General features: G+C 43.2%; 3 protein-coding genes across 4 annotated transcripts; all 3 read left to right on the top strand.

Moving 5' to 3' along the window:
• The first annotated feature begins 9,882 nt into the window (after positions 1 to 9,882).
• sipa1l3 (signal-induced proliferation-associated 1 like 3) lies at positions 9,883 to 67,382 on the top strand. 2 transcript variants are annotated; one of them, XM_083665599.1, is made up of 24 exons: positions 9,883 to 9,996; positions 19,841 to 19,910; positions 33,653 to 33,754; positions 40,446 to 42,155; positions 43,428 to 43,558; positions 45,710 to 45,898; positions 46,055 to 46,229; positions 46,450 to 46,553; positions 49,334 to 49,491; positions 49,801 to 50,383; positions 51,615 to 51,713; positions 51,880 to 52,055; positions 55,165 to 55,419; positions 56,081 to 56,266; positions 56,460 to 56,584; positions 57,348 to 57,460; positions 57,615 to 58,066; positions 59,940 to 60,173; positions 60,708 to 60,870; positions 60,970 to 61,156; positions 61,498 to 61,647; positions 62,079 to 62,205; positions 62,812 to 62,893; positions 63,186 to 67,382. In XM_083665599.1, the coding sequence occupies exons 4-24, from the start codon at positions 40,682 to 40,684 to the stop codon at positions 63,330 to 63,332; spliced, it is 5,310 nt and encodes a 1,769-aa protein (XP_083521725.1). In that variant the 5' UTR covers positions 9,883 to 9,996; positions 19,841 to 19,910; positions 33,653 to 33,754; positions 40,446 to 40,681; the 3' UTR covers positions 63,333 to 67,382. The 2 variants fall into 2 exon arrangements, with proteins under 2 accessions (XP_083521725.1, XP_083521726.1); XM_083665600.1 differs by having other exon boundaries at positions 9,900 to 9,978.
• Positions 67,383 to 69,758: 2,376 nt separating this feature from the next.
• qpctla (glutaminyl-peptide cyclotransferase-like a) lies at positions 69,759 to 75,267 on the top strand. Its single transcript, XM_083666007.1, has 7 exons — positions 69,759 to 70,684; positions 71,158 to 71,304; positions 71,472 to 71,765; positions 72,802 to 72,963; positions 73,114 to 73,213; positions 74,064 to 74,180; positions 74,324 to 75,267. Exons 1-7 carry the CDS (start codon positions 70,469 to 70,471, stop codon positions 74,467 to 74,469), a joined length of 1,182 nt encoding a protein of 393 aa, XP_083522133.1. The 5' UTR covers positions 69,759 to 70,468; the 3' UTR covers positions 74,470 to 75,267.
• Positions 75,268 to 79,570: 4,303 nt separating this feature from the next.
• On the top strand, positions 79,571 to 119,844 carry LOC310802467 (solute carrier family 23 member 2; the record flags this gene model as incomplete). The annotated part of the gene is made up of 12 exons (XM_083666842.1): positions 79,571 to 79,642; positions 97,973 to 98,128; positions 99,901 to 100,058; positions 102,725 to 102,905; positions 104,025 to 104,206; positions 108,116 to 108,233; positions 111,394 to 111,550; positions 112,030 to 112,283; positions 112,916 to 113,080; positions 115,106 to 115,214; positions 118,264 to 118,359; positions 118,503 to 119,844. The coding sequence occupies 12 exons, from the start codon at positions 79,571 to 79,573 to the stop codon at positions 118,712 to 118,714; spliced, it is 1,860 nt and encodes a 619-aa protein (XP_083522968.1). The 3' UTR covers positions 118,715 to 119,844.
• Positions 119,845 to 130,942: the final 11,098 nt, after the last annotated feature.

Here is a 130,942-nt window from a genome sequence, read left to right as displayed (position 1 = left end):
CACTTCTAGGTGTGTCTGCTCTTTCTGTAAGTAGTCTATGGTCATTTTATTTGTCAAAAATATAAATAACTGTCCAGTCCAACATTTGCAGTGAAATCCTGATTGGTAAGGACAATGGACATCTTTATCTCATATTCAATTATCCCCACTCACTTATTCCGGAGACTTGCCCTCCATCTCTGTGCTGAAACTTTTCTTTTAAATTTTGTGGTGCGCAGTGCACTTCTTAGTGGAAAGCAAATTGAAGCCCAGAAACACGATGAGGGGGAAAGAGTCTTTCATTTCTATAGAAGGACTTGCATATCAAAGTCATTCCCTACACTGAACTGAATTATTAAATGAAATGGTATAGAATCTGAATTTGATTTTGAGATTAGAAAAGACACTACTCTGGTTGACAAAAGAATCCGTACTTGATTCCCTTGGGGTGAATGGTTTGGACAGCCTTCTGACACTCGTAGGTTTGGGAGTAACATTAGATTTCAGCACCAGATCGTCAGTCAGTCTTCTGTCCAGCAGTTTAAGGAGCTTCTGTCTGTGGTTGGAGGAAGGGGATGGAGGGGAATAAACAAAAAATGCTACTTAAGTAGGTATCATACTCCCTGTCTATTCCCTTCATAGCATGAAGTTCACTGCGGTAAACATATTTCACTCATTTGATAATGTGTACATCATATCTTAGATAGCATGATATTAGAAGAAAGAATATAGAACAATACATACAATATGTGCTGGTGGGCTGGAATGGACATATATAAAAACCACATCTAATTGTACTGTAACATATGAAACTCACAGCTTGTCTTCATCATCTGCTATCTGCAATCGATCCAGCAGTGTGGTCTTCTTCTCTATGCTGTAGACCCGGGACAGAATGTACTTGGCCATGTTTCTGAGGTCTCCCGCTTGATCCAGCAAAACCTCTGCCAGCATATGTAAGTCCTTGTCCTCGAACAGGTCTAGCCGGTCCAGGTTCTTCATACCTCCCAGGCGTTTCCAGTGCGGATTCCCCTTTTGGATGTGCTGGAGGAGGTGGAACGTGAGGCCCTGCATCATCTCTGGGGGGATGGGATAGGTCTGGAACAAGCTCAAAAGAGCCTCGGCACAGTTGCTGTACACATCACAGTCCATACCATCCATGGTCAACATCAGGGCTTTCATCACATCATCCAGGTCAATGTCAGGTCTCTGGACCAGCCACAGGCTGTCAGCGATGCGCTTGAGCACGTCCTTCCAGCCATCGTCGTCGTCGTCCTCCTCTTCCCCCTCTGGTTCATACTGTACTGGGCTGTCGAACAGCTTGGGCATGGGTTTCTCGAGTCTGGCTGTTTTGGCCATAGCCATGATCATGGTGACTTTGGATGGGTGCTCTGGCTCTTCGTCCGTCTGGGAGAAGGTCCTCCCAAGGGCTTTGACCTCCTTCGGCTTCCCAGGCTTGGGTGGCTCCTGCCCTCGTTTCCAGTTACGCAGGATTGAGTTAGGGAGGAATCCATCTGGGGCCACGGGCCAGTCGAGAAGAAGCATGTCAAGGTGAAGAGGCTCGAATGGGGTTTGAGACTTGTCCCAGTCTCCTGCGCCTTCCATTGGCTCGTTCTCCAGATTCACATGTTGTTCCTCCACGGTTTTAACCAATGGGAGAGTGGAAGACCAGGAACCTGTGTTGGAGAAATGTTTTCCAGTTAAGGTTAAATTAAAGCTACATTTGACATTACTGTATACAATTACTGAATTCAATATAGATGCTCACAGACAGTATATCATCTTTTACAGACTCATTTGGGTAACACTTTATTTTAAGGTGCCATCTATAAATGATTTATAACTAGTTTATAAACTGCAGTTTACTTAAGCAATAAGGCACGAGAGGCCATGCTTTATTGTGAATAAAAGTCACAGCTGGGGGGAGTTGTTAGCAAACCCTCAGCTGTGACTTTATTCACGATAAAGCACAGACCTAAGTGCCTTATTGATTTTATGCAATGATTACCAAACACAACGGAGATGGTGATTACAATGATTAGTGTTAGCCAAGCCATTAACACAGGAAAGGACATTCTATCTCCTCTGTGTGGGTTCTGGACACTAGAGCAGCATGGACGACCTATGCAAGGAGCTAGAGACTTTGAAACACAGACTGGTTCAAGAGAAAGAAGAAAAAGATGCCATATTCAATAAGAACCAGAAAGACTGAGAAACACTGGCCACTGAGTTTACATCTGAGGTAGATTTACCAAAAGAAAGACATTGTAGGATCTTTAGTGGAATACCCGGTTGCAATGTACTAATTCATGAGTGGGTTGAGGATGTAAAAAGTGAGCATTTGGAAGGGTGAGCTAAACAAAAGATCAAATACAGACCACCCAGTGTTCTGAACCCATATAAGATCTTAAAGGTGTTGGAGGAGGTTTTTGGTCATGATAAAATTTAGATGGATTGTATTTATGGGGCTGTTAGAAGAGGTTAGTCGCTGCGATCCAAAAGCAGTTCAGGAGGAGGATTTGATGCTCTGAAATGTACAGTATTTGCTGAAAACGTGAAGAACAAAGCATTAAGTAGAGAACTAAAGAAAATGATTAGACAAACCCCATTTGTACAGTAGGTGTACTTAAAGAGGCCATACTGTGAGCTCAAGGTATAGGGGCTACTGCAAGATTGTGGTTGGCTTGTACTAAAAGCAGCCAATGATTTAGACAGCCCTTACATAGGCTACCTAGAGTTAGATGTTATAGTGATGGGTAAAACTCTGTCAAAGTAGGGAATGCTAGTGGTTAAGGGGAGTGAAAAAGAGTGGTTCCAGGACTAGTGGGAATGAATAGCCGGCTTTCCACAGCGGGGCTTACGGCGTACGTGTCATTGCGTGCCAAGGGCAATTGCTTTTCCACAGTCACTCCCGGGCTTCAACAGGGCTTACTCCAAGGCCTATTCATTGCTTAAAAGTCTGGCTTTTAGCCTCCTATACCCCTCTGGTTCTTTTGAGACCAAGCGGGACTAGGGGTGCGGTTGGATGGGGCTGGATATTCTTATCACCCCAGTGCTTTAATTGGCTAGCGAACTTGGTGGGTGGCATAAGCATAACCCAAGTTAGCTTACTGTAACTACACAATCGAATAGATTTGAATAGCGCTTTTTACAAATACAATTGTCATAAAGTGCTTATGTTACCAAAACATGTTGGGAAACTGGAGGATTTGATGTGTTCCTTGTGTCTCCATAGTTTGCCACCTTACGAACTGCAGAATGTAAACAAACTGGGGATCATATAGGGCGGGACTAGAAAGGCCAACAGTGGAAACTCAAACAGGCTTGTTCACGAGGCTCGAAGCAAGCCTTGACACGCACTGGCACCTGTCGAAAAGTGGCTATTGTGGTTCAAAATTGTCACAGCATTCTAAAGCAGCATTAAAGAAGCACACTACTGGCAGATTCCAATGGTGCAACAGTGTGAAGCAACTGTGAGGGATGTCGGGCACAGGATAAACAAGACCATAAGTTTGTATACCTCCCCCACCCCCCTCTTAATTCCAGCAGGCACTATGAAAATGGTCCCAGCTACAAGCTGTTAGGTCGGGGTGGTACTGAACCCAGGGTCAATGGGTGTCTAACAATAAAGTTGCCAATACTGTTAGAACCTTTGACAGGGGAGGAAGGTGACTTACCAGCAGATATCCTACTCGCTAGCTTCTTTATAGCTCAAGAAAAAGGGCAGTTAGTAGTACCAGTTTCAAATGTGGGGAGAGAGAATGTCTATCTAGAACTAGGTATACATTTAGCATCAGCACATTTGACAGAGGTGGTTTTCACTTTTACAATTCAGAAACAGGAATCAAGTTTACAGCTATCCCAGAGAAGCAACGGTCCTCATTGAACAGGTGTCTGCAAAGCCAAAGAAAACTCCCATTTCACAACAGGTGAACAACCTACAGTTTTCCAAATTGAGCCTACCGCAAGAAAAACAGCTCAGGGGTTTGTTGCATAAGTACTCTGATGTTTTCGCGAAAGGGGATGGAGAGATAGGATACACCGATATGATAGAACATGAGATTCCCCTCATAGACAATGTTCCTGTCTGTCAGAGGTACAGGCATTTGCCACCTAGTCAGTATGAGGAGGTCAAAGCTCACATAAAACAGCTGTTTAAGCAAACTATTATAAGGGAGAGTTGCAGCACGTATTCCTTGCCTATAGTCACTGTAAAGAATAAGAATCAGGAAATGTGTGGACTCCAGGAGACTTAATGCAAAGACAAGACGAGACACCCTTCCATGGATTGAAGAATCCTTGGATGCACTGAGTGGTGCCTGCTAGTCCTCCACCCTGGACCTGGCGATTGGTTTACAACCAGATGGCCATGGCAGAGAAAGATAAGCACAAAACTGCTTTTTGCACCACTCTGGAGACTGACAAAAAGGGTGAAAAGGGCAAGAACAAACACAGTGAACCCTTCCATCATCAGTGGGACACACAGTGTGAGGGGGTGTTCCAAACCTTGAAGTCCAAACTAATTATATCCCCGGTAAGAGTGAGTCCAGCTTGTCTTCTACCCAGACACAAACATTACAATTACCATTACACTTTATTATTATTACAAATTAACATGCCAGGTTAGAATAAATAATTTAGCTGAATAATCTGACATTTTAAAGCAATCGTCCGATCACCAAATGTGCACATTTCTGCTATTTTAGTGGACAGTGTTCAGCGATAATAACCCCTTGTGCCACCTCCAGACTGCAAAGCTGGGATCCATAGAGCAGCTTTGGGCAGCTCAATTTTGATTTAAATACTGTTTGTCACCCAGGAAGGAAGAATGGTAACGCTGATGCACTCTCAAGACAGCACCCGTTGGACAGTCAATTCAAATGCTACTGGAGGAAACAGAAGGAGCCTGATCGAGTGGAAAGACGTTGAGAATCCAAGGATTCACTTGAACTACTGCAGCAGTGGAGCAGGTGGAGGAGAGACAAGGAGTGCTCTACAGAGTGATTGCAGATGGAAAGGGGGGCTGGTTGCATATATTGCACACATATTTGGTATGGATTGAAAAAGGACAGTCTAAGAATCATAGCTAGCCCTTCAGAGTTGTTTCGTGTGAACATCAGGTGAGTATACAGCCTGTGTCGAAATGTGTCTTTTGTATTTTTTTTTATCTCAAGAGAACATGTAATAATATTCACTGTGCAGTTGTCTGTGTTTGATCAAATGTTGGAGAATATGAAATTAGAGTGTTCCGAACATAACCAACATATATGTATTGTATGCTGTGATCGGATCAATATTGGGTTCGTGAGCAATCAATCACTTCATTGGCAGAATGGTTGGTTGGCATACGACACAGTAGACCACACTGAAGGTCAATGAAGCCCATATTTCTTTTCTCTCTTGAAAGTGGCTCAATTCTGTTCACACGTGTTGACAAGTTGATGAGGGACTGTGAAGTGTCTCCAGCTCTATTGACCAATAATTGACTATCCCATGTACATTTGAAGATGACTTTGATAATGAAAAAACTGATATTTTATGTGCACCTTATCTGTTTGTCATGTGCCATACGTTATTCTGAACTACAGTATGATCTGAGCATATCCACAACTTCAAGGCTTTTGCATCTCATCATCATATTTCTAATGTTATAAGCTGTTTAGTTTGAGTATGGTCATTTAGGTGGATATTAGGAAAATAGGGCTTTCAGCAGAAGTTTTAACATTTTGAAATGTTTTAAGATTTACCATACTCTATTTACCATACAGTCTGTTTGACAGTGAGGATTCACTCACCTGGCTGATCTCCCTTTATAATAGGTGGGGTCTGGGCCCGTGACAAAGACTTCCTCTTCCTATCCATGTAAAGCACTTCCTGTATGTTTTTACTTCCTGTGTCTGGCTTCACAATGCTGGCTTCAGCTGGGGCTTCATTGAGCTCTGGTGTAGCCTGCCCAGGCTTCAGGAACAGTCTTGGCACCTTACAGATATCATAGCAGCTCTGTGAGCGGGGTAGAAACGGAGTAGGATCCTCCAGCATGTCATCCGTAGGGGCCAGGTCTAGTACCTGCTTCAGCAGCCTGGCAGGCAGGTAGCGCAGGCCAGAGATGATGCAGATGCTGCCTCCAAAGCAGGCTAGCAGGTCCCCGCGGGTGTTAGCAAAGCATACCTGGCTTACCGGTGTGCCCAGGCGGATCTCAGCCAGCTGGGTACCCCTTGTCTCCCACACCTCCACCGTGCCGACAGGGCCGGAAACCGCCACTAAACCCAGGGCGGCGCAATTGTCCAGGCAGGAGATGATAGCCGCAGGGTTCCTCTCCATCCTCAAACACTCCCCACCAGGTAAGGAGAAAAGGAGGAGACTGTAGTTGGGGGAGACGGCGAACACTAGGCCAGAGAGGAGTCTGGAGAGAACCAGACCTGAGGAGCAACTGACACGGGCCAGAGGTGCCACCTCCACGTGGCACTCCCCCATCTCCACTACTACCTCCCACACACTAAGCTGCTTGTCGGATCCGTAGCAGCAAAGCTGTGGCCTGGGTCCGGACAGGCTGCTCATCTGCAAGATTGCACCACCGTGGGCCTTCCTTGCTGGGCAGTGCAGCCGGAGTGGGGAGAGCAGCTGGAGCTTCCCATTACGGTGGCCGCTGAACACCAGGCAGGGTGGGGGGTCGCCACCGACCCACTTTGCCGATTCCAGCATCACCGCCTCCAGACACATCACACTGTCATCCTGGTCTTGATCCCTGGAGGTCCGGAGTATCCGCTTGGCCGGACAGGGGCAGAGAGCCATGTCCAGCACCAGAACCTCTGGAGCGCCACTGGCCACAAACAGCTCCTTCCGCCCAGGGTTGTAGGCAAAGCCCAGGGCTCTATCCAGGAGTAGGAAAGGCCAGGAGAGGAGGAGCAGCTCCCCGCTGGCAGGAGAGATCAGCCGGGCTATGCTATCCTGGGACACAGCCAGGAGCTGAGCCCTGCCTCTCCCGCCCTCCACCCGCCTCAGCAGCTGCATCCCACAGCCCGGCTCGTTAAACATCCGATAGAGGTTCTGAAGCTTCCATACAGTGAATGAGGAGGGGGAGTGGCAGAGGATATGGTGCTCACCCAGCGGCCAGAGGTTCCTCACTCCCCCAGGGTCATCCAGGAAGAGCTTGAGGACGAGGTCCCCACTGCAGCTCCACTCCTTCACCCAGCCGTCTGGGGAGGAGGTGAGCAGGGTGTGGGTGCTGGGTCTGAGGAGGACCGTGGATACGGAGCGTGTGTGGGCCCTGAACTCCTGCAGCAGGCTCCTTGAGTCTCTGCTCCACACCTGAGAAAGACACTTTGTAATAAGAAATACACTTTGCTCAGGTTTCTATTCATTTCTATTTACCTGGCTACATAGTTACCACAACAAGCTACAAAAGGCTTTGAACACATTGAGACACATTCATAGTTTGTCTTTTTCCTCTTCTCCTCCATACCTGCACACACCCTGTTGTATCCCCGGTAAAGAGGTACCGTTGTACCCAGTCAGGTGACACACAACGCAGAGTACCCTGACCATGGCCCCTGAATGCCCTGTACTCTTTCCTCCCCCCAAATTCAAAGCTCTTGATGCCACGGTTGCAGAGAGCATAGAGCGTGGATGTCTGTCTTTCTGTCACCAGAGCACTGATGGTGGTGTCTCTCTGCAAAGAGCTGCAGCGCCAATCCAGCACCCTGATGACGCCAAGCTGGGTCTGCAGAGTGGCATGGAAAAAGATGAGTGAATACTGGCAACAAACTGAATATGTGAGAGGGATTCAGCTTCTAAGACAATTGAATATGATTACAAATGCGTTTTGGTAAAAAAGATGTGTGTTTTAGCCTTCATCATTGAAATGTTACTTCTCCTGACTCTGTATGTCTGTTAACTCTGTATGTCTGTGTACCACTGCACCCTCTTGGCCAAGTCCTTATTGTTAAATAAAGGTAATATTATAAATTAATACATTATTATACAACGGTTTGATCAGAACAAGCACTGTGATTGGCCAAGGAAGCTGTGCTTTATTCCCTGATAAAGTAACAGCTGTGACGCATGTTCCTGTTTACCATATGTTGCAGTATAAAGATTTGGTCGTTTGAGAACTATATTTCTGAGTGCTTCCATAGAGTAGCTGAATATAGAGTGTATCTTTATCGCACCTGCAGAGTGGGCCAGAAGCCCCAGAACGTAATGATCCCCATGCTGCCAGTCAGCAGCTCTCCTGTCTCTTTACAGTAGTGCATACAGAGCACAGAGCCCAGGCAGTTGGCCCGGAACTGGACGTTCATGCCCTGTGTGGGGTCGGAGAACACCCGCAGAGAGAGGTCGTCACAAGCCCCAACAAAGACCCTCTGACTGGGGACAGACACCAGGTGCACCACCCTGTAACCGATGTCCAGGCGCAGGCTAAGGCTTTGGCGCATCTCCCCTCGCAGGTTCTCCATCCACACCTGCATCTGAGAGGATGAGGGAGAGGGTTAGAATTGTTATTTTCTTGATTCTATTTGAGCATCACCATCATTATCATCATCATCATCATTATCATCATCAATAAAGGGTTCGTTTTTCAAAGGGGGAGAGAACAATGGAGTCACACAGCAAAGTCACTGATAATTGTGTCCATTGGATCATCATCAGGTGATATTTTAATAGCACCAAATTGTTGCAGGTCTAGTTCTTGTGAGCTTGGTGGAATAGCCCTTCTCAGTCCTTCATTTAACAAGGGAAGTTAGTGTAATCAAGTTGAAAAGGTGATAAACTCACTCCTCAAGTTGAAATACCCCCACTCGGCCATGCCTTGTAAAGTCCCAATTCATTACCCAATACTCACCCGATGAGAGGTCATTGTGTGCCCCCACTGGAACCCCACCACCTGGGCACCACTATGCCCTGAGTGGGTGGTGAGGCATTGGATGTAGTTCTGTGCACAGGAGTATCGGAACTGCATGGTGGGAGTGGCATCTAGGTACACAGCTGTATCTTCCTCGCCCTTATCTTCATCATGACCACTTGCTTCCTGTTCCTAAAGGGGGACATGAATAGATAAATGGTCAGATTGTTGGAATGAGGAGGAGACATGTGATTTATATTTATTCTCTCTGACGGATATATGAAAAAAACAAGAACACACTTATTCAGGTAAGGTGCACAATAAATCAAATTATTGTATTTGAGATCTTAATTGTTTCTACCTGTATAGTTTGTTTCAGCTGAGGAAGTAAATATCCCCATTCTGGAACTATCCTTCTCATGGACGTCATGCTTGCATTAAACGTGCTGCGCCCTTTACTGTCTTCAACTGTTACATTATGTCCCGCAAAACGGACTTTATACATGGTCTCATGACGTTGCATAAATGTAATGTCGCTCAGGATAATATTAGATGTTTGCGTCATAGTGGAGGCATCAGAAGCATCAGAAGCAAAGCATTGCTTGCGAAAAGGAGTAATAAAATAACTGAATAATCAAAAGAATGCATATTTATAGGTATACAGTTGTAAGGTGAGGTATATAGTACATTTGTGTACATTCTTTGATTGCCTTTTGACAACCACAAGGTTGCGCTATTAACTAATAATTATACTCTGAGCTTTGATGCGGAATTTTTCAATAGTTTATGGGCAACATTAAATACTACATCAATAAAATACTTATTTAAAACACTTATTTCTCTCAACAGCGTTTAAGCTTATTTCGAAAACATAGGCACATTTGTATTGTTGCATACAACCATGGTGTTCAAACTACAGAAGTAGTAGCAGAACCAGAACACTGCCCCTTACTATCACAACAAGTACGTTTGCACAGGCGCAGTGCAACGTGAGATCGAGTGCGAGTGCAGCAGCATAGTGGTTTCGGTTGGCTTGTGGGATCCGAGAGAGCATTCCTGGCAACGTCGCGATCGGGGGATAGAAACAAGCGTTCGACTAATCGTGCAATGTTTCTCCCAGGGATCGGGATTTTTTCTGAGGGGATCTAAGTTGAACGAAAGTAAGAAGACCTCGTTGGGTATGATATGTTATTCAATTCTTCTTCAAAACATATTTTAATGTATCAGTTAGGGCGATACAACAACATTGAAAAGTGGCGAGTCAACTACTGCCGAGCTAACCAGGTAGTTAGCATTGCTTGCTAGCCAGCGCGAGCTACTTCAGCCTGTGCAGCTTGCGTACTACGAGGTAGTTTCTAGTCTGTATTGCACCTATCTAAACATTCAGTGACTATAGGGCCCATTTAGACTTATTCTTATTCTGTTCTGTTGATACAAATTGGTATGTAATGAAAGCCGCAATACTGTTTTATCAACTACCAAATATGCCCCATCCTTCCTGGTCAATCGGATCTCAGTGCGCATGCGTCGAGTATTTCGTGTACGTCGGGTCTGTAGTTTTTTCATACCAGACTTAATCATAATTGTAGAAGCTAAGCAACAATGGTAAAACTACAAGTACCAGACAATGGTTTCATTGTTTCGTTAGTTGGGAACGTAACCTAGCCATTAGCTATCTTGAACGAGCGTTGCATTTTGAAAAGTGCCGCAGTCGGGAAGTTGCCAGGGGGCCTTTAGTTTAGGCTATGTTACACAGGGAAGGATACATGTAAAACATGTAATTGTTTCCTGTGTGTGTGTGGGGTGGAAGGGATTGGTGTGGAATGCAAGTTAGTTAACAACTGCAGCAAACTTGTAATACACTAGCTACAAACTGGTTGTTAGCCAAGGCAGTGGGTACTGGAAGAAAAGGGGCAATGAATGACTGCTAACTTAGCTACCAGCTAGCTGCATTCAAACTGGGTAGCTAAATGTCCATTCACGATAACCCTTCCAACTTCCATATGAACCTGATAACCAAATCCATTAAAACCACCAAACAGGGTGCTGAAGTTAAATCTCTATTGCATGGTCATGTGTGTGTCATTGAGAAGCTTGCTGTACCTGTCCAGTTTTGTAATCATGTAGTTACTTGCGTGTGCACCAGGGTGTCCGACTCGATCAGCTGCCAATGTGTCAGGTGTGGGCTCACATTTGACCTGACCTTTCTCATCCGTCAAATAAGGGCAATATCGGAATGGCGTCTATACTATGTGAAATACTATATACTATATGGAAATACTATGTGAAATTATTTTCTATTCAAAGCGATTTGCCTGATCGTGAAACATGACTTGTAATGAATGGTCTGTCAGGTGGTTATCCCCTTTGATGGGCATCAAGCTTGCCAAATGTTCCTTGTAATAAATAAATATAGATTTAGATTTAGTCAAAGTTAGCTCACTATTAAATTGCTTTGCAATGAATGGACATTTGGCAAGCTTGATGCCTGTTAAAGGGGACGAGAGAGAGAGAGAGAGAGAGAGAGAGAGTCCATTCATCCTGTCAAATGTCAGAAAGACTTTCATCTGGGAACAGCACAGATATGACAGCATTTACGTATTTGGTTACTTCCTTCCCCTAAGTAATTGAATAACGATAATAAGGCCTATACCGACGATGATGATTAACTAACTTGGTTTAAATTAGAAGTTTTCTCAGGGGAAAAGGTCACGTCCACTAATATGGCAGCATCTGAGAACAGGGGGTGGTTCTGTCAGGCTCATCGAGGTTACATTAGTGTTTAATGACTTTTGCCGTTTCCTCAAGGATAAGAATAGTGGTATGTTAAGCTAAATTTGGATGGGAATTACATTAGAGATGGGGTAGTGCATGTTTGTGAAATTCTGAATACCACAGTTAATGTTGTATAACGACAGCCCAAGACCAGGCACTTGAGATTCTATTATCCCCCTTTCTCCCATCTGCTTCAGACTTCAGCCTCAAAGGCCCCATCACCGAAACATCAATGAAACATGATGCTTCGGGTGAAACCCATCAGGGAATTTCCATCAAATTCGCATGGTTAGAAGCAAACGCATGAACTAAGTAGATTTTGCTTAGGCCTAGTTGTAGAGTTTGAAAGTAAGGGCGCAATATAGGTATGGTATATATGTGTATATAGGTATGGTATATATGTGTATATAGGTATGGTATATATGTGTATATAGGTATGGTATATATGTATATATAGGTATGGTATATATGTGTAACTGAGGTGGCAGTGCTGAATTTGTTATGCTACAGAGAGCTGAAGTCGGCTCCTGTGCCAGTAATGATGTGGCCTTAACCAGTATCAGTCAAACCTGACAAGATAATTGTGATATAAGTATAAAATTGTGATGCAGCTGCATACATCTAATCATCAGCTGCATACATCTAACCATGAAGGAGTGAAGGACCAGGACACAGTGTCTTTCTCCTATTTATTCTGGATAGACTGATAACAGTGGATATGTGGAACGACAGGTGTGAAACAGCAACCACTAGCAGCTAAAACTGAGATGAAATGTTCAACAACTCGTAGAATTACAAATAAACCAACGAGGGACATGCAATATAATTCAACGCTTGCCGTTACTAAATTAATTTTTGTTATTTATAATATTAACATTGTATGGTTATTTTAAACGTGAATCATATTATTTCACGTTTTAAAAAGTCACATCAGTGATGACTTTGGACTGGATAAGTGTATTGGTTAATGATTTATTAATTCTATTTTTAGTTTCAACCTTCAGATGCCCACAGATGAGCCCATCTTGAAAATGAGGCATTCGTCCGAGTTCGAGTTGGTTACTGTAACACTGTAATATTGAGCTCTGTGGAAATGAGGCATTGATCGTACAAAGCTTCTGAAGCATCTCATGTATAAATTATAACTCCTGGTACCAGCGCGTCATACCAGGGGGATGGAGACCTCTGCTCTCTGTCTTCACCAGTGGTTTCACTGGTTTGTGAAACAGTGGTTAGTGGTTCGTGAAGCTATGCAGCCATATACATTTTGAACCCCGACGTGGACACGATGCCACTGATCAGAGCCTGTTGACATACTGAACGTTAGTGTAATGTGAGTTGCTGAATCGCATGATTTGTTTGTTTATAGTCTGTTTGCTACAGTGCGCATTTATTGCCTTTCAAAGTTCATATTTCTGAACTGGGAAGCTCACTGAGAATTAGTATCTTAAAGCTGCTTTAGAGATCAAAGGCTTGCCTATTTTAAAATAATGTAAAGCAGCATGTTTTTGTGTTTGTTTTGGTAATCCTCTCATGTTTGGTAACTTGGGACCTTCATAGTAAAGTTCCTCCTGCAGTACATCCACAGGGAACAAAACAAGTGTTGCTTGTCAGTATGATCTTGAGGAATATCCTGTTGTTTCTTGCATCCTCTGCTATTTAATAAGTGCATTATAAACACACACAAATAAGGAAGTTATATCTGTTTACATTTACATATGTTTACATTTATATATGTTTACATTTACAGTTATATTATATCTGATATAACTGTAAATGTAAACATTATTCTGATGCCCCCTGGCCCTCCCATTAGTGGTGGTGACTCACTGAACTCAGTTTTGTTAATCTTGAGAATAATGAGTCATGGTTCAAAGGAACTCATTCACAGGATTATGCTCTTATTCAGCTGTTAGAAACAGAAATTCCTATGAAGTGAATCAAACATGGCATTATTATAATTGATCTTATTAAAGGATTGTCCTTTATCCTTAATAAACGAGCCCTACATATTTAACAGGATCTTCCACAGACAGTTTTTCCAGTTGTGTAGTAGCCTATAGGCTATTCTTTGCTAGCCTTGTCGAGTCCTAACCACCACCCTGGCAGTCTTCCCACCATTTGTAATTTTAGAACTTGACTTGTTTCTTGCCAGGTTTTCTACTTCCCGGTTAAATAAAGGTTAAAAGAGAAATAAACAATATGCGGCACAGGCACAGCTCCACAAAATATGTCCCAGACAGACTGATCCATCAAACTCATTAGTGTAGCATCACAGGTCAGACAGGGAGGAAGCAGCCTCAGGCTAGGGATACCATCTGGCCCATGTCAAGCTGTGGGGAGCCGAGCAGAATACATTTGTGCATCGCTGTTAACTTTTTCATGAGTTAATGTTTTTATCTGCTTTAGATGTCGCTTGTTGCACATGCCTTGTATATGCAATCAGGCACTGCAGATGTTAGATGAAACAGCATTTGACCACCTGTGATACTGCAGCCCATTGATCTCTTTGATGTATTGACCACCCTTGAGGCTTGTCCGTGAGTTGTTGTATGACAGTGTTGCGGCGCTGACTTATAGAAAGAGGACCAGGATGAAATGAGAACTTTACTTTATAGCTGTACAGTCGTAAAACACGGATATCCTCCCCCCTCCCTCATTCCCCCAGGGAATGACCTTCCCCCTAGAGGCGTTTATGAAGCTAACAGACTCACTTTTAGCGAGGATTTGGGAGAGAGTAGAAATGATAGGGAGGCGGAGGAGATCTCCCAGTCAGCCCCCAGTGTGTACCCCTATAAGCTTTTCCGAGCCTGTTTGACTGGAGTAAATATAGCCTTGTTGGTTTTAGCTGGAGGACGAACACAGATGTTGAGGAGGCCTTTCTCTCCACAGACCAGCGTCCTCCCCTGCACCAAGAGTGGGTGAGAGATGGCCCCGCCATCCACAAAACACTTAAACTGTCTTATTGGATTCAACACAAAGCGTTTGACAGGCTTCTAAGACTTAACATGGTCGCTCTTTGGGGCTAGCAAGCATTTAGACAAGGACACAAAGGACTGTATGTAGAGTGGTTTTAAATGGCCGGCTACACTACAGATGGCTGTTCATTTAGGAAAGACCTGCTACACAGCACTGCCTCATCACTGAAAATAGTCATGGCTATTAGAGAGCTTTACATAGTGATTTAAACATGGCTACATACAGTCGTGGCGGGGAAACATTGTCATAGCCAGAGCCAGAGGATAGGCAAATTAGTTTGCCTGTCAAGGTCATCTCTCAGAGTTCTCATGCTGTTAAGTAGTCGAGGCCAAGTATGCAGGAGTGACCAAGTATGCAAGAGTGACCAAGTATGCAGGAGTGACAAGTCAACGCTAGCTGTAGTCTTAGAATGATACTAACAAGAGTAAAGGGCTTTTAATGTGCTGCTCCTTTTCATGACATTTGAGCTGATTTCTGTCCTAACAAATACCCTCTGTAATAAATTTAACTTAAAAAAAGAAATAAACTTCAGTACTGGTATCAAGATGGTGAGAGAGGATGAGGCCTTTGTACAGTCAATGCATGCAGATCTCTCAGTGTGATCTTAAGTGCCACCACCATTGTTCTTGGGACTTCTAAGATGTTAAGAGATGCTGCCTATCAATACGAAGTGGCTGTGTTGCTGAGATTTACCTCGGCTTTTTCACACTTCACTTGGTTTTTGCAGTCTGCGTTTTATCTGCCTTTTTAAATGCAGCCCTCTGCTGTTGGAAAGAGACAAGCTAGTGGCCAGCTAGCTGTCCTGTTAATTCACCTGATACATTTGAACCGTTTCTAACTGAGTTCTCACACACATGCTGGCCTTGACTGACGGGCAGTGTGTGCGAGTTAAGATATAAGGAGACTTCCACAAAGGGTCCTGTCATGCTGAGGGATAAATGTTCTGGAGAGGAGGAAATCCTGGAGAAGGGGAAAAGGAAACAGCTGATTCTGTTTATGTTTTATGGGGCGAGGAGAGGTAATGTGGGGGAGGGTGGGTTGTGGGGGAGGGTGGGTAGTGGGGGTAGTGGGGGCGGACCATCATAATGCTGTTATCAATTCGCCGTCTTGGCTCATGTGAAGTGCTAAGATGCTTCATTTGGATCACTTGAGTGACTGACAGTTCGATAGTGTATGGTGATCCTGCCAGTTGTATAGTTCAAAGGCTCGTACATCTGTAGAAGTAACCTCTGCAAAGGTGTGTGTGCATTAGTGTTGTCACGATACCAACATTTTGACTTTGATACCAGTGTAAGTATCATGATTTAGATTCTTAAATTATGGATATCTTTGTTGGCTGATACTGTGGCCAGAAGATCGTAAATTGGTGTCAGCCCCAAAAAAACGGATCGGCCATCCCTAATCATTGCATTTATGGTTATCGAGATAAATTGGTGAAATTATTGTGATGTGTTTTTGTCCATATCACCCAGCTCCAAGTGTGCCTCATTGGGAAATGAATCGTCAGTCTCTTACTCACACTGTTGAACCGTTCTGATTGGAGGTCCAGCTTTGTGCATAGCAGGAAGTGAGTCTGTATAGTCACCTCAGGAAGATGACTCGCTGTGAATCAGACAGCATGGACCAGTGGGGATTTGACTTAGAACACAGTGATAGATCACAAGAATATCAAGAGGAAGGACAGCTCATAGGAAATTGGTAGAATTCCTCCTGGTAAGGGCAGAGTAAGTCAAATACATTCTGAGTTGTTCCGTGACACGCTTACAGAGATCATGCGACTGATGTGCTGCAATAGGAGTATTTCACTATTCTAGCAGTGAGTTTTGGGGAGAATAGAGCCCCCAATGTCACGATGGCAAACGTTGGCTTGATAATGGGTGCATTCATGCGGCCGACGTAACAGCTCCAGGAACCGTGTGTAGAATTTGCATATTTCCTCTTCCTCTGTCTTTGAGGATGTTTCCACCGGGGCGCTGGTCACTTGCACGTGGCGCTTTTCCACTATAGACCGGGTCCCAATCCAGACTTTTTTGGGGTCCAAGCACTGATGTTTCTTTTTTGGTCCATTGTGTTTCCACCACTCAGGGTGATTCTGAGGACTTGAGGAGTACAGGGAGGAACAAACAATCAGCGTCGTCAGAAATGCACTTCCAACGAATTTCCCATGAAATGAAACCGATGCTTACCTGCAGCTGTGTAAACTTAACAGTGCGCATGCTTGTGTCTCCAAACCAAAGTAACTAATGTGTCAAGTGTTTTCATGCTTTTGTAACATGACAAGTAGTAGTCTCATAGACTAGTCTAGCCAAACAATGGGAGGACACAGTACACATCGCATGCCTACACCTCCCCAAACCCCGCCTAAGTCACAAAAATCTCCCCACGGTTCCAGGTCAGGGAAGGACCTTGGGGCCATGACCCTGGGCTTTTGGGGGCTTTGGGCCAAACACCTGTGCCAAAAGGGACAGTGGAAAAGTGCCATTACAGTATACCCGTGTCTTTCTGTGGGTCACCTTCACCGTCTCTCTGGGCTCCAATTTGCTTCCGCTAAAAACACTCTTCACTTTCTGAAACTTTGCTGAAGGGAAAGGTTTTGGTGGAAGCAAAATTGTAACTTTCTCTCTCCCTCTGTTCTTTCTTTCTCTCTCTCTCTCTCTGTTCTTTCTTTTCCCTCTCTCTTATCCTCTGGAATGTGTCTAGGGAGCCATGTGCGTATGGTCCCTCCCTACATGCATTTGTGCAGTGCACCTCCCCATGGCTCAGATCTGAACTCAGAACTGTAGAGTCATTGTTTTAATGCTAATTGAGTGTAGCATGTGGTCATTCCATGAATGCCATTTTCTCAATTTGTCATGGTACTGTGTAAGTTTCTGCATTTTTTTTTTCTCCTCATTTGATTTGGTGAGATGTAGTTACAGACTGATCGTTATTTATGATGGGGGCGGGTACATGGAGGGAATTGGACCTCCTAAAATACGAAAATTAACTACCCTCCCCTAAGCAACAGTTTTGGTCCAGAGAAAGCACTTTCTAAAGTGGAATATCACTATAACATGTTGTTACTGCCAGGGGTACTACCAGTTTCAGTACCCCACGTGCCCACTGGCGAAGGAGCGCCTTTGGGTCTTAAAGCTTATCTCACTTGAATCACCAGTCTTGACCATTCACCCAAGCTTTGAGGAGTAATAAAAACATCTCCGGATAACTTTTAACATTATTTTCAAATATTACCACCCAAAATACTTAACTCCAAAATGATTAACTCAGATTTCAAATTCCTCCTGTTTTGTAAAGATGTGTGTGTGGTAGAGTCCTTTCAGTGAGCTGGATGATTTGGCTCTGTTCACCTAAAAGAGCCGTTCATTCAAGAGAGAGTACAGTAGAGCCTGTTATCATCGTGGGAGAGATGGATGGACTGATACCGCAGACTGAGAGAGATGGCCGAGAGGGTGTTGGATGAAAGGACGGTGAAAAGGAGGTCTAGCTCGAAGTCGAGCAGTTTCTTACTTCCCACACGCCACCTTTTCTCTCCTTTCACATTCACTGTAGCGCTCATCATACCTTTTCTCATCTCTTTGGTCTTTTGGCATATCTGTCTAGTTCAGTTACTCAGGCCGGGGCCTCACCTTGGGAAATAAAGACAAGCTGGCCATGAAAGACAGACACAAAAGTAAAAGAAAGAATGAAAGAGATGAATAAAGAGTGTGGGAATGTGACAGTACTGTGTGTGTGAGTGTGAGAGAGAAAGAGAGTCGTCTCTTGAGCATTAGAGGGTGTGTGCTTGGTTTATAAGTGGATCCCCTCCCATCGGAGTGAATGCAGTTAGGAGGAGCACTCCTAAAAGGCTGAGGACAGGACACAGTCAAACACAGTGCATGCATTGTGTCTCCTAAAGTTACCAGGTGATCGGGACTGATTGCATCCGCATGGGTCCACAATGATTCACAAAATCCGGCAAGGATAATTGTACCTATAGCAATGCAAAACCTTGTTTTCAAATTGTCATTAGCCTTCAGTAAAATGTATAAAAGCTATTTCGGTGCAGCAAAAATAAGTCATGAATCTATACAATTGGACAGTTTTATTTTTTGTCAGATACAGCATCTCACTACGACGTGTCATGCATATTATTTGGTCGACAAAAAAGTTTGTCCCATAAGTCCACTACAGTCCTGGATGATCCGCTAATGTTTTACACTCAGAACCTGAAAATTCAGTTTTATATTCATGCAGTCTCTTTTACAAACCCAGTAAATTTTAGACCCATTCCTTCTCTCGACACACCCACACACATATACACACAAATACACACACACATATACACACACACACACACGGGTGTGTTTTTCCAGTGGTTCCCACGTCTGAATTTAACAGGAATGTTGGCAGCCCCATGGGGAGCCCCTAGGCTGTCTCCCTTTTTCTTTCTCTCTCTTTCTCTTCTCTCTCTCTCTCTTTGGCCTCCAAAGCTAGGGCCATGGTTGCATTCATCTGCTTGTCTGTTCGAACAAAATTATGTAATTGCAGAGAAAACTGACCATTTTCATGTCGTGCACAGCTGTTTGTTCACGGTGTCATGCAGCATTTTGTGACGTGGCGAAGTCACCACATCGGAATTCGATTAGGCGCACTGGTTTTATGGTTAACTGGTTTCAAACTCTAAGTGGACACTTCAAGTTTTTTGCCCAATCTATGCACTCCCGATCAGCTCTTGATGCATTTTTCCAAACGTAAGAAAATCAGAGTAGGTGAAACTTACTCGATTTGCGATTGATTGCTTTTATGGGCTCCTGGGCACTCGACAGCTATCTATTTTTTTCATTTGAGGATTTCATTTGAGGATAGATTTAAAAATATGAATTTTTTTTTTTTTTTTTTGTTTAACTGGGGGTACATTTGCATGAAGGTTATCATACTGTCAAAATTCGCTGCATCCTAGTCTATGCAAACTCAACACAGATGATAAAAACGAAAATGGCAAAATACTTGTAAATGTCATCCTTATCATGTAAGCCCCTGTTCACAAAAAAAGTACAATGTAGATCAAGTGGGAGGGGGGAGGGTACAAGGATAGAGTGGAATTCAATGCAAATGAAATGAATAAACCCATTACCTGCAATTTACCAGTAACTAGCCTAGGTAGGTACCAGATTAAATGGTATACCTAACGAAGTGCCTCTGTGTAAACAGGGCTTCTTTGAACTTGATATTGTATCAGCTGTACCATTTGGCCAAGTGTACATTTTGCTTGTATTTGTCTGTTTTTAGGGGATGTACCTGGAGATTTTGGTGCCTCAACCCCTTGTATCCTGTTCATCGGGACTACTCTATTGAAGAGGTGAGTTTATTGCGGACACTTTTGCCAGATTACTACTGGCTGAATTTCAGAGATGCCCGATATGGCTCTGGATGGCTAAGATCTCTATCAGGACCTACCAGGAACCTTCTCTTTGATTGATGCCTTAAGCTTAAAACCAACAAGAAGATATAAATAAGCACTGTTACTCTGTGGACATTATAAAGGGGTTTGGGGTTGATACCTTCATTTTTCTTTTCATTGTTCAACCCTAATTTGACCCAAGTAAGTTGATTTGAGAACATTCTTATTTGAAGCAACAACTCAGGAAAGAGTTTCAGGGGAGAGAAGAGGGAGCCAATTGAAGGCAGGGGATGATTAGTTGGCCATGATGGTATATGGGGGCCTGATTTGGAATTTAGCCAGGACACAACATTTACATGGCTACTCTTGCGCTAAGTGCAATGGGATCTTTTAACAACCACAGAGTTATGACCTCTGTTTAGATAGATAGGTACTTTATTGATCCCCGAGGGGAAATTAAGGCATTACAGCAGCTCACATCACAAACAACAACAACTAAATAAAGTGACATTAGAATAATAAAATACAAATCTGAAACATTATATACAGTACAAACAGTCCAGTATGATTTAACATTCCCCAGCCTTACTCTGATCACCCTGATCGAGCCAGCCGGAGGATGACTTGTACAATCTTATTGCGGCAGGCAGAAAAGATCTCCAATAGCGCTCCTTAGTGCTACGTGGTTGTAATAATCTGTTGCTAAAGGAGCTTGTCTGCTCTGCCACAGTGTCATGTAGGGGATGGGAGGGATTGTCCATGATGGCCAGGAGTTTGGTCCTCATCCTCCTATTGGCCACCTCCTCCACAGCGTCCAGGGTGACACCAAGGACAGAACCAGCTTTCCTAATAAGCTTGTTCAGCCTCTTTGTGTCAACTTCCTTGATGCTGCCCCCCCATCATACCACCGCGTACAGCACTGCACTGGCCACCACTGACTGGTAGAACATGTTCAGCAGAGTCCTGCACAAAGGACCTGAGCCTCCTCAGGAAATAAAGCTGGCTCTGGCCCCTCTTGTACAGGACAACTGTGTTACCAGTCCAGTCCAGTTTATTGTCCTCTCCCTGGATGGAGACAGGGGGACCCTACTCCTCCTAAAGTCCACCACCATCTCCTTTGTCTTGCTGATGTTGAATAGCAGGTGGTTCTGCTCATACCACTCAACAAAACTGTCCACCAGTCCTCTGTACTCTGTCTCCTGGCCTCCACTGACACATCCCACAATAGCAGAATGGTCTGAGAACTTCTGCAGATGGCAATTATCTGTGTTGTGCCTGAAGTCTGAGGTATAGAGGGTGAAGAGGAAGGGAGCCAGAGCTGTCCCCTGGGGGGCGCCAGTACTGCTCACCACCCAGTCCGACGCACATCCATACAGCCGTACAAACTGTGGCCTGTTGGTCAGGTAGTTCGTAATCCAGGAAACAATGGGGGAGTCCATCTGCATCCTCAGCAGCTTAAACGCAAGTAGTAAGGGCTGTATGGTGTTAAATTCACTGGAGAAGTCAAAGAACATGACCCTCACAGTGCTGCAAGCCTTATCTAAATGGGAGTGAGCTCTGTGTAGAAGGTAGATGATCGCATCATCCACACCAATGTCTGACTGGTAGGCAAACTGCAGGGGGTCCAAAGATGTCTTCACCAGGGCCTCGTGTGCTAGCACCAGTCTTTCCATGGTCTTCATGATGTGGGATGTCAAGGCTACCGGTCTATAGTCATTCAGAACATTGGGTTTCCTTTTCTTTGGTACCAGTACCAGGCAAGATGTTTTCCACATTGATGGAATGATTAACGTCTCAACTGAAAGATGGGATGGTCTTGACGGCTCTTGTTGGGGTCACACACACACACACACACACACACTGCCACTCTGCATAGAAAGGAGACATACCTTGCTCCTGTGAGTCTTTCACCAGAGTTCTTCCTTTTATAATAATGTTTGAATAGACTGGCCGTTCCTCTTCGCTCGCCACCTGTCTCTGTTCATTTGGAACTTGTGTGTTTGTGTGTGTGTGTGTGTGTGTGTGGGTTGGGGGGGGGGGGGGGGGGGGTGTTGATGTGGGGTTGTGTGTGCGCTTTGGCTGAATGAGAGAGACTGAGGCTCTTGCTGTGCTGTGAGTTTAACACTGTTTGCTCGGTTTAATGCCCTTGCTGCATTCTTCGCCTCTCGCTACAGTTTCCGTTTGTACAGTGTGTCTCCGTTCTGTTTGACCCCAGTGATTCAGTTCAGTCTCAATAGTCCTACTGTACTCCATTTGCCCTAACTTTGGCAGACTAGCCTAGTCTGCTCTGGGCTCACCACTACGTCACCACTACAGTTGCATTATGTCCTCATGTTACTGAGGTGTGTGTGTGTGTGTGTGTGTGTGTGTGTGTGTGCGCGCGCATGCATGCATGAAGAATTGTTTTGCACAGAGTGAGTGTGTGTATACAGTGATAGAAACACACAGGGAGTTTAGAACTGTACACAGTCAGCATAACTCTGGTCCTGAGGGATTGGGCTCTGAAGCATGAAGATTTTTGAGAAAATCCAGATGGGGAAAATTAATGGGGATTTTTGACTTGAACCAGAAGCTAGTTTATGGATTAGGTTTTGATAAAAGTTTCAAGTTTTCCTATTTGGAAAGCAAGACTGGGGAGGGGAATGGTCTTACTGGGCCAATGAGACCTTTCACACTTTAGGTGTGAGAGGAAGAATATCAGACCCTAGTAAAAACCAAAACACCTCGGGGGAAGAGTGTGTGTTTGTGCATGTTTTTGTGTTTCTCTTTTAGTTAATTTGACCCCCCCGAATCTCACAGAATACTTCTGCTGGACTCCTGTCTTTAGCCACGGAGGATCGACGGGGAGGGTGACAGAGCAGAGTGATTACGAGGCTATGGGTGTGCTTTAACCCACTTAACACACTCCGGCCAAAACGGCTGGCTTAGTGCTTTTAATGCTCTTAACACAAGCCAATGTTTTTTGCTTACCGATGCTCTCTTGTCTAACTTCCTCTGTGTGTGTGTGTGTGTGTGTGTGTGTGTGTGTGTGTGTGTATTGGGGGGGGGGGGGGTTGGGGTTAATACGTTTGTGTACACAGCTCGTCTGGCAGTTTCCTGGTCGTTAACACACTAGTGAAGTAGCCTGATGTGGTTTGAAGTGACTCTCCCCATTGGTTCCTTTACACACACAGCCAGGCTTGCGTGTTTATTTACCCCCACCAGAGTGGACCCTGCTGGGCTTGCCTCTGCCCTGGGGGCCTGTCTACAGCATGGAGCCCCCCTCATCTCCATCACCTCACTGTGTCCCACTGTTTTCCTCACTATGCCGGGCTCACAGTTAATAAAAACAGGCCCATAATAACGCCACGTTCTTTGCATTCTTTTCTTTGCATTGAGGCCTCTCTCTCTTACGTGGGCAGAAATGCGGGGCTTTACGCACAAACGGAGCGGCACAAAGCGGGCTATGATCAAACTGCTTGTACTCTGGCCATTTTGTTGTGGTCTCTTTTAGAGATTCTAGTATGAATCATAACTTGAGATCAGCACGTGCATTGACATGTGCCCAGCCATGTAGACAGTAGAGTTCGACAATAGAGAAGCTAAGCTAATAGGGAGCAAACATTAGCATAAACTTAATCCCCCTGCTGCGAGATGTCGGCACATTTTAACCCAGGAGATTTTCTCTGAATATGAATACTCTACCAGTCATTATCAGGTATGCTACGATTTTTGCGAGTATAGTAAATCATCTGTGAAATTGGATATTGTTGAACAGGTAGCTAGTACTAGCTAACAACCAATGTGTAACATTGATTGGCTAGATGGGCTGTCAGTCAACCACCAAAGATGCACGCCTAGTCAATCCTGAAGTAGTCTGAGCAGAAGAAAATCTATAACAAAAGCATAAAAAAAAATCAATGCAGTTTTCCCTCACAGTGTGTTACACACATTAATGGTTGCTGTGTGGCTTTGGACGATGGGTTCAGCCTTTTGAGTTCAAGGTGATGTGGTCAAGCATTGAGGCTGGGCCCAGGCTGCCCATAGTCAATATTTGCTTTTGTAAGTGGCATCTGGCATGAGAACAAAAAAAAAAACTCTTTTAGAGAGGGAGGGAGAGAGAGAAAGAAGGAGGGAAGGGACAGATCCGGTCCCTCTCCTTTCTCCAGTATACTGCCCCCGAGCGACACTCTGCCAATGTAAAAGGCTGCTCAGACCTTCTCTGTCTGTCTGTGTGTGTCTGTGTGTCACTGCCACTCCCAGGGTTCTCCCCAGGATTTTCGAACAAGGTGGCGCTGGACTGCATTATCAAAAACCGACTTTGAATTAACTGAGGAACATAATAATGCTTTCAATATTTTCACTTTTAACAATGGTGTCATCGGTGATTAAAGCTAGTTACTCTAATCAAAATACCAGTTTCATTTGCTCTGAAATGTTTACAGAGTGGTGGAGCCAAGTCGACAGGGTGGCACAGCAGCCCTCTTTGGGGAGAAGCTGGACTCCACACCAGGCGTCTGACACCTGCTCCTAATGTTCTCCAGATTTGTATTTAGAAAAAGCTTCACACTTACCACAACTCTAAGTTTGGTTTAGGAGGGTTTTTGATTAGATGGCACTGGCGTGTGTGTGGGCGTGTGTGGGCGTGTGTGGGCGTGTGTGTGCGTGTGTGTGTGTGTGTGTGTGCGTGTGTGCATTTGCGTGTCTGTTTGTGTGGGCGTGCGTGCTCAATAGAGTGAGATTATGTGGTTGAACTTGAAAGTGTCGTTTACTCGAGGGAATCACCCTGACTCATAGAATTGTCTTTCCTGTTATACCATCGGTTGGAGTAAAGCTTTGTTTGGAGATCTGTTTGAACATGTTTACAAGAGAGTGCCTTCAGGGTGGCAGGGGTGGAACACACACACACACACACACACACACACACACACACACACAGCAGCCCATCAGCTGCCTGAATGACATATGAATAATGTAGTGGCTTGTCTCACTGTTTTCCTCCAGCATCTTCTCCCCACCTGTGATTACCCTCTGAGCACTTGAGGGGACCAGGTGGCAACATTAACAGCAGCCCTCGTCATGTAGGCAGTAGGCTAAGACGTGCTAATGGAGCTGTTTGTGTGATGACTGAATTAGAGTCTGACCGATACAGGATTTTTGGGGTCTGATACCGATATTGGTGAAACAATGTATCTGTTGGGCTCTAGACAGAATGTTAGAATGGACTGTAGAAATAGGCATACTGCAGATTTGGGGCAAAGCAGTTTGAATCAATTTAATTCCAGACTGTGAGAAATTGATTTCAGTTGACTGTGAAAATATGTAGGGGGTTCGCCCTCCCTTCTGTTCTTCATCAACTCTGGCCTGTTCTTCACTCTTCATCTCTGTCTCTCCCATTCTGTCTGTGGCTTGTTCTCTCTCTCTCTCTCTCTCTCTCTCTCTTTCTTTCTCTTTCTTTCTCTCTGTTTCCCTCTCCCTCCCTTAATTTCTCCATTCTGGCAAATCAAGGCCTGCCACTGAATGCTAGCTGATCCTAAAAGCCTGTACAAAGCTGATCTCAGAGGGAGGAAGAAGCGAAAGAAAAGGAAGAGCTAGCAAAGGCGGGATAGTTCGGGGGGAAAGGGGGAGAGCAGATGATTGATCAGTAGTACTCCTTCTAGGGGACTAGTCCCATTATTGTCATAGTGGAGGATTACGAAGAGAGTGAATACGGTAGGCAAGGAAGTAACACTAGTTGGGAAACTCAGGGAGGGTGAGTGGTAGTGATGTGTCTTGAATTTCCTCTAGCTCTCCAGCACTCCCTCCCTCCGGACTCCCTGTAGTGGTGTGAAGGGGCCCAGGGGTAGGATCATTTGAGGACAGGAAGGCAGGGCGAGTGACAGTTACAGGAGCCCCATGCTGTCGTGAGTACCATTCCCTAGACTACACTCTCCGGAGACCACCCCACAGACCACAGGGCTCGTCTGACTCTCCACAGGCTCGCAGAAGGCATGCACAGGCTGACTGAATTCACCTGAGTCACCCAGTTTCAGTTTAAAACCGAACAGATCGCTCACACAACCCGCTGCCGTACTGAACTTTGCTGAGATCTTGAGTTGCCTAGTCGTAAATGTCCTAGTTTTCAATTTCTGAGGAGCACTTGAATGCAGTATCAGTCAGAAGCCTAAAAAGTCTCAAAGCTCCAGTGCACTTCCTCTCCTCATCCGTCATCGCTTTCTCTCATGACCACTTTTCTTAAAAGGACTGGATCGGTGAATGTCACGGAAAGGAAACTTCGTAACGACATCGATCAGCTCGTTTGACTCAAGGCCATGGGGGGGGGGGGGAAAGGAATAAGGCCCGTCTGCTAGGTATTCCATTTACATTCATGGCATTTAGCAGATGCCTTTATCCAAAGCGACTTACACCAAATATATTTGTTTAAGTAAGTGAATCATCTATCCATCAGTCATCATAAGAAAAAGTAATCTATGGTAGGACCAGGGGCTATTGGCAGTCACAATGCTAGAAGAAGGAAGTTTAATTTAAAAAATAAATAAATAATAATATATATATATATATATTTTTAATATACAGGAGAGAAACTTGTACAGGGGGTTAGTGGGGATGAAGAGGTCTTTAGGAGGGACAGTTAAGATGTCGCCTGAAGAGATGGGTCTTCAATCTACGGTGGAAGATAGGTAGTGATAGATCAGCCGGATAGGCAGTCAAGTGGATGTTGTTTTATGTGCGAGTCAGGGGATTGTCTCCAGAAAGAGAGATGATCAGACGCACGCAATACAACCTGAACTGTCCCTGCTCCTCCTCCTCTAGCAGCACCATATTCTTCAGAGCAGACAGAGCCAAGACGTGCACCACTTCTCAAGGAGCCATTACTTTTTCATGCTGTTATGGTTTAGCCTGTCTTGCCCGATATAGCCCTAGATAGCTACTTCAGTGCTTGTCTGCTGTTTTTCCAAAAACGATTTTGTGCTGTGACCCAGTTATCTAATTGTCTCGTGACCCACCACCAGATAGGCCTACGCAATTATAATATTTATATTCTTAACTAAGTCTGTGAAGCTCTGATCTGGAGGAACTGACTGGGATCCACTCAGTTTGGTGTGCATTGTGCTACTGTGTGTGAGCTGAATCTTAGGCGACAGTGATTTTATTATCCGGACCAGTGAGTAACCCTCGTCTTCTCTCGTTCAGAGGTAAAACCAGCCAAAAGTGCACCGCTTCTCCCTCGACTCTCTTTGCCCTGGATGGAGTTGAGGTGAATCAGTTGTGACTTTAGTTGTTGGTTGTTCCCAAGTAGTTTCCTCACCAAACCTCAAGCTCTTTGTGACCTGCCTTCTAGCCACGTCTCACCATAGCTTCTCAGAGGAAACCTTAAAGGAATAGCCTACATCATTTCACAGGAATCAGAACAGTCAGGGTCACTATTACCACTATCTTTGACCGCTGTCTCCCAGCCTCAATCTCTCTGCTGGCAGGTTTATCTAGGCCACATGACTTCTCTGTGCTTTGAAAGGCCCAGGCCTCCTCCTCCTACTTTGAGAGGCCAGACCCTCCAGAGGACTGGCTGGCTGGCTGGCTGGATGGCTGGCTGGATGGCTGGCACACTGGCTGGCTGGCTGGTTGACTGGCCGGATGGGGAAAGCGATCTGGGATAGAAGGGTCTGTGGAGCTCCCTCCTTAGGGAACACACTGCCTCCACTTTCAATGACACCATTGAGGAAAGAGAGGGAGTGAGGGAAAGAGGGAAAAGAAAGGGAGAGACTATCTGAAATTGTGTCAGAGGCTCTCTTTGTATGGCTGTATTGTGACGCCCTACCCCCCCCCCACACACCCACACAAACACCCACCCCCACACCCCTTGACCTTGTTAACAGTGTGGCCTTTTTCCCTGGTCTGTGTGTCAATATGAGTCAGTTGGAGAAAAGAGAGCAACACTGTCAGAAGGGTTCTCATCAGTGTATTTGGCTTCCATGTGTTTGCCACACAACACATTTCAGTACGCAATGTTATACTTTTTCAGTCAGCCATAATTTGTTTATTCGACACAATCGAAGAGCCAGAGACGCTGACACTTTGTTCGTTTAGTCCTGAAATATGTTGCGGACACAATTTTTCATTGATGAGGCTTGCATTGGAGGAAGACAATCGATTAATTGGCAACCATCAGCAATAGACGCACAACGTCCTCTTGACAGCAGAGGCCTACATTGATGTACAGTATGATTTCACCCAGGGGAGGTAGAAATTAGAGGACAAGGCTCATTGTAATGCATGAAACGGAATGATGATACATGATGATACAACAATGATCCATATACAATGAGCCTGTCCTCCGATTTCCACCTCCATCAGCCTCCACTGGCTCTAGCCCTAGATGAGTAAGGAAACGTTTACTATCCTAGTCGATCAACCTCCATCCCTGTTCCTTGGCGCCACAGAACAACACAGATTTTATTTGATATCAGAAAGCAGTGTTTTACTGTTGTGAGATTTGGTCCGTAGCTGTAAACACATGCCTGGTTTCCCTCTGCTGGTGGTAAATCTGTTTTAAAATGTGGCGGATCATGTGCTTTAGGAGTTTTTGATTGAGGTTTAATCTGTGATTGACCCCCCACTGATCTGGTCACTGCAGCCATTAGGACAACACGGCATCTCCCCTCTAAAGTCTGAGGACCTTACTGTACTATACCTTACAGTATATTCATTATATATCTTCTATGTCTTTCAAGGGAGGCTGGTGAAGGTAGAAATCGGAGGACAGGCTCATTGTAATGTAAGGAGTCGTATCAGATATCGAAGGTGATGTGGGTAAACCAATAATGCAGACCATATGACCACAAAATTTAGATGATCATTATCAGATGATTAGAATTTGATTCAGTCCACTTTGCTTCTCTAAGTCAGCTGTCATTTACTCACCCCTCATATCTAGCAGGCCTATAAAGATCTACTAAGTCAAGTCAAAGTTTATTGATCATATGCACAGGATACAGGATGCAAGTTGTACAATGAAATGCTTACTTTGAAAGCTTCCACTAAACAGTGCAAATATCAACAATAACAATAGGCAATAAGTGTAATGGGCATAAGAGTAAATAACCCCTTCTTCCTATAGTCCACGATCATCTCCTTGATTTTTGCTGATGTTGAGGGAGAGGTTGTTGTCCTAGGACCATGTGCCAGGGCTCCTACCTCCTCCCTGTATGGCTGTCTCGTTCTGTGGAGTGGTGCGTGGCCCACACAGTTGGGAGTAAACAGGGAGTAGAGGAGGGGATTGATCACACAGCCCTGGGGGGCCCCCCTCCATGTTTAGTCAGTATGGAGGAGGTGTCGCTGCCTATCCTCACCACCTGGGGTCTACATGTCAAGAAGTCCAGGATCCAGTTGCCAGAGGGAGGTGTCCAGACCCAGGGCCCTGAGCTTGGTGATGAGCTCGGAGGGAACAATGGTGTTGAAGGCTGTAGTTCATGAACAGCATGAAGTATTCTTATCATCCAGGTGGGATAAGGCAGTGTGTGCAGTGCGATGGCAATTGCGTCAACTGTGGATGTATTTGGGCGGTATGCAAACTGGAATGGGTCCAGGGTGTTTGATTGGGTGGAGTTGATGTGGACCTTGACCAGCCTCTTAAAGCCCTTCATGATGACAGATGTGAGTGCAACAGGGCGATAGTCATTTGGGCAGGTTACCTTTTGTTTTCTTGGGCACAGGAACAATGGGCACCTTGAAACAGGTGTGGATTACAAACTGGCACAGAGAGAGGGCGAATATACCTGTAAACACCGCTGCCAGCTGGTCGGCACATGCTCAGAGGACGCGGCCTGGAATGCCGTCTGTGCCGGCTGCTTTGTGAGTATTCACCCTCTTAAAAGTCTTCAGCTTGGTACACGCAAAAAAGAAGTGACGCCTTTAACCAACATTCTCTGCAAGCCACCTATTTGAAAAAAAACGATGACTTCAATATCCCTGATCAGACTGATAACCTGGCTAGGTATGCTGTTCAGACTGAAGTCCAAGGAAGTGTTTGATGAGTTGTGTTAGATTGATGTTAAGAAGTATACAGGGGCTGACATGATTGATCCATATCTCCTGCAGCTCTCTGTCCTGTTATTAGCTCAACCTCTGGCTTACATTTTTCACATGACAATTCTCTGTGGTACAATTACCAAAAATGTATAAGGCAGTGATTTTAATAATTACCCCCTACCTTGAGGCGTTCTTGTTTATATATCAGCAAGACAAAGGAGATTGTGGTGGACTTTAGGTTTCCATCCAGGGAGAGGACGTGGAGGTGGTCCAGTACTACAAGTACCTGGTGGTGCGCCTGGACAATAAACTGGACTGGACTGGTAACACAGATGTCCTGTACAAGAGGTGCCAGAGACAGCTTAATCTCCTGAGGAGGCTCAGGTCCTTTGGCCATGTGCAGGACACTGCTAAACATGTCCTACGCGTCAGTGGTGCCCAGCGCAGTGCTGTACGCGGTGGTGTTCTGGGGGGGGGGGGGGGGGGGGAGCATCAAGGAAGGTGACACCAAAAGGCTGAACAAGCTTATTAGGAAAGCTGGTTCTGTCCTCTGTGTCACTCTAGACACTGTGGAGGAGGTGGCCAATAGGAGGATGAGGACCAAACTCCTGGCCATCATGGACAATCCCTCCCATCCCCTATATGACACTGTGGAAGAGCAGAGAAGCTCCTTTAGCAACAGACTATTACAACCACGTTGCACTAAGGAGCGCAATAGGAGATCTTTTCTGCCTGCCGCAAAAAGACTGTACAACTCCTCCTCTGGCTGGCTCGATAGGCGTGATCAGAGTCAGGCTGGGGGATGTTAAATCATACTGGACTGTTCCTTCTGTATATAATGTTTCAGATGTCTATTTTATTCAGTTATTCTATTGTCACTTTATTTTGTTGTTGTTTGTGATGTGAGCTGCTATAACGCCTTCATTTCCCCTCAGGGATCAATAAAGTACCTATCTATCTATCTATTTTGTTTAGCTAAAATATTGGGAGCCCCTGATCAATTCTCAGATGCTCAGGTCCTTTTTAACCTTTAAGAACGTACTTTTACGTAAAAGCGTACCGTCACACGGGTGTGTTTAGAATGTAGCTACCTGAGTATTCCAATCGCAGCGCAACAATGACCCTGTGTGGGCTAGCACTATGGCTCGATTGCTAACACAAGCTAACATTGTTCTCCTTCCGTCAATAATCACTCGCTACATCCTCCGTATCATTCATGCACAATCACTGCGCAGACACCTCAGACTTGTCCCATTAGAATTGCAACTTTATTTGCGCAATATCAGCGCATCCACAGTTTGAAATGCTAGCTCTGCATATCCCCAGTCGGCTGCTCTAACAATGACTAGAATGCTACTATAGAACACTCGTGAAACGGCCTAAAAAAACCCACCCAGTTGAATACAATGGTAAAAAAACAAAACACGTTCTTAAAGGTTAAGGGACTTGACATAGTACCGTATCTGCTGCTTCCCTAGTTCTAAATGACATTGTGATCTCTCTGGATAAGAAACAGCTGTGTGTGTGTGTGTGTGTGTGTGTGTGTGTGTGTGTGTGTGTGTGTGTGTGTGTGTGTGTGTGTGTGTGTGTGTGTGTGTGTGTGTGTGTGTGTGTGTGTGTGTGTGTGTGTGTGTGTGCGCTCACAGGAATGTGTTTCTGTACAGCGGGCTATTCAGTGTAAATGCAGGCTTCTCTAACAGCAGGTAGGTGTAGATGATAGTGTGTTGACACCCACCTGATCCCACCCGCTACGCCAGTTTGAGCATGAAGAACGGGCGCATGCAACTTTTTTCTTACCCATTCTTTACTTTGAATAAAAGGCACTTTAAAAGCACATTACTTAAAATGTCTGAAATGCATCAATTCAACACAAGTCAATAACATGAATTTAGGCTACCAATTATTTGGTGTGTGTGTGAGTGTGAAAAGCGTATCAAGAATATGTAAGGATTGCAGGGATTGTCAAAGAATAACAGATGTTTAGAGCCTGCTGATGAATGCACATTTTAAAAGGCATTATTATTATCACATCTTTGAAGAAAGAGGAGCTTGTGAGGGAGAGACTAACTGACTGACTCTCTCCAATTACTTCTCTCTTTCTTCGGTAATACTATCTGTTTCCGAGAGTCGCATGTGTCTGATTCTCTCTCGGGCCTGTGCTACTTACAACCACATGACTTTAAAATGCCACTCTTCCTTCAGAGAGACAGACAGACTCAGGCCAAAGAGGTCCTCAGAGGAGAGGGAAACTCTGATACAGATAGTATTACTGAAGCCCTATTTAAATGTTCCATTGTTCAGTGGAGTTGTCTTTCAATGTGCATTCTTGTTTGTTAGATTTGTGGATTCTATCTATCTTTGGGTTGAGTCTCAGTGCTTGCAGTGAGCTGCTAAAACCTAATTGGCCAAGGAGATGTAAGAGGTGGTTGCTCATAGGGCTTTGTATTTGATAGAAATCAAATCTGCCTGGTTCAGATGATGCCAGAATTGCACAGCTCTTTTCTGGACCTGGATATGCAGGGGGAAGAGTCAGCTCTGCTTTGCAGGCATTGTTTGGCATGTTTCTCTGGACCCCTTTTTTATTATTCCAATTGGAAATTTTCTATTGGACCTTTATCCCATTTGTTAAAGTATGGGTCTGATATTGGGGCCCCATACTTCACTCCCAAATCTTAACAGGAATGTTGCTTGTGCCGAATTCAGACTTAAGGGCATAGAATGCCCTTCAAGACTTTTCACTCAATGCCTTTGTAGCCAAGTTGAAACTCCCTGATGAACTAATCTCCACCCCAAGGTAATTGTAACTGGTACTGTATTTAAGCACTGTTCCCGTTTCCCTGGGATCTGGATTTCTTTTAGAATACCATGATCATGGTATTTTCCAAGTTTACTGTCAGTGCCCACCTCCTGACAATATTCCTCTACTTGTGAGAGATTTTGCTGCAGTCCCGGTTCTGCAGGTGCTACTGGCACCAGATCATCTGTGTAAAACAAGCATCATCTCTGAGTCGTGTAGGGTAGAGGCCAGGGGCTGCAGATTGTTCCAGCATTGTTCAATATATACATAAATTAATGTTGGACACAAAAATGCAAAAGCAGGCTACACGAACAAACTGGCTACGAACATTTTCCGTAGGTTCTGCTCTGCCAAGGAGAGCCGTCTCCTATTTTGGGAAAAATCTGATACTGGTGCTGCTTATGGTGATTTATGAATGATGCCTGGGAGATGGGACAACTTGGGTGTGTTTCCAAGTATAAATGGGTCAATTGTGCCAGTGTGTGTAGGCCTATTTTATTATGGATTGTTTGTGTGTGATGTGCGTGTGCACGCGTGTGCAAGAGCCAGACAGAGCCTCTGGCATTTCTCAGTTCAGACTTGTCCCACACAATGGACTCACGAATTAACTGATGAGCGTGGAACTGACAGCAGCTGCTGTCCTCTGCCTCTGTGGTGACACACACACACACACACACACACATCCTCCCCCTCTCAATTGTTTGCATTATTAACTTTGTGTTCAGTCTGGAGGAGAGCATTCTCTGAATAGTCAGCTGACTTTTTATTTCTAAACTTTGTTTTGTAATGACACGCCAAGGTTTTTTTTACTGCCCAGGTAATTCGACCCAATGTCATTAATAACACGTAATAATCAGCTGTCCGTGGATCTAACCCCCATCATCTCTTAATCCAGGTGAGAGAGGGAGAGATTCCGCCCGGCGACACTGATCCCCTGCTCACCGTTGAAACAACACGCACACGGACAACGCCCGCCTCACCTGCACAGCTGGAGCAGGTAAATGAGTATGGCATGTGACATCTGTGTGTTTTGGAGGGTGTATGCTACTGTAGCACAGTACCAATATACTGCTGCAGCCTAGGCAGTGGGTGGCTGGTTGGCTGTACAAGTAAAAAAAGGTGTGTATGTATGTGTGTGTGTGGGGGGGGGGCATTTGTCTGATAGTGTTTGTCTGATAGTGTCTACCGTTTTATTATCCTCAGGTGAATGCTTTGTGGTCTATATGACTTCATATAGAGTCAGTGTTTAAACAACAAGCAAATCGGCCTAGTTTGGGTTTGATTTGCATAGACCGGGCCTCTGACACGTGTGTGCATATAGGTCTATCTACACACAGATGTTGGTGTTGTTGATTTCTATCTTATGTGGTTTCTCTTTGTGTGTGTGCGTGCGTGCGCGAGCGCGTGCTTGTAGGCCCAGAGCCCTATAGTTTGTTTGTGTTTATTTTTTTTCTGTATGTGTCGTTGGCATTAGTCCTATTAGTGATGCTGAAAAGTGTTCTGTGGTCCAGCCTTAACCCGGAGCATCACCTGATCTTCTGTTTTGATGTACAGTATCAGATGTCCTGTGCACTAAATTCCTCTGGGTGTTTGGTGTGTGTGTGTGAGATTCTGTGGCTGAGATCCTGAAGATCAACTCTATTTAGATTGATTTTGTGAAACCTCAACTACCTCTGCCAGCAACCATCACCGTAGGCCTGCTGCAGAGGTGAGTGTTCAGACTTGCTGCTGAAGGTCACCACAAGAGCTGAAAAGATCCATCCTTCTGTCTGTATAAATTACTGACAGTGCTGAATTATTGGTATTCGCTTCGAATTATCACTATAATAAAAATTAGATGGAGAATGGTTTGATTGTAGAGCCTTGCTTATTCAGCTTGTTAGATAGATTACCTCCTTCCACAAGTGATAGAATAGGTAGATGAAGAGGGGAAATGGTTTAAATATCAAGCTATCTTAACCAAGCAATGGCACCTTAACCCATACTGTTTGTTATAGTCATCACACATTTTTCTTAGGCCCTATTCGCAGGCAGCATCCTACACGCGACAATGCAAGTCGGTTTTTATAATGCAACCTATGGATTACAGAATATAGTTATAGGAATATTCATGTGAGACAGGAGTAAGGATTTTGTGTTTCAGTGGGATAGAGACTGGATAGAAACATAGCTAGGCTGTGACAGAGATGCCTGTGCATCTTGCATAGTGTGCAAAACTACAACTAAATAAAACAATTTCTGGACGTTTAATTCCTCCTTCACCTTCCCCCACCCGTTTGTTAACAATGGTCAGGGTGCAAAGTCTCTTAATGACCCACTTCAAGGTTTTCACCCCCTATTTGGATGGGGTGAAGTGGGGCAGGAGAGGTGGGCAATGGCATTATGATAATAAAAAAAAATGTAGGCGCAAAATCATTTTTTGTTTGAATATAAAATCGAGATTTAGCCTACTGGTGATAGTTGTTCTCTGTGACAACTGTAGCAAACAGACCTGTGTCATTACAACAAAGATTACTCCTGAGGTATGTTGATGGGGGGAGGCTAATATTTTTCATTACAATGAGTGGGAGGGACAAGAGAAGGGGAGAGAGATATCTAGCAGAGCGTGTGTCCAAACCAGGGGTGCATTTTCTTGTGTGCGGATGCTTCTCCCAAATAGGCTATATCTCGTATACCTCAGGGGGATTGAGGCACCTTCCAACACCTTTCACTATCTCTCCATCTCCACCCTTCCTCACAACAGCTCTCCTCCCTGTACCGTAACGCCCTTCACCTCCCACATGCAAATCAGTAAGCAAGAGGAGGTTTGCCCTTCGTTACCCACGTATGCATCTCGTGTGAGCATAGGTGTATTTGGATATTTTGTTCCCCATCCGTGGTATAGCCTCTCCTCTAGGGCTCTCCTGGTATGACGGGATAGACGGTAGCAGCAGTGACAGTAGAGGTTATCCGAGACACACTGCAAAGCAATGTCACAGGACATCAATGGAGACAATGGCAGCCAGCCTTGGAGAGCACAGCAGCACAGAGACCCGAAGCTTGACGAGACCTGTCACTGTCAGGTCTAGAAGACGGTGCTGTGAAAGCAAAATGGACTGAGACCTCATCACCTTTGGGTATTTTCCACATATAGTCTTCTTTTAAAAGAACCAAACTCAGTCCCCTTTAAAATGAACCAAGTGGTGAGGAAAAATTCAATGAAGATTTATTTTTGTATTCACAAAAAAGCCCCTCGATTTGAAGTTTTCATGCTTGTCCATTTTTAGCAGTGATGCAGTCTCAGTCCACTTTGCTTTTCACAGCACCGTCTTTCATTGGAACTCCATGAAACCAAGACTGGCCAATGAAATTCTTTGCACCTTGATTGAGCATGTGACATGTACGGCAAGCCAGGCAAGTCATGACAGAGCGGTTACATTACACCCAAAAAAAGCGAAACCGAAAGTGAACCCTTACAGTCCAAGATGGTCTCACTTTGGTTCGAGTTAATTTTGAGCATTTACATATGACAATTTTGGTGCTCTGAGTTCATAAAATTCGCTAAAAGGGACCAAGTGTGAAAGCCTTACTTGCTGATTTAAAAATATAGGCCTAGCATATGAGTCAACCCGCACATCACTTGTGCCTTGAGGATAAGCTTTGAATTACATGTTAATGTAGTGACAATTAATGTAGTCAGGTGGTCAAGAATTTGCCTAATTCTAAGGGTAACATACTGCAACACTGTCAAGATTACATAACTGTCGCAAGAACTAATTACAGCTTGCGAGATCTGACATTACACTGTTCTAACCCAATTGTTTAGAGCTAGGCATAAAGCTGACCTGGATAAAGGGTTGTCATTTGCCTGAAGTTGACATTAGCTGTCATGTTTACAACCTTCTTCGTCATCATCATGACAGCGTTAGTCATGTAGGCCATGTGGTGGAGGGTTCAAGTTGAACCAATTTTCTATGGATCAAATCCACATTTCAGATCAGGGCACATTCGTGACTCAAGACTTTCGCATAAGTCATGCACTGATGTCAATTAGGCATTTGCATGAACGTCTGAGTTATGTCTGGATCTCAAGTTAAGGCTTAAACCCTAAACATACACACACACACACACTCGCAGCCGCAGCTTCTCTGATCTGATCCATATTCATCAACAACAACTACATATTCATCATCATCGACTATTGTGCCCACAGCCAACAACTGCAGGGAGTGACAGACCGGTGAGAGAGATATTTTCTCCCGTTGAGTCTTATCTTCATATGACAAGCAGGGTTATTATTAGCATACACGTCATACTTGCAGCTGCAACACACACACACACACAGGTTGGGGTGGCTGATGTGTTATCTTTCAGTGAATTGATTGACTGACAGTGATATGACCCAACATTTCGCCAATCATTCAACTGGACTGGCACATTGCCCAGGAGGATGATGATATGTGTGTGAGAATATCTGTTGGCTAAGCACCTCGTGTCAGGCTGTGTGTGTGTGTGTGTGTGTGTGTGCGTGTGCGAGGTGCGTGTGCATTAGTGATGCTAATGGGTTTAGCAGCAGGCCAGACATGCCTGAGCTCATATGACAGATGCAGTAGTCTATACAGCGGGACAATGGAGAGGTGTGTGTGTGCGTGTAAGAGCATGCGCTTCTGCACGAAGGCAGCGGTCTTGTAATTAGCTGATCGCTACCGAAAGGGGAGAGAGAGCACGCGACACGCAGCGCCGTTTCACCGTAAAAACAACAGTACACCATAGCAATAACGTCACCCATGGTGAATGATTCAGAAACTAAGGACTCTCTCTCCTCTCCTCATCCTTGAGGCTTCCAGCCCTCTACCCTGTTCCTCCTCCTTGCCAGAGCCCTTCAGACTCACGGAGAACCAAATGAGGACACATCTACTTTATGGGGGGGGGGGGGGGGGAGAGGATGAGAGAAGTCAAAGCGATGGAACAGTGTGTGTGTGTGTGTGTGGGGGGGGGGGGGGGGGGTCGAGCAAGGGAGAGATGGCGAGGAGAGCAGGAACTTGCTCGCTGAACCGCAGTGACTCGATATGACAGTCACATAGAATCAGCCTTCACCACTGCCCCTTTCGCTATAAAAACCCTCCCTAGTCTCCCAATCTACCCCCAACTCTCTTCACTCTCTTCCCTGCTAACTATCGCTATGTCTCTCTTACCCCCCCTCTCTCCTCTTTTTATTTTTACTCTCTACTCTGGAATCTCTCTATCCCTAATCCGAACCCTACTTTATTCAGTCTACTCGCCACTCTAACAGTCCTCTCTCTCTCTCTCTCTCTCTCTCTTCCAACATCACCCCGTCCCTCTGGGTCAATCTCTTTATCCTTGTTTTTGTATCTCTTCAGTTTTATTCAGTTTATGATCTACCAGTCCCTCTACTCATTCATCCCATTCCTACCTTACATACTGGACCTTTTTAATGAAGTCAAATGTAGTCAACAACAGCATTGGTTCATGCATTTGTCAAGTCGAGGTTAGATTACTGTAACACACTTCTATCTGGTCTTACAAAGACAACTTGACACAATCTCCAACCGGTTCAAAACTCTGCGGCAAGAATCCTGAATCCTTTCTACCAAAACTTGCCCATCTGATTAAATTACTGCAGTCATAACCGCGTCTATTTCGATAGTCTGTCTAGCTAGTAGTAGTAGTTGCTGTTGTTTCTACAGAGAAAGTGTCCGCCTCCTCACCAAGATAATTTAAATTCCCTGCTATATTTTCCCTCAACCGTGCAAGAAGTGAACTCATCAGCACAGAGCTGGCGCTTGGTGCTCTCTGGGACCCGGAGGCATAGCAGAGCAGGGTCAAAAGTGCAGCCAAGAGTTTTGATTTGATGACGAATTTGATGCTTCGTTACACTACTCTAGGAAGTAAACATAGAGTTTTTCAAATTGCTAAGTGATGACATTTTGGATATATACATAATCATTTATTTGGAGTAAAGTACCCCTTTAAGGTGGGGCTGACTTCAATGTGCTTCATATCACAATTAAACTTATCATGGGTTGGCTGAAGTCCTTCAGCCTTCCATACCAGCCTGTGCCCTTAGATCTAATTGGGCAGAAGTCAGGAGACTAAATTCACACTGTCTTTAAGTTAAAGACAGTGTGAATTTTCAAATCAAGACTAATAGGACTCATCAGGAGCCGTGGGTTCCCGACCCCCCTCAGGCAATTGCTTGCTCTCTCCTGCTGCTGTGATTTGGCTGTGTTGCGGCCAACACCTTAATTAATTTGTTTAACATGAGTATAAGACGCACGATGACACCATCCCAACATTAGCTTTCATCTGTAAAACGAGCAGCTTCTCATATAGGGCAACAGTGCGATTTAGCAGAGAAACAGGGTAAATGACTCAAGGCTTGCTGTAATAAGGCATCCTATGGATTACAGAATAATGTGAGGGATTTTCGTCAAGACAGGAGTCGGTACTAAAAAAAAGAAAAGAAAAAAAAGAAAAAATAGAGTAGGGCTGTCAGGCCCTCCGGCAGACACAGCTTTTTTGGCCCAAACTTCAGAAGATGTAAAGCAGGCATTTAATGCCTTTTAATTACTCACGTTGTAATTACTTACAGTAGGCCTCTGATGTACGTCTCCTGCCAACTCCCTCCCTCCCTCCCTCCCTCTCCGACTCCCTCTGCACTGTGCAGCCCTGGCCCACACACACACACACACACATACACACCGCAAACACACTCTGGATATGTTAATTACACTCACTGGATCCTCCTAATGACAGAGCAACGAGAGAGATACTGATGTATTATGACAACTGGGGAGGCTGGTGGAGGTAGAAATCGGAGGACGGGCTCATTGTAATGAATGGAATGAGGAATGGTATCAAGTGTGTGTGTGTTTGATACCATTCCTCATTCCATGACATGCATTACAATGAGCCCATCCTCCAATTTCTACCTCCACCAGCCTCCACTGTATGACAATGCAGGCCGATGTCGAGGTCCAGACTCTTGTCGGACAGACTTTCAGGATAATAACACCTCATGCAGAGATAAATCGACTCAGAATATTATAAATTAAACCTTGTGGGCATCTATTCAAACATTGAAGTGAGTTACACATCACACACAGCACAGTTACTAAAATGTCTGCCAAAGACGGCAGAGATACGATAGTGTAGGGGGGAAGAATAGAACGGAAGTAATATAAAGGCGGGTTACCATTGTAATACTACATGAATAGTCTAATGTTAGCTGTGATGGCGACAGGTTGGCATACTAGGCTGTGTCGGGAGCAGATGGTGGGGCATATGACTGGCAGAGGGTCGGCAGCGATTGGGCATCACATCACGGCACAGTCGGACAACACACGCGGACAGGCTAGGAACCCTGGCACTGCAGCTCAGACAGGACGCCTGTTGTAGTAGACTGAGCTTCTGTGGTCAGTATATAATAAGATATGCCATTTAGCTGACGCTTTTATCCAAAGCGACTTACATTTTTCAGGTCCCAGCACGAATCGAACCCCCAACCTAAGCGTTTTTAGCGCCATGCTCTACCAACTGAGCCACAGACACAGCCACACCATATACCACTCCAAGGGCCTAGATTCCAAATATGAATTAGGGGTCGAGCCTTCTATGTTTATAATGTCTTTTTCGCAATCTCCACTTTCTATCAAGCATCAATTCTATGTGTTTTGTCTCCTTTATAGATCATCCCAGACCCTGAAAACAGAACAGAAAGGAGGACAGACGTAACTGGGACCAGGACCCATCGAGTCCCACCCCTCCCCCCCAGTGAAAGCTATGTGTGAGGGAGGTGGAGGCCGCAGCATCAGTGTGTGTGTGGGGCTCCGCTCCCTCTCCCCCAGCACCCGACCTGGCCCGGGATGCCAGCCCCCTGCCCCCCTGCCTGCTGTCCTGCCCTGAGCTCTCCTGGGGTGGCGCCATGAACAGCTACAGAGACAGAGGGGTCACCTGCACCTACTCAGACCTGCTGGAGGGGGGCAGTGGGGGAGAAGGAGGGGCTCTTGCACCCGTCCGCCTCACCCCCAATGGCCACCCCGCCGCCCTCGCCGCCGACCTGGCCAGCCAATCCCGTGTCTCCGTTCCTAAAATGGGTGTCCGTGCACGTATCGCCGAATGGCCCCCACGCCGCGGGCACTCCAAGGAATCGCTCCTGGAGAACGGGCTAGGCGGCGGTAGCAATCACCACGGAGACGACCCCATGGCGACTGCAGCCTCTTGGTCCGTCTTCTCTCCCTCCGAGGTCGGGCTGGTGCGCGGAGGGGTGGCTAGACTACCTCGACGTCGCTGCAAGGACGTGGAGATGAGAGGGGGGGGCGGCATGGCGGGCTTCGAGAGGGGGTTCCCGCCACTGCGTCAGCGCTCCAACAGCGAGGTGACACTGAGCGAGCAGGACGAGAACGAGGTGGAAGGTCGCGGAGGGGTAGGGGGAATGGGGAATCTGTTCCGGGAGTACGGTAGCACTTCCTCCATAGACGTACAGGGCATCCCCGAGCAGAGCTTCTTCGACATGCTGACTCAGTTCCACCAGGAGAGGCCCGACCAGCGCAGCTCGGCCCCCATACGCCTGGGGGAGCTGCTGCACGCCCCTGACTCTGCACCCCTCCCCTCAGGTCATTCTCCCACCCCTAGCCCTCGGGGAGGGGACGAAGAGGGGACGGGGCGGAGGGATGGGCCGGAGAGCAGGGTGAGGAAGAAAAGCGGAGGCACCGAGTCGTCCCTGGGCACGTCCTCGCTCTTTCGGAAGCTGCGCAGCTCCAGTCGGGGGGAGCTGGACGGAGGCAGAGGGGAGTCTGGGGGGGAGGAGGGGGGAGGGCGAAACTCGGCAGACGCCCCCTACAAACCGTGGGTGTGCCCCAAGAGCTTTGTCCACTACGACGCCCAGAGCATTTTGTTCGACCTCCACGAGGCGGCAGCCCAGCGCGGCTACGCGGCCCAGAGACGGAACACCGCGACAGGGGCGTCAGCCGCGTCCGTCTCCCTGGCCGTATCCAGACCTATGGCGATAGGGGGGATTGACCCCGCTTACTCCAGCGCCGAAGACCTGACTCTGGTCACGGAGCCCCTATCCAAGGCAGCACCCTCCCTGGGCACGGACCCTCTGGACGGAGGCCCCAACTCCAGGCCGCTGCTCCTCAGCTGCCCCCACTTCCGCAACGAGACGGGGGGCCACGGGGAGCGCAACGTCAGCTTCCTGAGCTCCTCGGCCGAGCGGGGAGGGGAGGGGGGCGCAGGGGAGGGGCCGAGGGGATGGCTGCGGCGGAGTAACGCCAGCGTGTCTGTGCTGGAGGTGCCCATCGAACACCAAGTGACCAGGCTGGACAGGCTGAAGCTCTACAGCATAGAGCATGTGGACCTGGGCGCTAAATACTACCGCGATTACTTCCATGGAAAAGGTAGGGTCCCTCACCAGACACGCTCATGTAGCTTATAAACGGTCTAACATTGTGTTTCAATTTCAAATCAATCCATAAATGTATCCCTATCCCTAACCCTCTGTCTCTCTCTCTCTCTCTCACACACACACATTCTGCTAAGGAAGTGATTCCCAGCATCACCACTCCCCCCTCTCCTTCCCAGGTCACAATCATCTGCCCTAACCTCCTAATTAATGACAGATTTTGTCAGGGTTTGTGACATGTCTGCCTGAAACCAGATAAAGATAAAGGTTACCGTTCCAAAAATACTTCTAGCCCTAGCTGTCCCCAACGCCGAATGCTTCAGAAGGAGCGTGAGATGGATCCTGTGCTTTAATGCCCTGCATGCATGTCAAAAAGCCTCTGAAAATGGATGTTCATACCATAGGACAAAGCGTGTACACTAAGCAAGCCTGAGCCTCTTCAATAATGCAGCAGCCTGGCTTGATTGTGCTGGGATGACTCGAATGGAAGACTTCCTTCTTAAGTTGTCTTACGAATTTAAGTACTAGATTAACGAATAGCTTGCAGCAAAACGTAAAGCGGACTTAGTTGAAGGATTTTCTTAAGGAGAGGACGTTCAAGCTGTTTTGGGATTATGCAGACATGTTTGTAGGCTTTTAGAGTAGGAATGGTGGGTTCGTTTTCAAACTTTCAAGGGCTTTAGTGAAGCAAATAGTCGGTCTGAAATCGCTCATACACGGTAGAGATGAAAGTAGGATGGAACAATTTGTCCTTTTAATGATTTTTCCGTTTGTTGTTTGTTTCTGCTGTATAACGCTAAACCAGTTTAAGTATGTCAAAGCAAGCGTTTGTGTCGTGCGGCTAAAAGGACAAATATGATTGTATTAAGTCATTTGTAAATTACTTGGTTATGTGCTCTCTGTCTGGAGGTTTCTCAACCATGTGACCGTATTCATATCTTGTTTGTTAAAGCGTGACACTGGCCTTGACTAAATCCCTGCAGGGCCTTGCTACTACAGGCTAGTTTGATGTAACCGCTACACACAGGCTATAGAACTCTTGTCTGTTGTTTGTCATTGTCCTGTCGTGTTCCTTGATTAGTTGGGGTGAAAATTGATTGAAACCACTCCTGCTAGCACTCCTCTGCCAATCAATCTCCCTTTTCACCCCAATTCTTTCTGTCTGCATCTCTCCATTTCCACTTCCAAAGGCTTTTGTTGACATGATCAACACTTGTGTGTTGACATCATTTGAGCACGAATCCTCAGTGTGCCTCTGTGTCTGCAGAGCACTCAAACTACTTTGGGACGGATGAGAAGCTGGGGCCGGTTGCTGTGAGTGTCCGCAGGGAGAAACTGGACGACACTAAAGACCTCAAGGACCAATACCAGTACCGCACCATCGTACGAACCAGCGAGGTACGGTACCAACACACACCCCCCCTTCAGCCAATACAAACACAGCACAGGGAACACCTCTGAGTCACACAACTGGGCGTGTATGTATGTGTGTGTGTGTGTGTGTGTGTGTGTGTGTGTGAATGTGAATTAATGCATTTGTGTGAGTAGGTTGTGTGTGTCTGTGTGCATCAGCTAGGGTATGTGGGAGGGTGCTGTGTGGGAGCTGATATTGCCTGGGCCTTGTGTGCCCCCATGGCCCATGCCTACTACAACGCCCTCTCCTCTCCCTCCCTCCATGTACCTTCCTCCCCTCCTCCCCTCCTCCCTTTCCATACCCTCCCTTCCCTGCCAGTGGAAAATTCCACCTGCCCAGCCCTACACAGTCAAGCCAAGCCAAGAACTTCTCAAGCACAGCCTGATGGGACACACCCATCCAGTGGTCTACCATGATTGGTCAAACCACCCTTAGTCCTGAAAAAGATGTGATGTGATTGGACCTTTCTAATGGCAAAGGCTTTATTTGATTGGGCGAGAACTCTTTCAACCTTGTGCAAGTATGTTGGAGTTAAATAGACTAAATAAACACCCCTTAGCTTAAGTGCTGGTCTTTGCCCAATAGCACTTCCCCTTTATTTTTAGTGTTAGAAAATACTAGCATTTGTCCCGACCACAATTATTAGGGCATTGTTGCCTGTTTTTTCTATCTCATCAAGCACCTTCATTATCTTACGTCAGGTGTTGTAATTTTAGCGCGAACTGCGTCACCTGAACTACCTGTCTTATAAATCGGTGAACCAATCTTGATTTTTAAAGATTTTTCTGCATAGGCCACAATATCAGCCTAGGTTACATGAGAGAACCATTCCGCTGCCCATTGCTTTTAATGACATCACAACCTACTTTACGTACTGTGAAAACTCAATTAAAATCATTGGCTTTAATGGTAACTGGCTACTTTTAGAGGTACTTTTATGCTTTGTATACATCGAAGTATGATGAGCACCCGTTTTTTGTTTCGTATGAGATGTGATTGGCTAAACCATCTGGCTGGCTGACCAATATATTGTCGTTTTTGTTCTAATTTCAACTTAATAAATACCGCACTCTCAACTTCAAAGCTCCTTTGGTCGTCAAACAAGCAAGTAACTAAGAAATTCGCTGGAAAGAAACTAGAAAATTATTAATCGTTTTGTCGAATAGTCATGAGTGGTTTGTCGTAAGACATTGCAAACACCTTTACAATAGGGCCAAAATGGTACTCTCCATCATTAGAAAGCTCTTGATGATGTCAATCAAGTCAAATCTAATCTAGTCTGTTTTCCCGGAGGGGCCTTCCCTGGTTAACTCTCTGGCTGCTACTGCTGCTGCTGCTGCTGCTATGTTGTTTCTAGCTGGATTACATGGCTGCCTGGCCTCATCACCTTAGCCCCATGTGGAACAATGGGCCGCTCCGATGTCTATGTACACAGAGCTCAGCTCACTGAACCAGTCCACTCAGCCCTACTGTTCCCACAGCCACCACCACCACCCTCCCAGTCCATCAAACACCCTCCGTTCTGTCTCACACACTCCCCTTAGTCTCTCATTGATGTCAGAACCGTGCTGACACAGCATGCGCACACACACACACACACACACACACACACTCGTCACATACATACAGTACACATTCCTGCACACATGCACACACGGTCAGTCACACATTGTCCACCAGGAGCTGACTAGAATTAAAAGTACCTAGTTATATCTAGTTACTACCCCCTCTACTGTTTGTTTGTTTTCCCATGGCAAACCCCTGACTGTGATGAAGCACCTTGGTAGCTATGGCCCCTGCCATCCACTGTGCTGTGTGTGGCAGTTTTACTATAGAAACTATATCAACTTGTTACTAGTATGTTCAGGCCCACGAAGGCCTGGTTTGAGATGTTATTGTTCCAGGCGTATGCGCTGTGCACAATAGCCCGGGGACGAGGTTAGAAACACACGTGCCGCAAGATTTCTGCCTGTATAGTCAATCTGTACTATAGAACTCTTAATACCTGGTGACATACCTGGTGACGTATGCTATATGTATCAGTGGAGGTAGAAATCTGAGGTGTTATGTATGTGTTTAAGAGGCTTCTGTATTATTACTGTTGAATCTAATCTAAAACCCTCCTCCTTCCTTAGCTGGTGACCCTGCGGGGCTCCATCCTAGAGGACGCGGTGGCGTCCACGGGGAGACACGGCACGGTGAGAGGCCTGCCTCTGAAGGAGGTGCTGGAGCAGGTGGTGCCTGAGCTCAGTGTCTCCTGCCTGCGTCTGGCCCTCAGCACGCCCAAGGTCACGGAGCAGCTCCTCAAGCTGGACGAACAGGGGGTGAGTGAGCGTGTTTGTTTCTGTGTGAGTGTGTTTGTGAAGGTCTCCTTCAATGATTAAGCTGAGTCAGAAATGCCAGGCTTGTGTCTGTGTGTGTCTGTGTGTGTATGTGTGTGTATATGTGTGTAATGTTTACCCATGCAATCTCTCCTGTAGTTGAGTCAGAAGCACAAGGTGGGTGTGCTGCTGTGCCGGGCAGGGCAGAGCACAGAGGAAGAGATGTATAACAACGAGGAGGCCTCGACCGCCTTCTCGGCCTTCCTGGACGTGCTAGGAGAGCAGGTGTGCCTGCGCGGTTTCACCAAATACGCAGCCCAGCTGGACACCAAGAGTAAGTGTGTGTGTGCGTGTCTCTGTGCTGCAGATTGCAGGGCAAGACCGTTGCTCAGTTTCAGCCTGTACTGAGGCACAATTCAAGTCGGGCATTCTCATGAGGTCACGTGACCGAGTCCAAACACCTGCATGCAGTATTTGGGGTCCTCTTCACTCTCTTAGACTTGAGTTTCACAATTTCTCCCCCCTCCCCCCTCCCCCCTCCCCCCTCCTTCCAGCGGACTCTACGGGCACCCAGTCCCTCTATACCACCTACCAGGGCTATGAGGTCATGTTCCACGTGTCTACCATGCTGCCCTACATGCCCAACAACCCTCAGCAGGTGAGAGACGGTACTCTGCCTACCCTGCATGTGTACAGTAACACAGTCATGCGTTGATGTCAATGGGAGATTTGCATGAACATTTTTGGTTCCTTGTAGTTTTGATTTGGCTTCCCCCAAGTCACACAGAGTAATATGTGCTAGGTTATTAATGTACCTTGTGAAGCTCTCTCTAAACTAGTCTTTTCTCTCTCTGGCTCCTTGTGACGATTAATCCCCGGTTCTGATATTTTCGCCGGCAGTACAAAGTTCAACACAGCAACCTTTTTTGGACATTTTAATATCAAACTTTGGCTAGCAATAACGTATTAAAAACGGGTCAGTTTCAGTGCGAGCCTTTGGGTGATTGGGGGGTTTCTGTTCCCTCGGGAAACGTTGGGGGGGGGCCTGGTCATGATGGAACAAAGCCCCATGACAAAAAAGGCTGCTGAGTGACTACGCTATGCTTTACGCTAACTGTCTCTGCTGGTAATCATCCCACTATTTTGTGGCTATGTCATATCACAGAATCTACCTTGAAGTGATGGTTCTGTTTATTTTTTTTTTCTTGTACCTGTTTTTCTAGTTGTTGACATTGATGTAGGACTGTCTAGATAGTGTTGTATGTGCAATCATTACGCTTGTTGTTTCGCCTCTGGCGAGGCTGGAACTCACTGTTATGGAAGCGAACTTGTCTTCTCACCGCATCTGTACTTGCTAAATAACAAAGAGATGCACGTAAAAAACTATCTGGATGGTTGCTATCTGGATCAGTGCCAACAACTGGAAAAACAGGTTATAAGTCAAGATTAACCGTCCCTTTAAACCAAGCTTTCTTGTTCAGCATACTTGGCTACTTGGCTACACGTCACCAACTCACCAGCTCTTACTTAAGCATGAGTTGATTAAATCTGTTTGCTGCCCATTCTTTATTTTTTTCTGTGCTTTGCCATAGGCCTGTTCTATAGTTCATCCGACTTAGACACAAACAATAGTGGCTGGTCTTGAAATGTAACCTCTCTCTCTCACTCTCGCTCTCACTCTCTCTCTCTCTCTCTTTGAGTGTTCCTCCTCTCTCATTCTTTGTGTGTGTAGTATTTTTTTTATAGAGGCTTTGTTCTCTTTGAATGGACTTTTCATTTGCCCCCTCTCTCTCTCCGTCTCTCTCTGGATCAAAGCTGGGTGGGGCTCAGTCTCCAGGTTTTTAGAACGTTAAATAAAGCAGTCTTCCTACATATCCCTCAGGGCGATGTGTTAACCGTGTGTGTGGGTGGGTGGGTGGGTGGGTGTGTGTGAGTGAACTCTGTCAGCTGATGTTTTTTACGCATTTTAATGGTTTGCTCGTGTTTGTGCGAGAAGTGAACGTGGGTTCTAATAGACCTTATGAGTGTATTTGTAATGTGCAGATGGGTATGTATGGTTATTTAGGACAATATTTACATTTACTAAGCTACAGATTCCTGGGTTGTCATTGCAAATGAGATTTGGTTCTCAATTAGCCTGCATGGTCTAAAAAGGTTAAAGGCACCCTATGCAGGATTGCGCCCTCCTTTGACTGCAATGGGATTACAATTTAGAAGTGTCTCCTCTCTCCTCCCCCCCCCCCCACTCAATACAATACTTCTAACTGAAACAATGAATCCATCAATAGTTTTGTGTTTTGGGTGTGAACTATACAAGTGGAGAGTAATATGCAGCACACTGACTCCATCCAGAGGCACAAAGGCAGAAGCAGCAAGGTTTCACTTATTCACATCAACCTTTAGGTGGCAGTGTTTATTTTTGATAAGACCTTAGTGTCTATTTAATTGAAAGGATGAGAGAGTGGTCGGGGGGTGGTCGCTGGTCAGAGAGATTATGGTTAGGAAGTGAGATAGAATATGTTATGTGCCTGAAGGAGGGTGTGCGGTGTGTATGTGTGTGTGTGTGTGAGGGACAATAGACACAGCAAGGGTTCTGTCACTGTGATTGACACACACAAACACTCATACACAAAGGTCTCATTTACGCAGAGGTCAATGTACTATCTCATCTGCGCTTCAGCTGAAACCAAACTCTCCTCAGGGTCACGCAAACATTTATTTTTCTCTGGTTGTGGTCTCTACGGCTGGCTCGTAAAACAAAAGTGCATCAACCCCCAACAATGAGAACTAGCCGAATTGAAGAGAGTTCAGAATGTTAATATTAGTCTCATCTGTCCACAATACCCTTTTCCAGAACTCTGCAGGCTTTTTTCTGTACTTTTTTTTTAGCAAACCATAATCTGGCCATCCTGTTTTTTGTGGCTAACTAGTGGTTTGCACCTTGCAGTGTAGCCTCTAGTTCTGGTGAGCATCGGTCATCCACTGTAGAAGTCTTCCTTGGCCTGCCAGGCCGTTTGCAATTGCTAAGCTCACCAGTGCTTTCTTTCCTTTTAATGATGTTCCAAACTGTTGATTTTGATGTTTGATGTTTCTTGATATATTTTTTCCTGATATTTCAGCCTAATAATGGCATTATTATGTTGACAGACACGGAACATACTTGACGAACCATAAACACTTGTCAAGCCAATTCTCCCATTACTTTTGATGCCCTGAAATAGGGGACTATACATAAAAAGTGTTGTAATTGAAGAATGGTAAAGCCAATATGTACACAAATACCATCAAATAAAAGCTAAGAGTATCTACTTTAACCTCATAGTAAATGTAAAAAAAAAAAGCCAAAAAAGAGAAAATGCTTAAAAAACCCTAGCCATTACTTACACAGGGCACTGTACATCCTCTTCCCTACCTTTCTTTCTCCCTCTCCTCTCTCAGCTCCTGAGAAAGAGACACATAGGGAACGACATCGTCACGATAATCTTCCAAGAGCCGGGAGCGCTGCCCTTCACCCCACAGAACATCCGCTCCCACTTCCAGCACGTGTTTGTCATCGTCCGTGTGCATAACCCCTGCTCTGAAAAGACCTGCTATAGGTAGGGGCATGGCGTGCGCACACACACACACACACACACACATACACATGCAGACAGCTCCACACACACACACACACACACACACACACACACACACATACACATGCAGACAGCTCCACACACACATATACACACACACACACACACACACACACACACCGTGGCTAGTTTGCTAAAGGTACGGACACACACACACACGCACACACACACACACACACACATATACAAACACACATATACAAACACTACTACCACTACGCACTTGTTACTGGTCAGTTCAAGCCCGTCTCTTTCTCTCCTACCTCTCAGCGTTGCCGTGACGCGCATGAAGGACGTGCCCCCCTTCGGCCCGCCCATCGCCAGCGGCGTGACCTTCCGCGACCCGGAAGCCTTTCGCAACTTCCTCCTGGCCAAAGTCATCAACGCAGAGAGCGCAGCGCACAAGTCGGAGAAGTTCCACACCATGGCCACGCGCACGCGGCAGGAGTACCTCCGCGACCTGGCCGAGAACTGCGTCAGCAGCACGCCGCTCGACTCGGCCGGCAAACTGAACAACCTCATCTCGCTGGCGTCCAAGAAGAGAGAGCGGGCGCGGGCACGGGAGGGGGCGGAGTTAGGGGCGGCCGGCGCGGTGGCTTGGAGGGCGCTGGCCCAGGACTTCGGCGGAGGAGGGACGGAGATAGCCTGCGCCTTGGGGTTGTCGGCCGAGTACGTCCTCTTAGCGGACTGCGCCACCAAGGAAGCGGTGTTCAACTGCTTCTGCTCGGACGTGATCGGGTGGACGCCGGAGCGTTTGGCGCTGAAGATCTTCTACGGGAGAGGAGACCACATCGCCGTCCGAATGCCCGAAGGCTGCGCCCAGGACATCAGGGAAGTGGTACAGAGGTTAAAGGTGAGTTTTTTTTTTTTCGTTTTTCGTTTTTATTCGCACATAAATACAGAGACATTGCCCAGGGGAGAATAAAGGCTTGTGAAGAAAAAAACTCCCCCCTTATAAAATAATACAACGACAATTCCAAGGAATTAAATGATCAGAGTACTGTGCACAACAAAGAAACAGAGAAAAGAGCTCTGATTGATGGAATTAGGAAACACGCTTGAGAACTGATGAGGGGCGCCATGTAGTGAACTAGGGTGGGACTTCCTCTGAGTTGGGGATTGACGCATGGCGTTCTTCAATAGGTTTATACATACACTCACCAGCCACTTTGTTAGGTACATAAGAGAATGGTCAGAAAAAGAGAAAATATCCAGTGAAGCGGCAGTTCTCTGGGCGAAAATGCCTTTTGCCGAAAGATGCCAGAGGTCAGAGCAGAATGGCCAGACTGGTTCGAGATGATAGAAAGGCAACGGTAACTCAAATAACCACTTGTTACAACCAAGGTATGCAGAAGACCGTCTCTGAACGCACAGCACGTCGAACCTTGAAGCAGATGGGCTACAAAAGGGGGTCCAACCCAGTACTAGCAAGGTGTACCTAATAAAGTGGCCGGTGAGGGTAGATTGTAAATGGCTTGACACAATCTACTAGTGCCAATAAATGACACTCCAGCACAGCAGGTGGCAACGAATCACCAACATTTGATTAAGGCCACTTAAGTCACAGAACATTAAGAAAGTTGACTACATGGCGCTCCACATATAATCACAGTTAACTTAGGGGAGTGCGCCCTCTAGTGTTTATAACCTATATGATATAAGCCCATACAAGCACTTTGGAAGGTTACAATTGCATACATAAATGATTAACGTTGGCATAAATGTACATGTGTATGCTACCATATAAAAAGATATGGGGCGTATATTGAGTTATGAAGATATGATTTCATTCTAAATCGAATAGATTGCAAATCTGTATAAAATGTCAGGACGTGTCACGATATGACGCCAAAGCCTACACCGTGGATCCTCTGACGACAATGTGGAGAAGAGTAGGAGCAGAGAGGAGAGGGGACGCATGAGTCATTTGAAACCAGGGGATGATTAGGTGACCATAGTATGAGGAACAGGTTTGGAATTTAGCCAGGACGTTGACATTAAACGCCACCTACTCTTGTGATAAATGCCATGGGAAACTTTGAGTTAGTTGTAGTAATAACGGTATACACTCCCTCGTCCCCCAGGCGTTGACGGTGGGCTGCGAGACGGTGGATATGACCCTGAGGAGGAACGGTCTGGGCCAGCTGGGCTTCCACGTACGGCTGGACGGCACCGTAGCTGAGGTGCTCTTTCACATCTCTTTCATCTTGATGTGTCTAACTTCTGAAATCATTCTCTTTTTTTTTAATGTATACATTCATTCATTATTTTTTTCAAAAATCGTATTTATCCTTTATTTGTACATGGTATGTACCGTTGAGATAAAAGTTTGATTTTGTTTTGATGAAGGTGGAGGAGTATGGCTTCGCCTGGCAGGCGGGGCTAAGGCAAGGCAGCCGATTGGTGGAGATCTGTAAAGTCGCCGCGGTGACGCTGACACATGAGCAGATGATCGACCTGCTGAGGACATCGGTTACAGTCAAAGTGGTCATCATACCACCCTATGAGGAGGGAGGGCCCCGCAGGTGTGTGCGAGCGTGTGTGTGTGCGCGCGCGCGTTTGAGTGATTACTATGTGATTGTATGCTAACTTTGAGTGAGGGGAAGAGGTTAAGACAACATTTAAGGTGGAATAGGTGTCTCAATGTTCAACAAATAGCTGTTTTTAAGGCAAAGACTAATTGCAAAGACTTCAGATAAGTAGCTACAATACATGTTCTCTCTCTCATACACACACACACACACACACACACATTTAAACAAAATTGGAATACTAGAAGACAAGAAGAAATGGCAGCGATTACCCGGGGTCCAAGCCTTCTGCCCCGTTTGCTTTCTTTCAAATATAACACCCTCAAATTTGGTTTAGGCACAACACCACTAATTTAAAAAGATTTAAGTGCATAATTTTCTGATATATCGATTTGCCAAAATTCTGGTAAATTACCAATCTTCTGAATGTTTCCAGGAAAGTTTAGAAATTTACCAGGAACATTCCATCCTTTGCAACCCTAACTTTCAGTACTAATGATTAATAGGAGAGGGAAACATGGTAATGAACTTATTCGCCGGCTCAACACCAACACCGGCGACACTGGCATCACTTGAACACAAACATTTTATTTTTAACTTAATGCGCAACACCACTGTACATTCAGAATTTGTAAAATTTTTCATTTCCCCCACTAAACGGTTAGAAATCTTTTTGAGTTTTTAACATCCCTAACACACACACACACACACACACACACACACACACACACACACACCAGTAGGGCTGAAATTGTGGCCAGATGTGTCTGTTCTGTGAGGAGTTTTGTGTGAAAGAGAGAGAGGCAAGTCGTCTGAACATGTACGATTCCCAGAGTGCCACACTGAGAAGAGGTGACAGAGAACAGGGGGAAGGAAAAAGGGAGAGAGATGGAGAGAGAGAGAGGCAGAAACTGTCCATGAAATTAATGCTCAATTTCCCCGTCTCTCTCTTTTCTTACTAGCCCCCCTTCCATCCCCATATCCCTCTCCCTCTCCACCGTTAATTTAAAACGGGACTTTAACTAAACTGAAATCTGACAATTCTCTGTAAATAAATAATTGGTGTGTGTGAGAGATGAGTACACTAGTGTGCATGGGAGTAGTAGTAGAAGTAGTCAGGGTTACGCAGCAGGATGAGCCGGCTGATTGCGCCGAGGTTCCTAAATACAGTGATTTTGCCTGTCTGTGTGATCGCACAGTGGTTTGATTTCTTCAATGTGCGAGGCAGTTTAATTGCATGAGTTAAATCTCTTTGATACACACGCACGCACGCACACACACCCACCCACACACATGCACGCACGCACACACACACACACCCACCCACACACATGCACGCACGCACACACACACACACCCACCCACACACACTGCTGGCATTGGAGCGGCTGATAATTAGAGTTGTATTTCCCCCTTTTCTCCCTCCCTGTCTTTTCCACCCCCCCCCCACTCGTTTGCTGTCGTGTGCCAGGAAAACAGATTGCATGAGATTAAGCCTGGAATCTGCGGAAAGCGAAGAAATAAATAAATAAATAAAAAGAGGCGATTAATTAAAAATGCATGCCCTGTGCGAATGAAAAGAGGATACGGAGAGAGGGAGCACAGTGGGAAGAGGCATCAAGGACCTCGGATGAGAGGACGTGTCTGAACCACCTGGGTGTGGGAGGAAGCTAAGTAGGTGGAAGAGAGGGAGAGAAAGGGAAACGCTTTGCCTTCTCTTCACTTTCCTCCTGTGTCTGTCTGTGCTGTGTGGACAAGCGAGAGAGGCAGAGATAAAGATGTGTGTGTGTGTGTGTGTGTGTGTGCGTGTGTGCGCGTGTGCGTGCGTGTGTGTGAGCATGAGAGAGCTCTAGCCGTGAAGTCGGTCAGTCTGATGGAGGAGCCTCTTCAAGGCATTGACATTGTTCTCTGTAAGGTTGGTACTTGTAAGGTTGGTGTGTCTGTGTGGGTGTGTGGGTGGGTGGGTGGGTGGGAGAGGGATACAGATTGCTTAGATGCTAGTGCGTCCTTGTACTGCGAGAGTCCTTATGCCGTAAGTTGTAGATCTCTACTAGACAGAGCATCATCGCACTCCTGCTGTCTTCCTTGTCATTTTGTAAAGTACACAGCGTATACGGTTGTTTGTTCTCTAAAGAGTCTGTGGCTTAGTGTGGACAGGCAGTAGTGTGACTGAGCTTAATCCAAGTCAGATATTAGTGGACAGATCCCACACAGGGCAATCTTCTCATGTCCAGCCCTTCCTCCTCCTCCTCCTCCTCTCTCATACCCTCATGTCTCTTCTTTTGTCCTCTCCTCACCCTCCTCCACCCACCTCCACCCTCCTCCATCCTCCTCACCCTCCTCCCTTCCCCAACCTCCTCTGACGGACGTGTTGACCATTCTCTTATCGAGGAGAATGTACCACTTGGTTGGGGCAGCTCGTATTCCTATTTTAGGAGTGTTTGTTTGAGTAATATTTGGATTTTGTGCTACACTCTAGGCTGATTGTAGTGCAGTGTGACAAGCTACCAAAAAGCTTCCAGATTAGGACCGAAGTGGAAACGCCTGACCACTCACAGGACGCGAAGAGAGATTTAGAGTGGTCCGGCCTTAAACTGCCAATTCAAATATATGGCTTTCCTTGCTGTGACTGAAAAATGAAATACAAAACTTGTAATATGCAAGCATACATCCAGTACCCGTACATGCATGAAAGACCCAGAGAGAGAATGTCATCGATGGGAGGAGATTTATACATTTTTTTGACAACTGGGTGACTAAAAGGTCAGGACTTGTGTTTTAATCTGTACGCGTGCACATTTAAACACACACACACACACACACGCACGCATAAACTATGCCTCCCATTAGGGGAGAGAGTGCTGATATTCCAGTAATCCCCCTACTGTCTTGCTATCAGGGGAGCTCATTTGTGTGTGTGTTGAAATTCAACTGCTGTGTTTCGGAGGGAGCTGGCACATTCAGAAGAATCACTGAGCGTTCATGCATATATGTATAATGTATGTGACTCTGATCTAATTTGACTATTGGGTGTGGTCTTTTATTGTGCTTCTAGTAACATTTCTGTTTGTTTGGTTGTGTGTGTGTGTGTGTGTGTGTGCAGGGGCTGTACAGAGGAGTACGAGATGAAGACCATGGAGCAGAAGCCAGAGCCTGAGCCTGTGGCTGTAGGGTACCGGCCCTCTCCTCGGCCCCCCGTCTGGCGCTGGGACAGCCCCTCAGGCCCCCCCGCTGTCCACAGCGCCCCGACCCCCCAACGTTGGACCCCTATGGGCCCACCTCCGCCGCTGCCTCGCTCACACAAAGGCCTGGTGCCCGTACCCTACAGGGAATCTCAACACAATCTCAACACCAAGAGGTGAGACACTGACCGTAGCCCCCTGGATAGAAGAACACTTACTCAATCATTCATTCATTCCCATTGTGTCGGCTGCTCATAGGGCAAGTAGCCTTGTACAAGTGGAGGCTACGCAAATCCTGGCGATGTGACTTTGGTAGCTCACGGTTCAAGGTCATATTTTGCAAGCATATCAGTTTTAAGTTAGCTAGTTGCTATGGGATTTTAATGCTTTTACAGGTTGCCTAATCAAATACTTGAGAGAATTATCCTTCGGATTTCTTTATCAAGTGTGTATTTACCTTATTAGACAGCTAGACAAGTAGGGGGTAGAAGCAAGTGGGAGTGCAGCAAGGGAGAGATGAGAGAGGAGGGGAGGAAATAGGAGGAGAGAGGAGGACCGCCTTTGTCTGGGAAGCACAGACTGTCAGGATGGGACCCCAAATGGGGTAGATATTCCAAGGATATTCTAAATGCGTGTCATTTGAATTCAAGTCTTGAGTCACCTAAATTGACATTCACCCCAACCCGGTTGTGAACTGTCATGCTTCTGTTCAATGGCTATTGACCACTCGAAGATGTCGATTCTGAGATCCATCGATTCTTCATCAGAACACTCTTTTTCCATCGGTTGTTAAAACCCCACCCAACTCCCTGTTGTCTGTCTGTCTCCGCCCCGCAGACCTGTGAGTTTCCCTGAGAACCACTACAACCTGTCCCCAGCAGGGGGCGACAGAGGGCTGCCCTACAGGAACCCCTCAGCCAGCTTCTCCTCCCCTTCCTCTGGCCTGGGGGGCCTTTCTGCCCTCGGGGGGCCAGTACTCAGCGCTGCCGGGCCCTTTATACGCTACAAACCCTCGCCTGATAGGTCAGTGTGTCTGTCTCTGTCCCTCTCTTTCCCGGCTCATGCTTTTTTGATCTTTGTATGGGTGGGTGGGTGGGTGGGTGTGTGGGTGGGTGATTCACGAAGCGTCATGAGGGAACAAAGCAACCACCAACACAGACGCACCCCCCCTGCCCCCCTCATGTCTAAGCTCTACTCCGGTGTTTCGTATCTGTAGGTATGGAACAGCTCAACGGCCACTGCTAGCCTACGAGCCACACCTCAATCTGGACGTGACCTCCAGTGGAGAGTCCTCCTCAGGCTTCACCAGCCAGGACAGCACCATGGAGCGCTGCAAGACAGGTACCCACACACACACACATACACACACACACACACACACACATACAATGCAACAGTGGGCTACCTCAATGTCGCTGCTGTGGCAAACAGTTGTGAAGACGTGTGAAGTGCTGCCAAAAGCAAAGTGCTGCCGTGCCGTTGAGCTGTGAAGGATGTTTGAAAAGATCCATCCTTCTGTCGGTATAAATTACCGACAGCGCTGACAGTATCGGTGTTCCCTCCCAAGTAATTACTAAAAAAAAATTAGTCGGAGAATGGTTTGTGATTGTAGAAACCTTGGGTAATCAGTTTGTTAGATAGATTACCTCCTTTCACGAATTATCTCCGAGGCTTAAGGCTATATTTGTCAAAATATAGTTGATTATAGCAGATCAGATCATGCATTACAGGGAGATGAAGTGGGGAAATGGTTTAAAATATAAGCCACTCCAGTAACAGCAAATGCCCATGAGCGAGTTTATTAATTCCCCAAAAAACCATATGTATGTCTATGGCTCTGTAAAAACCCAACTACACTGAAATTCGGATCTGTCTGCCGTTAATTATGAGTCACTGATCAGAGGTCTACTGTGGTGAGAGCGGCCGGGTGTGTTATGTAGGCCATGTTTTCAGTTTGTCTGTCGATGCAGTAAGTATTTAATCCTCTTTACCCACATAGATGGATGTCTAGCTCTCAGTGTTTTTGGGAATATCTCCAATTTACTGTGTTTAATCTATCTGTTGTGTGTTTGTGGATGTGTGTGTGCGTGTGTTTTCTGCCCAGAACCCCTGTGGCATGTCCCTGTGTCGTTGTCCCGGGGGGCAGGAGGAGGAGGGCAGAGGAGACCGGCACGACAGGACATCCCAGGAAAAGACTCTCCCAACAGACACGCTAAGGTCGGGCTTCACTCTCTTGCTGTTTATTTACTTTTCAGCCTGTTATACATCTTACTCCTCATCTCTCTAGGAAAGAGGGACAGGGGGGGACAGGGTGCGCTCTCTCTTTCTCTCCCCTCACCCCCCCTCTCTCTCTCTCTCTCTCTCTCTGCAGGGTGAGAACCAGTACTCCAGCCACTCCAGCAGCAACACACTCTCCAGCAACGCGTCCAGCAGCCACAGCGACGAGCGCTGGTTCGATGGAGCGGTCGGGGCTGAGCGAGGAGGAGGAGGATGCGGCGGCGGCCTTAGCGACCCGGCCGACCCAGACCCGGACCCCGCCAGCAAGGGGGGGTCCAGCGACAGCGGCATCGACGCCCCCACCCTATACACCCCCAACCCCGGGAGTCGCCACGGAAACCAGTCACACAAGCCCCTGCACTGTTCGGCGACCTATAGCGGGCTACAAGAGTTGTCTGGGGGGAGGGGTAAAGGAGGAGAGGGGGGGAGGAGACGAGAGTCATCACCCGTCATACCAGCCTCAGCAAATCAGAACAAAGGTTACCGCACCCAGACTTTCCCGCCTCCCGGCTCCAACGCGGACAAAGCAGACTTATTCAAACCCAGGTACAGAGAGTCAAACATTGACACATGCACACTCAAGCTCCAACACACTCATACACATAGCCAACATCCATGGTTTCAAACCCAAGTGAGAGGGGGGAGGGAAAAGAATAAAGATGGGGGTCTATGCATGAATTAAAGGCCACCAGCTGTGCTCATAATCTGTGTTTACACAGGCATTTGCTGTTACATTACCGTTGTGTGCGGGTGCTATTTTTCCTTCATCCCATTGAAAATCCCACAGACTTTGTGGAAGGATACCATTTCAAATTCTGCTCTTGAATTCAACTTTGACCCACGTGACCATTTCCCCCCCCCTGTCTGTCAATAATATCACTTTGACAGGAAGGCAATTTTAATTGAGTACATATCGGTTTAAAGGGATACATTTCTGACCAATTACCACAGAGTTATAGATTAGCATTACTGACAGTTGTCGTTGCTGGGTAGTCTTTCTTGCGCTGTTTCCCTAGCAATGCATGTGGAAGACAGGAGGGTAGGAAGACTAGGAGAGAGCCAAATAAAATATACGTGTCTTTTTTACGCCATTACAACTGTTAATGATCAAATGACTGCATTAAGTCTACAAACATCTACAAAGTTCAGTGGTACGAAAAAGTTGAATAGTTATCAAAACCAAAAGTCATAGCAACGCGAGTTAAACCTCTCTAACACGTTGTTGGATTGGTGGAAGAATTGGACTAATAATAACGAGAAGAAGTACGTCAAACGACAATAGTTGGACTTGCTGAAACTAATATGTACACAAATACCATCAGATAAAAGCTGAGGATCTCTACTTTAACCTCATAGTAATTGTCTGATTTCAAATCCAAACTTTTGGAGAGTAGAGCCCAAAGAAGAAGAAAATGGCCGCTGTACATGTCATCGTATGTATTCAAACACACACACACAGGGTCCTGCCCCTTTCTGAGTGGGATTAAAGGATTGGGTGTTATACCCCCAGTGCTCTCACCCCATTCCCCCAGTCTATACCCAACCACAGGGCACTCACTTGGACACACACACTTACTAATTACATGGAAACACAGGAATGCTTTAAGACACAGCTGGACACTCAAAATACAGGTACTGTAACTTGTGGGTCAGGGAACTTAGAGGGGCCATGTAACTTAGATGGGACCATGTAAAGGATGTTTCAAAGATGTTTGAATGGTTAGAGATTGATGACTGGATGAATATATGCATATAGAAGAATGGTTGGGCTATTTGGTTACATGGTTACATTTGAATATTCACATTCTAACCCTAACCCTGATTGTTAGATGCAATGAGATATCCAGACTGCCAATGCCATAGCAGACAACAGATGATGTTGCAGCAGAACTGGTTTGGTTGAGGTGGCTTTTGGTAGATTGGAGTTGAATTAGGTCAGGAGACAAAAGGGATTTGCCCAGCAGCTGTGTGCGTGTGTGTCAGAATGGTGCATCAGTTCACAATGACAATGTTGGCTGGTGTGCAAGGCCATCTGGAGCTGTCTGAGTAGTTCCCAGTCACAAATGGAGTACAGCAGGTTGTGTCCTGGCACCGACCCTCTTCAGCATGATGTTCTCTGCCATGCTGCATGTTCTCTGCCATGCATTCTGTGCAACAATTCACGTTGATGATGAAATCATCACATTGGATTTGCCAAGACAAGTGCTAAATGTACATGGCACACCGTGTGGTCGGAGAGAGGAATTACACCGAAGGTTTACCAGGCAATCATTCTACCAACCCTCACCTAAAGGTTGCAAAACCTGGATTGTGTATCAACGGCATGCCAGAAAACAAAACAAAAAAATGTATAGAGTCTTGAGCCATTGCTACGATTGCCAATGAATGACTTTGATTGTGTGTGTGCTTGTGCTCACAGTGCCTGCTACACACCTCAGGGTTATAAAACTCCTGCAGCGGAGAAGTCCCGGCCAGTCCGAGCCTCAACGGACACACCCACCTCCGCTCAGCTAGGCTCAACCTCTCTTTCCAGCTCTGCCCCCAAGGCCTTATATGGCAAGAGCAGGCCGGGCGCCTGGCAACCAGACGACAACGCTCCATCCCCTGCAAACACACCCACAACTTGCAGCGCTGACAGAAACAGCAGCAAGAAGTAAGTCCAAGATGTGGAAATGCATCTCACCACAACCTTGGTGCAAACTGCCTTATTCCCAACTTGTTTTAGATTAAGTGCAGTCCTTTGAATAAAAAAATGTTCTTAATGTGTAAGTGTAAGCTGTCATCACTGTATAAACTACAGGCTTAAGTATACTATGTCTTTGGGGGCGAGCACAATACATCACTTTGTCCACACCTCTTGATTCAGTTAACTCACAGTTACTTGATCATTCAGGGTTTGCGATAATATGGGAAGGGAACATTTCCTTTTCAATTTTGGTGCGCTCAATCTACAATCTTCCCATAGGAAAAAAAAAAAAAAGTTATTTGACCGCAAAAGTGTTTTAGCAGAACTATTATAATATTCACATTTGTTGTTGTGGTAAGAATGATTTCGCACTCATTCACTCATCAGTTTGGACAAGATGGACCATTTTCACTTTCATTTTTGCAGTATGGCATTATCCCATATGTTCTTGTGTCAAGGTTCCTGTGTCCTGTGTTTAATGCTGCTGTGTTCTGTGTTCAGGCACGTGGACCTGAACTCTAAGAATGTATTCGGTCAGCCTCGTCTCAGAGCTTCGCTAAGGGACCTGCGGTCTCCACGACGAACGCACAAGAGCACGGTTGAGGACGACCTGAAGAAACTCATCATCATGGACAGCCCTGGAGAAACACCACAGAGAGACACGGTATGGGGAACGCACGCACACACACACACACACACACACACACACACACACACACACACACCATCTACCCCCGTAGTTAACCTCCAGCTCTCTCCCCAGTCCCCCAGACGCACCTTGCAGCGTACCTTCTCGGACGAGTCTCTGTGCAGCGGGCGCCGGGATGCCAGCTACGCCAGCTCCGCCCCTTTGTTTGACGGCCAGAGCGCCCCCAGTGACCTGCTTTTCACATGCACCCTGCCCACCCGACGCCATGCCCACTGTGGCACCCACATGCCCAACAAGAAGGGTGAGTCCTCCTGCAGTCTGATATTATTGTTAGAATCGTATTTCCATCAGTTGAATTCAAATTCCAGATCCACTCTTCTAATTCTGAATCAATTAAGGTCCTCTGTATTAATTTTCTTTTGTAAATTCCAAAAATACAATTCCCAATTTAATTTGAGGAAGTTGCACTTGTGATTCAATGATTGCAAATAGGGCAGTTTGTTTCCCATTAATTTCTCAATTAACCTAATTTAAGAAAGCTTTTTTATATCAAACTGTTTTCCATGTATGAATTGTAAAGTCAAATAACTTCCTGAATTTAAATGGAATTCACCCCAACTGGAATATTGCCTCCCCCCCCAGTCCCCCTGTCTGCGTCAGAGCTGTCTCTGACTGAGATAAGGGATAAGGTTCCCCCCCTGAGGAGGCTGGACCCTGGGCTCATGCCCCTGCCAGATACAGCCTGTGGTCTGGAGTGGGCCAGCCTGGTCAACGCTGCCAAGGCCTACGAAGGTGAGTGGGGGGAAGAGAAAGAGAGAGAGAGAGAGAGAGAGAGAGAGAGGATATCTGTTGGTGATGGGTGTGGGTGTTTGTGTTTCGAAACATCTGTATGACCCCTTATATATTTTTGGTCCTTTGAAAGTAATGCTGTATGTAAGTGTAATGTAAATGTAAATTCCCATTGCAATGAAAAGAGGGTTAATGACTATCACACAACACTACCTTCTCTGTGTACCTCTCTGGTCCCTAGTGCCCCCTACAGGAGCTCTGGCAGGCCCGAACACAAAATGCCCCAGTTGACACACATTCCAGGCCCTGAATTACTGCCCCTGTGCAGCTGGACTACTTGTGGCTGGACTTGATTGTTTGAGATGTCCATGGGGACCCTAAATTGTACAACCTGATTGTGGATTATAAAAGCAGCATTTTTGTGTGTTTTACAGTGCAAAGGGCAGTGTCTCTCTTCTCGCTCACCGAGCCCCAGGTTGGGGGTCCAGAGATGAGGCCGGTCATCAGTCCTGTCCACTTCCAAACACCCCAGACCCCACGCACCACCCCCACCTTCAGTGGGTAAGACACACTCACACTCTCACACACACACACACACACACACACACACACACATTGCATAATCTCTCAGCTATTCACACAAACACACACACACACACACCTGAATCACATGAGTCAAAGACACAGAAGTAGAATGTGTCAGAGCAATTATAGCGGATTTAGATCTATTTTTTTCTACTACTTTATGATACAATTTAGAATATACAGTCGCACAATTTATTCCTAGACCTTCTAATTCTAAGAAGGTTTTTATAAGTTTCCCTCATCTGCCACGTGTAGAATCTAATTCTGCATTGACTGTAGCCACAGTGCCACCCTGTGGTTAGCTGTTGTAAACGTGGATACATTTGTTACCATGGCGCCCAGTTCTAAGAGTAAACAGTGGAGTGTTTGAGTTGGACTGTCTCTGCCTCTGTTGTCTCAGGTGTAAGTTGCTGCCTGTGAGTCAGTGTGTCAGGGTATCACTGAAACTGCGTCCTGTTTACCAAACTGTTGATTAACAGCTCACTCTCACACCTGTTAAACCTGTCCGCCCATCCTGTTGCCTCACCTATATCGAGAAACACAGGTGTGTTCAAAAAATAATGTGTGTGTGTGTTTTCTCAGCGATGAGGTCCCCAGCGATTTGTCGGGGCGACTGTACCACCTAGAGGTGATGCTGAATCAGCTCAACAACGACCTGGAGAAGGTGAGCAGGATGAGAAGAATTTCTTTAAAGTTTCATTTTAAAGGATTTTGCCTCTGGGGGGGGGGGGGCTCTTGAGCCAAAAGGGGACTTTCTTGAATTTAGAATGAATATGGAAATACGATATATATGCACAAAGTTTGTGTTTTTACACATTTTAGGCCATTATGGGACTATGTACATGACCACTGCCGCTACTACTATGGGTTTCAACTGACAAAGTAGTTTTTTTCACAACACTTCCTCTTTAACCACATATCTCCCCTCCCCTTTTCTCTCTCTCTCTCTCCATCAGGAGAAGCACGATAAGGTGGTGCTCCTGGCTGAGATGGCCAACCTGAGGGAAAACAACCATCGGCTGCAGGAGGAGAGCAACTCGGCCAGCGAGCAGCTCCGCAAGTTCAGCCTGCTCTTCACTGGAACACACCCGGAGAAGAAGTGACATCACACCAAACACAGGAAGTGACCTCTGACAGGAAGTGGTGGGCACTCACACAGAGGATTTTGACATAGGCCAGCAGGGACAGTGAGCAACAAGGTTTTTTAGAGACAAAGAGTATTTGTTGGAGAAACTTGTATACATGATGCCGTTGAAATGTAACGGCTAATATTCCCAATGGGTCTCACGTGTGTTGTGTTGGTTAAAGGGAGCAGAATGAAAGACGATTCATTGTATGCTGGGGTGGTACTTTCAACGAAAATGGGCAGTTTTTATGCAAAATAGAAGGAGTTAGACCATTGGCAAAGATGACTGTGAGGTCTAGAAACCCTTTTGTTTTTCTCCAGTCACCTGCCCTTCGCATTACTATCTCCTCTATTGCAACAACACTTCTAGTAGGGTCAAAGAGCACAGCGGAAATGGGCGAGGGAGAGGTCAACACCCCTCTGTACCCCTTGTGCTTCTTCTGTCACACTATATCACCTCTCTCCTGCCAGTGACACGGGGGTGGTAGCAGATCTGGGTCATAAAGTATTTGAAATATTTCAAAAATGTTTTGAGCATTTGCTTTTTAAGCCTGCCTCAAGTGCCAGGTGGACAGGTTTGCAGGTTTTGCTTTTGGGACTATTCCATTGGTTCCATCGTGCCAGGTGAACTCAATCAAGCGCAGTCAGGTGTTTGAAAGGATTTCACAGATCTGGATGGTAAAAGAACCCCTACCCCCACCACCACTGGAGGAGAGAGAGAGAGAAGACCTACCATTACCGCCACCCTCTCTCCACTTCAGCCACTCCTGGAGGGACACAGGAACCACCTGGATCCTCGTCAGCTCATCTGAAGCCAGACTGCCTTAGACTGGAGAGTGTGAAAATGGACAAACCTATTTTTTCAATGCAAATCTGAGAGTCCAACACTGCACAAGCCAACTATCTCTCTCCTCCCTCAGCCTGTGTACCTAGAATGAATCTCTGTCTTTCTCTCTCTCTCTCTGCCTGCCTGCCTGACCTGCCAGCTGATTAATTTTTCTAACTGTAAGTCTTATACGCTCCAGTGCTCGGAGCAAAGCCAGCATATAAAGGAGAGCTTTTATGAACTGTAGAACACTAGATCACCTGGAGAGGCCTAATACTGTTCCTGAAGCGAATTAGCCAAAAAAGAAAGAAAGTAAGGAAACGTGAGCTCAGGCTAAAAAAAATTCTCCATTCCCAGACTGCACTGGGAATTGAGTGTTTATGACATGGTACTGTAGTTTTGCCTGTGCGGTACAATACTCTCAGATTGACACGTGCATATTGTACTGATATAATTGACATAAAGAGATGTGTCTGTAACTCATGAAGGTGTAAGGTATAGCAAATACTCAGAGATAACTGCAATATCGCACAAAATTGAGAGCTCTCTTGATAATGTATTTTTTTTACCCTTTGGGTGTGTTGGGCTGGTATAGGGCATTTCATTATGAGCAAGCTGTAGTATGAAATAAACTAATGATGTAGAGCCAATAGTCTTTCCTGACCTATTATCTGACCAGGGAAAACTTTTGGTCCTAGATCTCAGACAAGCTATCTCTTTCAGTCTAAAGACTGAAGTGAGTAGGTTCACAAACTCGTTGACAAAAAGTGATAATAGTCATATCTCAATGTAGAGCTAGTTTTTTTTTTTTTTTTTTTTTTTTAACTCACTGTTTTAACACTGTAATATCATCTCAGATCTAACAGTACTGGATCATTGTTTAATTGTTGCTGTTTTTTTTACAATAATCATATTTGTCAGTTATTGGATACCAGCTGAAACTCAGAAACTCCCCAAACCCTCTCCAAATGCATTTGTGCATTAAGAAAAGACACATTTGCACAGAATCTCTTTAACACTGTAGCTCCTGTGTTAGTACCCGACTCTGTGTGTGTGTGTGTGTGTGTGTGTGTGTGTGTGTGTGTGTGTGTGTGTGTGTGTGTGTGTGTGTGTGTGTGTGTGTGTGTGTGGTTTAAGTGCCCAGAAAAAAGGGACCACCATGGGACACCAGTGATTGGCCTTAAGTCGCAGACCTTTGTGTTTCCATCTCAGAGGATGGGGCTCAAAAAAAGCTTTAAAAACCTACCTTGACTTGGGAGATAGGGACAGGGACATAGTTTGCTCCTCCCTGTCTTCAGAATCACCCTGGGCGATGGAAACTAAATTTCCCAGAAATAACACTATTGCTTACACCTAAAGAAAAGACTGGAGTGGGACCCAGTCCTAATGAAAAAAAGCACCATCACTTTGCTAACAATCCTAGGGCTCTATTTAGCTTGATTGGGGTTACGCGTGCAGATCTCGAGTTAGGATTCCCCGCTCAGCGGTGTGGTGGCAGGTCTATTGTGTGTGAAGCCAATATTCAGTTGAAAAGTGTCAAGTATCCACAGTGTGACAAGAATCAAAGAAATCAACATAAATTAACTATTTCTACGACATTATTAGCTAGCCAGGTTATTTTCTCTACAGAATCTATTTTTCATACAGATTCGTGTGAATCCCTGTTGCTGTTTAGAATGAAGGTAGGACATAAATGGAGGAAGGGGAGAACAAATCTGTGATATCTGAAATGTTGGTTATAATTCCTGTATTGGCCAGTAATTTGCTTTGGATAAAATGTCTACTATATGACCATGTTATTATAATTAATGATGCCTAACCAAGAGCCCTTAGACCAGTGAAATGCTTTGTCACTTTCTTTTGTATGCATTCTCACTACAGCCCTGCCATGATCCAGCTCAAACCCCCCCCCTTCCTCCCCACTACACAGGACCCTCACAGATACCCCTATAACACTGCTATTCTTTTTTTAGTTTATTATTTTGTTTGGGTGTGGGAATGTGCCATCTGGCTTGTTTATTCGGTTGCAGAGTTACAGCTATTGCAGGTAGTCATGTATAGAGTAGACATAACACACTTACTGCATGGAATAGACAGACAATTGTTTCACCTTACTTAATCAACCCCTGGTTCACTATGTAGGTGAAAATCGTAACACTTATGTCCATTATATCTGTTAGGTCGGCTTTGTCATTTTCATCACGATGAATCTTGATTTTTTTAGATTGATGGACAGACACACACAGAGTCCTACACTTGTGTATCCACACTACATCCATACAATACTGCCTTTGCTCTCTCACATGCTTACAAATAAATGACACAGAGACACGCATTTAGATAAGAGCAACATATACAGACACACCTCTTGTCTCTTTTCATCATCTCACTGTATTTTCAAGCTCTCTGGCGTTTGCGCGTCACTGCCCATCCAAAGACACTGTGGTAGCCTGCCTCCCATTGTACTGTACTTCACCCATCAGCAAGTTACAGTGTCTCTCATATTGGTTGCATACCAATGGCAACCCACACACAACAACCCAACACTACATACTCATTGTGTAACTGAAGTATTCACTCTTCAGTGAACTGCACAGCTTAAGAAATGTGCCGTGATGTTGGTATCTGCAATGTCTTAATTTGTGTTTAGTTTGTTTGGGTTTGTGTATTGAGGGGTAGGGGTGATTTTATGAATTTAGTTTTTTTAATATGATTTTAAGTTAACTACAGTATGAGTAATATACATGTTGAGCGTAGCTCAGTACATTGATGTTGCACGTGCACAAATCACATAATACATAAAGGTTAATGGTTAAAATTGTTAGAATCTTTTTTAGATGTTTAATATTTTGATAATTTATTTTTGGAACACATTGGCCACTTTTGCAAACTGAAAAAAGACAATGGTGAAATTGAGAGGGTACTCTGTTTTTTATTTCTGTTTAAATGCTGTTTGATTGATTTGATTTCTGAACTTTGTACAAAGCTGATTTGTATGATTCTGTATTCTTTTCTTTTATTTGTGTTGGTGCTCTCTGCATGAGGCAGAGGTGCTTAAATGCATAGATAAAAAGTTAAATTGAACATTTGTTGTTTTTCTTGGGGATGTTATATCAATGAGTGTACATTTTAAAAGTGTAAATTATGTTTTCATTATTTTATAAGAAAAATATATATTAAAAATCTTTCATAATGATGGAATTATGGAGTTGTCCTTCTTTCAGTGTTACATTTAGTCCAGTAGAAAACTAAAAACAAAACCTGATACAGTGCCATTTCAGCCGAGCCTCATGGGAGCGGGTAACTCAACCTACATGCCAAACCCCACAGACTTTGAATGGCCATTGACTTATAATGGCATACAGTGCCCTGCGTAAGTAATGGGACAGTGAAGCATTTTTTATTCTTTTGGCTTTATACTCCAACGGTTTGGATTTTAAATCAAACAATTACTATGAGGTTAAAGTAGAGATTGTCTGCGTTTATTTATGGGTATTTGTGTACAAATTGGTTTCGCTATTTAGAAATGACAGCAATTTTTATCCATAGTCCTCAGCAGTTGCAAACGGGCTGGTAGGCCAAGGAAGACTTCAAAGAATGCTCACCACACGAGGCTTCACTGCAAGGTGAAAAACGCTTGTTATCCTCAAAAAGGATGTTCAGGTTACAGTTTGCAAAAAAAATAAAATATGGAGCAAGCTTAATTCAGACAGGACACAAAGTCAGTGCTAGCTGTCTGTCAGGTGACAGATCAGCTGTTTACACCCAACATAATCACATGTTACAGTACATGTTGATATGGCGACCTATTTAAGTACACCTCTGTGTAGCCTACAATATTGTTGCTGGTACTGTTGGTAGCTACTGTGCTGAGTGTTGCTATTGTTTTTGTTCCCACCATCACTCTAGCCTCTACCTGCTTTGGTTCTGTCAGGAAACTCACATTGGTTAAATCATTATTTTAATGAAAATGGTAATACATGTAAGTTTGGTGTAATTGGATGGCTCTACTTTGCATAGCTCCCTGCCTGAGGTTTAACAACATAAAATACCAATATGGCAGGGAGCCCATGACTTATCAAAGCCCCAACAAACCCCCTACTGCAGCAGTCAATTGGCCTTTTCCACACACTTTATTTGAGGTATTTCACCTCAGCAAACCAACCACCAGGGGCATGGTTGAGCAATTCTAATGGACAGGCTTGTTGCGAAACAGTAGCTCATATCTGCATCACTTACCCAATTTGTGAGCTGATATTAACTGTATATTTTAATTGAATTTGTATTATTGTAATACAATCATGGCAGCCTGGTTAATTATGTGAGGAATAGCCTATGAGTTGTCAATTTGAAAATTATTGTCTAAACCTTCATTTAGAACAAATCATGTCTTTATTGAAACTTGATAAAATGATGTCAGACATGGAATATATGTGGCAGTGTTTCCCATACCATTGAATCGGCGGGGGCGGACAGAAAAGCCGTGGTTGGGTGTAGAGTGACCACTCCTCTTGTGACACTAGTGGTGACAGTAACTTATATATTTACAATTCATGGCTATGCAATTTATGTTTATAATTCATGGTGGTTGTAGGCCTAATTACAATTTAAGATAATATGATTTCGTCCTTTAGGCTATAGTGATTTCCTTAATTGCTGAAGTTATTGGTTTATCCATTGTGGCCTTACTATTTTCTGTATGCTCTTTGTGTTTTGCAGAACCACACACATTATATCACCACATTACTTTGTGTATCAAACATGTTAGCGCTCCTCTGAGTTCCATCAATAAATCCAAGTAAACTAAACTCCACCCTGACTGTACATTCTGACCGATGGCCCGGGGGTGAATTAGTGCAGATAACATCCGGACCCACGCAATGTTCCCTCTAAGCTGCGCGCCTGCGCAATCGCGCACTGCTCGCACATTCTCAGCGCACAAGAAAATCTATGCAGCGCATAAAATAAAATTCACCATAAACGTATTCATTAATATCTAATATTAGACCTAATCTAATCTAATTAATTAGACCAATAATGTGTTTTTTGGACCATTTTTCAATGTAACACAGTGAGTGACAGGTGTCCAGCCAATGATACGATACGGTTTACTTACGCTACGGAGCCAATCATAGCATTGATAGTGCTTGCATATGTGCCCTGCCCATACGCACCATGCAGGTTAGCTCGCTAACAACAATGCGGCGGAGTTAACCCATTTGTGTCGCATCTACCGCCGGTTGCTGCGTTACGCACATTTGAATTTGCCGCCAGTTGCTGCGTAGCGCAACTTTTTTTCAGATGTGCACAGCGTGCACATCTGATGTTGCTCACAGTGGTCCTCAGTGTGCTCAGGGAGCTTGTGTGTATGCCCAGACACATGAAAAATTAGAGGGAACATTGGACCCACGTAAACCTGCAGTCCTTTACGAACCCTCCTCATTAGTGGTTGTTATACTGTATCTTGTATTGCCTGTTCTTGTAATTCAAAGAAGAAGAAAAAATACTTGAATGGTCGTGCCCCTTTAAAATAGTCAATTGACTCGTCATCATGTACGAAACCCGGAAATCAGGCACTGAGTAGGAAAGCAAATTAACCGAGTCAGTGCAGTCTCTCTTTGAAGCTATGGTGTGGTCTCTATCAGTGGATTCCCGGAATGATACGTCTATGGTGGATTCAGCCGGATTTTTAATATTATGAGAGAGAAAAGACGTTTCACACCATGGCGGTTTCTGCATTTCTAACTACCGAAAGCAATTAGGTTTTAGCCAACAGGGGAGGCTTTGTTTTGACGATCCTTACCGACCTGATGACATGAAGCTGTCATAATGTTACAATATCAAATGTTTAGGTTTTTATTGTTCCCATAACTTTGACAGTCGCGTGTGAATGTTCCTATTACGCACTGTAAGGCATTACAGCCTCTATTTAGACTACTGAAGAAATGTGTTAATTCTCAAGTCAACAGAAGCAAGTCTGGTCGTTCATGTAAAATAAATGTTAGCCTATCACAAATCCCAAGGGAGGCATTAGGGCGTTTCAAATGTTGCCCATCATAATTAAGAAATGTGCAGCAGAATTGTCCCGCTGCAATATAGGTTTTGAAAATGATACAGGTCGCTGAATTGCGGCCTCTACCTACAACTAGAATTGGTGCAATATCAGCTCTAGTGAATTCGTGCACTGACACGTAGCTTTAGGATCAAGCGTGAACAGCTGATCGTCGGAATAGTAGAGAAACTTGATATTTCATTGTCCAATATCCGTGGTGTGAAAGGCATTAGCGATGTCGAGAACTAACCGAAGGTATAAGCCTATGCAGGTGAATAACGGTGGCGCACTCTCCGGCTGTGACCCTGTCCGCATACCCCGCGCCCGAGTACTGATCTTCTGTCTCCTCGGAGTGCTGACCCTTGCAATGGTGCTGGGGTTATACCTGTCCAACGAAACAAGCAGTAGCAGCATCAACCGGCTCCCCGTCGTAGATCTGACCAAAGATAGGGTATGGAACTCAACTCAATCAGCCAAACCATTACAATTGTTGTGATAGTCCAGTAATTCTAATATTTTTGTATTCCAATATGAACATACTGTCAGATAAGAAACTTAGATTTGTATGTATACGATTGTATTCACTGTTAATTTGGGTCAAGTTAAATTGTGCAATATCTCAGATTTAATTCTCACAGAGGTGAAAACACTTGTCAACATTATTGACATTTAGATCTTAGTTAGTTTTGAATTGCCCCAGAAGTCTTTGTGCTAAATGGGGGCAAACCGTGCCCCTTTGAGCCCTTTTTTGTGGGGAAAAGCGCCTGCCCTTCCATAAGTCTGTGCACGTCCCTGCAAAGGGCTGATATTGATTTATCTTGTTTTCTTCCTCACTCTCTTCCCTCTTATCCCTCCTCCCAACACTTTTGCCTCTTCTCATCCTTCTCTCTATTTTATTCTCTCCCTCCACCCTTCCTTTCCCAGTTGTCCCATAAGCCTAGTAAGTGTTCCCCGGCCCAGGTGCGTCGCTTGGCATCCCAGGTGGACGGGACACGGCTGTGGGAGACTCACCTGAGACCCATCCTTATAGAGAGACTCCCAGGCACCCAGGGCAGCCTGACCGTACGCCAGGTGAGTAGACCTGGTGATTGAGTGATAGTTTTGTATTGTGACGTTTTTAGATTATGGTAGTGTGCAAATAAAGGACATTTCTCTCTGTTTGTCTACTTTCCACCCCGTGTCTGTCTCGCTCTCTCTCTGTGTCTTTCTCTATTCCTCTCCTTCTCTTCCTCTCTCAGCACATCTCCTCCACGTTGTCCTCCCTGTCAGCCGGCTGGACCGTAGAACTGGACTCCTTTATCTCGTCGACCCCACGAGGTCAGGTCTCCTTCTCTAACATCATTGCAACCCTTGACCCATCGGCCCCCCGCAGTCTGCTGCTGACATGCCACTATGACTCCAAGGCCCTGCCCCCGGATCCCCGTGCCCCAGAGAAGGTGTTCCTGGGGGCTAGCGACTCGGCCGTGCCCTGTGCCATGATCCTGGAGCTGGCTACTGCCCTAGACACCCAGCTCAAAGCCCTTAAGCAGCAGGTACTTTTGATTTGGTTTGGTTTTATTTAGCTATTCTGTATTTGGGGTTGGGTTGCTGTTGTCAAGCAGGCAATTTATTATTACACACAGCAGAAAAACGGCAGTGTAAAATGACAAAGTTTTTCTTTCTCTCTCCCTCTCTGTTCTGGGAGAAGACAAAGAGGTAGGAAGCAGGTGAATGAGAGAGAGAGAGGTGAGATGCTGACTAGCTAGGTCTCTCTCTCTCTCTCTCTCTCTCTCTGCAGTTGAATGTGCTGACTGTAGAAAGTGCTGACTGTAGTCTTGCAGGGAGCGGTCCTGTTGTGAGTGCTGCAGACTCCTCTATTTAGCAGTGTCCCTCCAAAGACTGATCTACAGATGGAACCAAATAAATTGCATGGAAATCCCCATGGACTACTACTACTTACACTACTACTTAACATAAGGAAATAAAATGTCTTCTCTGTTATGTCCCAGGCTGAAATAGAACATGAATGTTCACATTTGAATTTCAAGTAAACTACAGTAGGCTGTGGGATACAAACTCGATCATTGCATTAGTTCTAAGAAACCGTCCCAAGGCCGACTTACTAGCGCCATCTAGCAACTACTTACCAAATGTGCACAAAGTCAGTTTTAGCTTGCCTCAATTCACTACGACTCTCTGCAGAGGCACAAAGCATGCACGGTTGCTGCATCTTCACATGCAATATATTTGGCTCCGTCTGGATGGTAGTCAGAAATACACACACACACACACTCACACACACACACACACACACAATTATGTTGCCACTAGACCCCGATATAAGGTCAGTTTTGCATTTCTCCCCCTGATGGTTGATGTTCAGATTTAGGGAAGGTAAGCTGATCCTAGAGCTGTACCTAGAGGTCACCTCTACCCATAGCCAACGCTGCAGCTCCTCTCCACTAACTTCTCTCAACTGACTCTCTCTCTCTCTCTCTCTCTCTCTCTCTCTCTCTCTCTCTCTCTCTCTCTCTCTCTCTCTCTCTCTCTCTCTCTCTCGCTCTCTCTCTCTCTCTCTTCTCTTTCTAGGGGCCTGCTGTTTCCCTCCAACTGGTGTTCTTTGACGGTGAAGAATCGTTTGAGGAGTGGACAGCCACAGACTCTCTCTACGGTTCACGGCACCTGGCGGAGCGCATGGCACACACATTCCACCCACCAGGCTCTACACAAACCACCCTGCTGCAGGCTGTGGTAAGACAGCTGTGTGTGTGTGTGTGTGTGTGTATGTTTTCGGAACAGAGAAGTGCATCTGTGTGATTTTAAATCAGGTGTCAAATGTGCCTCTCATCTTTCTATCCTCTATGCCTCTCTCCTGTTTTTCTCTTTCTCTCTATCCTTTAGGACCTCTTTGTTCTGCTGGACCTGCTTGGCGGTCCAGACCCTCTGATTGTGAATCACTTTGATAACACAGCTCGCTGGTTTGACCGCCTCATTGCTGCAGGTAAAAAACACACACACACACACACATAGACATTTGAACACTTTATTTAGGTTCATAGTAAAGCTGTGGCAGTCCACCTTAAGGATGAAGCATTCACCTCGTTTGGCTACTTGGTGTGAGTGGTTGCACTCACACACCAATTTGTTTGGCCAGCCAATCAGTGTTTAGCACGTGCCCCTTCCTGTCTCCTATAAAGAGCCCTGATGTTGGCTGCTTTGGTGGCCTCTCACTGCTCATTTCATCTGAAGGCTCGACTCAAAGACGGCACTTACATAATCCAAGCCCTCTAAAAGAAAGACGACAAGAGCTTAAAATGCTGGGGGTTTTGTTGAGCCTGGTCACTGAACCAGCTTGCCATAACACTGGAATGTGAATCATAACTGTTGATAGTGATGCCTGGCAATTAGGTTGACAATGCGGTCATGCCTGAAAATGTAAAGGCAGCGTGGTACGCATGGCAGCCAATAGTGATATGTGCCCCTGACTCGTACTTATGTTCAAGGCTCATGACACCCAGGATGCCAGTGCTAGGTTATACTTAGTTGCCTATACAATGTTTTTCAACATGGAAGTCAAAAGCAGCAAGTTTCCCCTGCAACCTCAAGCCAGTCCAGTGTTGCATTAGCTGCTTCTGTCTTATATGAAGAAGAGTTGTCCTTAATGATGTATACAGTAGCTCCTGGGGATGTTCTGTCATTGGTATCCATAGCCTCCACTACAACACATGGGTCGGTGACCACTGCATCAGATGAATACACTGGTTCCATTTGTTGGTTACACACACACACACACACACACACTCACTCTCTCTTTGTCCTTTCTAATCCATCTCTCTCACTCTGTTTCTCAGAGAAAAGACTCCACAGGCAGGGCTTGTTGACCTCTCACCCTTCGGAACAGACCTACTTCAGAAAAGACGTGTACCTTGGCCCTGTACAGGATGACCATATCCCCTTCTTACATAAAGGTGAGAGAGAGAGACAGACAAACACACACATGCGACCTCATTACACTATCACACCACTACTTTGCCTTGGCTGTATAAAAAAAAAATCTATATTTGTATTGGTCCTTAGTCTCTCTCTCTTTCTCCCTCACACACACACACAGATGTTCCTGTGCTCCACATCATCGCCACTCCCTTTCCTCCGTTCTGGCACACGTTGGATGACACAGAGGAGAACATGAACAGACCCACAGTGGAGAACCTCACCAAGGTCCTGGCTGTTTTCTTGGCGGAGTACCTGGGCTTCTGAACCCACCTGGACTAGACTAGACCTACCTCTGGACCAGGACCATTCAGCAGAACTACCAGAGAACCAACAGACAACCTCAGCTCACAATATTAAAGGACTGCACCTCCAGACTATGTCTGATCAACAGGAATAGACCGAAGGAACTAGATCAGAACATCAGAGGAGTGGACTAGGGTTAGTCCAGTCCAGACCTGTGCTGGGCTTTGGTTCTGCGAGGTTCTCTATTCTCACCAGTGAGTTGTCTGGAGGCTCAAAATTGCTCTTTTAATACAGAATACACATGCAGACACACTTCTAACTATGTAGGCAGCTTGAATCATGGACAATCCCTCATGGTACCCTTTTAATTATAAAGAAGAACTGGAAGAAGCCGATCTGTGAATTAAATGTATTCTGTGAACTGTTTTAAGTCTTTCTGCAAATGACAATGTCAGCCTTATCCTTACCCAACCCTGTAAAATGTTCTGTGAAGAATTAGATTTTACAGACTTTTGATCCCATGCAATAAGCTCACTGAGACAATGATGGTTGTATTCATGGAGCATGGCAAATGCTGATAAATGTAAGATATAGACTGGTATCAATGCTCTTGAATGAATGACATTAAAGAGGGGCTACACTGGCTGATTTCACATAGACTTTCCTCTTCATTTGATTTTGTTTTAACTGAGAACGAGACTTGTTTCTTGGAGGTGTGAAAGCCCAACCTTCAAAATTGCTCAGGGTGAATCTGGACGTGACTACTCACCGCCGTTCACACTCTGTTTTTGGAATAAAATAAAAATAAAATGAAAATACTGTGTTTATGTCCAAAGTTATCTTTTTTGTAAATGTTGGGACAAACAACTGCAAAAGTTGTTAAAGACCGTCAACAGTTACATCATCAATTAAGACAAGTTAGCCAGTTCTAGTGGCAGCTATACATGCCCCCATAACACCCCCTCCACCATGTGTCACAGAAGAGGTGGTATGCTGTACTGTAAATGTTGGACTGATCCTTTTTTCTCAAAACTTTCCACTTGCAATCACTCTGGTACATGAAACTATTTATCTTATCTGTCCACAAGGCCATTGTTTATGCTACTTACAATGTAACTATTACTGTTCTCTCGCAATTGACAGTGGATCAAACTAATGCGCGCTATATGCCTATTGTTGTTTTATCAAACAAATATCAAATCATTAGGCTACAGGACTCAAATGAATAACTAGGCTTCTGTAGCAAAAGTAGGCAAATACTTTACTTGGAAGCGTGTGTTATTTGGGCAATAAAACATTTAGACATCACAGCTCCAGAACAGAAACATAATAGATGTTATATCTTATTCATAACAAGCCTTGATAGAACTCAGTTGACAAAAATGGTTGATTCAGAACAACACACCCAAGCTAGTTAGCCATGTTAAAAGGTGAAATAAATTGGTGGTAAATAAATAAATAATTGAAATAAATAATTGGTAAATAATATCTTACTGTGTGACTCCTTATGCCGAATAACTCTTGTTCGGTCAACATCCAGTTAGCAACTGTGCTAATTGATGGCAGTCCAAAGAGCTAACGTTACTTTCCTAAATTCAGCCACTTTATAGGTTCTCCAGTAACAGCAAATGCCAATGATCTAGTTTATTAATTCACAGAGATCTGTATATCTATTGCTCTGTAAAAACCCAAGTGCACTGATATTCTAGGAGGAATACATGCCCATACAGATTTCTGTAAAAGGAATATCGGCCAATCATATTGATGCTCCGATACATCTGTCGGGCTCTACTCAAAACTACCATAACGTTTACAAAGACTTTGAGTAAAGATAATGACCTCGAAAATTCAAAATGAAAGGATGATGGATTGATACGTTATTATTCATGTAATGAGGTTAGAAGATTAAAGGGTTTATAAAGATGTAATTTCAGTATAATACTGTAATGACCGTGCATAAGGCCCATTAGCATCTGCACCAAGGGAGTTAACTCTTCTGGGACAGTAGCTAGGACAACTGGTTACCCAGCTTAGCTACTCTACCCACTGTTTGCTACAATACCTTTAGTACAACTCAGTTTTTTACTCTTGTCCCATGGTATCTTTCTGTGGAGTGTCTATTGATATTCAAGACACGTGAGCTTCATATGACCCCCTATGTCTAATCTCCATTTTCCAACAGTCATCACAGGAGGAACATTACATCTCTACTACACCAGTCTTCTAGTTTCTTCTATCCATGACCAACTCTCTCATGACAAGTCCCTATCTATGTCTAAACATTGTAGTGAATGGATTTCACGTCCCCGTTCAAAAGTAAATTAGTACACGTTTGGTATGTGGAACTAGAGTACAGCTAATGTTTAAAAACCCCTCTGTGCTTTTCTCATGTCCTCCTGAAGCGCGTCTGATACCTGAGCATGCGTGACAAGAGAAACACGAGGGAGGAAAACTGTGTTTTTAGGTCAAGGAAGGACCAGAGGAGAATACAGACAAGGCGAAAGATCTTTGGACAAATTTGTGCCATTTAGTGTAGTCTCAATCCAGACACCTTTTTGCCACCTTCAAGCACATAGTAACAAAGAACATTGGTGTGCACTTGTCTTATGTAGTGACATCACCTTACATGAGACTTAAAAGTAATGCTTGTCTACTGATGGTTGAGCTTAAATTCAGTGCCATGTGCTCCGGGGTATGGTCTTGAATTAAGGTATGATGGGTATTTACAGTATGCAAGAAGTCTAGGCTGTAAACTAGAATCAGGATGAAAAAACATTATCTGGCATACTGTACTTCGATGTATCTTTGAATAACTAGTACACAGGAAGTAACAAGAGCAGAATTTTTTTATCAAGAGATTGCAGAACAGACTACATAAATGGAGGGTATTTAAAAGGGACATGTAGTACAGTATACCAGGGAACAAAAAAAGTACACACTTGATTGTAAAATGTATTGTCTCAGTTTATATAATCCTTTCTGGGTGTAATAATGACATATTCCTGATAAATTGTAGAAGTTTAGTTAATTATTTACAACCTACATCATTCATTTACGCTTAACACTGGCTCCTCACTGGCTGTGTGCATTGCTGACGAGCGTGCACCCACAAGCGTGCATGTTTGGCGCGGTATTGCCTATTACACAGGCAATGCCAACAGGAAGGATGGATAAACACCCATGGCAACCATAAATAAAATGACAGTGTGTTCTGGACTCTCTAGGCTTCACTCAATTCTCTCTTTCCCTTTTCATGTGGGGATGTATGTGTGGGTATACATGTTTTTACCTACAAATGGCTCCAACATGGGGTGATTGCAAAAACAATGTAGAGTAGACTCTGCTTAGCTCTGCTGCTTTTACCACAACCAAGGATTGAATGGATACACAGGTTGGTTTGAAATTCGATGAAACATTATGCATCACATTTTCAGGGGGCACAGATTCAATTGATATTGAATCAATTCTATGTCTATAAGACACTATTGTGATTGTTTTTTTCATCCAAATTGTTATTATTGTAACAAATGCACAGTGGTTTGTATTGAGCAGGAATGCAATGGAACACAGTTCCACCACCTTGCCTAAGATGTACAGATATAATGTACTATGTACATAAATACTTAAGTGTTTTGTTTTTATATCATGTATAAACTGTTGTAAATGACAGCATGAGTCAACCAAAGACAACTCTGAGATTGTATCCAGTCCACCATCTCCAGTATTCCAATGTAATCTCTATTCACACAGTATACATGGTACAGTACGTTAAGGACAGTGCTGGACCTTGACACCATAATTTGAGCAAAGTGGCTACAGCTAGTCATCACCAAATCCTGCGATACTTGAACTTGGCTGTCGACTGACCACCCTGGGCTCTGAGAAAGAGGATGGGTGCTGTCACAGCAGTGCCAAAAATGTAGACTCTCAACATCAAGGACAATTTCCCTACTTCTAGCAGGGTAGAATATCAAGCAGGGTAGGGTAGTAGGGTAAGCAGGGCAGACAGGGCAGGCAGGCAGGTAGGTAGGGCAGGCAGGGCAAGTAGGCAGGGCAGGGGCGGCAGGTAGCCTGGAGGTTAAAGAGGCCGGCCAGCAATCGGAAGGTTGCTGGTTCGATCCCCGCTCCAGGATCTGGATGTGAGCTGGTGACTGGAGGGTTGAGCGAGGGTAGGTCCCTCCAGTCACCAGTCACCAGTCACCAGTCACCAGTCTACCACTGCCGTTGTGCCCTTGAGCAAGGCACTTAACCCCGAATTGCTCCAGGGGCGCTGACTTGGCTGACCCTGTGCCCAGAGCCCAGCGCTCTGTTCTCCCTGGGGGGGTGTGCACGTGTGTTGTCTCGGAGGGGGAGTGTGCAGTGCGTGTGTGTTGTCTCGGGGGGGGTGTGTGCAAAAAGACCCATTCCAATTGATTTCTTTCTTTTCTAGACAGGCAAACAGGCAGAGTAAGCAGGCCTGCAGGAGATAACTCTGTCCTCTGTAACTCTGTCCTCTGTCTCCAAAGATATGGTATTATCTGAAGTTTAAACATTAACCTAATTTCCATACAAGAGTAGTGTAGAACTATGGATGCTGTCCTTAAGATAGGATGTTGTTCAGGGTAAATTGAATACAACAGAATATGTGAAATCATAGCATTATGCGGATGGTTTTAGGACAAATGTGAAATCTGTTGTTGAAGTATCAGTAGGAGAATCCTACACCCATAATGATATTTTAGGCAAAGTCTGATATTCAAAATAACCCTATGCTCTGTATTATTACAGTTCTACAGTATGTGTGTGTGTGTGTGTGTGTGTGTGTGTGTATGTGTGTGTGTGTGTGTGTGTGTGTGTGTGTGTGTGTGTGTCTGCGTTGTAGTCTGGTGTCTCTATACACGTCAATGATTAGACCTGGGGGGTGGTGAGGCAGCAAACACATGACACTAAGACGGGGAATAAAATATAAACCAATAACAGTTTGGGGAGGTCTGAGGGAGTATACTAATTTAGTAATCTCTGGTTTCCCTGACGACGTGACGTGGTTCTTCGCACTTTCCCAAAGGGCAAGAGTGACTACAAGTTCTCCGGAAAGTGTGTAGAGGTGCTTTGGAGCAACAGTGATCTCATACCGCTCGCCACTATGCATCTTACCTCGGATTCCAAAGTAGAGGTGGGACTCACGGAGCAAGGCACGGACAACTCTGCCCTCACAGTAAGTGCTGTGTTATCCTCTCATAACTGCAGAAGAACTCTTTCAGTGTTGACTGAATCCTGAATTCTTCTGGTACATTTTTATGGTGTTTGTTTCAATAAATTGTGAGGGTCCACATGCTTTCAGTGTGTTTTAAGTACCAGTATATTAGTATGTTGTGTGATATGGATACTTTTCTATGTGTTTCCTATTGACTTTTACTACTCTGCACATGGGGGGAAAAAAAGTTGCCATAATCGCCTCTGAAATGAGAGCTGAATTTAAGCCACTGTGGAATGTGATTTGCCCAAAGCGTGCCTCTAATGGAATGGATATCTCAATGGAGTAGATGAGTATGGTTTTACATGTCATGAGGTAAAAATATGTGGTTTGAAAAACAGAACTTCAAAGCAATTATGTAAATTAAAGGCACAATCTGGGATTTCTTCTGCATTGTTCAATGGCCATTTAAATTCATAATATACTGTATGCCTATTGATTCTTGTATTGATTTATATGGCTTACAAATGCAAGATGAGCTTAGGCTTAGTACCACTCTCTTACCATAACACTCATCTTATCATAAACCTCACAACACAAAATATATGGTTGTTTTACTGAGTCTTTTGTAACCAATGTATTTGTAAACAAAAGTGCATAGCGTTGAAATATGTTTAAATTGTATTTTCAGTGTCATGGCCTGTTAGTCTTTGCATCCAATGCTCTGTCTTTGAATTTGAGAGTAGTCACATTTCCCCAGCCCTATCTCTCATCTTTTCACCAAAACAAGTAGTGGGCCAACCATTTGGTTACTAATTAAGGATTGCACCTACAGTATAATGTTAAAACATGCATCAGAGCTAGTGTGCCATTTTGGATGATCAAACTTGACATAATGCGGTAATGACGGTAAGACTTATTAGCTAATGACAATATCCAATGACAATATCTGTGGGAGGAGCAGCTTGTGATTTGTTTACACTTAACACAGTCACACGACGTGTTAAACCTCAGTGCTTATCTGCGCAGTAAATTTTGAATGAAAATTTGAATATCAACCACTGACAGCTTGCCACTTTGGAAATCAATGTATATCCAACACTTCGTTCTTAAACTGGTCTTATAGGTGCAGTTGTATTTTACTGTATTTACTGTACACGTAGATGGAGTAATGGTTGTTGATTTGAAAACTGACAATAGCTTTTCCATTTCCAAACCAAGTGCTATTCGGTTGAAACACATTTTTTTTTAGATTAGATTAGATTCAACTTTATTGTCATTGAAGTTCACCAGGATCTGAGGAGACAGATGGACCTTCTTTAGTCTCCTCAGGAAGAAGAGACGCCGGTGAGCCTTCTTTATCAGGGTGGAGGTGTTGAGGGTCCAGGAGAGGTGCTCAGAGATGTGGACACCCAGAAACATTTGCGGTTGTGGCTTCAAGTGTACACAGTTGGATTGAGACTTTACTTTCTTTTTTTCCTCAAACAATTATAGAACAAAATAAACAAGACAAAGCAGATGAAAACAAACACACTAAAAACAGCTGTCGGCACAGAAATGTATTTGTGTCAGCACATTCAACCACATGCAGGCCTACAGGTGAAAGTGCAAATTAGAGTGCACATCCAGAAAATAAAATAATGAGGATTTATTTTCAAATAATCCATTCAACCTGCTTCAATTCAAATATCAATTCATACCTGACTGCAGTGGTTCTCACATTCCATTATGGTAAAATGTAAATGTAAATGCAAATGTAAAAAATGTACTTAAAACTTAAAAAAGGTTCTCATAACATTCCGATCACATTGAGTTTGACAACTGCATTCAGGCCCCCCAAGTGTAATTTTTCATATCATATTTTACAATAGTTCTAATTGTAGGGGTGCATCGATAAGACTTGGCAACCATGTTAAATGTTAAACAGTTCAAAGGGTGGAGGGGAGGCCAGTGATTTTGAAGCAGGTGGATACTGTTGAGTAATTTTTTGTTCTTGAGGCTGAATTTTCTTCTCTCATCCATGTCAATGTATTTACCTAAGGCAGGCATATACAGTGGGAAGGTGTTATACAGTGGCCTGCATAAGTAATGAGACAGTAAAGCAATGTTTCTTTTTTTGATAACGGTTTAACTGATACTGGAGTAGGCAACCAAATGCATTAATGTTTGACTGTATAATTCTTACTCAGAAATGATTGCTGAAGTAGGCCACCATACTAATGTTTTACTGTATAATTCATGTGGGCTAATGATAATTGTATACCACATGTACTAGATGTTAACTTTGAGAAAGGCCTAGATTATTATGTTACGAAAATAGAATAGAATTGCAGAAGTCCACAATAAGAAGTGGCCTTGAGTCCAGTTTGAGCAGGAGAATGATAAGTATGTCTATGTAACAAAGTCCGTTGTACACAGAGGCAGACGCAGTATCGTAGTGAGGGATTTTGTCCCGTTGATTATCACAAACATTGACTTTATCGGCTTTTCAGCCCGTCTCAAAGTTCTTGCGACTTTTCAGTCGTCTGTCTCGGAAACCACTCCTGTCGTTCCCAGCCCACCTACTGAAAAAGCAGAGGCACACACATCTTAAGCACTAGTCAACGAGGCTTTATTTGCAACAGGTGTGCAACGAAGCCTCGCCGACACAACCCTGGCCACGGTCCTGTAGCTCCCTCTACAGGCCGAACGCTGCATGTCCCCCCACAGTCTAGTAGACATAACAACAGGTGCCCTTAGGCCCATGACTAAGCATGAATGCGAATTCAGGGTGATGTAATGAATTAGATAGAATTCTATGCTTGACAACCAAGGCAACCAAATGCATTAATGTTTGACTGTATAATTCTTACTCAGAAATGATTGCTGAAGTAGGCCACCATACTAATGTTTTACTGTATAATTCATGTGGGCTAATGATAACTTGGCAACCATGTTAAATGTACTGTTGATACTTTGAAGAACCAGTCAAATGTGCTCTTAAAAAGGAGCTAAATTAAATCTAGTAACAAGAACACTTAGTTCTTAGAAAGGAATAGTTCACCCAAATTGCCAAATCACATATTTGGTTCCTTACCCTGAAAGGAGTCGATGGACTTCAATTCACACTTTGGTTCTGTTTATCTGGGCACTGTCACTAACCGCTAACGTGTAGCATTTTCAACCAAAAAGCAATGGAAGTCAATGCACCTTAAATTAGCATATTTGAAATGTCATGCCCGAATCATCCCAATTCTCTGAAAAGACTCAATGACTTGATTTAAATGACTTTGAGATGATTCGGACATGACATTTCAAACATGCTAATTTAGTCTGTACAATATGTTGGACACAATCTACAGTGGATAGGAAAGGAAGCCACTACATGTACAGTAATAGAGAGAACAGAATGTGTCGTAAGACTTTGTTGAGTGTGTCAGTTTCAAATTGTTAGTGTCAAAAGGCACAAATTTGAGTCCATAGTGTGGCATTTTTTAAAGGTTAAGAATGTTGTTTTTTGTAAAAAGCATTTAAAAGTTTTTTTTTGAACAAAGAATGTTATTCATCCCAGACGTGCAATTACTTTGGGCCCATAGGGTAAACAACAACAATGACATGACAGCATACCACAACATATCACAATGACATTTACACACACACAGCAATAGCCTACTAAAGCAATGGCATAAGAATATAACATAATTTAATGTCCATAAGAAAGGCCAGTATCCATGTATCCATCGGTGCCACTGTCAGGCTACAGTGTGTGTGTGTGTGTGTGTGTGTGTGGGTTAGCGGAAATGCTGACCCAAAGGCAACAGTTCAAAGGGTGGAGGGGAGGCCAGTGATTTTGAAGCAGGTGGATACTGTTGAGTAATTTTTTGTTCTTGAGGCTGAGTTCTGGGGGGTAGATCCGAAGCCTAGCCTGTGTCCTAATGTTTGGATGTCCTGTAGAGATACAAAGTGAGCAACTAATGCATGTGGATCTGTCATTATTGATACAGCTGTGTGATGCATAATACAGTCATGTAACTGTTGCATTCCAAACCTGGCTTGACACATGCAACTCATGTCATGTAAATGTACATGCAACTCATGTCATGTAAATGTACATGCAACTCATGTACATTTATTTTCTGAAGATAAGTGATCAAAATGTACTGTACATGCTAGGAAAAAGACAAAATTACTATTGTTCATTCTGTATCCATGAATTTTCTTCTCTCATCCATGTCAATGTATTTACCTAAGGCAGGCATATACAGTGGGAAGGTGTTATACAGTGGCCTGCATAAGTAATGAGACAGTAAAGCAATGTTTCTTTTTTTGGCTCTAAACTCCAAAAGTTTGGATTTCAAGTCAAACAATTACTATGAGGTGTCGCCGAGGGCGAGATTAGTATGGCCTTTTCCCGGCCTAAACACCATTCCCAACGTTACCCAGTTAAGCACAGCAGGATTGGCCCGAGGTTTGAGAGCAATCTTGGTGAATCACCATGACACTGCTAGAAAGAGAAAAAGCTTAGCAGCTGGGGGCCCAACCTGACGAGGGACACCGCGGCTGTGGATGTTCCTGAAACACATATTATCTTTGAACTATCCTTAAAATAGGTGTAAACTGCATTACTGCTTATAAATGATAAGTTGATTCAAATGTCTGTAACTGATTAATGATAAGTTGAATCAAAAGTGTATAACCACTAATTGATGACAAGTTGATTCAAATGTGTGTAACTGATTAATGATAAGTTGATTCAAAAGTGTGTAACTGATAAGTTGATTCAAAAGTGTGTAACTGATTAATGATAAGTTGATTCAAAAGTGTGTAACTGATAAGTTGATTCAAATGTGTGTAACTGATTAATGATAAGTTGATTCAAAAGTGTGTAACTGATAAGTTGATTCAAATGTGTGTAACCGATTAATGATAAGTTGAGTCAAATATATATAATTGGTTAATGATAAATGAGTTCAAATATGTGCAAAAGGCAAAACTTAACAAAAGAAATGATAAAGGTAGTGTATGACTCCGGGTCAACATATCTGGTTGGACCTCGTAGTGATAACGGTTTAACTGATACTGGAGTAGGCAACCAAATGCATTAATGTTTGACTGTATAATTCTTACTCAGAAATGATTGCTGAAGTAGGCCACCATACTAATGTTTTACTGTATAATTCATGTGGGCTAATGATAATTGTATACCATATGTACTAGATGTTAACTTTGAGAAAGGCCTAGATTATTATGTTACGAAAATAGAATAGAATTGCAGAAGTCCACAATAAGAAGTGGCCTTGAGTCCAGTTTGAGCAGGAGAATGATAAGTATGTCTATGTAACAAAGTCCGTTGTACACAGAGGCAGACGCAGTATCGTAGTGAGGGATTTTGTCCCGTTGATTATCACAAACATTGACTTTATCGGCTTTTCAGCCCGTCTCAAAGTTCTTGCGACTTTTCAGTCGTCTGTCTCGGAAACCACTCCTGTCGTTCCCAGCCCACCTACTGAAAAGGCAGAGGCACACACATCTTAAGCACTAGTCAACGAGGCTTTATTTGCAACAGGTGTGCAACGAAGCCTCGCCGACACAACCCTGGCCACGGTCCTGTAGCTCCCTCTACAGGCCGAACGCTGCATGTCCCCCCACAGTCTAGTAGACATAACAACAGGTGCCCTTAGGCCCATGACTAAGCATGAATGCGAATTCAGGGTGATGTAATGAATTAGATAGAATTCTATGCTTGACAACCAAGGCAACCAAATGCATTAATGTTTGACTGTATAATTCTTACTCAGAAATGATTGCTGAAGTAGGCCACCATACTAATGTTTTACTGTATAATTCATGTGGGCTAATGATAACTTGGCAACCATGTTAAATGTACTGTTGATACTTTGAAGAACCAGTCAAATGTGCTCTTAAAAAGGAGCTAAATTAAATCTAGTAACAAGAACACTTAGTTCTTAGAAAGGAATAGTTCACCCAAATTGCCAAATCACATATTTGGTTCCTTACCCTGAAAGGAGTCGATGGACTTCAATTCACACTTTGGTTCTGTTTATCTGGGCACTGTCACTAACCGCTAACGTGTAGCATTTTCAACCAAAAAGCAATGGAAGTCAATGCACCTTAAATTAGCATATTTGAAATGTCATGCCCGAATCATCCCAATTCTCTGAAAAGACTCAATGACTTGATTTAAATGACTTTGAGATGATTCGGACATGACATTTCAAACATGCTAATTTAGTCTGTACAATATGTTGGACACAATCTACAGTGGATAGGAAAGGAAGCCACTACATGTACAGTAATAGAGAGAACAGAATGTGTCGTAAGACTTTGTTGAGTGTGTCAGTTTCAAATTGTTAGTGTCAAAAGGCACAAATTTGAGTCCATAGTGTGGCATTTTTTAAAGGTTAAGAATGTTGTTTTTTGTAAAAAGCATTTTAAAGTTTTTTTTTTAACAAAGAATGTTATTCATCCCAGACGTGCAATTACTTTGGGCCCATAGGGTAAACAACAACAATGACATGACAGCATACCACAACATATCACAATGACATTTACACACACACAGCAATAGCCTACTAAAGCAATGGCATAAGAATATAACATAATTTAATGTCCATAAGAAAGGCCAGTATCCATGTATCCATCGGTGCCACTGTCAGGCTACAGTGTGTGTGTGTGTGTGTGTGTGTGTGTGTGTGTGTGTGTGTGTGTGTGTGTGTGTGTGTGTGGGTTAGCGGAAATGCTGACCCAAAGGCAACAGTTCAAAGGGTGGAGGGGAGGCCAGTGATTTTGAAGCAGGTGGATACTGTTGAGTAATTTTTTGTTCTTGAGGCTGAGTTCTGGGGGGTAGATCCGAAGCCTAGCCTGTGTCCTAATGTTTGGATGTCCTGTAGAGATACAAAGTGAGCAACTAATGCATGTGGATCTGTCATTATTGATACAGCTGTGTGATGCATAATACAGTCATGTAACTGTTGCATTCCAAACCTGGCTTGACACATGCAACTCATGTCATGTAAATGTACATGCAACTCATGTCATGTACATTTATTTTCTGAAGATAAGTGATCAAAATGTACTGTACATGCTAGGAAAAAGACAAAATTACTATTGTTCATTCTGTATCCATGAATTTTCTTCTCTCATCCATGTCAATGTATTTACCTAAGGCAGGCATATACAGTGGGAAGGTGTTATACAGTGGCCTGCATAAGTAATGAGACAGTAAAGCAATGTTTCTTTTTTTGGCTCTAAACTCCAAAAGTTTGGATTTCAAGTCAAACAATTACTATGAGGTGTCGCCGAGGGCGAGATTAGTATGGCCTTTTCCCGGCCTAAACACCATTCCCAACGTTACCCAGTTAAGCACAGCAGGATTGGCCCGAGGTTTGAGAGCAACCTTGGTGAATCACCATGACACTGCTAGAAAGAGAAAAAGCTTAGCAGCTGGGGGCCCGACCTGACGAGGGACACCGCGGCTGCGGATGTTCCTGAAACACATATTATCTTTGAACTATCCTTAAAATAGGTGTAAACTGCATTACTGCTTATAAATGATAAGTTGATTCAAATGTCTGTAACTGATTAATGATAAGTTGAATCAAAAGTGTATAACCACTAATTGATGACAAGTTGATTCAAATGTGTGTAACTGATTAATGATAAGTTGATTCAAAAGTGTGTAACTGATAAGTTGATTCAAATGTGTGTAACTGATTAATGATAAGTTGATTCAAAAGTGTGTAACTGATAAGTTGATTCAAAAGTGTGTAACTGATTAATGATAAGTTGATTCAAAAGTGTGTAACTGATAAGTTGATTCAAATGTGTGTAACTGATTAATGATAAGTTGATTCAAAAGTGTGTAACTGATAAGTTGATTCAAATGTGTGTAACTGATTAATGATAAGTTGAGTCAAATATATATAATTGGTTAATGATAAATGAGTTCAAATATGTGCAAAAGGCAAAACTTAACAAAAGAAATGATAAAGGTAGTGTATGACTCCGGGTCAACATATCTGGTTGGACCTCGTAGTGATAACGGTTTAACTGATACTGGAGTAGGCAACCAAATGCATTAATGTTTGACTGTATAATTCTTACTCAGAAATGATTGCTGAAGTAGGCCACCATACTAATGTTTTACTGTATAATTCATGTGGGCTAATGATAATTGTATACCACATGTACTAGATGTTAACTTTGAGAAAGGCCTAGATTATTATGTTACGAAAATAGAATAGAATTGCAGAAGTCCACAATAAGAAGTGGCCTTGAGTCCAGTTTGAGCAGGAGAATGATAAGTATGTCTATGTAACAAAGTCCGTTGTACACAGAGGCAGACGCAGTATCGTAGTGAGGGATTTTGTCCCGTTGATTATCACAAACATTGACTTTATCGGCTTTTCAGCCCGTCTCAAAGTTCTTGCGACTTTTCAGTCGTCTGTCTCGGAAACCACTCCTGTCGTTCCCAGCCCACCTACTGAAAAAGCAGAGGCACACACATCTTAAGCACTAGTCAACGAGGCTTTATTTGCAACAGGTGTGCAACGAAGCCTCGCCGACACAACCCTGGCCACGGTCCTGTAGCTCCCTCTACAGGCCGAACGCTGCATGTCCCCCCACAGTCTAGTAGACATAACAACAGGTGCCCTTAGGCCCATGACTAAGCATGAATGCGAATTCAGGGTGATATAATGAATTAGATAGAATTCTATGCTTGACTGAGAACTAGATCGAATTCAATGCCTGACGTAACTAGAATATAGAACATAGAAAAATAAACAAGACAAAGCAGATGAAAACAAACACACTAAAAACAGCTGTCTGCACAGAAATGTATTTGTGTCAGCACATTCAACCACATGCAGGCCTACAGGTGAAAGTGCAAATTAGAGTGCACATCCAGAAAATAAAATAATGAGGATTTATTTTCAAATAATCCATTCAACCTGCTTCAATTCAAATATCAATTCATACCTGACTGCAGTGGTTCTCACATTCCATTATGGTAAAATGTAAAGGTAAATGCAAATGTAAAAAATGTACTTAAAACTTAAAAAACGTTCTCACAACATTCCGATCACATTGAGTTTGACAACTGCATTCAGGCCCCCCAAGTGTAATTTTTCATATCATATTTTACAATAGTTCTAATTATTGGGGTGCATCTATAAAACTTGGCAACCATGTTAAATGTACTGTTGATACTTTGAAGAACCAGTCAAATGTGCTCTTAAAAAGGAGCTAAATTAAATCTAGTAACAAGAACACTTAGTTCTTAGAAAGGAATAGTTCACCCAAATTGCCAAATCACATATTTGGTTCCTTACCCTGAAAGGAGTCGATGGACTTCAATTCACACTTTGGTTCTGTTTATCTGGCCACTGTCACTAACCGCTAACGTGTAGCATTTTCAACCAAAAAGCAATGGAAGTCAATGCACCTTAAATTAGCATATTTGAAATGTCATGCCCGAATCATCCCAATTCTCTGAAAAGACTCAATGACTTGATTTAAATGACTTTGAGATGATTCGGACATGACATTTCAAACATGCTAATTTAGTCTGTACAATATGTTGGACACAATCTACAGTGGATAGGAAAGGAAGCCACTACATGTACAGTAATAGAGAGAACAGAATGTGTCGTAAGACTTTGTTGAGTGTGTCAGTTTCAGATTGTTAGTGTCAAAAGGCACAAATTTGAGTCCATAGTGTGGCATTTTTTAAAGGTTAAGAATGTTGTTTTTTGTAAAAAGCATTTTAAAGTTTTTTTTTGAACAAAGAATGTTATTCATCCCAGACGTGCAATTACTTTGGGCCCATAGGGTAAACAACAACAATGACATGACAGCATACCACAACATATCACAATGACATTTACACACACACAGCAATAGCCTACTAAAGCAATGGCATAAGAATATAACATAATTTAATGTCCATAAGAAAGGCCAGTATCCATGTATCCATCGGTGCCACTGTCAGGCTACAGTGTGTGTGTGTGTGTGTGTGTGTGTGTGTGTGTGTGGGTTAGCGGAAATGCTGACCCAAAGGCAACAGTTCAAAGGGTGGAGGGGAGGCCAGTGATTTTGAAGCAGGTGGATACTGTTGAGTAATTTTTTGTTCTTGAGGCTGAGTTCTGGGGGGTAGATCCGAAGCCTAGCCTGTGTCCTAATGTTTGGATGTCCTGTAGAGATACAAAGTGAGCAACTAATGCATGTGGATCTGTCATTATTGATACAGCTGTGTGATGCATAATACAGTCATGTAACTGTTGCATTCCAAACCTGGCTTGACACATGCAACTCATGTCATGTAAATGTACATGCAACTCATGTCATGTACATTTATTTTCTGAAGATAAGTGATCAAAATGTACTGTACATGCTAGGAAAAAGACAAAATTACTATTGTTCATTCTGTATCCATGAATTTTCTTCTCTCATCCATGTCAATGTATTTACCTAAGGCAGGCATATACAGTGGGAAGGTGTTATACAGTGGCCTGCATAAGTAATGAGACAGTAAAGCAATGTTTCTTTTTTTTGGCTCTAAACTCCAAAAGTTTGGATTTCAAGTCAAACAATTACTATGAGGTGTCGCCGAGGGCGAGATTAGTATGGCCTTTTCCCGGCCTAAACACCATTCCCAACGTTACCCAGTTAAGCACAGCAGGATTGGCCCGAGGTTTGAGAGCAATCTTGGTGAATCACCATGACACTGCTAGAAAGAGAAAAAGCTTAGCAGCTGGGGGCCCAACCTGACGAGGGACACCGCGGCTGTGGATGTTCCTGAAACACATATTATCTTTGAACTATCCTTAAAATAGGTGTAAACTGCATTACTGCTTATAAATGATAAGTTGATTCAAATGTCTGTAACTGATTAATGATAAGTTGAATCAAAAGTGTATAACCACTAATTGATGACAAGTTGATTCAAATGTGTGTAACTGATTAATGATAAGTTGAATCAAAAGTGTATAACCACTAATTGATGACAAGTTGATTCAAATGTGTGTAACTGATTAATGATAAGTTGATTCAAAAGTGTGTAACTGATAAGTTGATTCAAAAGTGTGTAACTGATTAATGATAAGTTGATTCAAAAGTGTGTAACTGATAAGTTGATTCAAATGTGTGTAACTGATTAATGATAAGTTGATTCAAAAGTGTGTAACTGATAAGTTGATTCAAATGTGTGTAACCGATTAATGATAAGTTGAGTCAAATATATATAATTGGTTAATGATAAATGAGTTCAAATATGTGCAAAAGGCAAAACTTAACAAAAGAAATGATAAAGGTAGTGTATGACTCCGGGTCAACATATCTGGTTGGACCTCGTAGTGATAACGGTTTAACTGATACTGGAGTAGGCAACCAAATGCATTAATGTTTGACTGTATAATTCTTACTCAGAAATGATTGCTGAAGTAGGCCACCATACTAATGTTTTACTGTATAATTCATGTGGGCTAATGATAATTGTATACCACATGTACTAGATGTTAACTTTGAGAAAGGCCTAGATTATTATGTTACGAAAATAGAATAGAATTGCAGAAGTCCACAATAAGAAGTGGCCTTGAGTCCAGTTTGAGCAGGAGAATGATAAGTATGTCTATGTGACAAAGTCCGTTGTACACAGAGGCAGACGCAGTATCGTAGTGAGGGATTTTGTCCCATTGATTATCACAAACATTGACTTTATCGGCTTTTCAGCCCGTCTCAAAGTTCTTGCAACTTTTCAGTCGTCTGTCTCGGAAACCACTCCTGTCGTTCCCAACTGAAAAAGCAGAGGCACACACATCTTAAGCACTAGTCAACGAGGCTTTATTTGCAACAGGTGTGCAACGAAGCCTCGCCGACACAACCCTGGCCACGGTCCTGTAGCTCCCTCTACAGGCCGAACGCTGCATGTCCCCCCACAGTCTAGTAGACATAACAACAGGTGCCCTTAGGCCCATGACTAAGCATGAATGCGAATTCAGGGTGATGTAATGAATTAGATCGAATTCTATGCTTGACTGAGAACTAGATCGAATTCAATGCCTGACGTAATGAATTAGATAGAATTCTATGCTTGACTGAGAACTAGATCGAATTCAATGCCTGACGTAATGAATTAGATAAGAAAGTGTGGGGGTAAAGGAAAGCCCCATTGCAAACTATAAAAAGAGCTCCCTGGAGCAGTACAACGGACTTTTCCCGCTGCGGAGCGTAACACCTGAAGGACCGGAGCAGGACTGAGTGTGTTGAAAACCAAATACTCTAGCAGATTCTCCTTGTCCGGAGCTCACACTCTGATTGAATTCTGACTGTCGGCCTCGCCACACTAGTACAACGGAGGACCTTGGCGGACCTTTGTTTGTATAACAACAGCTCTGGCGGATAGAGGAACCGGCTATGCTCGACGGGGTGAAACTGGGACTTCTCTAAATTTCACAGGCAGAGTAGGGACAGACTGTTAGGTTTTTATTATTTTCTAATTTTTATCATTTTTGAATACTAGCATTTTACCATTTAATCACTCTGCCTGTAATGCTGCAATGGTTTAAGCCATCATTAAAGAATTTAACCTGCATTTAAAGGAACAGTTTTCACAATTTGAATTCTTAATTTTTATTTTTTATTTATTTTTATTATTTTTAATTTTTATATTTTTAGTCATTCCATCCCTCATAAGCCTTTTCACCTCCTCCTGGTAACATAAAATATTATAGATTGCTTTGCATAATACATCTTAGGATCTGAAGGGTTATATCTGACCTCTTATTACCTCCTTTGGGTAAATTATCCTTACCGATAAACCCTTTATCCGCAACCACACCAACTGGCACTCATATCAGATTAGAGCGGTCGTTAACCATAGAGACTACCCACTTCGGTGTACAGTTTTTAGGTTTGGGGAGATTTTTCAGTTCAGCTGAGGTGGGTAGAGGAAGATATGGGAGGAACTATGGGATGTAGACCGTTAACAGCGGAGTGAATCTAATCGACACCAACCTACATAGGACCAGTCAGCATCTGACAGGGTAAGACCCCTCAGGCTGAGGATCCATAACCAGTTATCTGAGGGTTGGTCGGGGGTTCTGTACAGAGCCTAAATTCCCGGGAGACAGAGGTTAACCCAAGGGAAATAAAAGTGTACTGAAGACAATAAGTTCAGTGTTCATTTTAAGAGTAGGTTATGTATTAACAGTGCTACCTTTCAGTTTAGTATACTTTTATTCCTGCTATCCCTCAGTTATGTGTATTAAGTTGCTAACCATAACTGCAAATAATTAGGAAAATAATTAGGACTAAGATAAGGTATGCCATTCAGCCCCATGCACAAGTCAGAAGCCTATGGGCCTCCTTGCTTGGAAGTTGACCTGCTGCAAGATAGTTGCATGTCATGTCCATCTCAACCTCAGTGGGATTCATTAGTGATGGGCAAATGAAGCTTTTGTGAAGCACTGAACCACTTGTGCCAATTGTTTCGAAAATGGGTTCATTACTCGAAGCTTCAGTTACAGTGACCTCTCCTGGCGAAGTGCAAGGCTGCAGTCAAATTAGGCAGGCTAGTTGGTGGACAGGAGGCTTTTAATTACACGCACGCACGCACGCACGCACGAACACACACACCTCAATGAGCAGTGTTGGAGAAACTACTTTACTTTTGTAGAAAAGATCTTTTGTTCTGAAGCATCTTTGCTTTGATCAACCTTGGATTTAAAGTATTGTAACGACCCTGTGAAAGGCCCGTTAGCAATTCCGCCAAGGGAGTTACCGCTCTTGGTGTTGTGGCTAGCGCGGCCGGTTTGTAAGCGAAAGATTGCGAGTTCGATACCCGCTTAAGGCAAGCTGCTCTACCCCGCCGTTCGCTACAGCATCTTTGCTTTGATGAAATTCTTTGATGCACACACACACTAAGACTGAATATCATGTTCTATTTACAAATAAAGATTGATGAATGTGTGTATTGTGTTATTGAGGAGAGAGTGCTGGGGAAAATATGGCATAGGTTGGGTGTGTTTGTGTAACTATGGCAGGGAGTGATTATGTGGGATGGGGAACACTCAAAGATTACAAGAAGAACACTCAGAGAATACAAACGCAATACCAACAACTCAACAGCAACAACGCACCTACTACGACAATCCACAAATTGTGCATTGTTTAGAGCGGTTATAAAGTGTTGAGGCACTCAAATTCAAAACTGTCGCAACCTTTCACCTGTCAGAATCGAGACGAGGCAGTGCCAGTGAATCACCTGATTGGACCGCGAACCAGTCAGGTGATTCATTCAGGCAACGAAGCAGTTGCTGCTTCGGACGTCATATGTCACGTGATTTTTTTCGCACCAAAGCAAGCTTCGAAGCAGTGCTTCGATAAAATTGTTGGTCAGTGTTTGAAGCACGTATCGAAGCTTCAGTGTCAAACTGCCATCACTAGGATTCATGCATTAATAAAGGTTCACTATTCAAATTAAAAAGAACAGAAATACCAATGCATCTCATTGAAGTGTATTTTTAGAATACACAGAAATACAGTGCCCTGTGTAAGTAATGGGACAGTGAAGCATTTTTGTTTCTTTTGGCTCTACACTCCAAAAGTTTGGATTCAAAATCAAACAATTACAATGAGTTTAAAGTAGAGAATCTGAACTTTTATTGTATGGTATTTGTGTCCATATTGGTTTTACCATTCAGAAATGACAACCGTTTTTATAGTTATTAGAGGTTATTAGAAATGTTTTGTGGGGATTGGGGTATTGTGTGTAGATTGATGAGAACATTTAATTTAATCCATTTTAGAACAAGGCTGTAACATAACAATGTGGAAAAAGTGAAGGGTTTGAATACTTTCCGAATGCACTGTACATGCCCTAACATTAACACTCCCTCCACCATGTTTCACAGATGAGGTGGTATACTGTAAATCTTGGGCACATCCTTCAAACGTTCCACTTGCAATCACTCTGGTACAAGATAATATTAATCTTATCTCTCCACAAGACATTTTTCACAACTGTAAGTGACCATCCTTTTTGAGGATAACTAGTGGTTTGCACCTTGCTCCTCTGCAGTTTGGCTGATGACGTATTCTGCGGATTCTAGTCTCTGACACATTCACACCTACCTCCTGGAGAGTATTCCTGATCTGTGGGACAGTTGTTTTGTGGGTTTTATTAATTATGGTGAGCATTCTTCAGTCATCCACTCTAGAAGTCTGCCTTGGCCTGCGATTGCTGAGGTCACCAGTGCTTTTTTTCTTTTGAATTACATTCCATAACTATTGACTTTTGGCAAGCCTAAGGTTTTGGCAAGCCCTATGTTTCTGATTTTGTTCAGATTTTTTAGCCTAATAAAGGCTTCCTTGACTTTCATTGACGCCACTTTGGTCCTCATGTTGACAGATACCAATAGCAGACTCCATTGGTGAAACCAATATGTACACAAATACCATGAAATAACAGCTGAGAATCTCCACTTCAATCTCACAGTAAGTGTTTGATTTAAAATCCAAGCTTTTGGAGTGTAGAGCCAAAAGAAGAAAACTGCTTCACTATCCCAATACTTAAAAGGGCACTGTATTTGAAAATGGACATTGCTTAAGTGGTTTTATTTTGACTGAAATTATCATTTGTTTTCTGGAACACTACCCATATGGGGATCAGTGAAAATGATTGGCTGTTCCATTTTGAGCTGTTTATTGACTGGAATGTGGCAAGCACGTTACAGGTCTCCATCTCCCTCTCAAAACCAGTTTCTGCCTCAAATTTCCCCAGGCTTTCCAAACTAGGGATAACCTGGTCTTGACGAGGTTTGGGGAGGGGGTACAGAGACTCCTTTGGAGAAGTTCTGAGTCATGCTGAACCAAATGCAGTGACAGGGGCCAAGAGACTTCAAACGTTCCTACCATTTTTTAAAAACATTTATGGATTGTGGGGGAAAGTCAGTAGATGGCAGCAAAAGAATACTTATTGGTAGTCTGCACACGTTGCTGAACTGGTTGTGGCGTGGCTCTTCAAACAAGCAAACTTGTTTATGTTGCAGGCTGATTCAACCCTTTCCCTGAAGTTTGAACTTGTTAACTGACCCATTTAAGTAAAAAACATTAGATTGGTTGAACTATGGTTTTAACTTCTTGGAGGGGAGTGAACAAGGGCATACTTTGGGGGCAGGAATCATACTTAATACAGTATATGGTCAGGCCAATTGAATTGAATGTTCTTTGTACACTTATTTTAAGTCTAAGGAAGATCACCAAGGACTGCCATCGCAGCCATGGTGTATTCTCTCTACTACTCTCTGGCAGATGGTATATATACCATAAGACTTTTGAACAGCTAATCCTAGCTGCCCAGCTGCTGCTCACCTGCACCTAAGACAATTTGCACTCTCTGCACCACACACACACACACACACACACAAACACACACACTTATTTATTACTGTATTGTATTGCTCACTTTATCTTACATCTATTGCCTTATTACACTTATGCTTATAACACTTATTGTCTGTGTTATTATTGTATTTGTATTCTTACGTCCTAATATTTGCACTGTTGAGAGGAAACTTGTAAAGTAAGCATTTCATTGTACAATTTACAACCTGTATCCTGTGCATATGACCAATAGGTAAGGTATTCAAAGGGAGTTACCGACTTGTTAAGAAGCTAGTGTGGATTTCAAGAGCATATGGTATATATGTTCTGTGAGAGGTGCCTGACCTCTTTGCATTTGAGATAGCATCTTGTCACGGATATTAAGTACCCTCTGTGGACCACTTGGCCTTGTTTACAGTCACTGTCGATGAACCATCCACTAAACCTGCCATTGCGTAATCCTGCCTTATCTGAGGTATCACACACTCCCATCCCATCAGTCTTATAGATTCCACTCTGATGGGCATAAATGATAGCACTCCAAAGCTCAGGTTATATACCAAACTGGGAGTCATATGGGGTTTGTTTCAATTGAACCCTAACCCTAACCCTAACCCTAACCCTAACCCTTTACCCATAAGCATGTAGACATGTAGACATACCCACGCAGTGTGGCAGACTTTGCCATTGAGTTTCGCACTCTCGCCGCTGACAGTGGATAGAACCCTGAGGCCCTTATCACCGCTTTTCGACAACAGGTTTACGGAGAAGATTAGGGATTACCTGGCTACCCAAGAGACTGTGATTTTGACACATTTGTGGAGATGTCCATACATGTGTATAATCACAGATGGGAGAGACGTCGAGAGTGCTAGTCTATTCCTCATTCCCCGAGTCCCAAACAGCTCCTGCTCCGTCATCACCCGAGCACTGACGAGTCTTCTCAAGCCCCCCTCGGTCTATGGTCGAGGAACCGATGCAGTTGGGTAGAACCCAACTCACTCAGCAAGAACAGGATCTTAGGATGAGGGAGAGACGTTCCCTCTACTGTGGAGGACCAGACCACTTTCGCTCTTCCTGTCCTGAGGTGTCAGGGAGGCCGGACCCACCCAGGAGGAGGGGACCTGTGGCGAGTCCTATCAGTACAGTAGCTATCATCTCTCCCGAGTCTGCCAGGTCCAGTGTCCTGTTGTCAGCTTCCATCTCCTGGGAGAACCATCTCCATCCTCTCGAGGCATTCATAGACTCTGAAGTGGCTGTCAACTTTATGGACATCAACTTGGCCAAACGCATCAAGATCCCCCTGAATAGTCTTAACCATCCTGTCACCATTACTTGACGGTAGACCGTCATAAATTCATTACCCTTGACGGTAGACCTCTGGGTTCCTCGGCACTGTTCTAGGATGGGGTCCCACCTGTCGTGCTACTTGCCTCTTCCCTGCACCCTCTTCTCAGCTCCTCCAGACCCTCCCGAGTTGTCCTCGAGTGTCTTCGGTGAGAGGAGGGCTACGTCTCTCCCCTGCCATCAACCGTGGAGCAGTGCATCTGTGGCACTCTGTAAATGTATTGGTTCAAATCAATCAAAACCCACATTGCTGGCGGGGGGCACTTAGTGGTGTAGCACACTAATGCGCATACCACATAATCGCAAGGTTCCTGGTTCGATTCTAACCCTCGACATATCTTGCATGTCATCCCTCCTCTCTCTCACCCATCCTTCCTGTCAATCTCTACTGTCTCTATCCCAATAAAGCAGAAATGCCCTAAAAACATATTAAAAAAAAAAAAAAAACATTGCTGTATACACACTTTCCGCCCCATGGTCAGCTAAAATCAGAAAATGGTTTTAGGCACTGCTAAAACATATTAGCTATTACCCACAGTCATGTACTGTAATGGAGGGTAAAACAAAGTAAACTCAGTTTATGAAATATATCTATGAAAGACAGTTTTGTTCCTTTTGTAGGGCCCAGACAGCAGTGGTCAAGCAGAGAGGATCAACATAGATGGGTCCCACACAGAGGACCTGGAAGATGCTCTGGACAAGAACAAAGGCCTGGATCTGGTCTACTCCCTCAATGACAGGCCGCCCTGGTACCTCTGCATCCTGCTAGGCTTCCAGGTATGGAAAACAATCCCTTCATCCCAATATTCTTTCCTCTATTCCTAGCATCCTCTCTCCTTGCTTGCTTCTCAAAATGCATTGGAGGAGAATATCTAAGGGGAAGAACTTTAGATCATCTCCTCCAATGTGTTTTGTGAATGAACCGAGTAAGGAGGACGCAAGGAGTAGAGTTTAGACTATTGGGACGCACCTTATGACACGAGCCCTGTTCCAACCACCCATCCACCCCTCTTCCCCTTGTCCAAATGGGTGCTATGTATTTAAGGTGGATGACGTTAGTTCCCCCATACAATGCACTGTGTAGAACTTTGAGCCCCTGGAGGAAAGCGCTAAATAAATGCAATCCATTACATTCCTCCCTCATCCACAGTACAAAGACGTATATGCTTATCGCCTGTCTCCCTTCAAACCTCCCTATTGAATCTTGCATTTTTAGCAAACACTGTCTGCAGCTTCCCAATGTATCAAATCCGCACCCTCTCCAATTTGTATATTACTATACCAGGGGTGAAAGAAGAAATGTATAGCCCCTGTCTACGAAATGTTCCCATGTGTTTGGGTGCATGCTTAAACAGGAAGGTCTGGTGTATACTATATTCTTGCTCTGGGAGGGGCAAAGATCAAAGGCCTCACCCAGGGTCAGGGGTCACTGCAATAATAAACCACATGTGCTTGTGAAACCGGAGGATATATAGGCAAAAGATAGTCTCTGGTGAAAGTGTTTCTGGCCATGACCTTGACAAAAAGCCAGTCTGGAAGGCCATGCCTTGTCAATAGTCTATAGAAGGGAGAAGAAAAGTGCCAATTCTATCCCAGGCCATCTCTGTGAACAATGCACAGGGCTAGGTGGTTAATAATGCACTTAATTTGCATTATGAATGCCTTATGGAAAATTGCTTGCGGTGACATGTTACCCTGAAGTCATAACTTCAAACGATAATTTGCCTGAGGAGTGGTAAGGCTGTGGGCAAGTATGTCAGGATAGCTATCTCTTGAAGGAGAGAGGTTCAGATAAGAGAAAGAGGTGCAGACAATAGATAATTAGATTAGAAGATGGTGCTGATTTGATACCTGCATTGATCTCACACACTGAATATTTGTGTCAAATGTCATGCACTTCGGATAGAAGCATGTTCTAAACAGGACTGGGATCAATTCTGTTTCAATTCCATTAATTCAAGGAAGTCAATTGAAATTCCCATTCAACAATGGAAGGAAAAAACTGCATTTGTTTCCATTGGGTTTTGAATTAACGAAGTATACAGATCAGTTGAAGACCAGTCAAAGGCCTGCTGTGCTGATTATCCTCACAAGAAACCTTGACCCCAGCCCCAGGCTGTAATCCTCTGATTTATGGGAGTTGTAGTTTGAATATACCGTCATAAATTCACAGGATTGCCAACATCTGTCTTGGATTTTAACGCCATCTTTCAGCCTTAATTCTTTTTTTTTTGTTTTGAGCCCTAAACCACCCATCTCTCTTCAAAGGACTACTTTATTTTCATTTGTAGATTTAGGTAATGCAACATTTGTACACAGTGAAGCCACTCCATTTGCTGGGGTTACATAAAAATACATTTATTTTTAAAGCAAAACCTATTCCTGAACACCTAATAGAGCTTTCCATTATTTGCACTGGATAAGCCTAGGCCTGTCCTTCATGTTAACTGTCTACACCTGGATGCTGTTTCTCGGCAGTCTGATAGACACACAGTAGTTGTATTTCGTACTGAATACGTTTGGTCTTAACCTTTCATCTGTGTCCACAGCATTACATCCTGGCTTTTGGTGGCATCATCGCTGTGCCCCTCATTCTAGCCGAGCCTCTCTGCATCGGGGACAACAACAGTGCCAAGAGCCAGCTCATCTCAACTATATTCTTTGTGTCTGGAGTGTGTACACTGCTCCAGACCTCAATCGGAACCAGGTGGTCCCTCTTGGTATTTTTTGCAATCACACATGGGTGCACATATGTAGAAATACACACAGATATAAGTATATGAAATCAGAAACACAAACCATGAGTACAGTGGTTTTGGAAAGTATTCAGACCCCTTCACTTTTAACACGTTTTGTTGTGTTATAGACTAAATTTAAATATGGATTAATTAAACATTTTTGCCATCAATCCACACACAACCACATAAGGACAAAGTGAAAACACGTTTTTTTTTCATTTATCAAAATTGGAATACAGAAATACCTCATTTACATACGTATTCAGACCCTTTGCTATGACACGCTTAGAATTTGCTCAAATGCAAAAATGTTGTCAACAATAAGTTGAATTGAGTCCAGCTTAATGCAAGGATAATAGCAATCAATTACACACTGTGTGGATCAGGTTGTCATTACAAACTGAGCAAATGGAGAGGAACAAAAGTGCTCAGGAATGCTACCCTGAGGCCTGGGGAGATTTACAAAAAATCTACAAAGTTGAATGGCGGAGAGCAAAAAGCACAGTTGATGGGACAGCATCATTTTAGTCACTCTACAAAATTGGTCTATAACCAAGTGTCCAAAAAGAATCCCTTAATGGAAAATAATCTATCTCCAGAATTATGTTTGCAACAAATGAATTCAAGTGATACAGCAAAGAAAGTGGTTGGAAGTGTGTTTATTTAGTTTTACTACAAAGCATTAAGCTTAGTGCAAATCCAGCACATGCAATGCAGTTTCCGCACCATCCCTGGTGTGAAGAATAGTGGTAGCTGCATCGTTATGGGTATGTTTATCACCGGCAGGGACCGGGGAGTTTGTCAGGATCAAGAGAAAATGATGAAATTTGCTGAGTTGGTAGTGACATCCTAATCCACAGTGTGTAATTGATTCCTATGCAAAGATACGATAAAAACAAAAGATATTCATTCCGAAATCAGATGAACTATTATCCTTGCACTCAGATGGACTCAATTCAACTTATTGAGTGACTTGTTGAAGACATTTTTGCATTTGAGCAAATTTTAAGAATGTCATAGAAAAGGGTCTGAATACTTACTGTATGTAAATGTGGTAATTCTGTATTTCAATTTGTATAAATTTGCAAAACTTTTTTAAAAAGTGTTTTCGCTATGTCATTATGGGGTATTGTGTATGGATTGATGGCAAAAAAAAGGGGGGGATGTGTTTAATGTCTTCAAAGGGATGGAGCCCGACAATTTAAGATAATAACGTATTGTGGGGTCAGAGTTAGGCTTTTCCCTGGCTTAAAACGGCTTCCTGTCCAAATCCCAATGTGAGTTACAGCTGCACCAGCTGCAGCTGACCAGATACACGATTAGGCCAGTCAGTGGCAATATATTACTCCACATTCAGCTAGTCAAGTGTATTACACCCAAGCTGACTGGCCAACACATGTGACATGTCTCCTCAAATAACCAACGTAAAACCAGCTACGCTATCGAAAAGCTAGCAATTCAACAGCACGGGTAGTGTTTTCAAACTTAATGTGAGTTTTACCATCTCAACTCGGTTACGCTCACCCCTCTAAACTCACGACACCGCAGCAAGCCCAGCCGTTGAGCTGAGCCCAACTGCGTATCTGGATCACAGGCACCAATGAAACAGAAGTCAAGTTGTTGCAGACAGCAGCCGTGCAATTCGAGCTGCTCCGACGAGTCTTGAACTTGCGACTTCTTACTTGCCAACACATGTGACCTTCTCCTCAAATACCAGATGTAAACCAGCTACACTATTAAAAAAGCTAGCAATTCGGCCAAAGTGGGCACAAAAGGGGGGCCCCTCCTTTCCTGCTTTAACATTTTTCTGACGTTAAATTAATTACTGAACTTAATTTTTAAGCCCACATTTGATCATAATCAGTTATAAAAAGATCTGTCAGTGGTATTTTGCGGAGGGGGCACACTGAATGGACCAGGCAAAGAGTACCATTGGAGATTACTGTCAATATTATTGTAAATAAAAGGAGTGCAACTCACAAATGTGTACCTTGATCTATAAAAAAAAAAAACACAATGCACAAATATAATTGACTATCCACACACAAACACCTCTTCAATTGGATTTGCAAACCATTATTTTAATAAATGAGAAATAATTTGTAAATATATACAAAGATTTGTGAGTAAATGCTCTCATATTTGCAAACAAACATCACAATGTGTGAATAAAAACGGTAGCAGTGACAAATATCTCTCTCTAATACTAGCCACCTAGCAATTTTATGAAGCTGGCTCTAACTAGCTAGCTATTTTGACATATAATTAGGCATAATGATTAGGCTCTAGAATGCAGGAAAAAGCAGTTTCAGGTGTTAAAAATGTTTCCTTCCTCATGTACTTCATGCCCCCTCAAAAATATTGGGTGCATGACGCCCCTGGTGGTCAGGCTAATGTAATATCTGTTAAGATGCGATATTCAGTAGAGGCAATTACTAGAGAATTACTTACTTGCTCCTTTCTTTTCCGTAGAAAGAACAGAGATAAGTTGAGCTGCTTGAATGGTCTCCATTTGAAACACCCTTAGGTCTAAAGACCGCTGAGGCAGATCATTTCTGGTAAATCCTATTCATGCTTAGCCTTGAATGTCACATATTCAAACCTTGCTGTTTTGCCTCTTCCCATCTATCTACAGGTTGCCAATCCTCCAGGGGGGTACCTTTAGCTTCCTCACCCCCACCCTGGCCATCCTTGCTCTGCCTAAGTGGCAGTGCCCTGCCCCGGGCGCGCCATCATTGTCCATGCAGCTCCAGAATACCACTGCAGGCTTCCTACAGGGGGACCCCGATGAGGTTTGGAAGTCCCGCATGTGCGAGGTATGAACGTAGTCCCATCCCTAGGGCAGATTCCTCATACAGGGTGATTGTTGTTCATTATTAAGGGGAACCTCAAGGACAAATACTCATTTGATATTCTATTGACCAAAGGATTATGCAGAAAACCCAGAGTGTTACATTACTCTGCTGTCGCACTGCTTGCTTTGAACGATATTTGATATCCTATGTGGTTAATTGTGATTGAGCTAAACATCTGAATGAGCATGTGAAGGAGAAATACATTACACAGTACTTGCATATAGATACTGTTGATACTTACACTTGAATGTCAACTTCAGCAGCTTGTCACACAGTATTTGAGGTATTTTCCATTGCCTTATCAGTTGTTAGTCATCTGCCCTTTTATCCAATCACTCTCCCTGAGGCAAATGTCAAGAGAGAATAACACCTGTTCACAGAGTAGGTGACTGCATCTCATCCTAATAGTCCTATAAACTATCAACACTTAGCATTTTAGGGCTTAAGAAATATTTATCGTCTCGTAAAACTGGATGAACTAAACATGTTCTATACAAGTCAATCTAATCAAGTATATCTCATGTGATAACTCAGACAGAGTGGAGATCATGTCAGCTAACTGAGCAGAGTGACAACTGTTAAAACATGTCACTCAGTCCCAGTGTGTTCCAACATGCCTTTATTCTAAATAATCCTTCGAGAGTTGGCCCCTGTGTGGCAAACAATATTTCAGCTGTCTCTCAATACATAATTCTCCAAACCACACACACACACACACACACACACACACACACACACACACACACACACACACACACACACACACATACACACGCGTGCGTGATGGACAGTGGACACGCAACAATAGTGTGGACTTTACCTACAGATCATGTACTTTCAATGGGAAGTGCAATCAGGACTAGTTTGTATTGTGTTACGTCACAACTGTAATTCAGATGTGAATCGTGTAATGTGATTTTGTTTTGTCACTGTGTACTTACATTTTCTTTTTGTATCATTAAAACTTCTTTTTGTATCATGTTATCTCTGCGCAAGCAGACAATGAAGTATCATCTCATCTCTCTCAAATAAGTGAATGCAGTCTCTCTCACGCTAGTCCCCACGCCTTCTCATTCACAGATCCAGGGTGCTATCTTGGTATCGTCCCTGCTCCAGCTAGTCTTGGGCTTGTCTGGTCTGGTGGGCCTGGTGCTGAGATTTATCGGGCCACTGGCCATCGCCCCCACCATCAACCTCATTGGCCTCTCGCTCTTTATAGAAGCTGGGAAGAAGTCCGGGGCCCACTGGGGAATAGCGGCCCTGTAAGTAGAAGGCCTTCACACTATTTACACACAAAAAAAACTCCATGCACAAGCCTTTGCTTTCCAATGGAGGAGGAGCGGAGAGGTTCTGAGGAGTTTGTGTGCTGCAAAGCGACACACACCACTGCAAGGCTTCAGGTTGCGCTCAAAGTTCAAGAGTAAGGACGTTTCCAACCTTTCAGCGCTTGACCTCGCAGGGAGCAATGCACCTTGTGTGAAAGGTGGGAAGCGGGCTTGACATAATTAGTATGTGCTCTTAGGGACTGATTGTTATTTATGATGAGGGGTATATCTAAATGTGAACATTTATGACCCTCCCTCCAGCAAAATATATTTCACCAGTGGAGGTGCATTGCATTAAGGGACAATTATGACAAAGCAGAAGTATTATACAGTAATGTTCTATAATCAAATCTTACCGTAAAATTACTATTTTAGTATTAATTAATTAATATAGTACTGTAACTTCTTTTACTACCTGAAGTCAATCAGACTGTCAGGGGGCAACTTATCACACACTGTAGGCTTTTTTGAGCCAACAACACTGCTAGACCATACAGTAGAGGAACCACAGTGAAAACCCCAAAACAACATTCTGGTAGGTATAACAATAAGTAAGATTCAGCGTAATGAACACAGGAATTACCCACAATCCTGTTTTCCTAATATACCACTCTGGCTATGGCTATGCTATTGATAATACACACCGGGCTATGATAGAGGATTGTGGGTAATTCAAATTCCAGTGTTCATGTTGGTGTATTTTATTTACCATTATATTTTCCAGGATGTTGTTTGGGGGTTTTCACTGTTGCTACCATCTGTGATAAGTGTAGTGAAAGGTTTGGGACTGGACATTCCTTCCATTACACAAAGACAAATGACATGTGGCTGTTTACAGTGCCTTAGGAAAGTATTCAGACCCCTTCAATTTTTTCACATGTTGTTGTGTTATAGACTCAATTTAAAATGAGTAAAATGGATTAAAAGAATTTGCCATCAATCCACACACAATACCCCAGAATGACAAAGTGAAAACACGTTTTTTGAAATGTCTGTAAATTTATTAAAATTGAAATACAGAAATACCTCATGTACATAAGTATTCAGACCCTTTGCTGTGACACTCTTAAAATGAGCTAAAATGCAAAAATGTCGTCAACAAATCACTCAATAAGTTGAATTGAGTCCATCTTAATGCAAGGATAATAGTTGACATAACATGTAATTTTGGAATTAATATCTTTGTTGATGACATTTTTGTATTTTAGCTAATTTTAAGAGTGTCATAGCAAAGGGTCTGAATACTTATGTACATGACGTATTTCTGTATTTAAATTTTAATAAATGTACTGACAGTTCTAAAAACCTGTTTTCGCTTTGCCATTCTGGGGTATTGTGTGTGGATTGATGGCAAATTATTTTAATTTAATCCATTTTAAAATGAGTCTATAACACAACAAAATGTGGAAAAAGTGAAGGGGTCTAAATACTTTCCGAAGGCACTGTATATGTCTAAACAAAGTATATTATTTGCTTTAGTAAACTATTGCTGTAGAAATTACAGGAATTAATTAACACAGGTTAAATGCAAAATGCAGTACTCTGTTGTTTTTGTATAATACAGTACCTCTTTTGCTTACTGTAAAATGTTTTACTACACTGTATAGGCAAAATACAGTACAGTGCTGTGCTGGCAACTTTGGTGCCAGTAAATCACTGTAATTGTACAGCGAAAGGTTTTAATGTAGCAGCAAATCTGGGGTAAGTTCCCAAAAATAACACAATAATGTGAGAAAGAACAAGACATTCCACACTAACATTGCAGTGAGGGTTGTAATGGAGGATGGACAATTACTTTAAACCTGAAAAGCTTTGGTATAAAGTATAAACTATTGGTGTGGCCATATTTTGCATTATTGAAGTAGACTCAGTTGATGATGAATGATAATAGATACAAGCGTATGATTGAAAACATCTGATGAGTAATTTCCCAATGGCCTCTATCAGACGGAAGACATTACCCTAACAAACAAGTCCATTCAACATTAAACTAACCCAATGTTCCAAGTCAGACCCCAATGTTCCAAGTCAGACTTGTTGCAGTACCTGGACTGCATGTGTAACAACAGTGGGTTTTCATTCCATTCACGCAGCGATTCCAAATCAAACTGTAATTATTTAATAAGCTTCTGCATGAGCACCACAGTTCACCACCTTCTCAATCCTATCCTAAATTACACCACCCCCCTCCCCCCCCCCCCCCCCGGTCTCTTTGCCCAGAGTGGGGCAACCTGACCCTTTTGTAGTTGTTCTGAGGAAGCACAAATGCCACTCATCACAAATCGCCCTGCATTACAGCACATGGCCTCTCGTTCACCTCCGGCCCTCATTTCACCCTGTGAAATTTGTCTGTGCTTAACCGCTGCTGTTCCTGGATAAAGCCTGACTAAATTCATTAAGGTGAGAGAACCTTGTGGGCTCAACTAGCTCATGTCTCCATGTCTGGATGCTAATCAGCCACATCCTTCTTAGCCTAGTGGCCTTTCTCTAACCGTCTTCCTTACTACTGCACGTCACACTCAGGGGCTTAGCCCAGTGTACTGCTGGTGCCGTTCAGCCTACATGTTGGTGTCAGACTCCCCTAATCCACTTAGACAAATACCCTCAAATAAAAGCTGAGAATCTCGACCTTAGATTTCAAAACATCAAGCTGGTCCCGGGTCGGGTCAGTAACCATTACTCACAAGACTTCACAGGAATGACATTTCTGCATTTCTACGGAAAGACGTAGTGTGCCACTGCTGCCATTTTTCCGTGGAAATATAGACATTTCATTCCTGTCAAGTCTTGTGAGTTATGGTTACGGATACATATTCTGGAAAGGTTGAAGAAGAGGGAGATGTATCTTCCTCATTCCAGGAAGACAGGGTGGGGAGTGGAGGGGAGGATATACCACAAAGTGATTCAGTACTTTTGAAAAATGCTTCTCACACACCAGAGTACCACTGACCCAGCTTGAAGATTTTAAATCTAAAGTAGAGATTCTCAGCTTTTATTTGAGGGTATTTGTGTACAGTGCATTTGGAAAGTATTCAGACCCCTTCACTTTTTCCACATTTTGGTATGTTACAGCCTTATTCTAAAATGGATTAAATTTCCCTCATCAATCTACACACAATACCCATAATGCCAAAGCCAAAACAGGTTTTTAGAAATGTTTGCGAATTTATTAAAAATAAAAAACTGAAATATCACATTTACATAAGTATTCAGACCCTTTACTCAGTACTTTGTTGAAGCACCTTTGGCAGTGATTACAGTCTCAAATCTTCTTGGGTATGACGCTACAAGCTTGGCACACCTGTATTTGGGGAGTTTCTCCCATTCTCCTCTACAGATCCTCTTAAGCTCTGTCAGGTTGGATGGGGAGCATCGGTGCACAGCTATTTTCAGGTCTCTCCAGAGATGTTCGATCGGGTTCAAGTCCGGGCTCTGGCTGGGCCACTCAAGGACATTCAGAGACTTGTCCCGAAGCCACTCCTGCGGTTTCTTGGCTGTGTGCTTAGGGTCGTTGTCCTGTTGGAAGGTGAACCTTCGCCCCAGCCTGAGGTCCTGAGCGCTCTGGAGCAGGTTTTCATCAAGGATCTCTCTGTACTTTGCTCTGTTTATCTTTCCCTCAATCCTGACTAGTCTCCCGGTCAGATCAGGACTCCGCCACTCCAGAGTTTCATTCTGAATTATTCCTGTGTGCTTTTGGATATGTTTGAGGTTGCTGTCCTGCTGGAAGGAGTTTTTAGACACTGGGTTGATTGTTTTTTGTTTAGTACTGCCCATTGATTGTTTAGTGCTGCCCTTAGGGATGCTAGTTGTGAATGACAGTTCTTTTCTCGCCTTTTTTCACTACAGGACAGTGTGTCTCATCCTTCTATTCTCTCAGTACCTGAGCAAAGTCGATGTTCCTTTGATCGCCTACAAGGATAAGAAATGGAAAGTGTTTCAGTATCCTCTCTTCAAGTTGTTCTCAGTGAGTGCTGCCTATTCTAAGTGTTACACTTCTGTGAGGGCCTGTTTGTGTTATATACTTGAGTGATTCATACAATGCACTAAACTGTTGCACAACTGTTAAAAATTACAAATAGTAGTAACTAGTTTCAGGCACTGAATCTGTGTGTACTTTGTGGGGGTATGTGTAAGCCCTTCGTAGTACCTGGCTGCATTAACACCTACATTAGCCTTTACAATGCCTGTTTGGTAAGGCATTGCAAGTTTGTTATACACATTTATAGATAATTCCATCTGTTTCATAGATATTACATGGTAATTAACAATAGGAAACATAATATGACCCTCCATAGCTCATGGTTGATGTTTCCTGTAAATGTCAGTGCTTCCAGTATAGTGCTTAGTTATTGCTAATGAGGATCTTATGAGAAGCTTCTGTTGCTCAGCTGAAAACAAGAACCTGACTTGTCACACAAAGTAAACAGAATGTCGGTGTCAGGTCTCAGCTTGCATGGGCAAAAACAACAAAACTGTTTTGAAACAGCAATTCTGTTTGTTGTTTTTTTTTACCAATGGGCCTCAGGCATAGATAAAGCCCTTCCCTAAACCTCAGTGTTGCCAGGATAAGTTCATTCAAGTCCTTGGGACCCGATACCCTGAGGGTGATATCAGAAAGGTTCAATAAGAGTTATCAGATGGCTGAAGTGTTAATCCTGTCCCCCAGTAATGGATTAGTAATGTGTAACTGCATTCTTGAGGTAAGAACACACCTTTTACCAGTGTCAAACATATACTCACTGAGCATTTTATTAGGAACACTATACTAATACTGGGTAGGGCCTACCTTTGCTTTCAAAACAGCCTCAATTCTGATGTTCTGGTCCATGATGACATGATTTGCATCACGTAATTCCTGCAGATTTTTCAGGTCCACTTTCAAGTGAATCTCCCGTTCTACCACATCCCAAAGGTGTTCTATTGAATTCAGATCCGGTGACTGGGAAGGCCACTGAAGAACACTGAACTCATTGTCATGTTCATGAAATCAGTTTGAGACGACTTTTGCTTTGTGACATGGTGCATTATCATGCTGGAAGTAGCCATTAGAAGATGGGTAAATTGTGGCCATGAAGGGATGCACATGATAAGCAACAATACTCAAATAGGCTGTGGCATTTAAGCGATGATTGATTGGTATTAACAGGCCCAAAGTGTGCCAAGAAAACATTCCCCACACCATTACACCACCTCCACCATGAGAAGGTGTACAGGTGTTCCTAATAAAGTGTTCAGTGAGTGTACATTCCGTATTCTCTCAAGACAATTGCCTGAGGATTAGTCACATGATTTGGCAAGAGAATTCTGAGGCCATTTCGAGTAACTTCCAGTTTTACAATGAACTGTTTTTTTCCTCCTTGGTGATTAAGGTGTTATTTCTGTTGGTACTGTTCAAATGTTAGAAAGCTTGCCATCTTGGAAATACTTCACAGGTATAATGCATTATTCCTTGTCATAAGCATGAATGAACCTTTATAATGTCTTATTGTCAGATTCATTCAGTTATGTCTTTCTATATGCCAATTATTTGACTAAAAATGGCTGATAACTCAGGATCATTATGAAATGGTAAGACATTATTCGGAGGCTATATGTTCTTATGACAAGCTTTGTAATGTAATTAATGTAATTAATACTAGATTACAATGCATAATACCACAGGGATATACTGTGCCCTTCATACAGCTTTGCAAAGGTAAAGTAGGCCTATGTTCTGTGCACAGTGGTGAAGCTCACTATGATTTGGTGCAGGCCTGATCTCTTTTGAGTTTAACACCTCTGGATCGTCATGGGAAAGTTACCTCAAGTGCCCTCTCTTGGAACACTTAAAAAACAATACATTCTTTCAGGAGCAATGATTAATAGGCACTCTAAGCCAAAGGCAACTGAAAAAAATACCATCACAGAAAAAAAGACCTGTGAACAGATGAAAAGGAGATCAGATTAACACCAACACAGAGCTCTGATTTATAGCTGGCAAGATAAGATAGGTTGAATTAAACCAGTCATTGTAGTATTGTGACAGCTCGCTTAAGTTGTTGACCCATATTCAAGCGTAAAGTTGGCCCAGTTTATGCCCAAGGAGTTTGGTAACCAGCACACACCTGCAATACTTTGCACATAAGACATTACAATACAGTATACGGCAGTTAGTTAGGGTTGAGGCTATTTAGAACTAGAGCACTACTACCGCACCATATATTATTTCTGTCATGTCATGTTAACTCAGGTTAAAGATCGACACAGGATAAAGTGTCTGTCAAATGTCTACATCAAAGCAATAAGCCTATCAGTTAGGATCTGAAACCATGACACTTGATGGGGTTCACATATGATAATGTGGGAATGGCATTTCAAGCCAAAAACACACATTAGCCCTGTTGCAAAACATAAAAAGCCCTAGTGCATGCCCAGTTCTGTTCCCTGTGAGTGCTGTTCATGGAATACCACCAACTCTCTGTCTGTGCACCCACTGTGCAACCTAAGTTTCATCTTGGCGCCTGAATAAAATCATAGTGGCAATACAAATGTGAAAATGGTTCAAACAGAGTTGATACTGACACAGTATCCTGCCTTGCAACACTTTATGAAGTTTATTGACTGTTAATTATTATTTATAAATAGTTTACAAACAGTTATGGCTCATTGGTTGAAATTATATGATAGTTGTTTGGTCCGCATGACATGGTGAGCTCTTTTGTGGTTGCACTGTTATTAATACTTAATAATAATGGAATAAAATGCTTATAATTTTGCACATCAACCCTTTATCAACCCTATATACAGGTAACCTTAAAGGTGCAGCATGTAGTTAGAAAATTGGAAAACGTGCACATATGCGCTATGTTTTCTAATACTGGCAAACATGTGTATATCCTTGTAAACAAACCAAAAATAAAAAAGACACGTAAAGGCCAGTGTTTGAACATAGATTTTAGATTTTAGAAAACGCTTTGTTTGGACCAATACAGCACTCTTCACTGAATGTTCTTCATCATATGATCTCATTCCTTGATTGCTACTGATTTATCATGGCCATTTAGCACTATTTTAAAGGTAACATCTGCATACTGGACTTTTTATGTAAAGTGTTACCTGTCTCTTTTCTTTTAATCCAATCATAGGCTTTGTTTGGGATGTGTGGGGCCTGGTTGGTCTGCTTCCTGCTGACCTTCTTCGAGGCCCTTCCCTCTAAGGCAGACCAATATGGCTACTCTGCGAGAACGGACATCAACCTGGGCGCCATCACAAGTGCACCGTGGTTTCATGTACCATATCCAGGTAAGTGCTGGCAATGTTATGGAGCAATGTATCTGACCTCATACAGTACTATTCTTACAGACCAATAAACTGGAGTTCAAATGGTAATTAGCATGTCAGTTCAGATGAGATATGAATAAATAATACTACTAATAATAATAATGATAATGTGCTATTTATTAGCACTTGGAAATAGGAAGCATTTTGTCTTCTTTTAGCTCTATACTCCAATAGTTTGGATTTGAAATCAAACTACTACTATGGCGTCAAAGTAGAGATTCTCAGCTTTAAATATATATATTTTTTTTGATTGGACCATTTAGAAAGTACAAAATGTTTTAAACATACTCCCCCTAGAGGGTTGACTATCACAAGGCAATGCAGAAATGTGTTATTTCAGATATTGCTCTGTGTTCATAATAAAACTTTATGTCGAGCACACATTTCTATTTTGAATGCGTGTGTGTGTGTGGTAATGTGTAACAATTGTATTTCCACAGGTCAGTGGGGCATGCCCACTGTAAGTGTGTCCTCAGTGTTGGGCATGATGGCGGGTGTCCTAGCCTCCACCATGGAGTCCATCGGTGACTACTATGCCTGTGCCCGCCTCTCTGGTGCCCCCCCACCGCCCACCCATGCCATCAACAGGGGCATCGCTGTAGAGGGTATTGGCTGCATCCTGGCAGCACTGTGGGGGAGTGGAAATGGCACCACATCCTATAGTCAGAACATTGCGGCACTAGGCATCACCAAAGTACGCCCTCTATAGGATGTTTTGTGACACTTCACCTGAGGAATGGGATGTATAGCCATTAGCACTGATATCACCCCATCATAAAATATAGTGACTTGTAATAACTGACTTAAAGGTGCAGTTCACTCAAAAGTCTAAGTTGGTCAAATGTTTTCAAACCTGAAAAGTGAGCTAATGTCAAGATGATTCCACATCCCACATCATCTGTGTAGATATACAGTAGATATATGCCTTAGTCACAAAGGGAAAATATGACTTCTACTTTTGTATCACATGCAGTGCTATTTAAGTTTCTCTCACCCTTAATCTTTTCTGATACACTGTTGTAACTGTTTGACACCACAGAGTAGTCTCTCTGGTAGTTTTTAAAAGTCATTGATCTCATCTACCAAGTATTTAGATCACCCCTAAAAACATCACAGCTAATATTCAAAATGTTGAACGTCATCCAAAAACACCACTACATATTTTGTCATGGGCATGCCAGGGTCTTTACAATGTTCAGATTCCTGACAGTTTTCAGTTGCATTCCCATGGTGTGTCTGGGACCAAATAAGGCTGGTACTGTATGCATGACTGATAGCCCCCCTACATTGACTAATGAGTCCCTTTGCCCACTTCGACCCGGCCAGGTTGGTAGCAGGCTGGTCATCCAGACAGCCGGTCTTCTGATGATTGTCCTGGGACTCTTTGGGAAGTTCGGTGCTGTTTTCATCACCATCCCAGACCCTGTCATTGGAGGCATGTTCCTTGTCATGTTCGGAATGATTGCTGCTGTGGGAATCTCTAACCTCCAGGTAGAAAAATAAAATGTATTTCAAAAGAATTACAGAATAAATTAATTACACTCAATAAACTCCACAGATGTGTACAGTAGCAGCGGGGAAACAACATGTATTTGTATTTTACAAAAAGTAAGGCTAGAGTGAGTGACATGCAGTCAAGTAAACAAGACAGTATACCAAGGAAGCTGGATTTAAGAAATTGGCACCTTTTGTCTTTATCTATGGAATGGGAATGACAATTCACACCTTTGATTTAAAGGCCATCATTTCATGGTTAATAGTAAAGTACCTTATTACTCCTCCACTCATTGTTTAGGCACCACTTTGAGTTTCTAGAAATGTTTACAAAATCTCTGACCACCTAAATTGCAAGGTGAAAAGTAAAGCAAAAAAACATCATCTGATTAATCAGTAGATTAATCAACTAATAGGAAATAATTAATCAACAAATGTTTTTAATTGACTGACCGCCCTAGCATTTAGTCCATCACATAATTATGATATGGAAAATAAATTAAACAAAATACTGTAAAATATCAAAGAGACTAGTTTTGCTCTTGTTCAGCTACTTGGGCCATTATGCTGTACCGCCTCTTTCTTCAAGCCCAACTGGTATTTTATTTAGACGTCCCATGACAAACACTAACCCTGTTTTGTGAGGCCTTACGAGGCCCTTGGCATGTACAGGCCTATGTTGGTGAAGTTTACTTTGAAAACACATCATACTGTTAAGATCAGTCTCATGAAAACATCAGAGTGATCCTTTTCATCCTGAAAAACTTTTTCAAACCATTACTCTTGTGAGGTCACGCTTATGGCACTTATGATAAAGCATTAGCACCTGCACTGGGTGAAACTGCTGGAGTGGTTCCAATGTCTGTGATTATTTAGAATTAAAAACTAGAAACATCTGATGGCATATATAAACATTTTTTTAATGCATTTCTTCAGCAAATCAAGTTCAAGTTCGTCTGGGAACTTCAGTGCACAACAGCTGTCTGTGACCAGATGCAAAAACCTCTCCAAACCAAACCTTCATACCCATAACCGCAACAATAACTGCTACACAGCATACACTGTTGTCATCATATTAACAATAGTTAAGAAACTTAACCTACAATACCAATCAATGTTTACAATCATGCAAAGCAACAGTAAGCAGTTACATCGGCTGGCCCTGGTGACAATAAATGAATAAAACTGAAACTTACTTTGAATCGGAGAAGTTGCAGTTGGATAGCCTTAGCCAGCTAGCGAACATAAAAAGCATTCCTCTGTGAGTCAGGTTGTTGAGTAGGCTAAATTAGCTGCATTAACTAAGCAAGTAAAAGATAAAATAGGGAGAAAAAAACAAAAAAAAGGTAGCTCTCTCTCAAAAATTAAATTACATTGAAGCGCTTATCATGAAGTCGAGATTGTTATTTGTCCACTTGCTTTTTAAGCCAAAAACATCATGGGACAATACCTACTGTAGCATACCTGCGGTTTAGACAGCCGTAGAACGTGTTCCACAACAATGACTGAAATTGTTTAAGCTAGAATGCAACTCAATCACAATTTGCATGACCCCTAGTGGAAGTGAAGTGAGTTCTGGAGATCACTGCAACTGAGCTCAAGATAAAACTGGCAAAATTACATTGCAAGAGAGTACACTTAAACTATCCAGAACACACTGCCATGGTAATAAACAGGGGAAGTTACGGCAAAACACGCATGTTGCAAATGGTCTTGTATGTTTGAAATGTGCCCAAATCATTTCAAAGTAATTTAAACCAAGTCCTTGCATCTTTTAAGAGACTTTGGGATGGTTTTGGCAACGTTCAAACATGCTAATTTAGGGTACATTAACTTCCACTCCTTGTCCATATATTAAGTGATTTCCCTGGTGTGAACTATCCACAACATGGATCTAAATTGATCTAGTACCATGCTTATAATCTATTTTTGACATTGTTCTTTAATCCATAACAACTGAGATAAAAACTGACCTTGATATAACCCTAACGTCTGCCTATTTCTTTTCCCTTTGTACAACAGTATGTCGACCTGAACTCCTCTAGAAACCTGCTCATTCTGGGCTTCTCAACATTCAGTGGCCTCGTACTGCCAACCTGGTTTCATTCAAACCCAGGCATCATAGATACAGGTGATTATGTCACATACTTGCATAGATTTTATGTACACACACACACACACACACACACACATTTGAATACAGCCTTAAAGACCAAGAGAATTGATATGAAACTGACACCACTGTACTGGTCCACTACATCTAAGGTGTTTGGACAACAGTTTGGAAGTAATGACTTACTCTTTATTACCAGTCTTTATTTTTTTAAATGTATTGATGCTTATTTTTTTATTGGATAGAGGCAGTGGAGAAAGACAGGAAAGTAAGGAGGAGAGGGTATGCCAGCAGGGCATGGGCCCAGATTCAAACCCATGCCGACATAGGCATATATGTGCACTGTAAGCCATGGTGCTAGACCACTGGACCACCTCAGGCCACAGGATTAGTGCTTAGTTAACACATTCATTCTTGATTTATACTACCGCAGCACTGATTCACATTGATAAATGTATTATCACTCAACCGGCACAAAACTCTTATAAGTACTAATAAGAAAAGTACTTTTATAATGAAGTGCCAAGAGAGCAATCCATTAATAGAGAACTCTGACCTCATAAGAGCTTGATCCCTGAGTCATGTGGTGTGAGTGGCACACCCAGGAGAGGGCTAATCCTGAGAGAGGGGGTGGGGGGGGGGGGGGGGAACTTGTCTGGTTTCCTCGGGTCAGGGCTGCTTACCTCCCAATCCTCTTGGCCTGTCTCATTGTCACTGCCATAATCTGGCTGTGAGGAATGGCTTAAGTGCCACACTGCTTTCTCTATGGACCTTACCCGCCGACCAGCGCTCCTCACCTTTGCACCAGTCACTCCCTCCCCTATCCACTAGGCTGGTTGCACCACAGCGAGTGGCGAGTTGACCAGTTTGATAAACAAAGTGGTCGTCATGAGGGGGATCCCGTTAAACACACAAAGTAAGATGAATGGGAATTGAAAAGCTTGGTGCTCTGAACTCTTGACCGTTGCGGTATAGGTCCCAGATTGATGTGCTTGTTCTTGCCGAAACAATGTTAGCGTTGTGTGTTAATCTTAATTCAATTTAATACAACTTCATTAATCCCCTCGAGAGCGATTATGAAAGCAAGGCATCGTCCGAGCACAAGCGAACAGTACAAACAGTATGTAAGCCTATATTTATACAGGACAACACATTGAGCTATATAATACAGTAATAAACAGCTGTGAGAGACAGAGAGACAGCTGTGTGAGGGCCATTATGAGAGCCATTGGGTTTGATAGATACTGTAACTACAGTGCCGTGTAAAAGTATTCACCTCTCTGCACAATTTTCAAATTGTGTTACCTCAGAGCCTGAAATTTAAATACATTAAATTGTTTGTTTTTTCTACACACCCTACTGGACATTTTCAAAGTGAAAGAAATAATAAATAATATAAATTATTTATTAAAAATTAAAAATAGAAGACCTGTGTGGAAAAAGTATAAACCCCCTTTCTGTGCCTCTCCTAAAATTAGCTCAAATGAAAACATTTCTTCAACAATTTACTCAATACGTTGAATTGAGTACATTGAGTGCAATGATAATAGTTCAAACTTTTTTGAGAATGTATAAGCTTGTCTTTGCAGGGTCCCTCATTTGAATAGGAATCAATTTCACACTCTGTTGACCATGTTGTCACTACAAACTGAACCAAATGAGAGGGAACAGAACTGCTCAGGAATGCTACCCTAAGGCCTGGGGAGACTTTTAAAAAATCTACAAATTTGAATGGCTGAGAGGGAAAAAGCGCAGTCGATTGGATCATTCCAATCACTCTACACAATTACACAATTGGTTTATATAACCTAGTGGCCAATAGGAATCCCTTAATGAAAAAAAAAAATCTATTTTAAATCCGTATTTGCAATAATAAAGTCAAGTGGTACAGCAAAATGTGTCTGGAAATGTATTTTTTGGATTTACTACAACACATTACATTTAGTGCAAATCCAGCACACGCATTCCTCTTTTCACACCATGTTCTGTGTGAAGAATAGTGGAAGCTGCATCATGTTATGGGTATGCTTGTCACTGACAGGGACTGGGGTTTGTCAGGATCAAGAGAAAATAGAGAAATGCTGAGTTGGTAGAGACAACCTAATCAACACAGTGTGTAATTGATTCATGTTCAAATCAGGAACCCTATGAAGTCAAAGATACATTATTAATTCTGAAATCACATTAACTATTACCCTTTCAATCAGATGGACTTATCTTAAGTTATTGAGTCTTCTGTTTTTCATTTTTAAGAAATGATTTACTTTTTTTCTTTCTGTTCTTTCACTTTGAAAGTGTCCAGTAGGCTGTGTAGATCAGTGGGGAAAAATCCCAATTTAAAGGGATGGTTCGGCCTATTTTCATGTTCAGGTGAAATATAATCTTTTCATCTTCTCTAACAGTTAGCCCTCTCCAATAGACAGGATTCCAACGGTACTTAGTTTAGCATCGCTGAATGTCAAAATCTCCTCAGTGACAACAAAGTTTAGTAGCAGCTATACTAGATTAACCTGTACATGCTTTTATTGTAATCGCAAACAACGTAGTTTTGCAATAATATGCAATGATAGGTTGTCACATATGCTTCCTGGATTCCATTAGGATACCAGCAACGTTTTGTTCACAGCTAGTAATCACTTCGTGATCGAGTGCCTGTCCAATGAGGGGAGACCAAATGTAATTGTTGTAAGTCACTTTGGATAAAGGCGTCTGTTAAATGCCATAAATGTAATGTAAATGTAGCCTATGCTAAATGCTAAACTAAGTGCCATCTGAATCTTGTGTCTATTGAAGAGCGCGCTGCTAACTTTTAGCCTGTGCTGCGGTAGCAATGTGGAGAGCAGAGAACCGAAGAAGCTTTCACTACTGGCCTATAAGGACAACTCGGGGTAAGATGATATTTCACCTAAACATGAAAATAGGCTGAACCATCCATTTAATGTAATTAAATTTCAGGCTCTGAGGCAACAACATTTGAAAATGTTGCATGGGGGTGAATACTTTTGCACGGCACTGCAACTTTTATATTCCTATAACTCTTATATTCCTATAACTCTTATATCCACAGGGATTAAAGAACTGGACCAACTTATAGTTGTTCTCTTCACTACACACATGTTCATTGGTGGATTCTTCGGATTTGTGTTGGACAACACGATTCCAGGTTAGCCCTAATCTTGTCACCATCAATCAATTTCATCACTGTATATGTCTCTGTTGAATCTTGATTGGTTATCCAAGTAACTGAGTGTGAAGTCACTTTCAAACTGACTTTAATTAATTTAGATTTCCTTTCATTTTCAAAAGGCACTGAAAAAGAGAGGGGCATTAAGAGTTGGCGTAAGAAAGTGGAAGAAGAAGGCCCTTCTTACCTGAAGGACCATTCCTGTTACGAAATTCCTTTCTGCACAAACTGTCTGCAGAGGTTCAAGTTCTTCCAATATCTGCCTTTCCTTCCGTCCTACAAGACTCCAAAACAGAGAACGCAAGAGTCTATGTACTATTTAGCAAGACGCTAACGCTAAACCAGTAATCCTGTACCACACTCCCTGATACATTGAGTCAACTAGCTTCTGTGGCTTGACATGTTCAACCGTATGTGGCTAACAAGTGGGGCACCTGGACCTTACTGTGCTTGAAACACTTCAGATTAGCAATTCCATCGCTACGTAATAGTAAAAGAATTCCCGCACACAACATTACCTCTGCAGGGCATGGGTCCTAACATGTGTTAGAAATTATTTTTATAATTTATAAAACAGTTGCATCATAATGCTCAATAGCAGACAAATAAATAAAGCTTTTCAGTTCTTTATTGAGAAGTTGTTGATAATTGTATTTGATATTCCATGTGCAAATCAATTGAATTAATGTTTTTTAATCATCTGATCCAGGAAACATTTATCTTTGGTAATCATTAACTTTTGATTGAGAAGTTGTTGATAATTGTATTTGATATTCCATGTGCAAATCAATTGAATTAATGTTTTTTAATTATCTGATTCAGGAAACATTTATCTTTGATAATCATTAACTCTTGATTGAGAAGTGTTAGAAATTATTTTTATATAAACAGTTTATTTTTGCTATAATAAAAATACATTGCTCCAGTGTGCTAAATTTGCTAATGTGATGGCCTGTTGATAAATGAGAGATGAATCAAGCATTAGTCCCGTGGTACGTTGGATTAATACATGGAGAGGTTAAGCCAGGTCATCAAGAAAGATGTTGCAACACACGCTTACACAAAGAACTATAGTGGAATAATACCAAGCTAGGGAGGACAGGCTAGGGAGGACATACCAGAGTAGGTGTCTCATCTCTTACAGGGTGCTGACTCCGCAGATGGGACAATGGTGTGACCAGCCCGTGAACAACAAGGGATGCCAAGTCTAAACCGCGGTTCCTCCCCAACCAAATAGCCAATCACAATCATTTTGTATACTGTAAATACTTTGTTTGACTGTTTGAATGCATCCATTTTTGGAGGGTTGGTTACAGATTAACAGCTTGCTGACTGTGATTTTCTTCGCCAAAAGTGGTCCTTGTACAAGCCTAGAATTCTGACATAATAAATAATAATAATAAATAAATAATAAATAGCTAAAAGTAAGAAGTAGTTTGTCTTCTCCTTCAAATAAAGAATACGTTTTCTCACACATGAAACCGATCTGTCATTTCTTGTGGAGTTATTTTCTCCTACTGTGTAATACCAAGGACAAAATCTCTTGCATATACAGTATAATGCATTGGAGTCAATAGAGGATTTACATATTAATTTGAAGTACTCATGTGTGGCCTCAAGTCAGGATTTTGACCCATTTGTAGAGGGAGTGTATTTCAGTTAGAATGATATCTACCTCAGCGAGGAAAGTGAGGACAGTGCCTTACCAATAAATGACCGAAAAGGGTTTGTCTGCTAATTTAAGCAGGAATGTTGATTAAAGTAAGATAAACTTACAATAATGCACTTTTTGAGGCACTGTGTCAACTTAGCTGATAAGGGGTTATTGCCCTAAGCATTCCATTGTTGATTTTATCATTGTATTGTGTATGTACTGTTAAAGAGAAGCTACAGGATATCACAACTATTTTATTTTTAAACCTCTTGTTTTTTGGTCTGGATGGTCAATGTTTAGTTTGTACAAATATAATCTATGAGTTGAATCAATGTTTTACCTCATTCAGCCAATTTATAGTTTACCAATGCCAACTTTTGAAGCAGCAGTACTGTTAAAGGGGAACTGCAAATTTGGGAAATGTGTCTGTGCCTTAACCTCTCTGACTCAGTGTCAATCTTTCAACATGCCCACCTCTCTATCAGGGAGAGCGGCGCTAGAGAACTAAATAAGAGCAACGTCACACGGTTACACACACACCCCCCCCCCCCCCCCCCCCCCCCACTGAAGTGCTAGATAGAACTTTGTAGAATACAGAAAATCTCTGGAAAAATTATGTGATAATATAGATATTTTTAAATGTTTACAAATTAATTAAAAATGAAAAGCTGAAGTGTCTTGAGCCAATAAGTATTCAAAGGGAGTTGTTAGTGACAGCCTAATCCACATAGTGTGTAATTGATTCCTATGCAAATCAGAGACCCCATAAAAACACAAATATTCATTCCGAAATCACATGAACTATTATCCTCAATAATAGTTCATGTGACTCAATTCAACTTATTGAGTGACTTGTTCAAGACATTTTTGCAGTTGAATTTTAGGAGTGTCACAGCAAACGAGGTGAATACTTACAGTATTGACTCAAGACATTTCAGCATTTCATTTTTAATTAATTCGTAAAAACTTCTAAAATAATATTTTCATTTTGATATTATGGGATATTTTATGTAGATCAGTAATTATAATAATTATTATCAGTAATCTAAATCTATTTTAAAGTCATGTTGTAACAACAAAATGTGGAAAAAGTCCAGGGGGGTGAATACTTACTGAAGCTAATGATATGTTTTGTTGGTTGTGCTGAAGTCAGATGTATTTGGTAAACTGCTGCAGTTGTGTATGCATTACAATTGCTAGCTATCACTGTCTTCCAAAAAAAAAGTGCTACCTGCGACTGTTTTGAATGACGTACTGTATGAGGAGTTCCCTTGTTTGTGTGTTGCTGTTACTACCGCATGCATGCGTAGTAAGCCCACGGCTTCTTTGCTTGGCAGAGCTCAGAAAAGGTACAATTGTGAATGCACTACCCAATGTCATCTCACAAAATGCATATGCCATATTTAAAAACAATTATTGATCGGATGTGTCCGCACTCAGGCAGCTGTATGGCTTTCCATGAAACATTTTCGGGTGCAAAACAAAACAGGGCATATTATAAGCTGTGTTCTTTGCACAACGCAAACTACTCAGACAGCTATCTAGACGTGTTTAGGAAACTCCGCAACATACTCAGGTTAACTAAACTTGAGTCTTTATCTTCGGTGCAAGTGGCATCATGTTTTTCAGACCAAGCCTATACAGAGAAAAAGATATTTGGGTGCGAATAAATATGAATAAATATGTCTGATCAATAAAACTGATTTATCTCATTATTAGATTTTTACCAGACTGAATTCATTAAGAATATTTTCAGTTTGGTGCTGAAGGATCACAGTCTGTTCCTTTGGCGAAAGAACCGACTGGAGAGAGAGAAAGAGAGAGAGAGTAGAGAGAAAGAGACAAGAGGAGAGAGAGGTAGATGATGGAAAAAGGGCGGAAAGGGTGGAGTGTTAATGCCCAATGATGAAACCCGTTCATTGTTAGACGCTAAAAAGTCACATCACAGCTATGTTCATCCTATTACTCACTTGGTATTGTGTAGCATAATCAACTCTGCTTAGGGCCAGTCAGCTTGGCTAAACATATTTGTTTCAAGAATAGTTAACAGGGTCTGGAGGATGAGAACCAGGGATAGATTAAAGCATACAGTACATTCTCATATAAATGAAGGAGAGGTATAAAAAGATCTAAACAATTAAGAGGTTAATCAGCGTGTGTTATACTACATTTACATTACATTTATGACATTTAAAAGACGCCTTTATCCAAAGCGACTTACAACAGTAAGTAAGTGAATCATCTATCCATCAGTCATCATGAAAAAGTGCTCAGTGCTCAGACCAGGGGCCATTGGCAGTCACAATGCTTATTTTTTATTTTTTTTTAATAGGAGAGAAACTTGTACAGGGGGGTAGTGGGGATGAAGAGGTCTTTAGGAGGAACCGTTAAGATGTAGCCTGAAGAGATGGGTCTTCTACAGCGGAAGATTGGTAGTGATACTGAGTGTGATAGCGATACTGAGTAGTGACTGGTGAAAGGGGAAAAGGACGGTGCTAGGTAGTTGAAGGTTTAGATAGATATAAGACCGGAAAGACATAAGTAGATGGATAGTATGTTAGAAGGTACTGGTCTCCGAAGTCACCCCCCTCGCGGAACTCCATGGTGGTGGCGAAAGACACTGTAAACAAACGAAGCGAGGGTATGCCTCGAATTATAAAGGGTTCTCCACACAAGGAATTATTCAGAGCGCACGCTAAGTGTATAAATGTTTTACTTCCCTTTACACGGAGGAAGAAGTGCCGATCAGAGGTTTCTTTGGCTTCGGACAGGCTGGGGCTGCTGCAGCTGCTAGTGGACCACAGGACCACCGAGGACGAGAGCCGGGGGACAGACGATGCGGCATAACGTGAACGGTGTTTCCACACCCAGGACGCGAGACCACAGGTAAGTTACACCTTTCTTTATATAGGGCTGCAGGTCTGGTCAGGAATGAATGGCCTTGCAGATGTAATTAGGAGAGAGGACAGTAGGCCTCAGACAGAACACTAATTCTGTCTGGCCTCATTAAACAGAAAGTGGCATATACTGTACCTCTCCACGCCTTGTGAGCTAGAGCATGTGAGCGGAGCATAGTGAGGAGTGGACGTCATTCTAACGGAGTGTGGAGTGGGTATTCAAAACCCACTCCAATACAGCTCACACCACGAGCTCAGGGCATGATCAGACCAAATTATTTTGCTGATATTCCAATAAATCCTACATCAAAATGTGTTTAGAGAATGACATGTTAAAGCCACGCCAGCCATCCTACTACTGCCTTCCAAACCACCCACTGAACAGGTTCCTTTTTAGCCCTAATATCGACATTCAAGATGCATCTTCCAAAAGGGGTCCTACTAATCACCCCCAAACAACCACAAACAACCACAAACAGGTACCCAAAAGTATCCAAAATAACACCAAACAATGTGTTCTCTATTGGAGCAAATTAACATTAAGCTGCTACAGAACGACGCCTATCCATGTGTAGCTGAAGGAAGGACAACATCCACCTTCCCACCCTCACCCACACCGACCCTTATGCACTCTACTCATACCACCACCCCCCCATAACCTTCACACAGTCACAGGCAAATAGTGTATGCTATTAGAAGGTTCTTCAATGTTTGAAGGTTTGGTCTGAGTGCTTTCTGTCCCAAGGGTTAGGGTTAGTTAGGGTTTAAGGTTAGAGGTTAAAGAGGCTGGCCAGTAATCTTAAGGTCACTGGTTCAATCCCAACCCCAGGAGGGAGCTGGATGTGTGCTGGTGACTGGAGGGTTGCTGTCATCCCATCTAAGGTGTCTACCACTGCCGTTGTGCCTTTAACCCCTAACTGCTCCCAAAAAACGACTGTGCCCAGAGCTCTGTTCTCCCTGTGGGTGTGCAGGTGTGTTGTCTCAGGGTGTGTGCAGAAATACCACATTCCAAACAGTGATTGGCAAATAAAACATGGTTTGGTTTTGGTTATAGAGAGGGAGATAGTGGTAGTAGGGTTGTCAGCTATAGTGGGGTTCTTGGTCAGTGTGGAGTAGTTAAAGTTGGATAGTATAAGAGGTAGTTAGTGTCTGTGGGGTAGTGAAAGTGAGACTTTGTCAAAGTATACCCAACACTTCCAGTCTTGGCCCTACAGATGTCAATGATACGAGGAGTGTGATCGTCCAAGGCTTCAAAGAGCTCGCTTTGCAGGTTCTTGTTGCAAATTTTGCTGAACTCTGCAAGCACCTACATACAGAACACACACTCAGGCTACAGGGGGATTAGGCGATCAGCCATACTCTCTGTCAAGATATTTAACGTTGCCCCATCTAGGTCATTCTATATATAAAATACACAAATATTACTATTTGCAAATCAGAACTAGCTGTTTGAATGTTCCTATGAATTGCTGAATACCATAAATGAACACGTTTTTGTACACAGCTCACATTTTTCTATTGGCCTGTGGTGTCCAGTGATAAATTGGTCATCATTGCCATCTGTATAGACATCTAGTAGGTGATAATCTGCTTCGTCCCCTGCCTTGAATGCAACCTATTTCTTTGTGTCTTGGACGTTGTACGCATGTACAGTAGGTGTTCCTCAAAATGTGTAGATGTATACAAACGTCCACAGACCAGCCATTGATCCAGGAACATATCAGAAGAACTTGGGATCACTTCTACATGGAATCAGGCAAAGCATTTGGAACTGGTTTTCACAACGTCCTGTAATGGTGAGGGATGACAAGAACTATCAACCCAAATAACATAAAGGTTGATATGACATGAAGATGTTAATGCATGGTATACTGCTTCAGACTGGGTGATAGATCAAAGGGTAAGACACTACCCAAGAGCTGATGTAAAACTCAGTTCATGGTTCAGACCACACAGCTGGACCCAGAGTCAGACCCAAATAAGTTGTTACTGTCTTTTATTTTCTTATTTTCCAAACAGTTTCATTTGGGATGTTCTCACAAGTGATCAATTCTTTCAACTGCTGAAGTCTTGAAAAAGGCACCTCAATATATTTTGCGGATGCTACAGCAGTGGCCGTGTTGCTATTCTTAAAGTCCAAACACTGGCGCATCTGGTATCTCTTTGCAAGTAAAAGAGCAATTTTATGGAAGTTGCATACAGCTAGGTGTTTGAAATACAAATGTTTTGCCTCAAACCGAATGCACCACTGTGCTCTGAGGGGCCCAAATTCACTAATTAGGCGTGAATAATGCAACAAGTAATCCACTTTGGGAGTACATTTGTGCATTCAATTCTGAGAGCACCGAGGAAAACCTTTCCAAGCCAACTGGACTTGATTTGTGGGGCTAAGACAATATCACAAATCTCCAGGAGAAGCAGGTACAGATGCCAGTGAGGGCTAAGCTGCCAATCAGAAGAGGCAGAAGACGGAAGAGAGTCCACTTTTCCACTGCTTTCCCTGGAAAAGCAGCATCATGGTTTGTTTGAGCAGCACAGGCTTATGCTTCCTGTTGTATTTCCCAAAGCAAAATTGAGAGTTGAACTGCGGAAGGCTTACAGTTTTCTCCATGTGGAACTGTTGCAGTAGCAACTTAATTATGTGTGGAATGGTGCCCTCCAAAACATCATGCATAACATCCGGGGGGGACGTGTTAGAAGCCACAAAGTGTGGTAATTCATCAAAAGGGCAGGGTCCTGTCACACCATACAAAGTTTTTCCATCTGGGTGGTCCAAGTGATACTTGTGAAGGGCAGCTGTACACAACACACAGGAATCTTCATCTATGTGGATTGTTATGTCCTCATGGTGGCATAGACAGTACCTGCAAATTCTTCCTCAGATGCAATAGATACAAGTGCTTTGATTATATGTAGTTGGTTGTCAACATTGACAGTCACTCCTTCAACTTGAAGTTTTAACAGGTCACATGTTAGTGATCTCAGTATAGATTCATATCCATATTTCTGAACTTATTTCTTACAAGAATGGCAACATGGATATTCTGTAGTTGTAATCTATACTTTGGGGAAAATTTACAAGAACAAAATAAAAACGAAATATTTTGTGCTTCAACTTCTTGCAGGCCAAACAGTTCAAAACCTCAAATTCATCCATGTATAACTGTATTTGCAATTGTTTCTCTGAAAGATTGAAATAGGAGTGTTTCTTATACATGGATCTGTCATGAAAGTCAGCTAGAATGTCCCCTGTAGATGCCCTTGTATCTGAACAGAACTGAACTGCTTACATCAGTTCTTGTGAGTATGGAGTGAAGTATTTGCAGGATAAAAATATATTGAAAAGAGTCCTTCTTTCCATGTGAATCGTGTCCAAGAATATACTCAATTGGCTCTATGAGTCCAAATTCATGCATGTATTCAGATTTAGAAGGGTAGAACCGTTTCTACCATAAATGGTTCAGAGTGAAAAAGGTTTGAGATAGAACTATTTGCTTTACAAAGAACCCCTGTCTTCCAAAAAGGGTTCTTCAGATGAAAATGGTTATTAATAGAACCCTCTTGGAACCCTTTTTTCCAAGAGTGTAGTCTTGTGGGGCCAGACATGTTACCTCCCATGAATTACAGATGTTCCTGGCATACTGTCTAGTATGTTATTATTGTCCCTGTTCTATAGAAGGATGTGGAGGGACACGCATGCACGGGAAATCTGCATGTATGGGGGTGTGCCTTATCATTAACTGCTGATTTTATCTGTCTGCACTAGCTAGAGATTAGATAGTTTGATTTATAGACAGCACAATCACACCTCCATTATGATTTTTTTTTTGTCCCTTGTCGAAGTTCTCAAAAGCTGGATCCATTATTTCCAGACATACTGCATTAGCTGCACTCAGCTCCCTGTGCCTGGATTATTTTGAGATACAGAGGACGTAACAAGAAATACTGCTTTGGTCTGTTCTCCTAAGCATTTACGTCAAAGCATCTGAGAGGAGACAGGGAGCCGGGGAGCTCCGTGACATTTCACTGGGGCCAAATGAAATCATGATGCTGCCAATTCAGACTCCTGTTTAAAAGAATTTACGGGCAACCTTTGTTTTTGATTACTTTCTGGAATGTTATCACTATTGAGGTTATTTCAGGTACTTCAAAACAACAAATTAATTAAATATACTATTCCCATTTTCAATATGGTTATCAAATTTCATCAAGCCATGCAACAACATTGGAACACACAGAAATACTTTACTCCAATAATGTAACTTAATGCTTTGCAATGAAATGGAGTATTTTAAATTTCAAAGTGCCACAAATGTTTTGGAGATAAAAATGTATGTATGTATGTATGTATGTATGTATGTATGTATGTATGTATGTATATAAGGGCTGTCTATGTATAACATATACATCTTTATCAACCTGGGCTCTACAATTGTGCTTAATCCAGGCTTTGAAGAAATGAGTGTACTCGCAAATATCTCTCTCAATACTAGGTGGTGGACAAATAATTCCTAATTTGTTGATATAACACCTTTGTCCATCAACTCAGCTAAATTGGTAAAGCAGGTAGGACGAGCCACAGGCAGGGTTGCCAACTTTCAGGGGTGGCTAAAAGTGAGATTTGTTGGAGTGTTGACAAAAGAAATGCTGTCAATGTTTTCTATGTAATCACTTCCCGAATTGCATGGTAACACCGATGTAAGTAATGTATAAGAATTACTGGGGTTATTGTATAGAAATAAAGTGTTAAAAGTCATATTATCATTTGTGTCTAGAGGATCTTGTTACCTCCTCCATCCCACGTCCTTTCTGCGTAGTTACCAAAGCTTATCAGGAATTAATCTGAATTAAGTGGGGCAAGAACTGGATTAGACAGAATAGCGTAGCGCTGCCACCACCTTTAAATTAACCGGTATGTTCCGTTGACAGAGGTCTGAACACACCAAAACTGAACAATGACAAGACATACTTTATTAGAGGGCAGGAATTCATAGGACAATGTGCATGGCCCAATAGGAGACCTACTTAGAAACCCCATCAACACTGAATGGCCTGGGTATAGAAAAATCACACATGATTAGGCCCTATCGTATACTCTTAAGTTACATGTAGGTGAGATCACGCACAGCAAAGTGTAGCAGGGTTCCCTGCATTGGATTCAAAGTACACCACTCAAGTATACAGTATAAAGGCTAGAGGCCCACAGCCAAAATTCACTGTACACATAGGTTATAGTAGTTCAATGCAAAGCGGGATTCTGTCCCATTAGACTACAATGTGTACAGTATGCACAGTAGTGATAAGATTAAACCCATTCCATCCACCATCAATAGTTATTTTCTGACCCTGGTTCCCCACACTGCCCTTTTACATATAATGAACACATTTAACAGGACTGGGACAAAAAGATGAACCTCACAAACGTGTAAGTTACGAGGTGGTTTGGGAAAAACTTGTCAAAAGGTAGGTAACCAGGTAAGTAGGGTACACTACACTCTTAGAACTAAGAGTTCTATATGGAACCAAAGAAGGTGATATGCTTTGATAGATATAAGGCACCCCTAAAAGTTATATAGAACCAATTTAAAAGATTCTAATAATAATAACAATAATAATAAAAGAACCAAAGGGGGTTCCTTAAATGGTTCTAAATAGAACCATGTATGGTGCCATTTATCAATCATGGTACTGAACCTTTTTTATTTATTTCTAGAATATTTCCTTAGATGGTTCTATTTGATAGACTTGAAAATAGAACCATTTAAGATTATTTAGACTAAGTAACCTTATGGTTCCATTTATTTTTGTAGTTATTTTATTTTAACTAGTAACTCCCCTGCCTTCGCCGATCGATGGTGCTATTGATGCTGATGAAGATGACAAACGTGTGTACAGATGAGGACGGCATCGAGTATCAGCCATACACACATCCCATGTGTTGGTCAACTTTCCAATACTTTTGACCTCCTTGGCTCTTACAAATAAACAGCAAACACATGTGGTATAGTAATGGTACTCACTTATTTCATGTCATTGAATGTCCCAGTAGTCCCCTTTTCTATAGTAGCTATCCAGGCATGAAAAAAATGAGAGGAGGTCTCATCCTGTCTGGAGACTGTAGATCTGACAGCCCTGGCCACTGCACCAAGTACGGCACATACACCCTGATAGAGGACAGAGTCAGCAAGGTTGTTGACCTACAACTGGTCCAGGTCAGTTGCACAGCATCACAGACATCACTCATGCAAGACAATTTTTCTGATGTAACATCAATATCTTAATGCAAGGATTGCACAATGTACTTTACAGAGTTCAGAGGTCCCAAGCAGCTCCTGTGAAATCAAGATTCAAGATTCAAGATTCTTTATTTGTCACGTGCATACAAGTATACAGTGAAATGCAAAAGTGACAGTGCCACAGAGTAGTGCAACAATAAGTTTTAAAATATAATAAAATAAAATAAAATAGAAGTACTAAAAAATATAAACAGTATAAACAATATAAACAGGATAAACAGTATAAACTGCGGTGAAGCAATGTACGCAATGGAATGGCAATGACAGGTTTTAAATTGAGGGACTAAAGTGCAGCATGCATTTCCTTAGAGAGGAGCAAGGCATGCCAGTGAAAGCGATCATCACAGACAGAAACTGCCGGGGAGACAGGGATGGTATAGGGACTGTATTGAAGCCCAAGGACTGTGAAAATGTACCCTGCAAATGTGAACAGGACAAAGACATTTCAAGTGCTATATTTAAGAGTATTTATGAATATGATTTATTTAACTTGACGTGACAGATTAACCATGTCTATTATCTCCCCCTCTCTGCAGGTAGCCAAGTGGGTGAAGGAGGAGTTATGCCCAGAGGGAACACAACATTTCTCCTATGTTTGGCATTACGGCAAAGGTGTGTTTCATCTTACATCAATGTGAGTATCAAGACATTATTTGTGTCTGAATATTTGGTTGCCTCCCAAAAAAAGGCCTGGCAAAGAAGCTGGATGCCCCGTCAAGAGAGACACTGTGTGGACCTCAAGTTATGGAAGCCTTCCATCATAAACCACCTGTACAGGACTGCTGCTTCTACACCAAATGGGAATGCAGATGTGATGGAAGCTAAGTGGCTGAGCATGACCAATCATGTCCAAGACATCCATGATCATGACTTTCCTGCATTCCCCAGCTGCTCACATCCACCATTGGACGAAGAAGCACATGACAAGGAGTGGCCAGGTAAAGTATACAGTACATTTAAACTAACAGGGAACAGTTCATTTCTTACTGGCATTAAGATGATTTTGAAACGTGTGTGTCTGCAGGATCTACAGCAGCTATCAAGCTGCAGAGTCCAGTGTCTGTGAAGGGTGTCCGACAATTGTCACCACAGCATCAAACCTACTCTCTTGAGTATTGAGGCATTTCACTCTGATTCTCCGTTTTGCACCAAAGCACACAGGATTTTCCTACCTTGGCATCTACAGCAGGTAATTGAATCAAAACAAGTATTTTTTCATGAAATATTGGGTTAGGGTTAACCTAACAGATGCTGTGGGAAGGCTAATCGAATAAAGTCCACATCTGTTTTTTCTCCCTTCACGCTTCTCTGTTGTCGTCTACAACGACAACAGTAGTGGAGGGGCGGCTAGAACCAGGGACGGAGAGGCTCGCTATGCAGTGCTACCCAAGGTTTAGGATAGAAGTTGGGTCTCCCATCAGCCCTACACGACTGCACTGCCAACTTGTCAGCAAACACACCAGGGTCTCCATCAGCCCTACACGACTGCACTGCCAACTTGTCAGCAAACACACCAGGGTCTCCATCAGCCCTACACAACTGCACTGCCAACTTGTCAGCAAACACACCAGGGTCTCCATCAGCCCTACACAACTGCACTGCCAACTTGTCAGCAAACACACCAGGGTCTCCATCAGCCCTACCCGACAGCACTGCCAACTTGTCAGCAAACACACCAGGGTCTCCATCAGCCCTACACAACTGCACTGCCAACT

The sequence above is a fragment of the Argentina silus genome, assembly GCF_951799395.1.
Source record: "Argentina silus genome assembly, chromosome: 3".
NCBI classification, from domain to species: Eukaryota; Metazoa; Chordata; class Actinopteri; order Argentiniformes; family Argentinidae; genus Argentina; species Argentina silus.
Note: the sequence above shows the minus strand (reverse complement) of the source record. Positions and strands in the feature narration are given on the sequence as shown.

What these genes read in the sequence shown, in the direction of transcription:
- sipa1l3 (XM_083665599.1), top strand. Translation starts at nt 40,682, where the DNA reads ATGAACAGCTACAGAGACAGAGGGGTCACCTGCACCTACTCAGACCTG. An exon ending in AAACACCACAGAGAGACACG is followed by an intron (nt 60,871 to 60,969) that starts GTATGGGGAACG and finishes CTCTCTCCCCAG; the next exon opens with TCCCCCAGACGCACCTTGCA. An exon ending in CGCTGCCAAGGCCTACGAAG is followed by an intron (nt 61,648 to 62,078) that starts GTGAGTGGGGGG and finishes TGTGTTTTACAG; the next exon opens with TGCAAAGGGCAGTGTCTCTC.
- qpctla (XM_083666007.1), top strand. Translation starts at nt 70,469, where the DNA reads ATGTCGAGAACTAACCGAAGGTATAAGCCTATGCAGGTGAATAACGGT. An exon ending in TAGATCTGACCAAAGATAGG is followed by an intron (nt 70,685 to 71,157) that starts GTATGGAACTCA and finishes TTCCTTTCCCAG; the next exon opens with TTGTCCCATAAGCCTAGTAA. An exon ending in TCAAAGCCCTTAAGCAGCAG is followed by an intron (nt 71,766 to 72,801) that starts GTACTTTTGATT and finishes TTCTCTTTCTAG; the next exon opens with GGGCCTGCTGTTTCCCTCCA.